This window comes from Erythrolamprus reginae, chromosome 2 (assembly GCF_031021105.1).
Source record: "Erythrolamprus reginae isolate rEryReg1 chromosome 2, rEryReg1.hap1, whole genome shotgun sequence".
In the NCBI taxonomy this organism is placed as follows: Eukaryota; Metazoa; Chordata; class Lepidosauria; order Squamata; family Dipsadidae; genus Erythrolamprus; species Erythrolamprus reginae.
Genome location: NC_091951.1, coordinates 233,889,208 through 234,033,386, shown reverse-complemented (window position 1 = coordinate 234,033,386; position 144,179 = coordinate 233,889,208). Strand labels below are relative to the sequence as shown.

General features: G+C 43.0%; 2 protein-coding genes across 2 annotated transcripts in view; both read left to right on the top strand.

Moving 5' to 3' along the window:
- The window catches only part of LOC139159539 (perilipin-3-like), a 64,997-nt gene extending 18,802 nt beyond the window's left edge, over positions 1 to 46,195 (top strand). Inside the window, exons 4-5 of the mRNA XM_070736850.1 lie at positions 44,065 to 44,193; positions 45,842 to 46,195. Of these exons, the coding sequence (XP_070592951.1) occupies positions 44,065 to 44,193; positions 45,842 to 46,195 (483 nt within the window). The remainder of the gene's footprint in view (positions 1 to 44,064; positions 44,194 to 45,841) is intronic.
- An 18,012-nt stretch (positions 46,196 to 64,207) lies between these two features.
- LOC139159538 (perilipin-3-like) lies at positions 64,208 to 132,579 on the top strand. Its single transcript, XM_070736849.1, has 8 exons — positions 64,208 to 64,437; positions 72,341 to 72,426; positions 73,103 to 73,225; positions 77,204 to 77,286; positions 84,077 to 84,329; positions 125,083 to 125,270; positions 130,448 to 130,576; positions 132,226 to 132,579. The coding sequence occupies exons 1-8, from the start codon at positions 64,208 to 64,210 to the stop codon at positions 132,577 to 132,579; spliced, it is 1,446 nt and encodes a 481-aa protein (XP_070592950.1).
- The last annotated feature ends 11,600 nt before the right edge of the window (positions 132,580 to 144,179 follow it).

Genomic DNA, 144,179 nt, shown 5'->3' with positions numbered 1-144,179 from the left:
CAGACAACTACCCACAGGAAATGCAGAGGCCAAAGGTCACCAAAAGAGTCAGCCACTGGCCTCCCCTAGACCCAGGTAGACATAGACAATGGCTATTGTTTACCTGTTGCCAAGGGAACCAGATTGTCAGTTGCCCTGATAAGCCCCTCCCCCCCAGAGCATTCTAACCGGGTGAAATCTAAGGATGGCAGCCAGAAAGTGCTGCAGGGTAAGTGTTGGTATCTCAAATGGGAGGAATCTGGCAGTAGGGGAGGAAGTTCATGCTTCCCAACTCTTTTAACATGTCTATTTTATTTCACAGAGATTTTGGAAATATTTGCGAAGAAGACTTTGCTGCTGCACAGGAGAAGAGGAGGTCATTCCCAGGTACCACCTCCCCCTTCTCCTTAAACCCTGGCCATGGTGGGACAACACCAGGATAGGGCAGCCAAAATTTTTATTAAGGCCATGGTTCCCAACGTGGGGCCCACGCCCTACAGGGGGGCAATTTGATTTTTAATGGGAGCGATTGGAACCTTGTTTAAACCAAGTTAATGGCCTTTTAGGCTTCCTTTGGCTGAGGAGTTCACTTTTGAATAGTAACAATTATATGTCAGGGGGGTCACAATTTTAGAGATGCTTAGGTGGGGTATGGTCAAAGAAAGGTTGGGAACCACTGTCCTAAGGGCATTGCGTGAGGGTGCAGATGGTCAGGATGAAGCCAGAGTCAGCACCCAGTTAAGGGTTTTTCAGTTGTTAGGAATCTTTGAATTATACTTTTTTCCATCTGTTTGCCAATCAGATATTTAAGAATTGCTACTAATCCATTTGAACACTTTTAATTATTCAATTTTTTCTAGTTTTTTTCTTACAATGCTTATAAACTCTTAGTTCTCATTATAAACCGTAGAACTATTTCTTTTTTAAATGGTAATTTCATTTAAGATTACAATTTGCAACAAAGTAACAATTTACAAAGTAGTGTATCTGTAGGGGAAGAAACTCTTAAAGTTAATTTCTAGGTTCATTGTTCAAAATATTTTTAGTATGTGCAATGTTAAAATATTTTGCTTCATTCTATATTTATAAATTGAGGGTGAGTGATTTTTTTATAATTGTAATATTTCATCTATTTTCCTTTAATGCCCAAATTTTAGACTTTTTAATTTTTTTATTTTTTAAATAATTCAAAATTATATTTTCCTATGAGAATGGGTCTTTATAATTAACTCCAAAATGTTATTTCAAATTTATAGCCATTTGAAACTTTTTAAAATAAAAAATTTAATACTCTTTCGCTATTTATTCCTTAAAGTTTGTCCTTCGTAACTTCTTTCAGTAAGGATTGAAGGAAACTTCTTCAGTTCTGTAGAACATATTGATTTGTTACTTTGTTGTAAAATTGTAATCTTAAATGAAATTACCATTAAAAAAAGAAATAGTTCTATGGATTATAACGAGAACTAAGAGTTTATAAGCATTGTAAGAAAAAACGAGAAAAAATTGAATAATTAAAAGTGTTCAAATGGATTAGTAGCAGCGGGAGAAGAATCCTCGTCCCAGCACCCTGAGAAGCGAAACGTTTTATTCACTCTGGGCAGTCGAGAGAAAGGAAAATCAGGACTTTATTTACTTTATTTAAAAGGTGCCACCAAATCCCTGGTGTTTCCAAATCCCCAGTGGCTCGCTGAGCGCAGTTGTCCATGAGCGGCTGTAGGAGAGCGGCGGTGGCAGGGGAGGGTCAGGAGGGAAATAAACTTGGACAATGGCAGCATCTCCGTTTGGATGGGCCTGTGAGGGGGATGGCTGTTGCTTTGCAATTCTCTGCCTCTCATCGACAACTGCGGGAAAAAGCAATCACCTCCAGCGCTCCCACTCCAGCCTGTACTTTATTCATAAGGCAGTAAACCTGGACAATGAGGGAGTTTTCCAGCTGAAAGTGGTTGCTGCCCATCCCTAGGCACCGCTGAAGGTCTGCAGAGTCTGTAAGATCCTCTCCCCAAAATGGCTTTCTGTGCATAGGGGCCTTCAGGGGCAAAAAGATGGGCAGGCTGACAGGCAAGGCTGAGAAAGGAGAGGCTCAGCTAGAGATGGATGTTTTTGACATGCCACCTTCTTCTTTTGGGCAGGACTGAAGGAGGAGGAAGAGGAGGAGAAGAGACACCTCCTGGAGTAAGTATGCTTCTGCAACGTGGCCAGTGGGTGGCCAATCCTCAAATCTGGGTGGGGAAAGGGTGGAAATCCCACTGGGGGGAAGTTGGCCAGCCTAGAAAACTTAAGAAGAGCTCTTTGGATTTTTTTTACTTGCAGGTATCGATGGCTGGGGCTGCCAGGACCCCAAATACATCGAAGTCTGGCAGGGACCTGCCCTTCGTGGGGTGAGTGTCCTCTCATCCGAGGGACTCTGAAGCCCCCAAGAAGGTGGCTAGGAGTAAGGTTTACAAGAGGGGAGGCATCTCTACCCTCTGCCTCTACTTTGCCTAACAGAAGAATGACTCAGGCCCTTCGTTCTCTCCCCAGGATGGAGATCCCCAGAAGATGGACTCCAGGGCTCTCCTCTATTAAGGAACTGGTAAGGCCACTGGTAAGACCCCCTCCCCACTGTAATGGCAGACATCCTGCCAAGAAATTATGCCAATAGATTTAATATTTGCCTTCTTATTTCAGGAGCCACAAGATGAAGAAAATAGCCAGGGTTCAGGGTAGGTAAAAAAACGTGCAGAGGGGAGGCGTCTCTGCTTCTGCTGCTGCTGCTTGTGTCACAGGACAGGTGGCACAGGGCAGTCCCACTGGCAGGCCAAACCCCTTGTCAGGCCAGCTGGAAGGGCTCTTGGAGCGTCTACATGGCCACTTTTGCAAAATGGGCCATGGCTGATTTTGATCTTTGTCCCCTTTGTTTTCTTCCCCCAGAGACACCACCTATACGATCTGGCAGCGAGAGCCCTCGGAGGTAAGAAACCCTTGGCAGGGGGGCAGAGGGTGAGAGGGTTAGGGCGATGCCTTGACTCCTGATGGGAGGGGGAGAAATTATGGTAGATATCCTTCTAAGCTTAAGGCTTGGAAAGCTTTCTCCCCCTCCCATCAGGACTGAAGGCATCGCCCTAACCTTAAGGCTTGCTGTTGGCCCCTAGGGCCTGATGCGCCCTCTCCTTTCTCAATCTTACTGGGACGCAGAAATCTTAGGATTTAGCCTCCATATCTTCATTTGCAGGATTCGATGACAGCTCAAATGGGGTCAGGGAGCAGCCTGGACCTGGCCTCATTTTTGGGATCCTCCAGCCCTTGGGTAAGTAAGACAAAGTGTTCTCAGTTGGGGAGGGGTGGAGTCCCCCTAGTTAGTTCTCCTAACCTGACCGAGCTGTGCTGGAGCGTTCTGGGCAGCGGAGCAGGGGGACACCCGGCCCTTGGGAGATGGTACTTAGGTTAGCCACATGCCCCCAAGCTCTGGTGCCAATGGCTCCTTTGCCACAAATCAGCAGGGACTGGTGTCCTTAATGGAGAATGGGATTATTGTCGTCCACAGGATTCTCAGGACAGTTTCACTGATTTGGGCAGCCTGGACGAAGACACCCCGGACAGCTTGGAACGCCTCATCCAGGAATTAGAGGTATGTATTCTTTTTTTTTTTTTAATAATTTTTATTTACATACAGTGGTACCTCGGTACTCGAACGCTTTGGTTCTCGTACATTTCGGATAACGAATAAAATTTTCAGCAAAAATTTGCTTCGGTATCTGAACCCACCCTTCCTGCAGCTTGGAGCTCTTATACAGCTCCTCAGCCCCCTGAAGCTGCTGGGATTGCAGCAGCCCCCACACTTCCTGCAGCTTGGAGTACCGAATTTATTTATCCCATTGGAAATAAAGAAAATAGATTTAATTGGTTCTCAGAGAGTTAACAGGGGCTGGGAACCAATTAAATCCATTTCCATTATTTCCTATGGGATAAATAAATTCGGTACTCGACCAAATCGGTTCTCGACCACACTTTTGGAACGAATTGTGGTCGAGTACCGTGATACCACTGTGTATATAATAAGACAATAACGACAAACAGTACATTTACATAAAATACAGAGAACAGAAAAAACAAGCAAGAGATATATTTCTTCTCTTCTCCTGTAGTAGAGACTGTTGACAGCGTCCTCTCTTTAAAAAAAAAAAAAATTCTTGGCGGTGTTAAGACCAGTGGTTTGAGTTGTATGTTGTTATAGTTGAACTCTTATGTCGTAAGTTCTTATCAAATAAACCAAGCAAAAAACTATATGGACTTTTTAAAAAAAGATTGTTCTTTAAGTTGTTTCTTTATCTCGTAGCACTATAAAGGGGTGTTCTTTTATTTAACCAAATGTAAAATTATTCCCATATTTGGTAGTATTTTGTTTTTTCTTTTTCTTTTAGTTCCATTGTTAGTTTATCTGCTTCAGCACAATCTAACATTTTTTTTATTAAATTCCTTTCATTTGGCATGTTTTCATTCTTCCAAAATTGTGCGATAGCTATTCTCGTTGATGTTATTAGATGTTGTATTAGGTAATAATGTTCCTTATTCATCTGATTTTCAATAATGCCAAGCAAAAATATTTCAGGTTTCATTTCTAGTTCAATGTTAGTTATTTCCTTTATCCATTTCTGAAGTTTCTGCCAGATTCCTTTAACTTGTCTGCAGGTCCACCACATATGAAAATATGAACCTTGTTTCTCACCACACTTCCAACAGTTAGGCTTGAGGTTGGTGTACATTTTTGCTAGCCTTTCAGGGGGCACATGCCACCTATAAAACATTTTTATTGCATTTTCTTTGTATGCGGTGGATTTTGTGATTTTGTAATTGGTATGCCATATTTTTTCCCATTGGTCCAATTGTATTGTGTGACCTATATTCTTTGCCCAAGCAATCATATTCCCTTTTACTATTTCTTCCACGTTTTGGTGTTCTTGGAGTATTTTGTAAATGTTTCTTGTGGGGTCCTGATAAGATTTTATCTAATGGAGTGTAGTTTTTCTGTATTCCATATTTCTTTATGTCTACATGGAATCTAGATGATATTTGGTGATAACACCACCAATCCACTTTTATTCCTTCTTCATTTAGCTGTGTTCGTGTTTTTAATTTTGAGTCTTTATCTAATAAGTGTGAATAGTTTAATAGTTTTTGTCGACTTATAGTGTTTGGGTAAATTATTGCTTCTATGCTTGAGAACCATAGTGGTATTTTAAAATAATGTTGCTTCCTAATTAAGTTCCAGTTGTCTATTAATGACTTCCTTATCAGATGGTGTTTAAAATATGAGTGTGTAGTAGATTTGCTGTCCCAAATGAAACTGTGCCATCCGGACTGGATATCATATCCTTCCAAAGCTAGTAGTCTTGTATTTTGAAGTTTAACCCATGTTAGGGCTGCTGCTCGGTAATAGAGTTTGAAATCGGGTAAGCCAAGTCCGCCTTGCATAGGGCTATCTTGTGTCCATTTAAGTCTAATTCTGGTCTCTTTTTTCCCCATACAAATTTGGATATTAATTTGTCTAATTTTTTTTTTAAAAGGTTCCTTCTAATTTAATTGGGATTGTTTGGAAGTAATATAGAAATTTGGGTAATATGGTCATTTTTATTGTGGCAATTCTTCCTAGTAATGAGATTGGTAATTTAGAATGGGATCATTGTCGTCCACAGGATTCTCCAGAGAACAGTCCGGCGAATTTGGGCAGCCTGGAAGGAAACACCCCGGACAGCTTGGAGCGCCTCCTCCAGGAGTTAGAGGTATGTATTCTACCCTCTTCAGGGATCAATGCCTTGCTTTGCGAAGCTCAATGAAGCAATGAGCTATGCTGTGCAGGGCCACCCAATCAGACAGGTCCTAGTGGGGGATGCTGGCACAATGTGGTCTACTGGAGAAGGAAATGGCAGCCTTCTCCAGTATCCTTAGTAAGAAAACCCCAAGAAAAGCATCAAAACAATGCCAGAAGACGAGCCCCTCAGATAGGAAGGAGTCCAATATGCTACGTGGGAAGAGCAGAGGGCAAGTACAGAAAGAGCAAACTGGTACTAACAACAGCCTTTCCTTCCTTCCCCAGGAGCTGCAACAGAAGGAGGAAGAACCAGCTCCAGGCACCTCCAGAGGTGAGTTGGTAGTTGGCTGGGAAAAGCCTGCAGGGAATGTGGAACTCCAAAAGACTGCGCTACGTAGTAATGGGCAGGACCCAGAATGGTTGGAAACGCTATTCCGGCAGCGGCAATGGAGTGCATAGTCTCGCTCCACTGCCGCCGGTCTTGCAGGCGCAATGCACGCACAACCTAAGCAATTCTGGCAGCTAAAATCACTTGGGTTTTGATTCCATGCGTGCACAGAATTTTTGCTGCTGGAAGAACGTCTGCGCACGAGATTACGGTTGCTCCACATGCGCAGCATCCGGAATCTCACAGCAAGAAGATACAGCAATGATAAATAGCCAACCTACATGACACTAAAGAAAGATACAGCAATGATAAATAGCTAAGCTGCATAACACTAAAGAAACAAAGGCACAAAGAAATCTAATAGGATAATGAAATACTAATGAAATAGGACGGTCAGTAGTCCAAAATTTACAACTATAATAAGGATCTGAATATCAGTTGTTAAGGTACCACAGTCATAAGTTGAGTCACTATTTGATAAGATTTAATGTTACAACTGTTTTTATGACCATCCGTAAGCAAGTCATTGTGATTATTAAGCAAAACAAGTGGTCGTAAGTGCAAATCCGTTTTAACCAGTGGGCGGTTTTGCCATTGGCAAAAAGTGTTGCAAATGTGATGACATGACCATGGGCCATTGCAAGCCGTCATAAATGCAAGTTTGGCTGCCAGGCACACAAAATGCAATCATCTGACCATGCGATAACTGAGTACATTATAATTTTGAATGGCTATTAAACTGGTTGTAAATCAGAGACGACCTACACCAGGAAAGGAACCTACACATTGGAAAAAAATAAAGTATAATCCCCAAAAGGGATAAATCTGAAAGAGGTTCATAAGAATACAAACATTTAATTCTTTGTGTTTACAACTCTGTAGAATGAAGAAAAATAAAAGAGCAAGACCTAGAATAATGATTAATTTTTTAATAAATGTAAAGGACAGGGTTTTTTAAAAAAAATAAAAGCTTGCCCTTTTTAATAAAGGACAGATATGGTTACTATAAATTTATAGCTACCTTTTCTAGCATCGGCTTCTCTGGATGTTTTTAATTCTAGTTAACATAATTCTTAATCAACCTGATTGTGGGTTGTTAAAACCATTGTCTTTCCTAACACAATTTTCCTTATCTCCCATTCAGCAGTGGAAGAAGCTTTTGATTGCTTTTCGGAACTGTCAGTCAATGATAGCCCGCCTCTGCCTTTTCATGTTTTCATAGGTATATAAAGACCACTGAGGCCAGAAGTGGCTTTATCCTTGGCTTTGAGGTATGTATGACTAACCTGAGTTGCTTTCCTAACCCCCCCCCCCCGAAATGTGGTTTAAAGTTGGTCTTTCTGTTTTGTTTTTAAGTGACTCTGCAAAGCAAAACGAATAATTTAAGGGCGATCCGGAAGGGACCTCCGCATTGCGGCAATTGGAGCGAACACCCGCCCACCCTCCGCTATCAACAGTGTGTCATAAGGAGGTCGCCTTTGGGGCCGAATAGGAATTTTTTGCGGCCTCCCCTTTAGAGGCGGCCGTTTTTTCGCCTATTCCACACTGACGGTGCGGACTGGATTGGTTAGGGGGTGTGGCGCATTTAGTTATTTAGGAATTTCCGCCCCGTTAGTTTGGCTCTGCAGGTCCTTAGTTTGTTTTGAATTAAATATTCAAAGTTACGTATTTAAATTTATTTAAAGTTATTTAAATTTATGCTAATTAATAAATGACCCTTAATTAATCCACAATATATGTCTCAGCGTCTTTACTCCGCCTCCGGGGGGCAATTATATATAAGACAGCCCTAAACATGTCTTTTTCAAAGCCTGCAGTGAAGAAAAAAGGTTGGTGATGAGCACGTGTCTTATTTGCACAAGGAATACAATTTGAAATGTCATTACACAACTAAACATGCTGAGGAGTATCAGATCCAGGGGCTTAAAGCACAGGTTTCAGGCTTCTTTAGAGGAAATGGAGTCAGAATATGGGGATGTGCTCTACTTCACCGAGGTACGTTGGCTCAGCAGGGGAAACATATTGAAGAGATTTTTTGAGTTGAGAGCGGAAGTGGAGAAAGATGGGATTGCTATTCCTGCGCCAAGTGATACAAAATGGCTTATGGACTTAGCTTTTTTTGTTGATATCAATACATGAGCTTACTGTACTGAACAAAAAGTTACAAGGCCAGGGGCAACTTGTCAGTGCTGCCTATGACAATGTGAGAGCATTCTCTACAAAACGTATGTTATGGAAAGCCCAGCTTTCTCAGACAAACATTTGCCATTTCCCAGCATGCAAGGCACTCATGGATGCAGGCACACCATTCAGTGGTGAGGAGTATGTGGATATCATTTTGAAGCTACAGGAGGAATTTGATCACACATTTGCAGACTTCAAGATGCACAGAGCAACATTTCAAATTTTTGGGAACCCCTTCTCCTTTGATGTGCAGGATATCCCTCCTGTGCTTCAAATGGCGCTCATTGACCTGCAGTGCAACTCTGAACTCAAAGCCAAGTTCAGGGAGGTGAGTGGAAAAGCAGACAAGCTCGGGCAATTTTTGACAGAATCGCCCCCCCAGCTTCCCTGAGCTTTCCCAAATGTTCAAGTGGACCATGTGTCTTTTTGGGAGCACATACTTGTGCGAAAAGCTCTTCTCTACCTTGAACTTCAATAAATCCTGTTATGTTTGTACTTTTAAATAAAGGTAACCGCTGATTGGCTTAAGTCACGGTCAAGGGAAACCTTGTTGCGAAAGTTTAAAAAAGAGGAACTCACGTCTGTTTTCCCTGCGCAGATGCCCCATTTGCGTTTTATTCTAAAACCCTTTCACCTGCAGAAAGGAATTACTCTCAATTAGATAAGGAGGCATTAGCTTCAGTTGCAGGCGTTAAACGCTTCCATGGATATTGGTTTGGCCACTCTTTTACATTGATTACGGACCACAAGCCATTGTTAGGCATTTTAGCAGGAGATAAGCAGACCCCCACATTTCTGTCTCCGAGAATGACCCGTTGGACGATCTTTTTAGCTGCTTATAATTAGGTACTTAAGCACAGGGAGGGGGAAGGAAATTGGGCACGCAGACGTGTTAAGTAGGTGTCCTCAGGCAGAATTAGTACACGACCCAGCCCCAGCGTCCAATGTATTGCTGATAGAAATGCAAGAAAACCCATTAATAACAGCAGCGGAAATAGCCAGAGAGACAGAAATAGACCCCTTGTTATCCCGAGTAAAGCAATGGGTACTTAAAGGGTGGCCGGAGGGGGGGGGAAATTCCAAAAGAGACATGCCAGGTATTCAAGAACAGACAAACTGAATTAAATGTATTAAGAGATTGCATATTGTGGGGTGACAGGGTGGTAATTCCTAAACAGCTACAGAAGAAAGCATTGAAATTGTTACACCAGGGTCACCCAGGCATGGTAAAGATGAAAAGCCTGGCCAGGAGCCACCTTTGGTGGCCAGGTTTAGACCAGGACATAGAAACCTGGGTAGCCACATGTCACCCATGCCAACAAACTCGCCCAAACCCACCAAAGACCAAACCAACGGAGTGGGAGACACCAAAGGGACCATGGTCCCGCATACACATAGACTTCGCAGGACCTCTAGCGGGACAATCATTCCTCATTGTGGTCGAAGCATACTCCAAGCGGCTGGAGGTTGTCTTAATGACCTCAACTAAAACAGCAGCTACAATAAAGGGGCTGCGGAGACTTTTCTTAACACATGGACTGCCGGATGTGCTCGTCTCAGACAACGGTCCACAACTAACCTCCAGGCAAATGGAGGTCTTCCTGGCCAAAAGGGGGATCCGACATGCATTAATATCTCCCCATTTCCCGGCCGCTAGTGGCCGGGCTGAATGCATGGTGAGGTTCACAAAAGAAGCCCTGCACCGGTCAGCACCTGGAGAATGGCAACAGCAGCTGGACGAATTCCTATTAGTCCAGGATATCACCCAGTCGGCCAGCACAAACAAAAGTCCAGCAGATCTTCTCATGGGGAGGAAACTCCGTTCCCAGCTGGACAGAATTCACCCAGAGTATTCCGAAAGGAAAGATAAGCATACAATGGAACCAGAACGGACTTTTAAAACGGGCGACCCAGTCTATGCAAAAGACTTTGACTCAAATCTCCGCTGGAGAGAGGGGACAATTGAATCAAAAACCGGCCCCAAATCATACACGATCCAATCAGCCAATGGGAAAATCTGGCGCAGACACATAGACCAAATCAGAAAACGACACCCAAGTGAGTTAACAAAAAATAACAATGACATTTTTCCCATAGATAAAACGCATGGGAATTACCAAAACCAACCAGACTACTCACCGCATCTTCTTCTGGCATCCAGCGGTGGCTGCCCTGGAACCCTGGCGGCTGGCGTTGGAAAGACCACTTCTACGTCCATAGGGCAAGACAATCTTTACCAGGACGGAGCAGCACAGGAGCCAGCCGACCAGGAGGACAACTCCCTGCAAACTGAACTGCGCAGGTCTGTGCGAGTCGGCAAGCCACCAATCAGGCTACAAGACTACATCACATATCTAAATGATTGACAGTTTGTTCAACCTATGGGGCAGGGGTCCCCAAACTTTTTACACAGGGGGCCAGTTCACTGTCCCTCAGACTGTTGGAGGGCCGGACTATAAAAAAAACTATGAACAAATCCCTATGCACACTGCACATACCTTATTTTAACATTAAAAAACAAAATGGGAATGTACTATTTAGAGGGGGGGAAGAAGTCTGAAATTCATACATGTTTATGTTTTGTTTTTAATTTTCTTTTGTTAACATCTGATTGGCTAAACAAGGTTTTCTTGGTTTATAGAAAAATGTATAAAATATTTATAGAAAAATATATAAAGAAGGAAGCACTTTGGCATAATGATTAATAAGTTAGAAATATAATTGGTGTTGTACTTCTTGAAGGAACATTAAGGAGGGAATTTAATTAAAAGAAAAGTATGTACCTGGATGACAACATTAGAAAAAAAAACTTTTGCAACTTTTTTGATGATTGATATTAGTTACTGACAAAATACCGCATTTTATTCAGGGAAAATTAGATGGTACATTGTATTGGTTGAATGTATGTTGAGAAAAATTTAAAAAAATTTACACCCCCCGCCCAAAAAAGTCCTTCCTTCCTCTGCCCCTCCCTCCATTTCATTCTTCCTTCCTTCTTTGTTCCCTCCATTTCTTCTTCCTTCCTTCCTCCTTTCCTTCCTTCCTTTTCCTGCCATTTCTCCTTCTTTCCCTCCCTCCCTCCTTCCCACTTCTCTCTTCCCTTTCCCTTTTTTTCCTTCTTTCTCATTTGTTTTTTTCCCTGTCCCTCGTTCTTTCCCTCCATCATTTTCTCATTTTTCTCTCTCACATTCCCTCCCCCCTCACTTGTTTTCTCTCTCTCTCTCACTCTCTCTCTCTCCTTTTCTTCTCTCTTCCTTCCTCTCTTCTTTCTTTTTCTGCCCTGCAACACGCCGCGGGGCAGTCGGCTGCAAGCAGAAGCTCCCAAGACGGTGGCACTGACGTTGGGTCGCAGTACATTGCTGGCGCTGGCACTGGCCTGCTGGCTGGCTCAGGACGGAGGTGCCAGCCCCATGCCCAGCGCAGCGCCAGCAATGTACGGCATCCTGCAACACATCAAGCCGCCGCCGCCGCCGGTGCCTTGCAGCCAACCGCCCCACCGCCGCCTTACGACTACTGCTGTGCCCTCCCGCTTGACCCACACTGCGCCACCTTCGTGGCTTGCCCTGCTGCCCCGCGCCCACCAGAGCTCCCGGTGCAGCCGAAGCGCGGGGCGGAGTAGGCGGCGGCGGCGGCTGCTTCAGGCCCGCCCCCAAGCTGAGCTTCCTTCGAGGCAAAACTGCAAAGCTCACCTGCCGCCTCGAAGGAAGCCGAAGGAAGCTCAACTCAACGAGGACCGGCTGTTGGTCTCTTGAAGTTGCCGCTGCCCATTGCAGAGATCCCTTCGCCTGAACGGAGGCGGCGACGGCAGGCTGAAGGGACCAAGAGCCGGTCTTTCTCGGCGCTGAATTGTTGCAGCCTCTGAGTCCGCCTCCGGGCGAAGGGATCTCCTCGGGGAGAAAGGAAGGAAGCCAAAGGAAGCTCAGCTTAAGGAGGACCAGCTGTTGGTCCCTTGCAGCTTCCACCGCCACCAACGCCCACTGCGGAGATCCCTTCGCCCGAACGGAGGCGGCGACAGCGGGTTCAAGGGACCAACAGCTGGTCCTCGTTGAGCTGAGCTTCCTTTGGCTTTCTTCCTTTCTCCCCGAGGAGATCCCTTCGCCCGGAGGCGGACTCAGAGGCTGCAACAATTCAGCGCCGATAAAGACTGGCTCTTGGTCCCTTGAGCCCGCCGTCGCCGCCTCCGTTCGGGCGAAGGGATCTCCGCAGTGGGCGTTGGTGGCGGTGGCAGCTTCAAGGGAGCAACAGCCGGTCCTCGTTGAGCTGAGCTTCCTTTGGCTTCCTTCGAAGCGGCAGGTGAGCTTTGCAGCTTTGCCTCGAAGGAAGTCAAAGGAAGCTCAGCTCGGGGGCGGGCCTGAAGCAGCCGCCGCCTACTCCGCCCCGTGCTTCGGCCGCGCCGGGGCCAAGTAAGCCGAGGCTAGGCCTGTCGCCCCCGGCTCCAAGCGCGGGGCCTGGGCGGCGGGCAAGCATCGGAGGGCCTCCCCGTCGCCTGGCCGGGACGGTGTGGCCGTTAACAAGTTAGTGCGCGGGGGGTCCTGATAAATTATTTACTGCCACCTGCAGACGCTCTTGCAGGGCTTCCAGGCTCCCTGCGGGGCAGCGAAGAAGCAAAAAAGCAGCACTCTCCCGCTCCCTCTCTCCCTCTCTTTCTTGTTTTATTTTTCTCTCTCACTCCATTTCTATGTCTCCCTCTTTCTCTCTCTCTCTCTCTCCCTCTCCGCAGCAGACCCCCCCCAACACCAAAAGTGCCCAAACGCGCGCAAACTTCACCGATGAAAAAAAAAAGCAAAAAAGCGGCACTGGAGGAACCAAGACCGTCTGCAGCTGAGTGTCTGGAGAGGAGGCGGAAAGCCAGGGGGCGTGGAGGAAAGCAATTGGCCAATTTATTTCTCGCCTTTAGGGAGAGGAACTGTTGCTGCTCTGCCATAGGGTGCTTTCCTCCCCGCCTCCTGGCTTTCCTCTTCCTTGCCGCCGGCAGACGCTCAGCAGCAGAGTGGAGGGGAGATTCGGGAACTTAGTATATTATATGGTAAAATCTTGCACGCTGCTGCGGGCCGGGTAAATAGCCTCAGCGGGCCGCATCCGGCCCGCGGGCCGTAGTTTGGGGACCGCTGCTATGGGGGAAAGTGTATTATGTTTGTATTTTTAAATAAAGGTAACCGCTGATTGGCTTAAGTCGCGGCCAAGGGAAACCTTGGTGCAAAAGTTTAAAAAAGATGAACTCACGGCTGTTTTCCCCACGCCAGCAAGGTATATAAGGCGCGGCTTTAGCCGGTAGCCAGCAGTCACTTCCTACCTGCGAGCTGGTCACTTCAACTGTTCCTGATTGCCAATAAAGAGCTGTTAACCTTCCTCGGCCTCCAGCTTCTCATTTAACAAATCCAAGTACAGGTCCAGACTTACTGGTGAGCATCTTCAAGCCCTATGGAGGGTCTCAACTGCTTCCTCCCTTAAACCAAATGTGGCTTAGTTATGCAAGAGTAAGAGCTGCCAGATCTCTAGCAGCAAGAAGTAGGGAGAAGAAGCCACGTTCAAAACAGTTCATGTTCAATGTTCCATTCATGTTCAGAAAGTTAAATGTTAAAGAACTATTAATACAGACATTTGAATCTCAATAATAATAATTACATTTCTCTAGTCAGCAATTACAGTATATGTGGTTTCTTCAGTCTTCTATATCTGCTGTATTATTATTGTTGTTGTTGTTATTATTATTATCATTTTCATTTTATTTATTTATTACTGATTTATTTTTATTTTTTAACATAAAACAAGATGAAAAAATAAAGACATTTGATAACATTGGAATGTTTTTGTAAGAGCTTTTTGGGGGGGAAACCTGATGTGGCCCAGCCTCACCCAGCCTCTACCTCCAGCGGCCCCCAGATAAATTGAGTTTGAGACTCCTGGTTTAAAACAATGCCTTGAGGTAGGACCAAATGTCTATACATCTATAATAATTTAAAACAAATGTTAACCTAGAACTTTCAGATAAATAAGAATAAGATGGAGCAGCCACATCTATGTTAAACCCCTAATGAAATGTATGGTCTTTTAAGCCCATCAAATTTCCACAGAAACTGATATTTAAAAGATTTTGACTTCTAAGCCCATATAACATGAAAAATCAAAATTAAGTTAAGAAAGTCCATAACTTTGTATTGAGAATCTGGATTTGCATGTCCAGCTGGTCTAACTAATCTAGCATCATGTGATGCTGCAGGTGAAACTTGAAAAATTAGAATATCCATGTATATGCCACGTATGTGATATAGACCAGTCTAAATAAATAAAATTTGCTCCAAAATGGAAATATCTGGTGTAATCATTCCTTCCTGTTGCCTTGTTTTTTTTTGCCTTGGTATTTTATCGCCATCATAAACCTACTCATAGTTAATTATGGGCTTTTGTGTTTGTGTGTCTCTCTTCACTGCAAAAAGTGTACAAACCAGAGGTGGGTTTCTCCCAGTTCGTACTGGCTCACAAGAACCGGTACCCACCCACTGGTGCCGTCATGATAATGTCACAAAACTGGATTGGTCAGTGCCGGTCCATGGACACCACCATCTTTAAAAGTAAAAAAAAATTCCCACATTTTAAAAACGTTTTTCCTCCTGAGCATGTGCAGAAGCCAAGTTCCTGTACTGTGCATATGGAGGCCATCTTTTTTTTTTTGGCTTTGGGGTTTTGGGGGGGAGGGGATTTTTTTCTTACTGTGCATGTGTGCCCACGAAGAACTGGCCCTCCCACGAAGCGCACCCATGCGAACCAGCAGCGAGGGAAGTTGGAACCTACCCCTGTTGCAAACCATTGAAAACACTGGCTGTCTCATCCTGGGGGGAATTACAGGAGGACAAACAGCATGGACCACATCTCAACATCTCTCATCTCAGGCCTGATTTGGAGGCCTTGTGTTGGGAAAGGCCATTTCCTATTACCCACAAATTCAGTGAATGCTGATTGGCTCTTATAACCATCAATCAATAACACAGGGGTCCTCCTTCCTGTTTATATTGTTGGCTGGAAGAGAAGTTGGAAATTTGGGAGCTGGGAGTGGAAGGACAGATGGGAGGGAAAGCCTGGAATCTTAGCCCTAGGAAAGCTAATATGAGTTATAGAGGTGGTTCTCAACCTATGACCAGAATTGAACCCAAACTTTCAGTTCTTACCTGAGACATTTGTTAAGTGAGTTTTGCCCCATTTTACTATCTTTTTTTTGCCATTGTTGTTAACTGTAGGTGATAAGTTAGGGGCTTGAGCAAGTTTGCTAGCTCAGGACCTACATTGAAATGCTTCTTGTCAAAAGTTGGAGGTATTGAGTCTGCCACAGGAACAGTGAACTGCTTCTGAATGTTATCAATGAACAGCTGAGGAGCTGGAATAAGGGCCACTGCCTGGACTTGTTCAGCAATATATGGAATGGGAAGTAGAAGCTTTGTTTCCAGTTCCTGTGATAGGAGGCGTGGCCAGGCCAGAGGCCTTATGGAGAAGAACCGTTGTACATACCTGAACGGTCTTCTCAGTGCTCTGGAAGGAGAGTCCATCATGGGTTGTAAACCAATCCTATTGGTAGAGACTGAGTTAATTTAAATAATTAATTAACTGGCACCGCCCCCTTAGCAGCCCCCATGAGCCAGTTTTAAAAACGAAGTACAAATTAGAAAGTTTTATTAACTTCATAACAAGCATAAACTTGAACTGTCCCAACACTCCGGCGACCTGGCCAAACACCATGCCGGGCGGGTATGGACTCTCCTTCCAGAGCACTGAGAAGACCGTTCAGGTATGTACAACGGTTCTTCTCCATTGACTCTGGAAGGAGAGTCCATCATGGGATATACCAAAGATCAAATCCCCTGGGAGGGAAAAGGCTGGGCCGAGGTCGGTGGAGTGACACACACTCGCTGCAAGACATGCCTGCCAAATGAAGCTTCTGCAGAAGCCAATGAGTCCAGTTTATAGTGGCGTATAAATGTAGAAGATGATGCCCAAGTAGCAGCTCGACAAATATCTTCCAAAGAAGCTTGAGTTGACCAAGCCGCCGAAGTAGCTGCACTTCTAGTGGAATGTGCCATAACACCGGTGGGAGGAGATTGAGACCTTGATGAATAAGCCTCAGCAATGCAATCCCTAATCCAGCGACTAAGCGATTGGGAAGAAACTCCAAGACCCATCGAGGCCTGAGCAAAGGAAACAAAGAGTCTTTCAGTCTTTCTAAAAGATGCTGTCCTCCTGATATAGAGCTTCAAGGCTCTTCGGACATCAATCTTGTGCCAACGAAGTTCGGAAGGGTGTTGACCATGTGCGCAGAAGTCCGGAAGCACCAGCTCTTGTCTTCTGTGAAAATCCGAATTCACCTTCGGGATGAACGAAGGATCCAACCGGAGCACCACTCTGTCCGGGTGGAACACACATAAGTCCGATCTGATGGACAGTGCAGACAATTCGGAAACCCTTCGGGCAGATGTAATTGCCACCAGAAACAATGTCTTAATGGATAACAATCTATATGAAATGGACCTCATGGGCTCAAAGGGAGGTCCCGTGAGTGCACGTAGCACTAGGGTAAGATCCCACGTAGGGAATCGCCGTACTGGAGGAGCGTGTTGATTAATAGCTCCCTTGAGGAAATCCCTCACCCATGGATGGTGAGCCAAGGACCTAAAGTCTGAAACCTGAATTATAGTGGACAGGGCAGCCACTTGTCGTTTCAGGGTGTTAGGGGCCAATCCCCGCTCAATCCCTGATTGGAGAAATTCCAGAACTACAATAAGTGAGGCCTGCTTTGGATCACAGTGGCGGTTAGAACAAAAGTTGCAGAATGCAGACCATGTTGCCTGGTATATCCGTACCGTCGACGGCCGCCGAGCCGCTTGCATTGTTGCAATGACCGTGTCCGGAAGGTGTTGCTGCGTTAGTCTCTCCCGCTCACATGCCAGGCGGCTAACTGGAACCATTGAGGATCCGGGTGACAAATGGATCCTTGAGTGAGGGAGACGAGCTGATCCGGTATCCTCCAAGGAGGGGACACCGAGAGGGCTACCAGGTCTGCGAACCACGGCCTTCGGGGCCAGTATGGAGCCACTATGATGACCTCGGCTCTCTCCCGTATTACTATGTCCAGTACTCGTTGAAGGAGACACGTCGGGGGGAATGCATACAACAGACCTGTGGGCCATGGAGACAAGAGGGCGTTGACCCTTTCTGCCCTCGGAGTTGGGAACCGGGAGTAAAACCTCACTAACTGCGTGTTGGCTTGAGATGCAAACAGGTCCACCAGCGGAGTCCCGAAACGTTGACTTATCAGATGAAATAGACCGGGATCCAGTTTCCACTCTCCGGGGTCCAGGGTAGATCTGCTCAGCCAGTCTGCCTGAACGTTGCTGGTCCTGGCTATATGCTCCGCCGACAGTGAGGCTAGATGGGGTTCCGCCCAGTTGAACAGGGCCGCCGATTCGACCATCAAACGAAGAGACTTCGTTCCCCCTTGATGATTCAAGTGGGCCCTGGTAGCTACATTGTCGGTTAAGACCAACACATGTTTGCCCAGAACCCAAGGGAGGAAGGCCTGAAGGGCCAGAAAGACAGCCCTGAGCTCCAAATAATTGATGTTGATTGGTCCCAGATCTTCTGGAGACCAGAGACCCTGAGCCATGTGTAGTCCCATGTGGGCTCCCCAACCGGACAGACTGGCATCCGTGGTGAGGATTAGGCGGTCCCGGTTGCAGAAGAGTGCCCCGTTGGCCAGGGCCGGGGAAATCCACCACTTCAAAGAGACCTTGACTGAAGAAGGGAGTCGGACTAATCTTTGTGAGTGGCTCAGTTTGGCCTTTTGCCATGGCAAAAGGAACCATTGAAGGACCCTGAGATGATGACGGGCCCAAGGGACAATGCCGATAGTGGAAACAAGGGTGCCCAGGAGCTTGGACAGGAATGAGAGAGACACACGTTGCTGGTGTCGAAGATGCAAGATCAACTGCTGGATGTTTGCCATCCTTTCCGGAGATAAAGTCACCGTGCCTGTCGAGGTGTCTATCACGGAGCCCAGGTGTAACAGTCTGGTTGTTGGGAAAAGATGACTTTTTTCCTCGTTGATCGTGAACCCATGGGATTCCAACGTCTGTCTGGTGACTGCCAAATCCGCCAGCGCCCTCTGAGAAGATCTGGACAGGATAATGAGATCGTCCAGATAGGCTAGAACCCGAATTCCCTGGGATCTGATATGTGCCGTCAACACATCGAGCAGCTTTGTAAAAGTGCGAGGGGCTGACGACAGGCCGAACGGCATTGCCCTGTACTGGTAGTGAGAGCCTTCCAGGGCGAACCGGAGAAATCTCCGATGAGACTGCAAGATTGGCACATGCAAGTAGGCCTCTTTTAAGTCTATAGATGTTAATAGATCCTGCTTCCGGATTGCCGCCAAGATGGTTTGGAGCGAGTGCATCCGGAATCGCCGATATTTGATGTAAGTATTGAGGTGCTTTAAATTGAGGATCATGCGCACCCCTCCCGATGTTTTTGGTACAAGGAAGACCCTTGAATAAAAGCCGGTACCTATTTCGTGCCTGGGCACTTCCTCTATTGCCCGTATCTCCAAGAGGTGGGATACCTCCCGTTGTAGTTGTGACCTCTTCAGGGGGTCCCGCTGAACTGGGCACTGGACATAACGGAGTGGTGGGGGCTGGAGGAACTCCAAGCGCAAGCCCTGGGAGACAGTTGCTAACGCCCACCTGTCGGAAGACGTAGTCCGCCAGGCGGCCTCGAAAAAGCAATGTTTTCCTCCCAGGGGCTGTTGAAAAGAGTCACTTAGAACGCTTGAAGCCCCTCTGACTGCCACGAAAGGGACGCCTCGACTGTTGATACCCTCTCTGGCGATCCTGAAAGGGAGCTCTATCTCCACGGAACGCGTTGGATGTATACTGGGGCTGGTTATAGGGTCTGGTGTTTTGACCCGCTGGAGCAGAAGAGTCCCATCGAAAGGACGGCCTGCGTTGGTAGGGAGCAAAGCGACGCTCCTGGCGCCTGTAAGCTCTGGGGAGGGACTTCTTTTTATCCTTGTCTTCCACAAGGACAGGATCCAACGCTTCCCCAAAAAGCTTTTCCCCTTGAAAGGGTGCCGAGGCCAGGTTCCATTTCGACTTTAAGTCCGCTGGCCAGCTTCGCAGCCAGCGCAGGCGTCGCGATGACAGTGTGGCTGCCATACTCCTGGCCGAAAATTTGGCCGCATGCAGAGTGGCGTCCGCTGAGAACTCTGCTGCTGCCAACAGCTTTCCAAGATCCTGTCGCAAGTGACCCTCATCTGGTCCAAGCCTGGCCTGCATCTCCTGCAGCCATACGATAGATGATCTCGTGAAAAAAGAAGCAGCCGCCGCTGCTCGAAAACCCCAGCTCGCCATCTGGTGGGTTTTGCGTATCAACACCTCTGCCTTCCTGTCTTCAGGCTTTAGGCTATCGCCTGACTCAGATGGTACAAAAGACTTGGAGATCAGCTGCATGACCGGCTGATCTATAGGAGGGAACTCCAGTAACTTTTCTACCTCCGCATCAAACGTGTAGAATCTGCGCTCCACTGCAGAGGGACCCTGAGCGGCAGCTGGATGTTGCCAGGGCCTTTTAACACTTTGCAGGATGATGTCAGAGGATGGAATGTGCTCTGACTCAGGCTGGGGTTCTTTAAAGAGGACTGTAGCTGGTTTAGTCCCATCTGCGGTATCTGCTGCTTTTCCAGGGCCTGGCAAGTCTACAGTCTGTTTTGCTTTATGAAGCAATACCCTGAAAGTCGAAGCCTTAAAGAGCCCAGCAGCCACAGGCTGCTCTGGTGGTGTCTCATCATCAGAGAGCTCGTAGTCCTTTTCAGTTTCCTCTAACGGGCTGGCCTCCTCAGCCCAAGACCCCAAGCCTGAGGGGGGCGGTGCACACCACAGGTTTTTAGATTGCACCTGGCGAGGCTGCTGTGTAACTTGTTGCACCCCCGCCGCCATCCCCTGAGTATAGGCATTATTAATTAAGTCCTGAACCGAAGGGGACATCTGAGGCCAAGCCTCTGGCTGTGTTCTAAGTCCAGTAGATGGCCAAGTCTCAGGTGGACCTCGAAGCCCCTCTGCTGTGGGCGTAAAGGTGGCTGAGGGTCCCTGGCTGCTCCTCAGAGACTGACTTGCTGACCCTGGCCTAGGCTGGATAGGCCCAGGGGAAGGGAACACCTGAGGCATAGTTGAAGCTTGCCTGTCTGGAGACCAATCGCGGTCTGACAGTACCTCTGCTGGCCTTATGGCAGTATGGGGAACTGATGTGTCCCTGGCCAGGGGCAAATATTGCGCAGACAGAGGAGAAACAGTCAAGGGGGTGTGAAGGGCCGCTTCCAACCTCTTTTCTAAGGCCTGAATCCTCTTCTCTGCATCCTTGAGTGAGGAAGAAGAATGCTGGGACTTGGCTTTATCCTTAGCCTTGGCCTTGGCCTTGGGAGCAGTGCTGGGAGAAGGCACTTTCCCTGGATTCATTTGATCCTCCATTGTACTTACAGAAAACACCGGAGACTGGAAATTGACAACTAGCTCACACCAACACCACGCACAAAATGGCGACCAGGCACCCCTGGGGCTAGCGCATGCGCAATTCCTGCCCCGATCGGTTGATCGCGCCCATTCCCTGGGCGGAGAGCAACTTTCCCGCCTAGAGACAAAATGGCGGGCGCGGGAAAGACTTCTGAGGAAAATAGCCCTCTATGTCACCGCGCTGCTCCTTTGGGGGGGGGCAACCCCCCCAGGCAATATATCTCCACCTTAAACAGCCGCCGGCACGCTCAGGAATTTTGGTTTATTTTCGCCGCTCTCGTGCGATCCCAGCACGAGCGACGCGGCGGCGGCTTCGGCGGCGGCTTTTTTACGAGCCGCCGAACAGCTGAGAGGCGCTGGCTCCGCGCCAGCCCTCTCCCTTCAAGCAAAGCTGCCGGAGGAGCTCTGGAAGCCTCTTGATCTTGCTGGGGAAGTGGAGATTCCCCCAAGCCTCCCAGTGGGGGGGGCGGACCCCCCCACCTTCGGCTCGCAGCCGGGTCTGGCCTCGGAGGCCAGGGACCCCAGGCTGTGTTGCTCCTCGCTTGGGGAGGTACCCACGGAGGGAAGGGGCCCCCGAGGAGAAAAACGGTGGGGGAGTGCCCACGGAGGGCAGAGACCCCTTACTGGAAAGTAATCTGTCAAAACACAAAAGAGAAACATTACAACGGTAAGGTATTCAATTTTAAATAATAACAAACAATTTTAATCAATTTTAATTAACCCACATGTCAAAATAACATGAGGTAACTCATAAGACAAAAACTCAAACGTCTCTACACTAAGACTGAGTTTTTAAAACTGGCTCATGGGGGCTGCTAAGGGGGCGGTGCCAGTTAATTAATTATTTAAATTAACTCAGTCTCTACCAATAGGATTGGTTTACAACCCATGATGGACTCTCCTTCCAGAGTCAATGGAGAAGTGATTTAAATAAGGCTGGTGGGAAAAGGCCTGCAGGAGTAGGCTGCTCTATTGGTAAAGCTTCATCAGCAGAGAGGGCCTCATCCTGACACTCTGCCTCTTCCATTGCTGAGGCTTGGCTCTCATTATCTGAGGTATCTGAATAATTATGATCCTCTAATCCTCCAAAGATTTGTGTTGCAAAGAAGGCTGGTTCAGCAGAGGCTGGGCCTGGTTTTGTGGGTGACTAGAGCAAGCTCCGGTAATCACCATGTAGAGTGGAAAAACAGCCATTTGCTGAAAAGCAGCCATACACTGTTGTATAGTATTGGGCAATAATATTTTGAATATTGTTAGGATCCAATATTGGTGGCTGGGCTGTTTGGACAGTCCTTGGTTGTTGCCCTACCTGAATGCCAGGTGTAGTAGGCAAGGCTGTTATATTACTAACTAGCAGTAGTAACTGTGAAGCAGTTGCCATAGGTGGATTATTGGATCCAAAGGCTGAAGCCACCTGAGTGGGGGCACTTGCTGAGCTGGGGCTTTAAAACCTGCCTCCCACCAAACATTTGTGTTAATTAGAGACACACTCTCATAATCCAAAGCTGACTGACCTTGCTTGTTGAAGTTGAGGAAAAGTGAGGTGGTAAAGATGACCACTTTTCCACATTATTGTCAGGCTTGTGCAGTGTTCCCTCTAATTTTTTTTCGGTGTGGGCGGAAAAGTATAGTGTCTGAGCAGCAGTCCCTTCGGGACTGGGCGGCATAGAAAAATAAATAAATAAATAAATAAATAAATAAATAAATAAATAAATAAATCCCTTCTTTTTTATTAAAAGAACCTCTTTATTTCTTCCTCTCTCTCACTCTCTTTCTTTCTTCCTCTCTCTCACTCTCTTCCTTCCTCTCTCATCTCTCTCTCTCTTTCTTCCTCTCACTCTCTTCCTTCCTCTCTCATCTCTCTCTCTTTCTTCCTCTCACTCTCTTCCTTCCTCTCTCATCTCTCTCTCTTTCTTCCTCTCTCTCACTCTCTTCCTTCCTCTCTCATCTCTCTCTCTGTTTCTTTGTTCCACTCTTCCTTCCTCTCTCATCTCTCTTTCTTTCTTCCTCACTCTCACTCTCTTCCTTCCTCTCTCATCTCTCTTTCTTTCTTCCTCTCTCTCTTCCTTCCTCTCTCATCTCTCTCTCTCTCTTTCTTCCTCACTCTTCCTTCCTCTCTCATCTCTTTCTTTCTTCCTCTCTCACTCTTTTCTTTCCTCTCTCATCTCTCATTTTCTTTCTTGCTCTCTCTTACTCTCTCTCTTTCCCTCTCTTGTTCTCTCTCTCTTGCTATCTCTCTTTCTCTCCCCCTCTTTCTCTCTCTCTCTTATTCTTACTTTCTCTCTATCTTACTGTCTGTTGCTCTCACTCTCTCTCGTTCTCTCTCCGTTTTTCTCACATCAGAGGCAGGTGAAGGGGATTTTCTATGTCGGGCACGTGCGCTCCCCATCCCCTGCCAGCCCGCCCGGAACATTTAAAATAAGAAAAACCTTCGCCAGCTCTAAGTTCTCATGCTCGAGGAGGGGGTTCGACTATAGGACCGCCAATGTATTTTTCTATATTCTGGTTGCTTCTCTGCTTCCTGGCTGCGGAGGAAATCAAGCACCCTTTCTTGCTTCCAGCCGCTCCTCCGACCCGTCCTCAACTCACCCACCAGCTGCTGCTGCGACTCTTGGAAGCGCCCAGAAGATACTCGGTGATCCTCCCATTCTCTTCCCTTTCTAGGAATGCAGTACTTGATGGTTTTAACCCCTTAAAGGTTAAAAAAAAATAAGGACACTCGGCGCGGCGAGGCGAAGCGACGTTAAGGGGATGACTCGAGCCCCCGCCCCCAGGACACTTGGCGAGGTGAAGTGGCGTGAAGGGGATGGCTCGAGCCCCCCCCACACGCACTTAGCCATGGCACACTTAGCTGCGTCTTTCAGTTTTTGAACCTTGCCCAGGAGCCAATCGCCAAATGTAGGCTTTTGCAAAAAGTAGGTGATTGGCTCCTGGGCAGGGTTAAAAAAAATGTGCGCTGACAGCTGCAGCTAAGCGCGCTATGGCGCATAACTCAGCTTACAGGGATCTATGGGCTTGTGCACTCATTCACGCTTTTTGTCACTCCACTCTCCCACTCTGGGTGACAACAGGCAAAGAAGCCTTCCACTCAAAATGTGATGCCTTTGCTTTTGTTGTTGTTTTGTTTTGTTCTCCTTGCATGGCATCGGCTGCTGGGAAATCTCCTGTGAATCCGCCGTAGAGACTCTCCTCAGCCCAGTAAGTGAAGGAATCTGCTGACAGGCTGGATAACACAGTCTGAAGCCATTGTTTTTGTTTTTTGGAGGGTTTTTTTGGCACGGCTGCAAGCCCCAGCGCTTGTAAGATGCTGGACAAGAGCGGGAAATTTAAAATCTGGTGACTGTAGCAAGCTCTTGTAATCACCTTGTAGAGCAGAAAAACAAATACCAGCTAGAAGATAGTATAAAATGATCGGGCAAGCCCTTTGTGATCAGCATGGCTGGATTACTGTCCTGAGCTGACTTTGAGAAATACAGTATGTGACAAGCGGTCTGGTTACAGAGGTAAAATATTGCAGCCAAGTTAAAAATACAGTAAATTTTGATGAGATAACAGCAGAAGAAACTCTTGTAGTGTTAAATTTTCTTTTCTACCTATTAATCAGCAGTCAGATAGGAATTCCATGACCTCCCTCATGGCGGACTGAGTGACAAACTGGAGATATTACATCGTAGGCGGATATGTATATCAGTCCTCAATGTGATTGGACAAGGAAAACCCTACCTGAAGTCTGACTCCAATTATCATGGAGAATGGTATGGCGCCCCTCTCCAAAGACTCGGAGCAGATCAAAACATGCAATATAAAGAGTACAAATCCAATATTAAAAACAGTATTTAAACCCCTTATAATAAAACAACAACCATACAACCCACATAAACCATACATAAATCATAATAGCTGAGGAGAAAGGCAAGGAGGGTGGGGGCAGTCCTGATCTCCGGGGGGAGTTGATTCCAGAGGACTGGGGCCGCCACAGAGAAGGCTCTTCCCCTGGGTCCTGCCAGACGGCATTGCTTAGTCGATGGGACCCGGAGAACGCCAACTCTGTGGGAAAAAATTGGCCGCTGGGATTCGTGCAGCAGAAGGCGGTCCCAGAGGTAGTCTGCTCTGGTGCCATGTAGGGCTTTATAGATCATAACCAACACTTTGAATTGTGACCGGAAACTGGTCGGCAGTCAGTGCAAGCGGTGGTGTATTGATGAAACATGGGCATACCTAGGGAAGTCCATGACTGCTCTCGCGGCCGCATTCTGCACGATCTGAAGTTTCCGAACACTTTTCAAAGGTAGCCCCATGTAGATAGCATTGCAGTAGTCGAACCTCGAGGTGATGAGGGCATGGGTGATTGTGAGCAATGACTCCCTGTCCAAATAGGGCCGCAACTGGTGCACCAGGCGAACCTGGGCAAACGCCCTCCTCGCCACAGCTGAAAGATGGTTCTCTAATGTGGGCTGTGGATCAAGGAGGACACCCAAGTTGCGAACCATCTCTGAGAGGGTCAATAATCCCCCCCCCCGGGTAATGGACAGACTGATGGAATTGTTTTTGGGAGGCAAAACCCACAGCCACTCCATCTTGTCAGGGTTGTTCCTTTTTTCAGTGCCATTGTAACTTTCAACAGTCACTAAATGAACTCTAAATTAACCCTAATGACTACTTGTCCTAGGTCTACCCAATCCAATTTCCAATATTTTGAATCCTCCCATTGCAGGAAGAAAAAAATATATAGTTATATGAAACAATTAATATTTTAGAACTAAAAATGCAAACTTGGATTTAAAAGAAAGTAAGAAATTGTTGGGTTTCCGTGAAGCATGTGGTTTCATATTTCATTGTTTCTGACTTTGTACAAGTTGTGAAACTTGAAATAGACTCGATCTTTGCAAACCTTTTCCCCTCCCCCAGGGAGTGCAGGAGTTGCTGTACCACTGGAATGGGGTAGGGGTGGTGCTGGAGGGCCTTGTTAAGCGTCGATTTGTAATCTGCGCAAACTCTTAGGGAGCCATCTGGCTTTACCGGTGTGACTATGGGGGTTTCCCATGGTCCTTGTTCCACAGGGACCAAAATACCTTGGCTTATAAGTTTATCCAGTTGTAGGTCTAGTTTGGGGAGAAGTGGAAGGGGAACCCTGCGAGGTTTTAGCCTGATAGGTGGGACCTTGGGATCAATAGAAAACGATATGGGGGGCCCCTTGTATGACCCCAAGGTGGGGCTGAACACCTCAGGGAACTCTTGTACAAAGTTAGGCATATTATCACAGTTCACATTGCATACACCCGAAATTTCAATTCCCAATGGTTCCATCCAAGCCAGGCCCAAGAGAGAGTGCTTAGCCCCTGTTACAACAAGCATGGGTAGGGTACATTTTACATTCTTGAATACAATAGGTACATTTGCTGTTCCCAGGATTGAGATCACCCCCCCTTGAAAATCTCTGATTACTAGAGAGGTTTGTTTTAACTCAGATTTAGACATGTTAGGCATATACAGTTTAAATTTTTCCCAAGGCATAATAGTATATCTGGAACCTGTATCAAGTTCCATCGAGCATGGTTGGTTATTTAGCAATAGTGAGATAACAATTTTAGCCCCCTTTTGTGTTGTCGTGTTATTCACGAAAAATTTAGTGTTACCTCTATAGTAGTCGCGGTTAGCGGTTGAGTAGTTCCTTTGACTCGAATTTTGGAACGGTCTATTTTCTCGCGGTTGGAAGTTCTGGTTTTGAGGTCGTTGGTATCGTGGTGTGGCGAATGTCTCTTCTGGTGCCGTTGCTCTGCATGCGATGGCGATGTGGCCTCGACGGTTGCAGCGGCGGCAAGTAGCGTCTCGGAAAGGGCATCGGTGGCGCTGGTGGTTTCCCCGGCAGCCCGCGCAAGGGGCTGGGTGAGTTGACCTGTTGTGTCTCGGCTGGTCTTGTACGAGGAAGCAGTCGTCCACGTTGTGAGCTGGTTGGTTGGGGTCATCTGGTCCCACGGCGCGGGGAGATGCGGCATCTATCTTTGCGATGAGTTCTCGCCTCCCGTGTTCCTTTAATTCTCTGGCTGCTGCGTCGGCGGCTTCTGCGGTTTGCGCGAGTTTAATTACGGTTTGTAGAGTTGGCTCTTCTTCGGTGAGGAGTTTGTTTCTCACCGTGGCGCTTCTCATGCCGAAAACTAAGGCATCTGTGAGGCGGGCTTCCGGGTCTTTAAACTTGCATTGAGCAAGTACCGTTCGAAGCCGCGTCGTGAACTGGTTGATGGATTCGTTTTCCTTCTGAGCCATCATGGAAAACTGATGCCGATAGACCATGGCTGGTTTGGTCGGTTTAAAATGGCTCGCTAGCTTCTCCTGTAGGACGTCCCACGCTACGGTTCTCGTTGGCTGTGGGTCGGTGAGAGTCTGGGCAATCCCACGGATCTCCGGACCACAGTAGTTTAGGAAAATTGCCCGTCTGCGATCGGCTTCGGCGTCCTGTATCCCAGCTGCCTCGAGGAAGATCTCGAAGGTGGTCATGTATTCATCCCAGGACGTTTTTTCGGGATCGAAGATTTCCGGAGCCTGGCCGATCTGGATTTTGTTCATGTTGCACGCGGTTTTCTTCCGTCCGTTCGTCGCCAGTGAAATAGACTCGGAGATCAGGATTCAAACAACTCGGTACTTTTATTTTCAGCTCAGAGAAAGTGACTGGTTCAGCAAGGCAAAGTGACTTCAGCGAGTACCGGCTGCTCTGCTAGGGAAAAGCCGCTTCTTTTATACTTTTGCGGCTCCCGCCAAAGCAAGAGCCAGCCGCGTCTGAGCCAATCAGGAGCGACTTCCTGCTTGGGCTCAGACAGCACTTGAAGAAGGAACAAACTATTTACAAGGATACAAAGTAGCCATTAAGGATACAACAAAACTGGTTACTTTGAACTGGATGTCTGTTTTTGTTTTTATTTTGTTCCTATGGTATATTTGGAAATTTAAAATAGAATATATTTGCTACTATCAAACCCATTCCTAAAGAAAGAAGAAATGTCTATATTTATTAGGGCAGTGAATGCTTCAAAATTTCTTTGGAAGATATTTCAGTACAGCATTTCTCTAATGTGAAGTCACATTATCAGTAAGAGTGGTCCTTGTAAGTTGTTGCAGTCATAAATAGAGGCATCACATGGATTCCAGAATGCTGCAAACAGTGACAAATGTAAGGCAATGGCCGAGCATCCAAATGTCGTCATGTAACCATAGAGGTAGGGGTATGCAGCCACCATAACTCATAAAATAAGTGGAGGGAGAGAGTTGGACTAAAAGTCACTTCTGCCATAGGATGCCATGATTCCCTCTGTGCTTTGTGCCACAATGATGGTGCTTCTCTGTTGTTCATGAACAGACAACTACCCACAGAAAACGTAGAGGCCAAATGTCACCAAAGAGTCAGCCACCAGCCACCCTTAGACCCAGGTGAGCTGCCCTCCTTGTGTAGGCATAGATAATGACCATTGTTTACCTGGATGTTGACAGTTGCCCTGAAAAGCCACTACCCGGAGCTTAGCTGCCCATTCTCACTGGGTGAAGTCTCTAGACTGCTACCTTTCACGATGGCAGTGAGAAAGTGGTTTAGGGTAAGTGTGGCTATCTCAAATGCGAAGAAACTGGCAGTAGGGGAGAAAGTTCATGCTTCCCAACTCTTCTGCCATGTCTTTTTTTCTTCACAGAGAATTTGGAAAAGATTGCAGATATTTTTTTGCTGTGCAAGCGAAGAAGAAGACCTTCCCAGGACTCCTCGTTCTTCTGCTCCCAGGTACCACCTCCCCCTTCTCCTTAAACCCTGGGCATGGTGGGACACCACCAATATAGGGCAGCCAAAATTTTTACTGGCTTATTTTGTGGGTGGGGCTTGATGGTCATGTGACTGGTAGGAGTGGCTTGCTGGCCATGTGACCAGGTGGGAGTGGATTGATTATCATGTGACTTGGGACTGGCTTAAAGCTCATGCTACCGGATGGGAGTGCCTTACCTACCATAGTGGCTTGCCAGCCATGTGATCAGATGTCATGTGACCGGATGGGAATGGTTTGAAGGTCATCTGACGGGGTGGGCGTGGCAAGTCATGTGATTGATTACCAAGTGGGGTCCCCAGAGGGAAATCAAACCTAGGTAGTCCAGAGGAGCACTCAGAACAATAAAAAATTAATTTTTTATTAACTTTTTAACCGCATCATCACGGGGGGCCCACACCCCACAGGGGGGCAATTTGATTTTTAATGGGAGCGATTGTAACCTTGTCTAAACCAAGTTAATGGCCTTTTAGGCTTCCTTTGGCTGAGGAGTTCTCTTTTGAATAGATTACCACCTTTCACGATGGCAGAAAGAAAGTGGTGCAGGGTAAGTGTGGCTATCTCAAATGCGAAGAATCTGACAGTAGGGGAGAATTTCATGCTTCCCAAGTCTTCTGCCATGTCTATTTTTATTCATAGAGAATTTGGAAAAGAGTACAGGTTATTTTTTGCTGTACAAGCGAAGAAGAAGACCTTCTCAGGACTCCTCGCTCTTCTGCCCCCAGGTGACCACCTCCCCCTTCTCCTTAAACCCTGGGAATGGTGGGATTTTGTGGGAAAACACACGACAATGTTTATGTAACCTAAAAGCTTAGAGATAATTTCTGCTTCAAGGGAAATGGGGGATTTCTCTGAAGAGTTGGAGTCACCAATTATCAAACAGGAACCGAGCCCTATATTGTCTTCAGACCTGCCTGGGCCATCCCACGAGGTTCCACAGATATATATAAAAAGGTAATGATTTTGTGCACTTACTACTTAAATAAGAATAACATAAGTACAGAAAACAATAAACAAGCCACTTACAAAAGGAAGATGAAAGTCCTGCTGGTCTCCACTGCTGGTCTTGAACAGTTGGCCACTCCAATGATCTGCGAGTTTAGAGCTCAGGGAGATGAGGGAATTACCATCTTGATCAAACCAGAGTCAGCACCTTTGAAACAATATGTACTTTCTATTTAATCACTTTTGAAAAGTTCCTGTTAAGAGTTTTTTAGTTGTTAGGAATCTTTGAATCAATATGTTTTACAGAACTCAAGGAGTTTCCTTCAATCCTTACTAAAGGAAGTTATTAAGGACAAAAATTAAGGAATAAATAGCAAAAGAGAAATTAATTTTTTTATTTTAAAAAGTTTCAAATGGCTATGGGTTCAGATAAATTTGAAATAACATTTTGGAGTTAATTATAAAGACCCATTCTTGTATGAAAATATAATTTTGAATTATTTAAAAAATAAAAAAATAAAAAAGCCTAAAATTTGAGCATTAAAGGAAAATAGATGAAATATTACAATTATAAAAAATCACTCACACTCAAATTATAAATATAGAATGAAGCAAAATATTTTAACATTGCACATACCAAAAATATTTTGAACAATGAACCTAGAAATTAACTTTAAGAGTTTCTTCCTCTACAGATACAATACTTTGTAAATTGTTGCTTTGTTGTAAATTGTAATCTTAAATGAAATTACCATTAAAAAAAATAGTTCTACGAATTACAAAGAGAACTAAGAGTTTATAAACATAGTAATAAAAAACTAGAAAAAATTGATTAATTCAAAGTGTTCAAATGGATTAGTAGCAATTGTTAAATATCTGATTGGCAAACAGATGGAAAAAAGTATATTTCCAAACACATCTAGTTTGCTGCTCTGCTCAATTTTACTGAGATCATACACAAACACACAAACATACAAATGTACATAATACAAAAGCTACTGAAGTAATAATTCTTAAAGAACATCTAAACAGCTACCAATTTTACAGAGTTTTTTTAAAAAAATATTTCCTCTGTCGCTCATGTCAGGGATAAAAGCTGTATTATCTCATTTCAAACATTCTATACCAGTGATGGTGAACATATGGCACAGGTGGCACACGAGCCCTTACCCTAGCTCAGCTCTAGCACACAGGCACACATCAGCCAGCTGATTTTTGCCTCATACAGAGGCTCTGGGAGGACATTTTTGGCTTCCGGAGGGCTTCGGAGGGGAATCGGGTAGGGCAAAATTGCCCTCCCCAGGCTCCGGGGAAGAATCTGGAACCTGGGGAGGGTGACAAACAGGCCTAACGGGCCCACAAGAAGTTGGGAAATGGGCCTCCAGAGAGCCTCCAGGGGGGCAGGGAAGGCAATTTCTGAACTCTGCAGGCATTGAATTATGGGTGTGGGCACTCACACAGGTGCAATAGCACTATCGGCACCAAAGGGAAAAAAGGTTTGACATCACAGTTCTATATGATTTCTTCAAATGGAATGACAAAGAACCAGTTCCAGGCACCTCCAGAGGTGAGTTGGTAGGTGGCTGTGAAAAGCCTTCTGGGAATGCGGAACTCCAGGAGACCGCTACGTAGGGATGGGCAGGACCCAGAATGGGTGGAAACACTATTCCGGCAGCAGCAATGGAGCGCATAGTCTCGCTCCATTGCCGCCGGTCTTGCACGCTCCCCCCCTTGGAAAAAAATAAAGTATAATCCCCAAAAGGGATAAATCTGAAAGAGGTTCATAAGAATACAAACATTTAATTCTTTGTGTTTATAACTCTGTAGTATGAACAAAAATGAAATAGCAAAACCCAAAATAAGGATTAATTTTTTAAAAAATCTAAAGGACAGGTTTTTTTTAAAAAAAGTAAAAGATTGCCCTTTTTAATAAAGGACAGATATGGTCACTGTAAATTTATGACAAATTTCTCATTTAACAACATAAATTTTGGGTTCAATTGTGGTAAGTTGAGGCCTACCTGTAATTCTCAGAAATGGCAACAATTTCTGATTACTTTGAAAGAAAGTTATGCTGATAACTGTAGAATCAGGATTAAAACATTTGCTAAGTCTTATGTCGAAAATACCCGAGCTATTGACTTGTAAATAATAATAATCAAAATCTGAATAATTTGTACAAACACAGCTAGTTGGCAAAAGTGCAAGAATAAAGATCAGCCCAAAGCAAACAAATCACATTACAGTAAGCTAAATGTATGGAATCAAATACAGTAATACCTCATGATACGAACTTAATTGGTGCAAAGAGGATGTTTGTAAGACGAAAGGTTCGTAAGGCGAAACATTGTTTCCCATAGGAAACAATGTAAAGTCAATTAATCCGTGCAACGAAACCCCCCCCCCCCCGGCAAAAAAACGGCTTTCGGCGACTGCTGGGAAGCCACGCGGCTGTTTTAAAAAGTGACAGCCGGCCTGGGGGGCTTCCCAGCACCCCCCGAACCTGGGTTCGGCGTTCGGGGGGGGTGCTGGGAAGCCCCCCAGGCCGGCTGTCACCTTTTAAAACAGCCGCGCGGCTTCCCAGCTGTCTCCTGAAGCCGAATGCCAAAGCCGAACTTCCGTGTTCGGCTTCGGGAGACAGCTGGGAAGCCGCGCGGCTGTTTTAAAAAGTGACAGCCGGGCTGGGGGGCTTCCTAGCAACCTCCCAAACCGAACCCGGGGTTCAGAAAAATTTTGCCTCTTCTTACGAACTTTTTTCGAGTTACGAACCGGCGTTCGGAGACTGCTGGGAAGCCGCACGGCTGTTTTAAAAGGTGACAGCCGGGCGGCGCGGCTTCCCAGAAGCCTCCCGAACGCCGGTTCGTAACTCGAACAAAGTTCGTAAGAAGAGGCTAAATTTTTCTGAACCCCGGGTTCGGTTCGGAGGTTGCTGGGAAGCCCCCCAGCCCGGCTGTCACCTTTTAAAACAGCCACGCGGCTTCCCAGCTGTCTCCCGAAGCCGAACGCAGAACCACTTTTCGTGGGAAGGTAACGGTGTGCCTCTGGTGTTTAGTCATGCCGGCCACATGACCACGGAGACATCTTTGAATAGTGCCTGGTCTTTGTTTGCAATATAGTTTCTGATCTTTATTAATTGAGAGTGGGCGGGAGAGGGGAGAGAATCTTCTATTACTGATTAACAAAATTCTCCCCTTTCGTGTGTATCTTGCAATTTACGGTATCTCAAAATCCAAGAGGAACCAGAACTTTTCCGAGACTGAGTTCCCTACTTTCTACTCTCTGGGATTAAAGTTCCGGGGTGGGTGGGTGTGAAGAACAATACAGACCTATTACAAGACCATGGACAAAACAGATGAATTACTGTAGCTTAGTACAATAAAAAAAATTTAAAACGTTCCAGAGATTGTGATGTCTATTGCTTTCCACAGAAGCCAAGTTTCCGGCACTGCGCATGAGTCGCCATCTTGTTTTTGGCTTTTAAAAAAATATATTTTGCAAATTTTGGGCCCCTGCGCTTTGCGCGCACACGCCCACATGGCGCAGGAGGAAGCGAATGGCAACGAGGTAAGTTAGAACCCACCCTTTACCTAAATGAGTGCATAGCATTGCAATCCCACCTTTATGTGATTACTTTCCTTTATCATTACACTGCAGCATAAAACAATATAGGCCTTTTGTAAATTCTAAGTAGCATAAAAACCAAATGCAACTAGAATCCAGTTGTTGAACATAACTGGGAATCTTTTAAGTAATCAAATCTTTTTTTCATCTTTACTGTTTACAGTTTCTTTTGCAAATATGTTTGCCTGTAGGAATCTTTACAGGCTACAACACAAATATCCTATTATGCAACAGACGGTGGACCAGGTAATCACTTGACCTTCCATAATATTAGATTGATGGCAGTGTAAACATGGTTCTTTTAGGATACTGTTTTATTATATTATTGATTTTAATCTGATTGTTCTATTTCCCTATTTTACTATTGTTGTATTTATCTTACGTGTTAGCAGCTCTGACTCCGTTTTGGAATAAGTAAGTAAATAAGTAAGTAAATAAATATAAATATCATAAATATAAATATCATATCTATCTGTGTAGATTCATGTAACCAACATGTGACATTTTACATTTCATTGAATTTCAAACTCCCAACGTCCTTAGGACAGGGAATGTGAAGGATGCAGGGCACTGTAATTCAGCAAGACTTAGAAGACCACAAATTCTCTTTCTCTCTCTACCGTAGTCAGTACAAGAGATAAGTGATCAACTTCATGAGAATGGATTTCAGACATAGCTGTTATCAGCAGGTGCTGAACCAACCAGGTCATGCTGAAATGCCAACCAGCCTTTTCTTCCTATGGGTGGGAAAAAAAGACATTTTATTTTCTCCTTTAAATATTTCACCTTCCAAATTTTTGGACTAGTAGGATTCCTCCAGCAAACATTTTAAAATGCTTTTTTGCCTTTTTTATAAAAAATGTAAAACAGCCCCTTATGTTTAGTAGGGTCTATGTGAGGGTAAAACGTTTGGGCTTGGCATGTCAACATTTTGGAAAACAGTTAACGTTTTTATTTTATTTATTCACATTTCTAAATTGCCTATCTCCCTCAGAGGGGGACTCTTACGTGTGTGTGTCACACAAAAATACATGAGAAATAATTTTTTACATATTTTGAAAAGTATCAAACAATTGTGCGATTCCTCAGAATCTGTCATGTCATTTACCTTCAGGTGGTGTTTTTTCTGCAGCTTATCTGAGGCAGCTCCAGATCACATGAGGCCTCACATTCTTTTTTTGTGTAGGTTCTGTGGCTTCTGAAAACTATCTGATACTTGCCTGATTTTTAGAGCCTCCAGAGGTTGTGCAAGAGCGTGGCCCCCTCGCACAACCTCCAGAGGCTGCATGGCAACGCACACATATCCCCATTCTCATGCAGCTCCCAAGATGTCAGATAATTGCATGAGAACAGCATGTGCTTTTGAGAATAGTTGTTAGGCGTTTGTAAACACTAGTGTGTTACCCAAAACATGCCATATTTGACATGCGCTCCCTAGGTTCAGCAGCATCATTACTCATATTAGCAGGGTAATTGAGTTCCAGATTTATAAACCATTTGACTGGCTTTGCGGGTATTTTCATAAATAAAAGTTTTTTCTTGGGAATCTTTGTTTCATTTCTTACCCTGACCCATTGCTCAGTATTCCTAGAACATGCTAATCAATTTGGTTTGTGTTGTATCCTGTAATGGCTACCTTGTATCTCTGTAAATAGTTTGTTCCTTTGTTGAAGCGCTGTCTGAGCTAGAACCAGGAAGTCGCTCCTGATTGGCTCAGACGCGGCTGCTCTTGCTTTGGCGGAACCGCAAATGTATAAAAGGAGCGGTTTCTCCCAGGTAGAGCAGACGGTACTCGCTGAAAGTCACTTACCTTTTCTGAGCTGAAATAAAGGTACCGTTCTCACCTAATCCTGTCTCTGGGTTTATTTCACTGGCGATGACGGACGAAAGAAACCACGCGTGCAACATGAACAACCTCCAAATCGGCCGGGCTCCTGAGTTCTTCGATCCCGAGAAGACTTCCTGGGACGACTACTTAGCCAACTTCGAGATCTTCCTCGAGGCAGCAGGAATACGGGACGCCGACGCCGATCGGAGACGGGCCATCTTCCTAAACTACTGCGGTCCAGAAATCCGCACCCTCGCCCAGACTCTCACCGACCCGCTGCCAGCAAGATCCGTCGCTTGGGACGTCCTGCAAGCCAAGCTCGCGAGCCATTTCAAGCCAACAAAACCAGCCATGGTTTTCCGGCACCGGTTCTCCAGAATGGCTCAGCGCGAAGCGGAATCAATCAACCAATTTGCAACGCGACTTCGAACGGTGCTTGCGAAATGCAAGTTTGACAACCCGGAAGCTCGCCTCACCGATGCCTTAGTCTTCGGCATGAGAAACGCATCGGTCAGGAACAAACTCCTCACCGAAGACGAACCGACCCTACAAACAGTGATTAAGCTAGCACAAACCGCAGAGGTCGCCGATGCCGCTGCTAAAGAGCTGAAGGAACACGACAGGCGAGAAGTCATTGCCAAGATAGACTCCACGTTTTCCCGCGCCGAGGACCCAGACGACCTCAGCCCACCAGCTCGCAACGAAGACAGCTGTTTCCTGCTGCAAGACCAGCCGAGACAACACAGATTTCCTCACCCCGCCGCCCCCTGCGCCGGCTGCCGAGGAAACCATCAGCGCCAACGTTGCCCCTTCCGGGACGCCATATGCCGCCGCTGCAACCGACGCGGCCACATCGCCAAAGCCTGCAGAGCATTTGCACCGGAGGAAACCTTCTCCACTCCGCGCCATCAACGACCCCAGAATCAAACACCTCAACCGCGGGAAAACCGACCTTTCCGTTTTTCGGGCCGAAAGAACTACTCAACCGCTAACCGCGACTACTCAAGAGGTAACACTCAATTTTCCGTGAATAACACAGCAACAAAAAATGGGGGCAAGATTGTAGTTTCACTACTACTAAACAACAAGCCATGTTCTATGGAGCTTGACACGGGGTCTAAATACACCATTATGCCGTGGGAAAAGCTTAAATTGTACATGCCTAGCCTATCTAAATCTGAACTATTGCAAACCTCATTGGTAATTAGAGATTTTCAAGGGGGGATAATCTCTGTTCTGGGCAAAGTGAATGTACCTATCGTGTTTAAGAATGTTAAATGTACCCTGCCTATGATTGTTGTTACAGGGGCTAAGCACTCTCTCCTGGGGTTGGCTTGGATGGAACCTTTGGGAATTGAAATTTCTGGTATTTGTACTGTTAACTCTGATAGCATGCCTGACTTTTTACAGGAGTTCCCTGAAGTGTTTAGCCCCACCTTGGGATCGTATAAAGGGCCCCCTATCTCGTTTTCTATTGACCCCAAGGTCCCGCCTGTCCGGCTTAAACCTCGCAGGGTACCCCTCCCGCTCCTCCCCAAACTTGACCTGCAGCTGGATAAGCTCATAAGCCAAGGCATTTTAGTTCCTGTGGAGCAGGGGCCATGGGAAACACCCATAGTCACGCCTCTAAAACCAGATGGCTCCTTAAGGGTTTACGCTGACTATAAATCTACGCTAAATAAAGCCCTCCAACATCACCCTTACCCCATTCCGGTGGTACAACAACTCCTGCACTCCCTGGGGGAAGGAAAAAGGTTTGCAAAGATTGATCTCGCGCAAGCTTATCAACAGTTACCTGTCGATGAACCGACAGCAAACGCGCAAACAATTGTGACCCACAGGGGTGCCTTTAAGTGTACCAGGTTACAGTTTGGAGTAAGCATAGCCCCAGGGATATTTCAAAGCATAATGGAACGTTTGTTATCTGGGATAAAGTGGGCCATTCCCTATTTTGATGACATCTTAATTGCAGGGGAAAACCAAGAACAGCTCAACAAAAGAATAAGCGAAGTACTTCAGAGACTTCAGGACAAAGGGTTAAGAATTAAGCCTGATAAATGCATCTGGGGAACCAACAGTGTAGAATTCCTAGGTTATAAAATCGATAAGGAAAGTATCCACCCCACGACTGAGAAACTGAGAGCCATTAGAGAAGCCCCAGAGCCACAAAATAAGGCTGAATTGCAAGCTTTTTTAGGCCTTCTTAACTTTTACTCCGTTTTTTTAAAACAGAAGGCAACAGCAGCAGAGCCTCTACACCGCTTACTCCAGAAAGAAACCCCTTGGACATGGGGGAGAACTGAACACGAAGCCTTTGTACAAATTAAACAATTATTAACTTCTAAAAGTGTGGTAGTCCAGTATAGTACTTCGCTACCCATCAGGTTTACGTGCGACGCTTCCCATTACGGCGTGGGAGGAGTCTTGGCTCACGTTTTGCCTAATAATACAGAGGCCCCAATTGCTTTCTTTTCCAGAACGATGACCAATACTGAAAGAAATTATAGCCAACTAGATAAGGAGGCTCTAGCTTTAGTGGCAGGGGTGAAGAAGTTTCATAATTACCTTTTTGGGAGAAGTTTTGAATTGGTTACCGACCACAAGCCCTTACTAGGTCTTTTAGCCCCCAACAAGCCTACTCCTCCATTTATGTCCCCAAGATTAATCAGATGGGCCCTTTTCCTCTCAGGATACCAGTACGAGCTCATCCATAAAGGGGGTAAAACCATCAACCACGCAGATGGTCTCAGTAGGTGCCCCATGGCAGAGTTAGTGGAGGACCCTGCCCCATCTGCTGATGTCTTAATGATAGAACTCGAAGACAACCCACTAACTACTGCAAGGGAGGTGGCTGCACACACGCAGCAAGATCCAATCCTAAAACAGGTGGTAAACTGTGTACTTAAGGGATGGCAAAATGACTCTGTGAAACCTGAATTGTGTGACTTTAAAACCAAAAGACTAGAATTGTCATATGTAAAAGGTTGTCTGTTGTGGGGGGATAGAGTGATCATTCCTAAAAGCCTAAGGGTAAAGGTACTCAAAATGTTACATGTGGGCCATCCTGGGATTGTCAGGATGAAGGGCCTAGCTAGAGGGCACTTATGGTGGCCAGGTTTGGATGCTGATATTGAAAACTGGGTAGCCAAATGTGATCCATGCCAAGAATCACGGCCTAACCTCCCCAAAACAACTCCAGCAGAGTGGGAGCAACCTGCGGGGCCATGGTCCAGGGTCCATATTGATTTTGCAGGGCCAGTGGGGTCACAATACTTCTTAATAGTAGTTGATGCATTTTCCAAATGGGTGGAAATCATAGCAATGAACAACATAACCACAAGTGCCACCATCAAGGTGCTGCGCAGGCTGTTTGCTACCCATGGTTGCCCTGATATCCTAGTGTCTGACAATGGGCCACAATTAACGGCCAGGCAGTTTGAATTGTTCTTAGATAATCTAGGAGTCAGACATGCACTCATCTCGCCTTACTTGCCCTGGGCTAATGGTTTGGCAGAACGCTACGTTCGCGTGTCTAAGGAAGCATTGCGCAGGTCAGGCCCTGGAGATGTACAACAGAATTTGGACCAGTTCTTGTTAACCCAGCACATTACCCCAAACTCTCACACGCACGTAAGCCCTGCTGAGTTTCCTAATGGGAAGGAAACTAAGGTCCCCACTGGATAGGTTACACCCAAGGTTTTGTACAAATAACCCAATGTATGTAAACCCTGAAAGACAAATGTATTTGGGACAAAATGTGTTTGTAAAAATTTTTGATGGGGGTGTAATCTGGATGAAGGGAATTATTGTTAAACAAACTGCTCCTAAAACATATATTGTAAAACTGGAGGATGGTCGAATGTGGAAGCGGCACATTGACCACGTACGGAAACGCATGGAAAACTCCCTGGAGCAAACCGCTGACACAGACTCTCCCATTTCAACAGACCTTAACACGCAACCCGATTTAATAGACATTCAAATGGACTTATCGGGTCAGAGAGAATCCTCCAGCGACGCCGAACCATCTTCCTCCTCCGAAGTCAGCGTTGGGCCTGCCAGGCCGAATCAGCAGGCCGGAGCCCAAACCAGGCCCCAGCTCCGCTGGGGGAGCAACAGCGAGCTGACCTCCACCGTCGGTAGCGAGGACGCAACTGAACTGCGCAGGTCGGAGCGAGCCTCGCGGAGACCCAGCATATTGGAGGACTTCGTCACATGGCTTTCGTGATGGATGTATCCAAACTAAGGAGGGAGGGGTGTTGTATCCTGTAATGGCTACCTTGTATCTCTGTAAATAGTTTGTTCCTTTGTTGAAGCGCTGTCTGAGCTAGAATCAGGAAGTCGCTCCTGATTGGCTCAGATGCGGCTGCTCTTGCTTTGGCGGGAACCGCAAATGTATAAAAGGAGCGGTTTCTCCCAGGTAGAGCAGACGGTACTCGCTGAAAGTCACTTACCTTTTCTGAGCTGAAATAAAGGTACCGTTCTCACCTAACCCTGTCTCTGGGTTTATTTCAGTTTGTGCACAGATAGTTCTCTACTTAACAACCATTCATTTAGTGCCCATTCCAAGTTAATAACGGCACTGAAAAAAGTAGCTTAAGAGGTTTTCACAATTAATGACCATTACAACATCCCCATGGTTGCATGATCAAAATTTGGGTGCTTGGCAATTGGCATGTATAGATGACAGTTGCACTGTCTGTGTCTTGTGTGATCACAATTTCTAATCTTACCAGCTGACATATGACAATGTCATTGTCAGTTTCACTTAACAACTACATAATTTGCTTTTTTTATGGCAAAAGATGTAAAATGGGATAAAACTCGCTTAACTGCCTTGCTTAGATAATGGAAATTTGGGCTCAATTTTGGTTGTAGGTTGAGGACTATCTGTATATTTGTTGTTGTTGTTTTTTTAAACGTAATTGCTCCACTAAAAGCAAACTGAAGAAATAAAATTCAAATTGGATGCAAAAATGACGCATACCCTGTTTCCCCCAAAATAAGACATCCCCTGATAGTCGGGCTTTTGAGCGATTGGCAATAAGGCCAAACGCTTATTTCAGGGCTCAAAACAATATAAGACAGGGTCTTACTTTGGGGGAACACAGTAACCCAAATTTAGAGAGGAAGATACAGTATATATGCGCTGGTGCTTAATTCTGTCGATTTTCTTCATTGTTCTCTTTTTGGATTTTCACTGCCAGATCATGACAAATGCCATTGAATCTATTTATACCAAATTAACTGAAGTAAAGGACATTATGGATACCATGCTAGATATAAGCATCGAAGCTGCCGCGGAGAGCGTGGAAGTAACGTTGTGTTCAGCGAGGAGTGCTGTGGATACCATTATGGATATCGACATGGCACAGATGATGGCCAGTAGTGTTGACAAGATTATCTTCAAATCGGATGACTTATTAGAGCACTTTCTGCCAATCACGGATGAGGAATTTTGTAAGACTATGCGGTTCCCTCTCTTGATTATCCACATTGTTAATAAGTTTGACCTGTAAATTTATTTACTTCTTTTATTTCTACAGCTATCTATCTCTGCCAAGTGATTCTGGATGGCATATAATTCTAAAACCGTTAATTTTTTAATCCAAAAGTAAATGTATACAATAGCTGAGATAGTTAACCAACTAACAGCATTTCTTCTTTCATTCATTCAGTTTGAAAAACTTATTCATTTGAGTAAAGTTTAAAACATCTGAAAGTCATTAGCTAGAAAAAGTAGACCAAGAATGCATATGCTGGCCTAGTAAAGATATACAATACTGAAAATATGTCAGAAGTAAGCATTGGGAGGTATTATTATTATTATTCTTATTCTTCTTCTTATTATTATTATTATTATTATTATTATTTATTAGACTTGTATGCCGCCCTTCTCCAAGGACTTAGGTATGCTAAACATATTAGATTAGATTAGGGTGAATAGTCAGACCTTATTGGACCATGTAAGTTGCTGAATGGTCTCTTTAGCAAATAGCCCAAGCAGCTGAACTCGGGGACATTGATTCAGCCATGGAATGGAGGCAGAATGTTTTCTATAAAGCAGTGATGGCGAACCTTGTTTCCCTCATGTGCCAATAGAGCATGCGTGCGCGTTATCGTGCATCTGCGAGTGCCCACACCCATAACTCAATGCCTGGGGAGGGCGAAACTCCTTCCCCCACCCCCTAGAGCCTGGAAATGGCCTGTTTCTCAACTTCTGGTGGGCCCAGTAGGCTCATGTTTCACCTTCCCCAGGCTTCTAAAGGCTTCTCTGGAACCAGGGAAGGGTAAAAAATGCCCCCCCTCACCCCCCTAGAGGCTCTCGAGAAGCCAGAAATGCCCTCCCAGAGCCTCTGTGCTAGCCAAAAATCATTTGGCCGGCACACACATACACGTTGAAGCTGAGCTGGGGAAAAGGCTCGCGTGCCAGCAGATACCGTTCTACATGCCACCTACAGCACCTGTGCCATAGATTCACCATCACTGCTATAGAGTCATTTGAAGGTTCACAGAGATCTTATTGAAGAAGCTGACATTTAATATACTGTACGTAGCAAAACTCTTAAAAGATATTTGATTTAAAATATATTAAAAGATAAATATTAAAAGAATGGGGAGAAAACATCAACATTTTCTTGTATTATAGCAAATCTGCTCATCTTTTGTGCATAGGTTCTTCCTGCTTGACTTCATGTGGATTCAACCTTTTCATTAATAAAAAAAATTCTGCTACGTTCCCCAATTTGATGCTTTCCAGATGTGCTGGATTGTAATTATACAGTATAATCTCCATTTGGCATGGCCATTTTGGTTCAAGTCATGCAACAATGTAGTGCAGTGCCTTGTATGCTCTGATCTTAAGTGAGTGCATAATACTCACCTGGAAGGATTAATGGCAAATTCAGGCTGGTGACTTTTTGATTAGAAAGCAGTGTTGTTCAATATTGCTTGTTAATATAACTCCAGAATAATTGCTTGCTTGGAACTCTTCACACAACCTTAGTACATTTTAATGGTCTGATTTCTATTCGAGGAATAGGTAGGAGCGTTGGTAGAAACGTTTGAAGCACTCTTCCAAAAATAGTTTTCCAGCTTTTCTACTCTGGCCGGGTCTGGGAGAGGATGATACTTGCAAGATACCAAGTTGAGACTGCATTAGGGCAGTTCACTACTGTAAAGAAAAATTCAATTCTAAGGGACTTAAGTAAATCTCTGACCCCAGGACAGATGAAAATCCATCTATCTCTGGAATATGAGTGGACATATGCCAATTTTTTTTTGGGGGGGGGGTCATTTATGGGGCTTGAGGAATGGAATATCCAAAGCTGAAAGAGATTTAAGTATTTTCTCTCACTGGAGGAATTTTAAAAGGTGAGGTGGATGCTTTAAACATCTGCAAAGCTTGAAGTTCCAATTTGTTCCTTTAATCCTCTGTCCAATAGTAACCCCCCCCCCCCCCCCCACGCACACACAAATATTCACTACAACTACTTTGGTCATGTTAGAAGATCACTAGCAATGCCCTCTGAGGTTCCCAGGCCAAAATGAGCCTTGTTTATTAATGCTAATGTGAAAGGCTACAGCAATTATATAATGAAGAAAAAATGCCCAGCTGATTGTGCACTGGTTCTTTTTTATTTTGTCTGTTGGGGGGAAATATTTTCTTTTTTTTAAAAGAAAACTATTACAATTCAATAAGAGATCATATAAAAAGAAAGAAAAAGTATTACAGAAGCATAGAATGACTAGGAGAGAATGGTTCAGAAAAAAGTCAAAATAATGTATTTTGTATCAACAACACAAGAGCACACAACAGATTTAAACTTAATATTAACCGCTCCAAACTTGACTGTAAAAAATATGACTTCAGTAACTGAGTTGTCGAAGCGTGGAACTCATTACCGGACTCCATAGTGTCATCCCCAAACCCCCAACACTTTACCCTTAGATTATCTACGGTTGACCTATCCAGATTCCTAAGAGGTCAGTAAGGGGCGAGTACAAGTGCACGAGAGTGTCTTCCGTCCCCTATCCTATTGCTCTCCTATATCTCCTATATCTCTTCTTCTATTCTTTCATTGATATATTCTATTCCTATATGTATATGTATATATATAGATATGTCACATGTTTAAGCTGAATTTGAAAATTAAGGGAGACTAGGATAGATCTATATCGGCCTTATTTTGGCCTCATCAGCTAGCCATACCCACTGGGACTTGAACCTGCAACTTTGCCTTGTAAGGCAGAGAATTATCCTCTAGGCTACAGTATCCAATCCCTTCAGTTCTGTACCAGGGAAGGGTTACATTTTGTGTCAAATATATATATATATATATGTATGTATGTATGTATATATTCTATTCCTATATTCTATATACTCTCTATATTCTATTCCTATATCTTCTTTTCTATTATTTCTTAGATATATTTTACTATGAGTATCTCCTCTATAACCTTCATCATGTATTTTACTATGTGTATACAGTATTGATATATACTCACTAAAACCCTCATTGTGTATTGGACAAAATAAATAAATAAATAAATAAATGCAGAAAAACAAGAAAAAACGGAGTAATTTCGGACTTTCAGTGCTGTTGTAATTTTGAACAGTCACAAAATGAATAGTTATAGGTCAAGGGCTACCGATACTTCCTGAATAAACTTGATGGAAGTTCCTTAAGAGATTTTTCTAAATAATTGAAGATAGCAATAGCTATTACTACCCTCAGAATTTTGCCCCGCAAAAAACTAGGTCCTCATTTTACCAGCTTCACAACCAGCCGTCAGAAATAGCCTGCAGTTCTAGATTCCAACCACTGCACCGCTGTGGCTCTTATGATAAGAGTAGGGAATGTATAGCTCTGGCCTTTGAGCCAAAACTGTAGTTATGATGCCAAACGTAAAACACTAGGCTTGAGTGCATGATTTTTTTCGTTCCCTTTTCCCTTTTTTTTTTTTTTTTTGCTTTTTTGTAGCTACAATATACCAAGGAGGAATTGGACTACAAAGTTCACAGAGGTCACGAAAAAATGTACCAAATGTGGAAGGAATGGTACAAAGGAGAACCTAAGCAGGATCAGAGCAATGGAGCAAATCAGACAGAGGTATCTCAGCATGAGAATGATTCATCTTTTGAAGATACTAAAAAAATAGGGAATGGCCATTGCTCAGTGAGGATTCTGCCTTGACCATGGTTTGTGGCTAGGCATACTGGGTAAACCTAGACAATTATGATTTATTTGGTAATTATTATTCATTATTAAACAGATTAAATCAGGGATGGCGAACCTATGGCACATGTGGTGGCATGTGAAGCCATTTCTGACGGCACGTGAGGCATTGCCCTCTGTCAGCTCGGGCCCACTGGTCCGCTGATATTTATAGTTTATACTTTATCAGATTTGTCTGCCACCCCCTCCGAAGACTCGAGGCGGCTCACAGCATAACAGTAGTACAATACATTACCAATCCAATAATAAAATTTAAATCAATTTAAGCAAGTATTAATAACATAATAAAATCCCTAACTATGCAATCACACACATTCAACCTACTCTATCATACAGTAAGGGCAAAAACATAATTAAAAAGAGGGGGAAAGGTGGTAATTATCCCCACACCTGGCGACAAAAGTGGGTCTTCAACATTTTATGGAAGGCGAGGAGAGTGAGGGCTGGTCGAATCTCTAGAGGGAGTTGATTCCAGAGGGTCGGGGCCACATCAGAGAAGGCTCTTCCCCTGGGTCCTGCCAGCCGACATTGTTTGGTCAATGGGACCTGGAGAAGGCCACCCCTGTGGGACCTAATTGGCCGCTGGGATTCGTGCCTTCTTTATGGCCGTTTTTGCTCTCCCCAGAGTTCAGGAAAGCCTCCTGAAGCCATTTTGCTCCAGCAAAAACTGGAACAAAGCCTCCTGGCCTGTTTTTTTGCCATCTCCAGGCTTCAGGAGGCTTTTCTGAACCCTGGGCAAGGGCAAAAAAAGTCCCTAAAAGCCTATTGGAAGTCCGGAGGCTTCAGTGAGGCCTGTCCGCATGTGTGGAAGGGCAACGCAGGGGGGGGTTGTGTGCATGCGGGTGTGGAGGGGAGAGCATTGCGTTACAGGTGTGGGTACACACACGCGCCCTATCACCTGCAAGCGCATCCTTTTGGCACCCGGATCAAAAAAGTTTCGCCAACACTGGACTAAATCTTTATCCCCAGTGGCTGACGCAAATTGGATCTTGCAACATTATTAAACAAACTATATATTTATGCAAAAATTATTCCCAGAACCAGAAGAGAGTTGGTGTGTTTCTCAGGATGTATGAAAAGGCTGAGATGAAGAGCTGGGTCAAAGATCCTTTATAGAACATACACAACGTACAGAAAATTGCTTGGGGAAGAAAAGAGGGAGGAGATTTGAATTCTGCCACCTGGCATGTACTGCATGGCTGAAATCAAGGGAAGGGCAATCAACAATGGTGTCTCCATGCATAAACAAGAATATTCAGTTGCCCTATGTCCGTCTGTCAACCTCTCTCCCCACCCCCTCCCTCCCTTCAGATAATCCCATAGATCAGGGGTAGGCAAAGTTGGCTCTTCTATGACATGTAGACTTCAACTCCCAGAATGCCTGAGCTAGCATGATTGGCTCAGGAATTCTGGGAGTTGAAGTCCATAAGTCACAGAAGAGCCAACTTTGCCTACCCCTGCCATAGATGAACACCTATGATGTTCAATTAACAGATCTTTTTGTTCATTTGTTTCATAACAGATGGAATCCCATTCTCTAGCCACATCCTACACTGTTGCACAGAAGATGCAGGAGGTCTGCCAGAATGTCTTAACCAACCTGCAGAGCCTTCCTGAACATCTTCAACAAAAAGTCCAACAGGCTCAGTGTGATTTAACAGAGCTACAAGCTGTCCTCTCTACTGCCACATCCTTCCAGGATCTTCCCAGTGGCTTCATGAAAGAGACCACAGAGAAAATTAACAAGGCCAGGAAGGCTCTGTTTGAAGTCATGGAATATATAGCTAAATACACTTGTCAGCCATGGGTAGAGGGACCCTATTGTCCTGCTGAATATTCAGCAGAGGAATCCATAAAACACAATAACGTATATTAGTTCTTTACTCTTAATAATTTATGAAACAAATAACATATATCAATTCTTCCTATTAATAATATTGAGAACAGAATTAAAAAACATGATAACTTACAACCGCTTACTAAATACAGAAGGAAATATAAAAACAAAGGAAGAGCTAACAGAACAGAACATAACTTTGGACTGCTGGCCATAGAGGCTAATATTTTCAAAATGGCAAAAAAACATCAAAAACGAAGGAATATTGGCACAGGACACACCCCTTGATAAACTAATATTAGGAAGGGAAAAATTTTTTATAACAAGAATATATAGCTACTTAATAAATTATGAAGTGGAAACTGAAATATCAAAAGATCCAATGACCAGCTGAGCAAGGAACTTTGGCTACAATATCCACATAGACCAATGGGAGACAATTTGGAATAAGAACTACAAAATCACTAAGTCAGCAGCATACAAAGAAAACACTATAAAAATGTTCTATAGGTGGCATATGTCACCATCAAGACTAGCACAGATTTCCCCCAAAACTAGACCAAACTGTTGGAGATGTTCAAATCCCTCTGGAACTTTCTTCCATATCTGGTGGAGCTGCCCAAAAATAAAAAAATTATGGAGCAAAATAAGGTCCTGGATATTCGAAATCACGGAAACCAATCTCTCATTCAAACCAGAGATCTTTTTATTAGGAATAATAGACATGAAAATAAAGAAAACAGTTTACTATATAATCCAACACATTATAATAGCAAGTAGAATATCAATAGCTCAAAACTGGAAAAGGGAAGAGGTACCATCAGACAGAGACCTGATTAAAAAAATATTTGATTGCGCCGAGTATGACTCCTTAACACAAAAACTGAAAGACAACAAGGAAACAAAAAATATAACCACATGGGACAAGTTCTATAACTGGATCAATGAAAGGGAGAGAGTTATGGAAGGGAACAGAAACAAAACACAATAAAACAAATTATAAAAAGATCAAGAATAAAAGGAGAGAAGGAGAAAAACAAAACAAAACAATTTATTTGCTTGCTCGCTGACTTTTTTTTTTCTTTTTTAGGATCGAAATCAATTATAACTATAACAATCATAATATTAAATACATCATTTAGAAAAGGAAGTTTTAGACTAACGATTAAGCAAACTTTAAGAAATACGATTTCGCTGACAGAATAGCCGGGAAAATAAAAACAAATATAGCTGCAGATTGGCAGCGGGGGGGGGGGGGGGGCTGTTTTATGTTCAATGTTATTGTTGAATGTGGTTTGTTCGACCCTATTGGAAACAATGAACAGATGCTTATGATATGAACACCTTGTCCTGTCAACACTGTTTTGTATTGTGAACTGGGGTCTTCCGATGCATTCCTTGGACAAGACTTAGGTGGCTGGGCTCTTAGAAAATGAGAGAAATTAGTAAATGGATTGACCTTTTAAAAGTAATTATTAGCCACTTCCATATTATGCATGATTCTTTTAATATTATATAGTTGTAAGTGTACTTTATGTTGACTACTAGCCAAATACTCAACTGTATAACTTAAGAATTTTAATTACTATAGAGATCTAGGTTTTTAATAAGTGAGAGGCAATTGTACATTTGTTTACACAAATAAAATTGCAATTAAACAGCTGTGATGTGGCAATGTGTAAGTGGCTTGAAATAGCGGGTTCTAGTATTTGATCTGGTTCCTGAAGGTTGCAATTTATTATATTCCATTTTAGAGGTTAGATAGGTTGTTTGATTCATTCTTGCAGGCAACTTCAAAATAAGTCTCTCACAAGGATCAGTTTCTCTGCACGTATGCAGCTCTATCAAAAACCTAACTGCCCAAAAATAGTTTAATTCCTTTTTATAAAGGTTCACTGATGTTAGACTTGCCTCCTGCTGTGCCCAGTCTCAGAATTACTAGACATAGCTTATTAAACATGCTAATATTTATTTATTTATTTATTTATTTATTCTTTGTCCAATATACAATACATATGAACTAGAATAGACATTAAGTAATATAAATAAAGATAGAAAGTAAGAAAGAAGAGAAGTAGAAGGAATGGAGAGAAAATATATGATATATGAGATAAGGAAAGACAATTGGACAGGGGACGATAGGCACATCAGTGCACTTATGTACGCCCCTTACTGGCCTCTTAGGAACCTGGAGAGGTCAATCGTGGAGAATCTTAGGGAGAAATGTTGGGGGCTGGGGGCTGACACCACTGAGTCCGGCAATGAGTTTCATGCTTCGACAACTCGATTGTTAAAGTCATATTTTTTACAGTCAAGTTTGGAGCGGTTAATATTAAGTTTGAATCTGTTGTGTGCTCTTGTGTTGTTGCTGTTGAAGCTGAAGTAGTCGTTGACCGGAAGGACGTTGCAGCATATGATCTTGTGGGCAATACTTAAATTGTGTTTTAGGCGCCGCAGTTCTAATCTTTCAAGATCCAGGATAGTTTGTCTATTTTCGTAGAGTATTCTGTTTTGAGTGGAGGAGTGAAGGGCTCTTCTGGTGAAATACCTTTGGACGTTTTCGAGAGTGTTGATGTCTGAGATGTGGTGTGGGTTCCAGACAGATGAGCTGTATTCGAGAATGGGTCTGGCATAGGTTTTGTAGGCTCTAGTCAGTAGTGAGAGATTGCCAGAGCAGAAGCTACGTAGGATCAGGTTAACAACTCTGGAAGCCTTTTTGGCGATATTGTTGCAGTGGGCTTTAGCACTTAGGTCATTTGTTATTAGTATTCCAAGGTCTTTTACTGAGTGTGGGTTGGCTGAGAGAATTTCTTTATTCAGTTCATATATGTGGTTTGGATTCTTTTTGCCGATGTGGAGGGTAGAGCACTTGTTGGTTGATATTTGAAGTTGCCAGGTGTTAGACCAATCTGAGACAAAGTCGAGGTCTTTTTGGAGAGTGAGTGTGTTGTCAGTGGTGTTGAAAAGTTTCACATCGTCGGCAAAAAGCACACAGTTGCTTGCGATATTATCGCAGAGGTCATTGATGTACAGGATGAAAAGAGTAATAGAAATAAAAGTTCAGAAAGGACCAAACAGAAGGAGAGAAGAATTGGGTTCTTGCTCAAGTCTCTCATCAAAATAGTGCAGTGATGGAGGTTTTTGTGAAAGAGGTAGGTGAGGAGGATTTAGAGGGGGTTTTCAGGGACAAGGAGGAAATGAATGGCTAAAGAGGTCAGAAAGAACAATTAACAGAAAATCAAAGGGTGGAACTACAACAGAATCAATGTGGCTGCTGCATGGAGGAGAGATATGCTTAGTAAACTACAGACAACCATTAGGTTTTAACTCTAGGTGTCAGCCTTCCAGAACCCAATTTCCATTAAAAACCAAGAGCAGCTGTGAGCCACTCTGATCATTGCATGATGCATTTTCTATCTGCTTACAAAGATTTAAAGCCACAAAACCAACAATTAAATCAGTGAGGACTTGGATTGAAGGGGCAAAGCTAAAGCTACAGGATTGCTTTGACTGCACAGACTAGAATATTTTTCACCTGCCCAGAAGAGCCGGGTAGCTGTCGGCCAGTCAAGAGGCGCAAACGAAGGTGGGAAATCCCAATAGGAGATTCCAGGGGCGGAGCTTTGACGTCACGGAGACGTCCTTCCTGGGCGGCCGAAACGGGGACTCCAGGAAGGATGTCTCCGTGACGTCAAACCTCCACCCCTGGAATCCCCTATTGGGATTCCCCACCTCCGTATGCACCTCCTGACTGGCCGACAGCTCCCCGGCTCTTCTGGGAAGGTGACAGCTGGCCAGTGGCGCTTCTTGGCATTCTCCTGAACCTGAACCCAAACTTTTGCCGAACTTCCGGGCTTGGCATTCGGGAGAATGGCGAGAAGCGCCCCTGCTGTTTCGGAAGGTGACAGCCAGGCGACGGCGTTTCTCGGCATGCTCCCGAACCAAAACTTTTGCCGAACCTTTGGAAAAGTTCGGGTTTGGGTTCGGCATACCGAATTTCGCAAAGTTTGGTACGAACCCGAACTTTGCGATTTCGGTTCGCCCAACACTAATTATGGCCATTAACTCACAGAGCTTGTTGCTCAAGCTTCGAGCATTCGTGCACATTACCCTAAGAACATTATTATCATTATTAGTTTTCCCCTTATCATCAGCAACTACATCTATTTTATTTACAGCTCTCTTTTCATAAACTTCAAGCAACTGATTTATCATCATTGATCCGGGACAGAAATCATCCACGTCAGTTACATCTCTGTCCCCTTTACCTAGTTTAAATGCCTGTCCAAAAAAGTTCTGAACTCCTCACTGAGCACCTGGGTCCCTCTGTATGAACCTAGAACTTTCAATTAGTAAGAATAAGATGGAGCAGCCAAATCTATGTTAAATCCCTAATGAAATGTATGGTCTTTAAATGTATGGTCTTTTAAGCCCATCAAATTTTCACAGAAACTGGTTTTGAAAAGATTTTGACTACTAAGCCCATATAATATGAAAAATCAAAATTAAGTTAAGAAAGCCCATAACTTTGTATTGAGAATCTAGATTTGCATGTCCAGCTGGTCTAACTATAATCTAGTATCGTGTCATGCTACAGGTGAAACTTAAAAAATTAGAATGTCCATGTATATGCCATGTATATGATATAGACCAGTCTAAATAAATAAATGTACCCGTATATACTCGAGTATAAGCCGACCCGAGTATAAGCCGAGGCACCAATTTTTGCCACAAAAACTGGGAAAACGTATTGACCCGAGTATAAGCCGAGGTTAGAAAATGCAGTGGCTACTGGTAACTTATAAAAATGGAAAACAATAAAATTACATTAATTGAGACATGTTTTAGAATATTTATTTTAAAGAAAACCAGTAAACTAGCTCTGTAAATTTAAAAGAGGGTAAACAAATTAACAATATTAACAATAAATTAAAAAGTAAAAAAAGTAGCTCGATCAGCAACAAAGCTAAAACCTAAGAGTTAAAATCCTTCAAAACTGGATTCCTTCTCATCATTAATTGGATTTACATTATTGTTCTGTTTTTATATATGCTGTGAGCCACCCTGAGTCCTTGGAGAGGGATGGCATACAAATCCAATTAAATAAACAAACAAACAAACAAACAAATAAATAAGTGTATCCAAAGAAGAGCTTCAGCATTAGCTGCTGTGAGGTTATCAGCATAGAAAACCAAATAGATAGATAGATAGATAGATAGATAGATAGATAGATAGATAGATAGACAGTAGATAGAAATAGATACAGATAGATAGATAGATAGATAGATAGAAAGATAGATAGACAGACAGACAGATAGAAAAATAGATAGATAGATAGATAGAAATAGATACAGATAGATAGATAGATAGATAGAAAGATAGATAGACAGACAGACAGATAGAAAAATAGATAGATAGATAGATAGATAGATAGAAATAGATACAGATAGATAGATAGATAGATAGATAGATAGATAGATAGACAGACAGACAGATAGATATAGATAGAAAGATAGATAGACAGACAGACAGACAGACAGATAGAAAAATAGATAAATAGATAGAAATAGATACAGATAGATAGATAGATAGATAGATAGATAGAAAAATAGATAGATAGATAGAAATAGATACAGATAGATAGATAGATAAATAGATAGATAGATAGAAAAATAGATAAATAGAAAAATAGATAGATAGAAAGATAGAAAAATAGATAGATATATAGAAATAGATACAGATAGATAGATAGATAGATAGATAGACAGACAGACAGACAGACAGATAGATATAGATAGAAAGATAGATAGACAGACAGACAGACAGATAGAAAAATAGATAGATAGATAGATAGATAGATAGAAATAGATACAGATAGATAGATAGATAGATAGATAGAAAGAAATATAGATATATAGAAAAATAGATAGATAGAAAGATAGAAAAATAGATAGATAGATAGAAATAGATACAGATAGATAGATAGATAGACAGACAGACAGATAGATATAGATAGAAAGATAGACAGACAGACAGACAGATAGATATAGATAGAAAGATAGATAGAGAGGCAGACAGACAGATAGAAAAATAGATAGATAGAAAGATAGACAGATAGAAAAAGAATTCCTGTCTAGCTCTGTCTCACAACACATTATTAGATCCTATCCAAGCAAGGACAGCACCTACCACAAAATACCATTTTTTAAACAGTTTAAATCCTTTCAAAGGAGGGGGAGGAGAATCTGACAGCAGGGGGCCTTTTTAATCCAACTAAGGGCAATGCAGAGAGAGCAAGGAATAGTTACTGTAAACCTGTTGACAAATACACACAGGGAGTAAAAAAAAAAAGCCACTGGGTTTCAGCAAGAGGTAGCTGGCTTTTTTCAGGGTGGGGGGGAGAGGGGGCATGCACACACGCACACACACACACACACACACACACGACCTCACCAGAGGGGACAAAAGCTGGTGCCTCCTCGCTCTGGCTCAAGCAATGGCGCCCTCGTGTGGTGACTTTGTCAATGACCCGAGTATAAGCCGAGGTTGTGTTTTTCAGCCCATTTTTTGGGCTGAAAAACTCGGCTTATACTCGAGTATATACGGTATATGACACAGAGCAGGCTAAATAAATAACATTTGCTCCCAAATAGAAATATCCGGTGTAACCATTTCTTCCTGTTGCCTTGTCTTGTTTTGCCTTAGTATTTTATCGCCAACTGGGTTTCTCCCACTTCGGACTAGTTCACAAGAACCGGTAGCCACTCGCTGGTGCCATTACAATAATGTCACAAAACCAGATTGGTCAGTGCTGGTCCATGGGCTATAAAGATGGTTCTCGACTTATGACCAGGATTGATCCCAAACTTTCAGCTGTTAAGTGAGACATTTGTTAAGTGAGTTTTGACACATTTTACTACCTTTTTTTGGCCATTGTTGTTAACTTTATGTGATAAGTTATTAACATTAGCAGTAGATGATCAGATTTATTTATTTATTTATTTAATTGGATTTGTATGCCGCCCCTCTCCGAGGACTCGAGGCAGCTCACAGCATTTACAAAAACGAGAACAATCATATAAATCCAATTAATACTACATTAAAAACAACCATTAAATTCTATTAAAAGAAAGTAAAACCTATCAAACCAATTATTCAACACTCATACTTGAAACATTCATTGATCAGGGGGAAGATGTAAATGTCCCAAGCCTGGCGGCAAAGATGAGTTTTTAAGCTCTTTTGGAAGGCAAGGAGGGTGGAGGCAGTGAGAATCTCTGGGGGGAGCTGATTCTAGAGGGTTCCCCTAGGTCCCACCAGCCGACATGGTTTGGTTAACGGGATCCTAAGGAGGCCAACTCTGTGGGATCTCACCGGTCGCTGGGATTCGTGCGGCAGAAGGCGGTCTCGGAGATAATCTGGTCCTATGCCATGAAGGGCTTTATATGAACTTGGGAGACAGCAGTGGTCATAAGTATGAACCAATTGCCAAACATCTCAATTTGATTACATGATCAAGGGATTGATACAAGTTTGAAAAGTGGTCATAAGTTCCTATTTTCAGTGCCATTGTAACTTTCAACAGTCACTAAATGAACTTTAAATGAAGCCTAATGACTACTTGTCCTATGTCTACCTAATCCTGTTTCCAATATTTTGAATTCTCCCATTACAGGAAGAATAAAAACTATAGCGATATGATACAATGGATATTTTAGAACCAAAAATGCAAAATTGGATTTAAAAGGAAGTCAGAAATTGTTCAGTTTCCGTGAAGCGTGTGCTTTCATATTTCATTGTATCTGATTTTGTACAAATTGGGAAACTGGTTACTTTAAACTGGGTGTCTATTTTTATTTTTATTTTGTTCCTAGTGTATATTTGGAAATTTAAAATAGAATATATTTGCTACTACCAAGTCCGTTCCTGAGGAAAGAAGAACTGTCTCTCTATATATATTAGGGCAGTGAATGTATTTCAGTACAGAATCTCTCTAATGTGAAGTCCCATTATCAGTAACAGTAATCCTCAACTTAAACTGCAATTGAAGCCAGAATTACATTTGTAAGTTGTTGCAGTCCTAAATCGAGGCATCACATGGATTCCAGAAGGATGCAAACAGTGACAAATGTAAGGCAATTGCCGAGCATCTAATTGCAATTATGTAACCATAGATGTAGGGATACGCAGCCCCCATAACTCATAATATAAGTGGAGAGAGAGAGTTGGACTAAAAGTCGATTCCGCCCTAGGATGCCATGATGCCCTCTGTGCTTTGTGCCACAATGATGGTACTTCCCTGTTGTTCATGAACAGACAACTACCCACAGGAAATGCAGAGGCCAAAGGTCACCAAAAGAGTCAGCCACTGGCCTCCCCTAGACCCAGGTAGACATAGACAATGGCTATTGTTTACCTGTTGCCAAGGGAACCAGATTGTCAGTTGCCCTGATAAGCCCCTCCCCCCCAGAGCATTCTAACCGGGTGAAATCTAAGGATGGCAGCCAGAAAGTGCTGCAGGGTAAGTGTTGGTATCTCAAATGGGAGGAATCTGGCAGTAGGGGAGGAAGTTCATGCTTCCCAACTCTTTTAACATGTCTATTTTATTTCACAGAGATTTTGGAAATATTTGCGAAGAAGACTTTGCTGCTGCACAGGAGAAGAGGAGGTCATTCCCAGGTACCACCTCCCCCTTCTCCTTAAACCCTGGCCATGGTGGGACAACACCAGGATAGGGCAGCCAAAATTGTTACTAAGGCCATGGTTCCCAACGTGGGGCCCACGCCCTACAGGGGGGCAATTTGATTTTTAATGGGAGCGATTGGAACCTTGTTTAAACCAAGTTAATGGCCTTTTAGGCTTCCTTTGGCTGAGGAGTTCACTTTTGAATAGTAACAATTATATGTCAGGGGGGTCACAATTTTAGAGATGCTTAGGTGGGGTATGGTCAAAGAAAGGTTGGGAACCACTGTCCTAAGGGCATTGCGTGAGGGTGCAGATGGTCAGGATGAAGCCAGAGTCAGCACCCAGTTAAGGGTTTTTCAGTTGTTAGGAATCTTTGAATTATACTTTTTTCCATCTGTTTGCCAATCAGATATTTAAGAATTGCTACTAATCCATTTGAACACTTTTAATTATTCAATTTTTTCTAGTTTTTATTTTACAATGCTTATAAACTCTTAGTTCTCATTATAAACCGTAGAACTATTTCTTTTTTTAATGGTAATTTCATTTAAGATTACAATTTGCAACAAAGTAACAATTTACAAAGTAGTGTATCTGTAGAGGAAGAAACTCTTAAACTTAATTTCTAGGTTCATTGTTCAAAATATTTTTAGTATGTGCAATGTTAAAATATTTTGCTTCATTCTATATTTATAAATTGAGGGTGAGTGATTTTTTTATAATTGTAATATTTCATCTATTTTCCTTTAATGCCCAAATGTTAGACTTTTTAATTTTTTTATTTTTTAAATAATTCAAAATTTTATTTTCCTATGAGAATGGGTCTTTATAATTAACTCCAAAATGTTATTTCAAATTTATCTGAACCCATAGCCATTTGAAACTTTTTAAAATAAAAAAATTAATACTCTTTTGCTATTTATTCCTTAAAGTTTGTCCCTCGTAACTTCTTTCAGTAAGGATTGAAGGAAACTTCTTCAGTTCTGTAGAACATATTGATTTGTTACTTTGTTGTAAAATTGTAATCTTAAATGAAATTACCATTAAAAAAAGAAATAGTTCTATGGATTATAACGAGAACTAAGAATTTATAAGCATTGTAAGAAAAAACGAGAAAAAATTGAATAATTAAAAGTGTTCAAATGGATTAGTAGCAGCGGGAGAAGAATCCTCGTCCCAGCACCCTGAGAAGCGAAACGTTTTATTCCAAATCCCCAGTGGCTCGCTGAGCGCAGTTGTCCATGAGCGGCTGTAGGAGAGCGGCGGTGGCAGGGGAGGGTCAGGAGGGAAATAAACTTGGACAATGGCAGCATCTCCGTTTGGATGGGCCTGTGAGGGGGATGGCTGTTGCTTTGCAATTCTCTGCCTCTCATCGACAACTGCGGGAAAAAGCAATCACCTCCAGCGCTCCCAATCCAGCCTGTACTTTATTCATAAGGCAGTAAACCTGGACAATGAGGGAGTTTTCCAGCTGAAAGTGGTTGCTGCCCATCCCTAGGCACCGCTGAAGGTCTGCAGAGTCTGTAAGATCCTCTCCCCAAAATGACTTTCTGTGCATAGGGGCCTTCAGGGGCAAAAAGATGGGCAGGCTGACAGGCAAGGCTGAGAAAGGAGAGGCTCAGCTAGAGATGGATGTTTTTGACATGCCACCTTCTTCTTTTGGGCAGGACTGAAGGAGGAGGAAGAGGAGGAGAAGAGACACCTCCTGGAGTAAGTATGCTTCTGCAACGTGGCCAGTGGGTGGCCATTCCTCAAATCTGGGTGGGGAAAGGGTGGAAATCCCACTGGGGGGAACTTGGCCAGCCTAGAAAACTTAAGAAGAGCTCTTTGGATTTTTTTTACTTGCAGGTATCGATGGCTGGGGCTGCCAGGACCCCAAATACATCGAAGTCTGGCAGGGACCTGCCCTTCGTGGGGTGAGTGTCCTCTCATCCGAGGGACTCTGAAGCCCCCAAGAAGGTGGCTAGGAGTAAGGTTTACAAGAGGGGAGGCATCTCTACCCTCTGCCTCTACTAACAGAAGAATGACTCAGGCCCTTCGTTCTCTCCCCAGGATGGAGATCCCCAGAAGATGGACTCCAGGGCTCTCCTCTATTACGGAACTGGTAAGGCCACTGGTAAGACCCCCTCCCCACTGTAATGGCAGACATCCTGCCAAGAAATTATGCCAATAGATATAATATTTGCCTTCTTATTTCAGGAGCCACAAGATGAAGAAAATAGCCAGGGTTCAGGGTAGGTAAAAAAACGTGCAGAGGGGAGGCGTCTCTGCTTCTGCTGCTGCTGCTTGTGTCACAGGACAGGTGGCACAGGGCAGTCCCACTGGCAGGCCAAACCCCTTGTCAGGCCAGCTGGAAGGGCTCTTGGAGCGTCTACATGGCCACTTTTGCAAAATGGGCCATGGCTGATTTTGATCTTTGTCCCCTTTGTTTTCTTCCCCCAGAGACACCACCTATACGATCTGGCAGCGAGAGCCCTCGGAGGTAAGAAACCCTTGGCAGGGGGGCAGAGGGTGAGAGGGTTAGGGCGATGCCTTGACTCCTGATGGGAGGGGGAGAAATTATGGTAGATATCCTTCTAAGCTTAAGGCTTGTAAAGCTTTCTCCCCCTCCCATCAGGACTGAAGGCATCGCCCTAACCTTAAGGCTTGCTGTTGGCCCCTAGGGCCTGATGCACCCTCTCCTTTCTCAATCTTACTGGGACGCAGAAAGCTTAGGATTTAGCCTCCGTATCTTCATTTGCAGGATTCGATGACAGCTCAAATGGGGTCAGGGAGCAGCCTGGACCTGGCCTCATTTTTGGGATCCTCCAGCCCTTGGGTAAGTAAGACAAAGTGTTCTCAGTTGGGGAGGGGTGGAGTCCCCCTAGTTAGTTCTCCTAACCTGACCGAGCTGTGCTGGAGCGTTCTGGGCAGCGGAGCAGGGGGACACCCGGCCCTTGGGAGATGGTACTTAGGTTAGCCACATGCCCCCAAGCTCTGGTGCCAATGGCTCCTTTGCCACAAATCAGCAGGGACTGGTGTCCTTAATGGAGAATGGGATTATTGTCGTCCACAGGATTCTCAGGACAGTTTCACTGATTTGGGCAGCCTGGACGAAGACACCCCGGACAGCTTGGAACGCCTCATCCAGGAATTAGAGGTATGTATTCTTTTTTTTTTTTAAATAATTTTTATTTACATACAGTGGTACCTCGGTACTCGAACGCTTTGGTTCTCGTACATTTCGGATAACGAATAAAATTTTCAGCAAAAATTTGCTTCGGTATCTGAACCCACCCTTCCTGCAGCTTGGAGCTCTTATACAGCTCCTCGGCCCCCTGAAGCTGCTGGGATTGCAGCAGCCCCCACACTTCCTGCAGCTTGGAGTACCGAATTTATTTATCCCATTGGAAATAAAGAAAATAGATTTAATTGGTTCTCAGAGAGTTAACAGGGCTGGGAACCAATTAAATCCATTTCCATTATTTCCTATGGGATAAATAAATTCGGTACTGGACCAAATCGGTTCTCGACCACACTTTTGGAACGAATTGTGGTCGAGTACCGTGATACCACTGTGTATATAATAAGACAATAACGACAAACAGTACATTTACATAAAATACAGAGAACAGAAAAAACAAGCAAGAGATATATTTCTTCTCTTCTCCTGTAGTAGAGACTGTTGACAGCGTCCTCTCTTTAAAAAAAAAAAAAAATTCTTGGCGGTGTTAAGACCAGTGGTTTGAGTTGTATGTTGTTATAGTTGAACTCTTATGTCGTAAGTTCTTATCAAATAAACCAAGCAAAAAACTATATGGACTTTTAAAAAAAAGATTGTTCTTTAAGTTGTTTCTTTATCTCGTAGCACTATAAAGGGGTGTTCTTTTATTTAACCAAATGTAAAATTATTCCCATATTTGGTAGTATTTTGTTTTTTCTTTTTCTTTTAGTTCCACTGTTAGTTTATCTGCTTCAGCACAATCTAACATTTTTTTTATTAAATTCCTTTCATTTGGCATGTTTTCATTCTTCCAAAATTGTGCGATAGCTATTCTCGTTGATGTTATTAGATGTTGTATTAGGTAATAATGTTCCTTATTCATCTGATTTTCAATAATGCCAAGCAAAAATATTTCAGGTTTCATTTCTAGTTCAATCTTAGTTATTTCCTTTATCCATTTCTGAAGTTTCTGCCAGATTCCTTTAACTTGTCTGCAGGTTCACCACATATGAAAATATGAACCTTGTTTCTCACCACACTTCCAACAGTTAGGCTTGAGGTTGGTGTACATTTTTGCTAGCCTTTCAGGGGGCACATGCCACCTATAATACATTTTTATTGCATTTTCTTTGTATGCGGTGGATTTTGTGATTTTGTAATTGGTATGCCATATTTTTTCCCATTGGTCCAATTGTATTGTGTGACCTATATTCTTTGCCCAAGCAATCATATTCCCTTTTACTATTTCTTCCACGTTTTGGTGTTCTTGGAGTATTTTGTAAATGTTTCTTGTGGGGTCCTGATAAGATTTTATCTAATGGAGTGTAGTTTTTCTGTATTCCATATTTCTTTATGTCTACATGGAATCTAGATGATATTTGGTGATAACACCACCAATCCACTTTTATTCCTTCTTCATTTAGCTGTGTTCGTGTTTTTAATTTTGAGTCTTTATCTAATAAGTGTGAATAGTTTAATAGTTTTTGTCGACTTATAGTGTTTGGGTAAATTATTGCTTCTATGCTTGAGAACCATAGTGGTATTTTAAAATAATGTTGCTTCCTAATTAAGTTCCAGTTGTCTATTAATGACTTCCTTATCAGATGGTGTTTAAAATATGAGTGTGTAGTAGATTTGCTGTCCCAAATGAAACTGTGCCATCCGGACTGGATATCATATCCTTCCAAAGCTAGTAGTCTTGTATTTTGAAGTTTAACCCATGTTAGGGCTGCTGCTCGGTAATAGAGTTTGAAGTCGGGTAAGCCAAGTCCGCCTTGCATAGGGCTATCTTGTGTCCATTTAAGTCTAATTCTGGTCTCTTTTTTTCCCATATAAATTTGGATATTAATTTGTCTAATTTTTTTTTTAAAAGGTTCCTTCTAATTTAATTGGGATTGTTTGGAAGTAATATAGAAATTTGGGTAATATGGTCATTTTTATTGTGGCAATTCTTCCTAGTAATGAGATTGGTAATTTAGAATGGGATCATTGTCGTCCACAGGATTCTGCAGAGAACAGTCCGGCGAATTTGGGCAGCCTGGAAGGAAACACCCCAGACAGCTTGGAGCGCCTCCTCCAGGAGTTAGAGGTATGTATTCTACCCTCTTCAGGGATCAATGCCTTGCTTTGCGAAGCTCAATGAAGCAATGAGCTATGCTGTGCAGGGCCACCCAATCAGACAGGTCCTAGTGGGGGATGCTGGCACAATGTGGTCTACTGGAGAAGGAAATGGCAGCCTTCTCCAGTATCCTTAGTAAGAAAACCCCAAGAAAAGCATCAAAACAATGCCAGAAGACGAGCCCCTCAGATAGGAAGGAGTCCAATATGCTACATGGGAAGAGCAGAGGGCAAGTACAGAAAGAGCAAACTGGTACTAACAACAGCCTTTCCTTCCTTCCCCAGGAGCTGGAACAGAAGGAGGAAGAACCAGCTCCAGGCACCTCCAGAGGTGAGTTGATAGTTGGCTGGGAAAAGCCTGCAGGGAATGCGGAACTCCAAAAGACTGTGCTACGTAGTAATGGGCAGGACCCAGAATGGTTGGAAACGCTATTCCGGCAGCGGCAATGGAGTGCATAGTCTCGCTCCACTGCCGCCGGTCTTGCAGGTGCAATGCACGCACAACCTAAGCAATTCTGGCAGCTAAAATCACTTGGGTTTTGATTCCATGCGTGCACAGAATTTTTGCTGCTGGAAGAACGTCTGCACACGAGATTACGGTTGCTCCAAATGCGCAGCATCCGGAATCTCACAGCAAGAAGATACAGCAATGATAAATAGCCAACCTACATAACACTAAAGAAAGATACAGCAATGATAAATAGCTAAGCTGCATAACACTAAAGAAACAAAGGCACAAAGAAATCTAATAGGATAATGAAATACTAATGAAATAGGACGGTCAGTAGTCCAAAATTTACAACTATAATAAGGATCTGAATATCAGTTGTTAAGGTACCACAGTCATAAGTTGAGTCACTATTTGATAAGATTTAATGTTACAACTGTTTTTATGACCATCCGTAAGCAAGTCATTGTGATTATTAAGCAAAACAAGTGGTCGTAAGTGCAAATCCGTTTTAACCAGTGGGCGGTTTTGCCATTGGCAAAAAGTGTTGCAAATGTGATGACATGACCATGGGCCATTGCAAGCCGTCATAAATGCAAGTTTGGCTGCCAGGCACACAAAATGCAATCATCTGACCATGCGATAACTGAGTACATTATAATTTTGAATGGCTATTAAACTGGTTGTAAATCAGAGACGACCTACACCAGGAAAGGAACCTACACCTTGGAAAAAAATAAAGTATAATCCCCAAAAGGGATAAATCTGAAAGAGGTTCATAAGAATACAAACATTTAATTCTTTGTGTTTACAACTCTGTAGAATGAAGAAAAATAAAAGAGCAAGACCTAGAATAATGATTAATTTTTTAATAAATCTAAAGGACAGGTTTTTAAAAAAAAAATAAAAGATTGCCCTTTTTAATAAAGGACAGATATGGTTACTATAAATTTATAGCTACCTTTTCTAGCATCGGCTTCTCTGGATGTTTTTAATTCTAGTTAACATAATTCTTAATCAACCTGATTGTGGGTTGTTAAAACCATTGTCTTTCCTAACACAATTTTCCTTATCTCCCATTCAGCAGTGGAAGAAGCTTTTGATTGCTTTTCGGAACTGTCAGTCAATGATAGCCCGCCTCTGCCTTTTCATGTTTTCATAGGTATATAAAGACCACTGAGGCCAGAAGTGGCTTTATCCTTGGCTTTGAGGTATGTATGACTAACCTGAGTTGCTTTCCTAACCCCCCCCCCCCCCGAAATGTGGTTTAAAGTTGGTCTTTCTGTTTTGTTTTTAAGTGACTCTGCAAAGCAAAACGAATAATTTAAGGGCGATCCGGAAGGGACCTCCGCATTGCGGCAATTGGAGCGAACACCCGCCCACCCTCCGCTATCAACAGTGTGTCATAAGGAGGTCGCCTTTGGGGCCGAATAGGAATTTTTTGCGGCCTCCCCTTTAGAGGCGGCCGTTTTTTCGCCTATTCCACACTGACGGTGCGGACTGGATTGGTTAGGGGGTGTGGCGCATTTAGTTATTTAGGAATTTCCGCCCCGTTAGTTTGGCTCTGCAGGTCCTTAGTTTGTTTTGAATTAAATATTCAAAGTTACGTATTTAAATTTATTTAAAGTTATTTAAATTTATGCTAATTAATAAATGACCCTTAATTAATCCACAATATATGTCTCAGCGTCTTTACTCCGCCTCCGGGGGGCAATTATATATAAGACAGCCCTAAACATGTCTTTTTCAAAGCCTGCAGTGAAGAAAAAAGGTTGGTGATGAGCACGTGTCTTATTTGCACAAGGAATACAATTTGAAATGTCATTACACAACTAAACATGCTGAGGCGTATCAGATCCAGGGGCTTAAAGCACAGGTTTCAGGCTTCTTTAGAGGAAATGGAGTCAGAATATGGGGATGTGCTCTACTTCACCGAGGTACGTTGGCTCAGCAGGGGAAACATATTGAAGAGATTTTTTGAGTTGAGAGCGGAAGTGGAGAAAGATGGGATTGCTATTCCTGCGCCAAGTGATACAAAATGGCTTATGGACTTAGCTTTTTTTGTTGATATCAATACATGAGCTTACTGTACTGAACAAAAAGTTACAAGGCCAGGGGCAACTTGTCAGTGCTGCCTATGACAATGTGAGAGCATTCTCCACAAAACGTATGTTATGGAAAGCCCAGCTTTCTCAGACAAACATTTGCTATTTCCCAGCATGCAAGGCACTCATGGATGCAGGCACACCATTCAGTGGTGAGGAGTATGTGGATGTCATTTTGAAGCTACGGGAGGAATTTGATCACACATTTGCAGACTTCAAGATGCACAGAGCAACATTTCAAATTTTTGGGAACCCCTTCTCCTTTGATGTGCAGGATACCCCTCCTGTGCTTCAAATGGCGCTCATTGACCTGCAGTGCAACTCTGAACTCAAAGCCAAGTTCAGGGAGGTGAGTGGAAAAGCAGACAAGCTCGGGCAATTTTTGACAGAATCACCCCCCCAGCTTCCCTGAGCTTTCCCAAATGTTCAAGTGGACCATGTGTCTTTTTGGGAGCACATACTTGTGCGAAAAGCTCTTCTCTACCTTGAACTTCAATAAATCCTGTTATGTTTGTACTTTTAAATAAAGGCAACCGCTGATTGGCTTAAGTCACGGCCAAGGGAAACCTTGTTGCGAAAGTTTAAAAAAGAGGAACTCACGTCTGTTTTCCCCACGCAGATGCCCCATTTGCGTTTTATTCTAAAACCCTTTCACCTGCAGAAAGGAATTACTCTCAATTAGATAAGGAGGCATTAGCTTCAGTTGCAGGCATTAAACGCTTCCATGGATATTGGTTTGGCCACTCTTTTACATTGATTACGGACCACAAGCCATTGTTAGGCATTTTAGCAGGAGATAAGCAGACCCCCACATTTCTGTCTCCGAGAATGACCCGTTGGACGATCTTTTTAGCTGCTTATAATTATGTACTTAAGCACAGGGAGGGGGAAGGAAATTGGGCACGCAGACGTGTTAAGTAGGTGTCCTCAGGCAGAATTAGTACACGACCCAGCCCCAGCGTCCAATGTATTGCTGATAGAAATGCAAGAAAACCCATTAATAACGGCAGCGGAAATAGCCAGAGAGACAGAAATAGACCCCTTGTTATCCCGAGTAAAGCAATGGGTACTTAAAGGGTGGCCGGAGGGGGGGGGATTCCAAAAGAGACATGCCAGGTATTCAAGAACAGACAAACTGAATTAAATGTATTAAGAGATTGCATATTGTGGGGTGACAGGGTGGTAATTCCTAAACAGCTGCAGAAGAAAGCATTGAAATTGTTACACCAGGGTCACCCAGGCATGGTAAAGATGAAAGCCTGGCCAGGAGCTACCTTTGGTGGCCAGGTTTAGACCAGGACATAGAAACCTGGGTAGCCACATGTCACCCATGCCAACAAACTCGCCCAGACCCACCAAAGACCAAACCAACGGAGTGGGAGACACCAAAGGGACCATGGTCCCGCATACACATAGACTTCGCAGGACCTCTAGCGGGACAATCATTCCTCATTGTGGTCGATGCATACTCCAAGTGGCTGGAGGTTGTCTTAATGACCTCAACTACAACAGCAGCTACAATAAAGCCGCTGCGGAGACTTTTCTCAACACATGAACTGCAGGATGTGCTCGTCTCGGACAACGGTCCACAATTAACCTCCAGGCAAATGGAGGTCTTCCTGGCCAAAAGGGGGATCCGACATGCATTAATATCTCCCCATTTCTCGGCCGCTAATGGCCGGGCTGAATGCATGGTGAGGTTCGCAAAAGAAGCCCTGCACCGGTCAGCACCTGGAGAATGGCAACAGCAGCTGGACGAATTCCTATTAGTCCAGCACATCACCCCGTCGGCCAGCACAAACAAAAGTCCAGCAGAACTTCTCATGGGGAGGAAACTCCGTTCCCAGCTGGACAGAATTCACCCAGAGTATTCCGAAAGGAAAGATAAGCATACAACGGAACCAGAACGGACTTTTAAAACGGGCGACCCAGTCTATGCAAAAGACTTTGACTCAAATCTCCGCTGGAGAGAGGGGACAATTGAATCGAAAACCGGCCCCAAATCATACACGATCCAACCGGCCAATGGGAAAATCTGGCGCAGACACATAGACCAAATCAGAAAACGACATCCAAGTGAGTTAACACAAAGTAACAATGACATTTTTCCCGTAGATCAAACGCATGGGAATTACCAAAACCAACCAGACTACTCACCGCATCCTCTTCTGGCATCCAGCGGCGGCTGCCCTGGAACCCTGGCGGCTGGCGTTGGAAAGGCCACTTCTACGTCCATAGGGCAAGACAATCTTTACCAGGACGGAGCAGCACAGGACCCAGCCGACCAGGAGGACAACTCCCTGCAAACTGAACTGCGCAGGTCTGGGCGAGTCAGCAAGCCACCAATCAGGTTACAAGACTACGTCACATATCTAAATGATTGACAGTTTGTTCAACCTATGGGGGAAAGGGTGTTATGTTTGTACTTTTAAATAAAGGTAACCGCTGATTGGCTTAAGTCGCGGCCAAGGGAAACCTTGTTGCGAAAGTTTAAAAAAGATGAACTCACGGCTGTTTTCCCCACGCCAGCAAGGTATATAAGGCGCGGCTTTAGCCGGTAGCCAGCAGTCACTTCCTACCTGCGAGCTGGTCACTTCAACTGTTCCTGATTGCCAATAAAGAGCTGTTAACCTTCCTCGGCCTCCAGCTTCTCATTTAACAAATCCAAGTACAGGTCCAGACTTACTGGTGAGCATCTTCAAGGCCCATGGAGGGTCTCAACTGCTTCCTCCCTTAAACCAAATGTGGCTTAGTTATGCAAGAGTAAGAGCTGCCAGATCTCTAGCAGCAAGAAGTAGGGAGAAGAAGCCACGTTCAAAACAGTTCATGTTCAATGTTCCATTCATGTTCAGAAAGTTAAATGTTAAAGAACTATTAATACAGACATTTGAATCTCAATAATACTAATTACATTTCTCTAGTCAGCAATTACAGTATATGTGGTTTCTTCAGTCTTCTATATCTGCTGTATTATTATTGTTGTTGTTGTTATTATTATTATCATTTTCATTTTATTTATTTATTACTGATTTATTTTTATTTTTTGTATGAATTTGTTAATTTATTTTTATTTTTTCACATAAAACAAGATGAAAAAATAAAGACATTTGATAACGTTGGAATGTTTTTGTAAGAGCTTTTTTGGGGGAAAACCTGATGTGGCCCAGCCTCACCCAGACTCTACCTCCAGCGGCCCCCAGGTAAATTGAATTTGAGACTCCTGGTTTAAAACAATGCGTTGAGGTAGGACCAAATGTCTATATATCTATAATAATTTAAAACAAATGTTAACCTAGAACTTTCAGATAAATAAGAATAAGATGGAGCAGCCACATCTATGTTAAACTCCTAATGAAATGTATGGTCTTTTAAGCCCATCAAATTTCCACAGAAACTGATTTTTAAAAGATTTTGACTTCTAAGCCCATATAATATGAAAAATCAAAATTAAGTTAAGAAAGTCCATAACTTTGTATTGAGAATCTGGATTTGCATGTCCAGCTGGTCTAACTAATCTAGCATCATGTGATGCTGCAGGTGAAACTTGAAAAATTAGAATATCCATGTATATGCCATGTATATGATATAGACCAGTCTAAATAAATAAAATTTGCTCCCAAATGGAAATATCTGGTGTAATCATTCCTTCCTGTTGCCTTGCTTTTTTTTGCCTTGGTATTTTATCGCCATCATAAACCTACTCATAGTTAATTATGGGCTTTTGTGTTTGTGTGTCTCTCTTCACTGCAAAAAGTGTACAAACCAGAGGTGGGTTTCTCCCAGTTCGTACTGGCTCACAAGAACCGGTAGCCACCCACTGGTGCCGTCATGATAATGTCACAAAACCGGATTGGTCAGTGCCGGTCCATGGGCACCACCATCTTTAAAAATAAAAAGAAATTCCCACCACATTTCAAAAATGTTTTTCCTCCTGAGCATGTGCAGAAGCCAAGTTCCTGTACTGTGCATATGGAGGCCATCTTTTTTTTTTTGGCTTTGGGGTGTTGGGGGGGAGGGGATTTTTTTCTTAATGTGCATGTGTGCCCACAAAGAACTGGCCCTCCCACGAAGCGCACCCATGCGAACCAGCAGCGAGGGAAGTTGGAACCTACCCCTGATGCAAACCATTGAAAACACTGGCTGTCTCATCCTGGGGGGAATTACAGGAGGACAAACAGCATGGACCACATCTCAACATCTCTCATCTCAGGCCTGATTTGGAGGCCTTGTGTTGGGAAAGGCCATTTCCTATTACCCACAAATTCAGTGAATGCTGATTGGCTCTTATAACCATCAATCAATAACACAGGGGTCCTCCTTCCTGTTTATATTGTTGGCTGGAAGAGAAGTTGGAAATTTGGGAGCTGGGAGTGGAAGGACAGACGGGAGGGAAAGCCTGGAATCTTAGCCCTAGGAAAGCTAATATGAGTTATAGAGGTGGTTCTCAACCTATGACCAGAATTGAACCCAAACTTTCAGTTCTTACCTGAGACATTTGTTAAGTGAGTTTTGCCCCATTTTACTATGTTTTTTTGCCATTGTTGTTAACTGTAGGTGATAAGTTAGGGGCTTGAGCAAGTTTGCTAGCTCAAGAGCTACATTGAAATCCTTCTTGTCAAAAGTTGGAGGTATTGAGTCTGCCACAGGAACAGTGAACTGCTTCTGAATGTTATCAATGAACAGCTGAGGAGCTGGAATAAGGGCCACTGCCTGGACTTGTTCAGCAATATATGGAATGGGAAGTAGAAGCATTGTTTCCAGTTCCTGTGATAGGAGGTGTGGCGAGGCCAGAGACCTTCTGGAGAAGTGATTTAAATAAGGCTGGTGCGAAAAGGCCTGCAGGAGTAGGCTGCTCTATTGGTAAAGCTTCATCAGCAGAGAGGGCCTCATCCTGACACTCTTGCCTCTTCCATTGCTGAGGCTTGGCTCTCATTATCTGAGGTATCTGAATAATTATGATCCTCTAATCCTCCAAAGATTTGTGTTGCAAAGAAGGCTGGTTCAGCAGAGGCTGGGCCTGGTTTTGTGGGTGACTAGAGCAAGCTCCGGTAATCACCATGTAGAGTGGAAAAACAGCCATTTGCTGAAAAGCAGCCATACACTGTTGTATAGTATTGGGCAATAATATTTTGAATATTGTTAGGATCCAATATTGGTGGCTGGGCTGTTTGGACAGTCCTTGGTTGTTGCCCTACCTGAATGCCAGGTGTAGTAGGCAAGGCTGTTATATTACTAACTAGCAGTAGTAACTGTGAAGCAGTTGCCATAGGTGGATTATTGGATCCAAAGGCTGAAGCCACCTGAGTGGGGGCACTTGCTGAGCTGGGGCTTTAAAACCTGCCTCCCACCAAACATTTGTGTTAATTAGAGACACACTCTCATAATCCAAAGCTGACTGACCTTGCTTGTTGAAGTTGAGGAAAAGTGAGGTGGTAAAGATGACCACTTTTCCACATTATTGTCAGGCTTGTGCAGTGTTCCCTCTAATTTTTTTTCGGTGTGGGCGGAAAAGTATAGTGTCTGAGCAGCAGTCCCTTTGGGACTGGGCGGCATAGAAAAATAAATAAATAAATAAATAAATCCCTTCTTTTTTATTAAAAGAACCTCTTTATTTCTTCCTCTCTCTCACTCTCTTTCTTCCTCTCTCTCACTCTCTTCCTTCCTCTCTCATCTCTCTCTCTCTTTCTTCCTCTCACTCTCTTACTTCCTCTCTCATCTCTCTCTTTCTTCCTCTCACTCTCTTCCTTCCTCTCTCATCTCTCTCTCTTTCTTCCTCTCTCTCACTCTCTTCCTTCCTCTCTCATCTCTCTCTGTTTCTTTGTTCCACTCTTCCTTCCTCTCTCATCTCTCTTTCTTTCTTCCTCACTCTCACTCTCTTCCTTCCTCTCTCATCTCTCTTTCTTTCTTCCTCTCTCTCTTCCTTCCTCTCTCATCTCTCTCTCTCTTTCTTTCTTCCTCACTCTTCCTTCCTCTCTCATCTCTTTCTTTCTTCCTCTCTCACTCTTTTCTTTCCTCTCTCATCTCTCATTTTCTTTCTTGCTCTCTCTTACTCTCTCTCACTCTTGCCCTCTCTTGTTCTCTCTCATAGAAACATAGAAACATAGAAGACTGACGGCAGAAAAAGACCTCTTGGTCCATCTAGTCTGCCCTTTTACTATTTCCTGTATTTCCTGTATTCCTCTCTCTTGCTATCTCTCTTTCTCTCCCCCTCTTTCTCTCTCTCTCTTATTCTTATTTTCTCTCTATCTTACTCTGTCTGTTGCTCTCACTCTCTCTCGTTCTCTCTCCGTTTTTCTCACATCAGAGGCAGGTGAAGGGGATTTTCAATATCGGGCACGTGCGCTCCCCATCCCCTGCCAGCCCGCCCGGAACATTTAAAATAAGAAAAACCTTCGCCAGCTCTAAGTTCTCATGCTCGAGGAGGGGGTTCGACTATAGGACCGCCAATGTATTTTTCTATATTCTGGTTGCTTCTCTGCTTCCTGGCTGCGGAGGAAATCAAGCACCCTTTCTTGCTTCCAGCCGCTCCTCCGACCCGTCCTCAACTCATCCACCAGCTGCTGCTGCAACTCTCGGAAGCGCCCAGAAGATACTCGGTGATCCTCCCGTTCTCTCCCCTTTCTAGGAATGCAGTACTTGATGGTTTTAACCCCTTAAAGGTTAAAAAAAAATAAGGACTCTCGGCGCGGCGAGGCGAAGCGACGTTAAGGGGATGACTCGAGCCCCCGCCCCCAGGACACTTGGCGAGGTGAAGTGGCGTTAAGGGGATGGCTCGAGCCCCCCCCACACGCACTTAGCCATGGCGCACTTAGCTGCGTCTTTCAGTTTTTGAACCTTGCCCAGGAGCCAATCGCCAAATGTAGGCTTTTCCAAAAAGTAGGTGATTGGCTCCTGGGCAGGGTTAAAAAAAATGCGCGCTGACAGCTGCAGCTAAGCGCGCTATGGCGCATAACTCAGCTTACAGGGATCTATGGGCTTGTGCACTCATTCACGCTTTTTGTCACTCCACTCTCCCACTCTGGGTGACAACAGGCAAAGAAGCCTTCCACTCAAAATGTGATGCGTTTGCTTTTGTTGTTGTTTTGTTTTGTTCTCCTTGCATGGCATCGGCTGCTGGGAAATCTCCTGTGAATCCGCCGTAGAGACTCTCCTCAGCCCAGTAAGTGAGGGAATCTGCTGACAGGATGGATAACACAGTCTGAAGCCATTGTTTTTGTTTTTTGGAGGGTTTTTTTGGCACGGCTGCAAGCCCCAGCGCCTGTAAGATGGTGGACAAGAGCGGGAAATTTAAAATCTGGTGACTGTAGCAAGCTCTTGTAATCACCTTGTAGAGCAGAAAAACAAATACCAGCTAGAAGATAGTATAAAATGATCGGGCAAGCCCTTTGTGATCAGCATGGCTGGATTACTGTCCTGAGCTGACTTTGAGAAATACAGCATGTGACAAGCGGTCCGGTTACAGAGGTAAAATATTGCAGCCAAGTTAAAAATACAGTAAATTTTGATGAGATAACAGCAGAAGAAACTCTTGTAGTGTTACATTTTCTTTTCTACCTATTAATCAGCAGTCAGATAGGAATTCCATGACCTCCCTCATGGCGGACTGAGTGACAAACTGGAGATATTACATCGTAGGCGGATATGTATATCAGTCCTCAATGTGATTGGACAAGGAAAACCCTACCTGAAGTCTGACTCCAATTATCATGGAGAATTGTATGGCGCCCCTCTCCAAAGACTCGGAGCAGATCACAACATGCAATATACAGAGTACAAATCCAATATTAAAAACAGTATTTAAACCCCTTATAATAAAACAACAACCATACAACCCACATAAACCATACATAAATCATAATAGCTGAGGGGAAAGGCAAGGAGGGTGGGGACAGTCCTGATCTCCGGGGGGAGTTGATTCCAGAGGACTGGGGCCGCCACAGAGAAGGCTCTTCCCCTGGGTCCTGCCAGACGGCATTGCTTAGTCGATGGGACCCGGAGAACGCCAACTCTGTGGGAAAAAATTGGCCGCTGGGATTCGTGCAACAGAAGGCGGTCCCAGAGGTAGTCTGCTCTGGTGCCATGTAGGGCTTTATAGATCATAACCAACACTTTGAATTGTGACCGGAAACTGGTCGGCAGTCAGTGCAAGCGGTGGTGTATTGATGAAACATGGGCATACCTAGGGAAGTTCATGACTGCTCTCGCGGCCGCATTCTGCACGATCTGAAGTTTCCGAACACTTTTCAAAGGTAGCCCCATGTAGATAGCATTGCAGTAGTCGAACCTCGAGGTGATGAGGGCATGGGTGATTGTGAGCAATGACTCCCTGTCCAAATAGGGCCGCAACTGGTGCACCAGGCGAACCTGGGCAAACGCCCTCCTCGCCACAGCTGAAAGATGGTTCTCTAATGTGAGCTGTGGATCAAGGAGGACACCCAAGTTGCGAACCATCTCTGAGAGGGTCAATAATCCCCCCCCCCAGGGTAATGGACAGACTGATGGAATTGTTTTTGGGAGGCAAAACCCACAGCCACTCCATCTTGTCAGGGTTGTTCCTTTTTTCAGTGCCATTGTAACTTTCAATAGTCACTAAATGAACTCTAAATTAACCCTAATGACTACTTGTCCTAGGTCTACCCAATCCAATTTCCAATATTTTGAATTCTCCCATTGCAGGAAGAAAAAAATATATAGTTATATGAAACAATTAATATTTTAGAACTAAAAATGCAAACTTGGATTTAAAAGAAAGTAAGAAATTGTTGGGTTTCCGTGAAGCATGTGGTTTCATATTTCATTGTTTCTGACTTTGTACAAGTTGTGAAACTGGTTACTTTGAACTGGATGTCTGTTTTTGTTTTTATTTTGTTCCTAGGGTATATTTGGAAATTTAAAATAGAATATATTTGCTACTATCAAACCCATTCCTAAAGAAAGAAGAAATGTCTATATTTATTAGGGCAGTGAATGCTTCAAAATTTATTTGGAAGATATATCAGTACAGCATTTCTCTAATGTGAAGTCACATTATCGGTAAGAGTAGTCCTTGTAAGTTGTTGCAGTCATAAATAGAGGCATCACATGGATTCCAGAATGCTGCAAACAGTGACAAATGTAAGGCAATGGCCGAGCATCCAAATGTCGTCATGTAACCATAGAGGTAGGGGTATGCAGCCACCATAACTCATAAAATAAGTGGAGGGAGAGAGTTGGACTAAAAGTCACTTCTGCCATAGGATGCCATGATTCCCTCTGTGCTTTGTGCCACAATGATGGTGCTTCTCTGTTGTTCATGAACAGACAACTACCCACAGAAAACATAGAGGCCAAATGTCACCAAAAGAGTCAGCCACCAGCCACCCATAGACCCAGGTGAGCTGCCCTCCTTGTGTAGGCATAGAGAATGACCATTGTTTACCTGGATGTTGACAGTTGCCCTGAAAAGCCACTACCCGGAGCTTAGCTGCCCATTCTCACTGGGTGAAGTCTCTAGACTGCTACCTTTCACGATGGCAGTGAGAAAGTGGTTTAGGGTAAGTGTAGCTATCTCAAATGCGAAGAAACTGGCAGTAGGGGAGAAAGTTCATGCTTCCCAACTCTTCTGCCATGTCTTTTTTTCTTCACAGAGAATTTGGAAAAGATTGCAGATATTTTTTTGCTGTGCAAGCGAAGAAGAAGACCTTCCCAGGACTCCTCGTTCTTCTGCTCCCAGGTACCACCTCCCCCTTCTCCTTAAACCCTGGGCATGGTGGGACACCACCAATATAGGGCAGCCAAAATTTTTACTGGCTTATTTTGTGTGTGGGGCTTGATGGTCATGTGACTGGTAGGAGTGGCTTGCTGGCCATGTGACCAGGTGGGAGTGGATTGATTATCATGTGACTTGGGACTGGCTTAAAGCTCATGCTACCGGATGGGAGTGCCTTACCTACCATAGTGGCTTGCCAGCCATGTGATGAGATGTCATGTGACCGGATGGGAATGGTTTGAAGGTCATCTGACAGGGTGGGCGTGGCAAGTCATGTGATTGATTACCAAGTGGGGTCCCCAGAGGCAAATCAAACCTAGGTAGTCCAGAGGAGCACTCAGAACAATAAAAAATTAATTTTTTATTAACTTTTTAACCGCATCATCACGGTGGGCCCACACCCCACAGGGGGGCAATTTGATTTTTAATGGGAGCGATTGGAACCTTGTCTAAACCAAGTTAATGGCCTTTTAGGCTTCCTTTGGCTGAGGAGTTCTCTTTTGAATAGATTACCACCTTTCACGATGGCAGAAAGAAAGTGGTGCAGGGTAAGTGTGGCTATCTCAAATGCGAAGAATCTGGCAGTAGGAGAGAATTTCATGCTTCCCAAGTCTTCTGCCATGTCTATTTTTCTTCATAGAGAATTTGGAAAAGAGTACAGGTTATTTTTTGCTGTACAAGCGAAGAAGAAGACCTTCTCAGGACTCCTCGCTCTTCTGCCCCCAGGTGACCACCTCCCCCTTCTCCTTAAACCCTGGGAATGGTGGGATTTTGTGGGAAAATACACGACAATGTTTATGTAACCTAAAAGCTTAGAGATAATTTCTGCTTCAAGGGAAATGGGGGACTTCTCTGAAGAGTTGGAGTCACCAATTATCAAACAGGAACCGAGCCCTATATTGTCTTCAGACCTGCCTGGGCCATCCCACGAGGTTCCACAGATATATATAAAAAGGTAATGATTTTGTGCACTTACTACTTAAATAAGAATAACATAAGTACAGAAAACAATAAACAAGCCACTTACAAAAGGAAGATGAAAGTCCTGCTGGTCTCCACTGCTGGTCTTGAACAGTTGGCCACTCCAATGATCTGCGAGTTTAGAGCTCAGGGAGATGAGGGAATTACCATCTTGATCAAACCAGAGTCAGCACCTTTGAAACAATATGCACTTTCTATTTAATCACTTTTGAAAAGTTCCTGTTAAGAGTTTTTTAGTTGTTAGGAATCTTTGAATCAATATGTTTTACAGAACTCAAGGAGTTTCCTTCAATCCTTACCAAAGGAAGTTATTAAGGACAAAAACTAAGGAATAAATAGCAAAAGAGAAATTAAATTTTTTATTTTAAAAAGTTTCAAATGGCTATGGGTTCAGATAAATTTGAAATAACATTTTGGAGTTAATTATAAAGACCCATTCTTGTAGGAAAATATAATTTTGAATTATTTAAAAAATAAAAAAATAAAAAAGCCTAAAATTTGAGCATTAAAGGAAAATAGATGAAATATTACAATTATAAAAAATCACTCACACTCAAATTATAAATATAGAATGAAGCAAAATATTTTAACATTGCACATACCAAAAATATTTTGAACAATGAACCTAGAAATTAACTTTAAGAGTTTCTTCCTCTACAGATACACTAGTTTTTGTAAATTGTTGCTTTGTTGTAAATTGTAATCTTAAATGAAATTACCATTAAAAAAAATAGTTCTACGAATTACAAAGAGAACTAAGAGTTTATAAACATTGTAATAAAAAACTAGAAAAAATTGATTAATTAAAAGTGTTCAAATGGATTAGTAGCAATTGTTAAATATCTGATTGGCAAACAGATGGAAAAAAGTATATTTCCAAACACATCTAGTTTGCTGTTCTGCTCAATTTTACTGAGATCATACACAAACACACAAACATACAAATGTACATAATACAAAAGCTACTGAAGTAATAATTCTTAAAGAACATCTAAACAGCTACCAATTTTACAGAGTTTTTTAAAAAAAATATTTCCTCTGTCGCTCATGTCAGGGATAAAAGCTGTATTATCTCATTTCAAACATTCTATACCAGTGATGGTGAACATATGGCACAGGTGGCACACGAGCCCTTACCCTAGCTCAGCTCTAGCACACAGGCACGCATCGGCCAGCTGATTTTTGCCTCATACAGAGGCTCTGGGAGGACATTTTTGGCTTCCGGAGGGCTTCGGAGGGGAATCGGGTAGGGCAAAATTGCCCTTCCCAGGCTCCGGGGAAGAATCTGGAACCTGGGGAGGGTGACAAACAGGCCTACCGGGCCCACAAGAAGTTGGGAAATGGGCCTCCAGAGAGCCTCCAGGGGGGCAGGGAAGGCAATTTCTGAACTCTCCAGGCATTGAATTATGGATGTGGACACTCACATAGGTGCAATAGCACTTTCGGCACCAAAGGGAAAAAAGGTTTGACATCACAGTTCTATATGATTTCTTCAAACGGAATGACAAAGAACCAGTTCCAGGCACCTCCAGAGGTGAGTTGGTAGGTGGCTGTGAAAAGCCTTCTGGGAATGCGGAACTCCAGGAGACCGCTACGTAGGGATGGGCAGGACCCAGAATGGGTGGAAACACTATTCCGGCAGCAGCAATGGAGCGCATAGTCTTGCTCCATTGCCGCCGGTCTTGCACGCTCCCCCCCTTGGAAAAAAATAAAGTATAATCCTCAAAAGGGATAAATCTGAAAGAGGTTCATAAGAATACAAACATTTAATTCTTTGTGTTTATAACTCTGTAGTATGAACAAAAATGAAATAGCAAAACCCAAAATAAGGATTAATTTTTTTAAAAATCTAAAGGACAGGTTTTTTTTTTAAAAAGTAAAAGATTGCCCTTTTTAATAAAGGACAGATATGGTCACTGTAAATTTATGACAAATTTCTCATTTAACAACATAAATTTTGGGTTCAATTGTGGTAAGTTGAGGCCTACCTGTAATTCTCAGAAATGGCAACAATTTCTGATTACTTTGAAAGAAAGTTATGCTGATAACTGTAGAATCAGGATTAAAACATTTGCTTTGTTGAGGGTGTAAGTCTTTTGTCGAAAATACCCGAGCTATTGACTTGTAAATAATAATAATCAAAATCTGAATAATTTGTACAAACACAGCTAGTTGGCAAAAGTGCAAGAATAAAGATCAGCCCAAAGCAAACAAATCACATTACAGTAAGCTAAATGTATGGAATCAAATACAGTAATAACTCATGATACGAACTTAATTGGTGCAAAGAGGATGTTTGTAAGACAAAAGGTTCGTAAGACGAAACATTGTTTCCCATAGGAAACAATGTAAAGTCAATTAATCCGTGCAACGAACCCCCCCCCCGGCAAAAAAAACGGCTTTCGGCGACAGCTGGGAAGCCGCGCGGCTGTTTTAAAAAGTGACAACCGGCATGGGGTGCTTCCCAGCACCCCCCGAACCTGGGTTCGGCGTTCAGGGGGGGTACTGGGAAGCCCCCCAGGCCGGCTGTCACCTTTTAAAACAGCCGCGCGGCTTCCCAGCTGTCTCCTGAAGCCGAACGCCAAAGCCGAACTTCCGCGTTCGGCTTCGGGAGACAGCTGGGAAGCCGCGCGGCTGTTTTAAAAAGTGACAGCCGGGCTGGGGGGCTTCCCAGCAACCTCCCGAACCGAACCCGGGGTTCAGAAAAATTTTGCCTCTTCTTACGAACTTTTTTCGAGTTACGAACCGGCGTTCGGAGACTGCTGGGAAGCCGCGCGGATGTTTGAAAAGGTGACAGCCGGGCGGCGGGGCTTCCCAGAAGCCTCCCGAACGCCGGTTTGTAACTCGAACAAAGTTCGTAAGAAGAGGCAAAAATTTTCTGAACCCCGGGTTCGGTTCGGAGGTTGCTGGGAAGCCCCCCAGCCCGGCTGTCACCTTTTAAAACAGCCGCGCGGCTTCCCAGCTGTCTCCCGAAGCCGAACGCGGAACCACTTTTCGTGGGAAGGTAACGGTGTGCCTCTGGTGTTTAGTCATGCCGGCCACATGACCACGGAGACATCTTTGAATAGTGCCTGGTCTTTGTTTGCAATATAGTTTCTGATCTTTATTAATTGAGAGAGGCGGGAGAGGGGAGAGAATCTTCTATTACTGATTAACAAAATTCTCCCCTTTCGTGTGTATCTTGCAATTTACGGTATCTCAAAATCCAAGAGGAACCAGAACTTTTCCGAGACTGTGTTCCATACTTTCTACTCTCTGGGATTAAAGTTCCGGGGTGGGTGGGTGTGAAGAACAATACAGACCTATTACAAGACCATGGACAAAACAGATGAATTACTGTAGCTTAGTACAATAAAAAAAATTTAAAACGTTCCAGAGATTGTGATGTCTATTGCTTTCCGCAGAAGCCAAGTTTCCGGCACTGCGCATGAGTCGCCATCTTGTTTTTGGCTTTTAAAAAAATATATTTTGCAAATTTTGGGCCCCTGCGCTTTGCGCGCACACGCCCACATGGCGCAGGAGGAAGCGAATGGCAACGAGGTAAGTTAGAACCCACCCTTTACTTAAATGAGTGCATAGCATTGCAATCCCACCTTTATGTGATTACTTTCCTTTATCATTACACTGCAGCATAAAACAATATAGGCCTTTTGTAAATTCTAAGTAGCATAAAAACCAAATGCAACTAGAATCCAGTTGTTGAACATAACTGGGAATCTTTTAAGTAATCAAATCTTTTTTTCATCTTTACTGTTTACAGTTTCTTTTGCAAATATGTTTGCCTGTAGGAATCTTTACAGGCTACAACACAAATATCCTATTATGCAACAGACGGTGGACCAGGTAATCACTTGACCTTCCATAATATTAGATTGACGGCAGTGTATACATGGTTCTTTTAGGATACTGTTTTATTATATTATTGATTTTAATCTGATTGTTCTATTTCCCTATTTTACTATTGTTGTATTTATCTTACGTGTTAGCAGCTCTGACTCCGTTTTGGAATAAGTAAGTAAATAAGTAAGTAAATAAATATAAATATTATAAATATAAATATCATATCTATCTGTGTAGATTCATGTAACCAACATTTGACATTTTACATTTCATTGAATTTCAAACTCCCAACGTCCTTAGGACAGGGAATGTGAAGGATGCAGGGCACTGTAATTCAGCAAGACTTAGAAGACCACAAATTCTCTTTCTCTCTCTACCGTAGTCAGTACAAGAGATAAGTGATCAACTTCATGAGAATGGATTTCAGACATAGCTGTTATCAGCAGGTGGTGAACCAACCAGGTCATGCTGAAATGCCAACCAGCCTTTTCTTCCTATGGGTGGGAAAAAAAGACATTTTATTTTCTCCTTTAAATATTTCACCTTCCAAATTGTTGGACTAGTAGGATTCCTCCAGCAAACATTTTAAAATGCTTTTTTGCCTTTTTTATAAAAAATGTAAAACAGCCCCTTATGTTTAGTAGGGTCTATGTGAGGGTAAAACGTTTGGGCTTGGCATGTCAACATTTTGGAAAACAGTTAACATTTTTATTTTATTTATTCACATTTCTGAATTGCCTATCTCCCTCAGAGGGGGACTCTTACGTGTGTGTGTCACACAAAAACACATGAGAAATAATTTTTTACATATTTTGAAAAGTATCAAACAATTGTGCGATTCCTCAGAATCTGCCATGTCATTTACCTTCAGGTGGTGTTTTTTCTGTTGACAGGTCTCTGAGGCAGCTCCAGGTCACACGAGGCCTCACATTCTTTTTTTGTGTAGGTTCTGTGGCATCTGAAAACTAGCTGATACTTGCCTGATTTTTAGAGCCTCCAGAGGTTGTGCAAGAGCGTGGCCCCCTCGCACAACCTCCAGAGGCTGCATGGCAACGCACACATACTCCCATTCTCATGCAGCTCCCAAGATGTCAGATAATTGCATGAGAACAGCATGTGCTTTTGAGAATAGTTGTTAGGCGTTTGTAAACACTAGTGTGTTACCCAAAACATGCCATATTTGACATGCGCTCCCTAGGTTCAGCAGCATCATTACTCCTATTAGCAGGGTAATTGAGTTCCAGATTTATAAACCATTTGACTGGCTTTGCGGGTATTTTCATAAATAAAAGTTTTTTCTTGGGAATCTTTGTTTCATTTCTTACCCTGACCCATTGCTCAGTATTCCTAGAACATGCTAATCAATTTGGTTTGTGTTGTATCCTGTAATGGCTACCTTGTATCTCTGTAAATAGTTTGTTCCTTTGTTGAAGCGCTGTCTGAGCTAGAACCAGGAAGTCGCTCCTGATTGGCTCAGACGCGGCTGCTCTTGCTTTGGTGGGAACCGCAAATGTATAAAAGGAGCGGTTTCTCCCAGGTAGAGCAGACAGTACTCGCTGAAAGTCACTTACCTTTTCTGAGCTGAAATAAAGGTACCGTTCTCACCTAACCCTGTCTCTGGGTTTATTTCACTGGCGATGACGGACGAAAGAAACCACGCGTGCAACATGAACAACCTCCAAATCGGCCGGGCTCCTGAGTTCTTCGATCCCGAGAAGACTTCCTGGGACGACTACTTAGCCAACTTCGAGATCTTCCTCGACGCAGCAGGAATACGGGACGCCGACGCCGATCGGAGACGGGCCATCTTCCTAAACTACTGCGGTCCAGAAATCCGCGCCCTCGCCCAGACTCTCACCGACCCGCTGCCAGCAAGATCCGTCGCTTGGGACGTCCTGCAAGCCAAGCTCGCGAGCCATTTCAAGCCAACAAAACCAGCCATGGTTTTCCGGCACCAGTTCTCCAGAATGGCTCAGCGTGAAGCGGAATCAATCAACCAATTTGCAACGTGACTTCGAACGGTGCTTGCGAAATGCAAGTTTGACAACCCGGAAGCTCGCCTCACCGATGCCTTAGTCTTCGGCATGAGAAACGCCTCGGTCAGGAACAAACTCCTCACCGAAGACGAACCGACCCTACAAACAGTGATTAAGCTAGCACAAACCGCAGAGGTCACCGACGCCGCTGCTAAAGAGCTGAAGGAACACGAAAGGCGAGAAGTCATCGCCAAGATAGACTCCACGTTTTCCCGCGCCGAGGACCCAGACGACCTCAGCCCACCAGCTCGCAACGAAGACAGCTGTTTCCTGCTGCAAGACCAGCCGAGACAACACAGATTTCCTCACCCCGCCGCCCCCTGCGCCGGCTGCCGAGGAAACCATCAGCGCCAACGTTCCCCTTCTGGGACGCCATATACCGCCGCTGCAACCGACGCGGCCACATCGCCGAAGCCTGCAGAGCATCTGCACCGGAGGAAACATTCTCCACTCCGCGCCATCAACGACCCCAGAATCAAACACCTCAACCGCGGGAAAACCGACCTTTCCGTTTTTCGGGCAGAAAGAACTACTCAACCGCTAACCGCGACTACTCAAGAGGTAACACTCAATTTTCCGTGAATAACACAGCAACAAAAAATGGGGGCAAGATTGTAGTTTCACTACTACTAAACAACAAGCCATGTTCTATGGAGCTTGACACGGGGTCTAAATACACCATTATGCCGTGGGAAAAGCTTAAATTGTACATGCCTAGCCTATCTAAATCTGAACTATTGCAAACCTCATTGGTAATTAGAGATTTTCAAGGGGGGATAATCTCTGTTCTGGGCAAAGTGAATGTACCTATCGTGTTTAAGAATGTTAAATGTACCCTGCCTATGATTGTTGTTACAGGGGCTAAGCACTCTCTCCTGGGGTTGGCTTGGATGGAACCTTTGGGAATTGAAATTTCTGGTATTTGTACTGTTAACTCTGATAGCATGCCTGACTTTTTACAGGAGTTCCCTGAAGTGTTTAGCCCCACCTTGGGATCGTATAAAGGGCCCCCTATCTCGTTTTCTATTGACCCCAAGGTCCCGCCTGTCCAGCTCAAACCTCGCAGGGTACCCCTCCCGCTCCTCCCCAAACTTGACCTGCAGCTGGATAAGCTCATAAGCCAAGGCATTTTAGTTCCTGTGGAGCAGGGGCCATGGGAAACACCCATAGTCACGCCTCTAAAACCAGATGGCTCCTTAAGGGTTTGCGCTGACTATAAATCTACGCTAAATAAAGCCCTCCAACATCACCCTTACCCTATTCCGGTGGTACAACAACTCCTGCACTCCCTGGGGGAAGGAAAAAGGTTTGCAAAGATCGATCTCGCGCAAGCTTATCAACAGTTACCTGTCGATGAACCGACAGCAAACGCGCAAACAATTGTGACCCACAGGGGTGCCTTTAAGTGTACCAGATTACAGTTTGGAGTAAGCATAGCCCCAGGGATATTTCAAAGCATAATGGAACGTTTGTTATCTGGGATAAAGGGGGCCATTCCCTATTTTGATGACATCTTAATTGCAGGGGAAAACCAAGAACAGCTCAACAAAAGAATAAGGGAAGTACTTCAGAGACTTCAGGACAAAGGTTTAAGAATTAAGCCTGATAAATGCGTCTGGGGAACCAACAGTGTAGAATTCCTAGGTTATAAAATCGATAAGGAAAGTATCCACCCCACGACTGAGAAACTGAGAGCCATTAGAGAAGCCCCAGAGCCACAAAATAAGGCTGAATTGCAAGCTTTTTTAGGCCTTCTTAACTTTTACTCCGTTTTTTTAAAACAGAAGGCAACAGCAGCAGAGCCTCTACACCGCTTACTCCAGAAAGAAACCCCTTGGACATGGGGGAGAACTGAACACGAAGCCTTTGTACAAATTAAACAATTATTAACTTCTAAAAGTGTGGTAGTCCAGTATAGTACTTCGCTACCCATCAGGTTTACGTGCGACGCTTCCCATTACGGCGTGGGAGGAGTCTTGGCTCACGTTTTGCCTAATAATACAGAGGCCCCAATTGCTTTCTTTTCCAGAACGATGACCAATACTGAAAGAAATTATAGCCAACTAGATAAGGAGGCTCTAGCTTTAGTGGCAGGGGTGAAGAAGTTTCATAATTACCTTTTTGGGAGAAGTTTTGAATTGGTTACCGACCACAAGCCCTTACTAGGTCTTTTAGCCCCCAACAAGCCTACTCCTCCATTTATGTCCCCAAGATTAATCAGATGGGCCCTTTTCCTCTCAGGATACCAGTACGAGCTCATCCATAAAGGGGGTAAAACCATCAACCACGCAGATGGTCTCAGTAGGTGCCCCATGGCAGAGTTAGTGGAGGACCCTGCCCCATCTGCTGATGTCTTAATGATAGAACTCGAAGACAACCCACTAACTACTGCAAGGGAGGTGGCTGCACACACGCAGCAAGATCCAATCCTAAAACAGGTGGTAAACTGTGTACTTAAGGGATGGCAAAATGACTCTGTGAAACCTGAATTGTGTGACTTTAAAACCAAAAGACTAGAATTGTCATATGTAAAAGGTTGTCTGTTGTGGGGGGATAGAGTGATCATTCCTAAAAGCCTAAGGGTAAAGGTACTCAAAATGTTACATGTGGGCCATCCTGGGATTGTCAGGATGAAGGGCCTAGCTAGAGGGCACTTATGGTGGCCAGGTTTGGATGCTGATATTGAAAACTGGGTAGCCAAATGTGATCCATGCCAAGAATCACGGCCTAACCTCCCCAAAACAACTCCAGCAGAGTGGGAGCAACCTGCGGGGCCATGGTCCAGGGTCCATATTGATTTTGCAGGGCCAGTGGGGTCACAATACTTCTTAATAGTAGTTGATGCATTTTCCAAATGGGTGGAAATCATAGCAATGAACAACATAACCACAAGTGCCACCATCAAGGTGCTGCGCAGGCTGTTTGCTACCCATGGTTGCCCTGATATCCTAGTGTCTGACAATGGGCCACAATTAACGGCCAGGCAGTTTGAATTGTTCTTAGATAATCTAGGAGTCAGACATGCACTCATCTCGCCTTACTTGCCCTGGGCTAATGGTTTGGCAGAACGCTACGTTCGCGTGGCTAAGGAAGCATTGCGCAGGTCAGGCCCTGGAGATGTACAACAGAATTTGGACCAGTTCTTGTTAACCCAGCACATTACCCCAAACTCTCACACGCACGTAAGCCCTGCTGAGTTACTAATGGGAAGGAAACTAAGGTCCCCACTGGATAGGTTACACCCAAGGTTTTGTACAAATAACCCAATCTATGTAAACCCTGAAAGACAAATGTATTTGGGACAAAATGTGTTTGTAAAATTTTTTGATGAGGGTGTAATCTGGATGAAGGGAATTATTGTTAAACAAAATGCTCCTAAAACATATATTGTAAAACTGGAGGATGGTCGAATGTGGAAGCGGCACATTGACCACGTAGGTAAACGCATGGAAAACTCCCTGGAGCAAACCGCTGACACAGACTCTCCCATTTCAACAGACCTTAACACGCAACCCGATTTAATAGACATTCAAATGGACTTATCGGGTCAGAGAGAATCCTCCAGCGACGCCGAACCATCTTCCTCCTCCGAAGTCAGCGTTGGGCCTGCCAGGCCGAATCAGCAGGCCGGAGCCCAAACCAGGCCCCAGCTGCGCTGGGGGAGCAACAGCGAGCTGACCTCCACCGTCGGTAGCGAGGACGCAACTGAACTGCGCAGGTCGGAGCGAGCCTCGCGGAGACCCAGCATATTGGAGGACTTCGTCACATGGCTTTCGTGATGGATGTATCCAAACTAAGGAGGGAGGGGTGTTGTATCCTGTAATGGCTACCTTGTATCTCTGTAAATAGTTTGTTCCTTTGTTGAAGCGCTGTCTGAGCTAGAATCAGGAAGTCGCTCCTGATTGGCTCAGACGCGGCTGCTCTTGCTTTGGCGGGAACCGCAAATGTATAAAAGGAGCGGTTTCTCCCAGGTAGAGCAGACGGTACCCGCTGAAAGTCACTTACCTTTTCTGAGCTGAAATAAAGGTACCGTTCTCACCTAACCCTGTCTCTGGGTTTATTTCAGTTTGTGCACAGATAGTTCTCTACTTAACAACCATTCATTTAGTGCCCATTCCAAGTTAATAACGGCACTGAAAAAAGTAGCTTAAGAGGTTTTCACAATTAATGACCATTACAACATCCCCATGGTTGCATGATCAAAATTTGGGTGCTTGGCAATTGGCATGTATAGATGACAGTTGCACTGTCTGTGTCTTGTGTGATCACAATTTCTAATCTTACCAGCTGACATATGACAATGTCATTGTCAGTTTCACTTAACAACTACATAATTTGCTTTTTTTATGGCAAAAGATGTAAAATGGGATAAAACTCGCTTAACTGCCTTGCTTAGATAATGGAAATTTGGGCTCAATTTTGGTTGTAGGTTGAGGACTATCTGTATATTTGTTGTTGTTGTTTTTTAAACGTAATTGCTCCACTAAAAGCAAACTGAAGAAATAAAATTCAAATTGGATGCAAAAATGACGCATACCCTGTTTCCCCCAAAATAAGACATCCCCTGATAGTCGGGCTTTTGAGCGATTGGCAATAAGGCCAAACGCTTATTTCAGGGCTCAAAACAATATAAGACAGGGTCTTACTTTGGGGGAACACAGTAACCCAAATTTAGAGAGGAAGATACAGTATATATGCGCTGGTGCTTAATTCTGTCGATTTTCTTCATTGTTCTCTTTTTGGATTTTCACTGCCAGATCATGACAAATGCCATTGAATCTATTTATACCAAATTAACTGAAGTAAAGGACATTATGGATACCATGCTAGATATAAGCATCGAAGCTGCCGCGGAGAGCGTGGAAGTAACGTTGTGTTCAGCGAGGAGTGCTGTGGATACCATTATGGATATCGACATGGCACAGATGATGGCCAGTAGTGTTGACAAGATTATCTTCAAATCGGATGACTTATTAGAGCACTTTCTGCCAATCGCGGATGAGGAATTTTGTAAGACTATGCGGTTCCCTCTCTTGATTATCCACATTGTTAATAAGTTTGACCTGTAAATTTATTTACTTCTTTTATTTCTACAGCTATCTATCTCTGCCAAGTGACTCTGGATGGCATATAATTCTAAAACCGTTAATTTTTTAATCCAAAAGTAAATGTATACAATAGCTGAGATAGTTAACCAACTAACAGCATTTCTTCTTTCATTCATTCAGTTTGAAAAACTTATTCATTTGAGTAAAGTTTAAAACATCTGAAAGTCATTAGCTAGAAAAAGTAGACCAAGAATGCATATGCTGGCCTAGTAAAGATATACAATACTGAAAATATGTCAGAAGTAAGCATTGGGAGGTATTCTTATTATTATTATTATTATTCTTATTATTATTATTTATTAGACTTGTATGCCGCCCTTTTCCAAGGACTTAGGTATGCTAAACAGATTAGATTAGGGTGAATAGTCAGACCTTATTGGACCATGTAAGTTGCTGAATGGTCTCTTTAGCAAATAGCCCAAGCAGCTGAACTCGGGGACATTGATTCAGCCATGGAATGGAGGCAGAATGTTTTCTATAAAGCAGTGATGGCGAACCTTGTTTCCCTCATGTGCCAATAGAGCATGCGTGCGCGTTATCGTGCATCTGCGAGTGCCCACACCCATAAATCAATGCCTGGGGAGGGCGAAACTCCTTCCCCCACCCCCTAGAGCCTGGAAATGGCCTGTTTCTCAACTTCTGGTGGGCCCAGTAGGCTCATGTTTCACCTTCCCCAGGCTCTAAAGGCTTCTCTGGAACCAGGGGAGGGTAAAAAATGCCCCCCCTCACCCCCCTAGAGGCTCTCCAGAAGCCAGAAATGCCCTCCCAGAGCCTCTGTGCTAGCCAAAAATCATCTGGCCGGCACACACATACACGTTGAAGCTGAGCTGGGGAAAAGGCTCGCGTGCCAGCAGATACCGTTCTACATGCCACCTACAGAACCTGTGCCATAGATTCACCATCACTGCTATAGAGTCATTTGAAGGTTCACAGAGATGTTATTGAAGAAGCTGACATTTAATATACTGTACGTAGCAAAACTCTTAAAAGATATTTGATTTAAAATATATTAAAAGATAAATTGGGCTGATGATGAATGATGGTTACAATAACCTAACTGTAATAGCCACTACTCATTTGGCTGAATCACTTTGGGCCACACCCACACTGAGCCCAATCCACCTCACAGGGTGATGGTTGTAGGGAAATTAGAAGAAAGTATTGGGTATGTTCACTGCCTTGAGTTACTTATGAAAAGGACAAAGGCAGGATATAAATATTCCTGTGTCTAAATCTTGTTCTACCATTAATATCCAGTAAAAGGTTAATGAGCAGCTGGATTGAGTTATGTAGATTTGGATTTGGTCTAAAAACAAGGGCTTTGCACAATGTATATGTTAACCAGGTAGTCTGCCTGCAGTGCTGTTTTTAGGGACTGTGCATTGTGTCTTCCACTTGGATTCTTGCTTAACAGTCTATCTACAGCAATCTTTCTTAGCATTGAAGATGTTAAGAAATTTAACTTCCAGATAGGATGGCCTTTGCTAATAATTGTAGAAATTGAAATCCAGAGAATCAAGTCAAAGTTTCCAAGGTTGAGAAACACAGACCTACGTTATCCATTAATCAGATTCAGAATGGGGGAAAAACATCAACATTTTCGTGTATTATAGCAAATCTGCTCATCTTTTGTGCATAGGTTCTTCCTGCTTGACTTCATGTGGATTCAACCTTTTCATTAATAAAAAAAATTGTGCTACGTTCCCCAATTTGATGCTTTCCAGATGTGCTGGATTGTAATTATACAGTATAATCTCCATTTGGCATGGCCATTTTGTCATGCAACAATGTAGTGCAGTGCCTTGTATGCTCTGATCTTAAGTGAGTGCATAATACTCACCTGGAAGGATTAATGGCAAATTCAGGCTGGTGACTTTTTGATTAGAAAGCAGTGTTGTTCAATATTGCTTGTTAATATAACTCCAGAATAATTGCTTGTTTGGAACTCTTCACACAACCTTAGTACATTTTAATGTTCTGATTTCTATTCGAGGAATAGGCAGGAGCGTTGGTAGAAACTTTTGAAGCACTCTTCCAAAAATAGTTTTCCAGCTTTTCTATTCTGGCCGTGTCTGGGAGAGGATGAGAGATGTGGTGTAAGATACTTGCAAGATAGCAAGTTGAGACTGCTTTAGGGCAGTTCACTACTGTAAAGAAAAATTCAATTCTAAGGGACTTAAGTAAATCTCTGACCCCAGGACAGATGAAAATCCATGTATCTCTGGAATATGAGTGGACATATGCCAATTTTTTTTGGGCGGGGGGTCATTTATGGGGCTTGAGGACTGGAATATCCAAAGCTGAAAGAGATTTAAGTATTTTCTCTCACTGGAGGAATTTTAAAAGGTGAGGTGGATGCTTTAAACATCTGCAAAGCTTGAAGTTCCAATTTGTTCCTTTAATCCTCTGTCCAATAGTAACCTCCCCCCCCCCCCCACGCACACACAAATATTCACTACAACTACTTTGGTCATGTTAGAAGATCACTAGCAATGCCCTCTGAGGTTCCCAGGCCAAAATGAGCCTTGTTTATTAATGCTAATGTGAAAGGCTACAGCAATTATATAATGAAGAAAAAATGCCCAGCTGATTGTGCACTGGTTCTTTTTTATTTTGTCTGTTGGGGGGAAATATTTTCTTTTTTTTTAAAGAAAACTATTACAATTCAATAAGAGATCATATATAAAGAAAGAAAAAGTATTACAGAAGCATAGAATGACTAGGAAAGAATGGTTCAGAAAAAAGTCAAAATAATGTATTTTGTATCAACAACACAAGAGCACACAACAGATTTAAACTTAATATTAACCGCTCCAAACTTGACTGTAAAAAATATGACTTCAGTAACCGAGTTGTCGAAGCGTGGAACTCATTACCGGACTCCATAGTGTCATCCCCAAACCCCCAACACTTTACCCTTAGATTATCTACGGTTGACCTATCCAGATTCCTAAGAGGTCAGTAAGGGGCGAGTACAAGTGCACAAGAGTGCCTTCCGTCCCCTATCCTATTGCTCTCCTATATCTCCTATATCTCTTCTTCTATTCTTTCATTGATATATTCTATTCCTATATGTATATGTATATATATAGATATGTCACATGTTTAAGCTGAATTTGAAAATTAAGGGAGACTAGGATAGATCTATTTCGGCCTTATTTTGGCCTCATCAGCTAGCCATACCCACTGAGACTTGAACCTGCAACCTTTGCCTTGTAAGGCAGAGAATTATCCTCTAGGCTACAGTATCCAATCCCTTCAGCTCTGTACCAGGGAAGGGTTACATTTTGTGTCGAATCACCCTGGTATATTGAAGGAACATCACAGCTCGTTTTTTGCCTCTCGGCCCAACCCAGGGCCTTTTCCAAGGCAGTTAATTTTATTGATAGTCGACAATTCTATCTATATGTGTCACATGTTTAAGCTGAATTTGAAAATTAAGGGAGACTAGGATAGATCTCTTTCGGCCTTATTTTGGCCTCATCAGCTAGCCATACCCACTGGGACTTGAACCTGCAACTTTGCCTTGTAAGGCAGAGAATTATCCTCTAGGCTACAGTATCCAATCCCTTCAGCTCTGTACCAGGGAAGGGTTACATTTTGTGTCATATATATATATATATATATATATATATATATATATATATATATATATATATATGTATATATTCTATTCCTATATTCTATATACTCTATATATTCTATTCCTATATATTCTATTCCTATATCTTCTTTTCTATTATTTCTTAGATATATTTTACTATGAGTATCTCCTCTATAACCTTCATCATGTATTTTACTATGTGTATACAGTATTGATATATACTCACTAAAACCCTCATTGTGTATTGGACAAAATAAATAAATAATTAAATGCAGAAAAATAAGAAAAAACGGAGTAATTTCGGACTTTCAGTGCTGTTGTAACTTTGAAGAGTCACAAAATGAATAGTTATAGGTCAAGGGCTACCGATACTTCCTGAATAAACTTGATGGAAGTTCCTTAAGAGATTTTTCTGAATAATTGAAGATAGCAATAGCTATTACTACCCTCAGAATTTTGCCCCGCAAAAAACTAGGTCCTCATTTTACCAGCTTCACAAGCAGCCGTCAGAAATAGCCTGCAGTTCTAGATTCTAACCACTGCACCGCTGTGGCTCTTATGATAATAGTAGGGAATGTATTGCTCTGGCCTTTGAGGTATCTCAGCATGAGAATGATTCATCTTTTGAAGATACTAAAAAAATAGGGAATGGCCATTGCTCAGTGAAGATTCTGCCTTGACCATGGTTTGTGGCTAGGCATACTGGGTAAACCTAGACAATTATGATTTATTTGGTAATTAGTATTCATTATTAAATAGATTAAATCAGGGATGGCGAACCTATGGCACATGTGGTGGCATGCGAAGCCATTTCTGACGGCACGTGAGGCATTGCCCTCTGTCAGCTCGGGCCCACTGGTCCGCTGATATTTATAGTTTATACTTTATCAGATTTGTCTGCCACCCACTCCGAAGACTCGAGGCGGCTCACAGCATAACAGTAGTACAATACATTACCAATCCAATAATAAAAATTAAATCAATTTAAGCAAGTATTAATAACATAATAAAATCCCTAACTATGCAATCACACACATTCAACCTACTCTATCATACAGTAAGGGCAAAAACATAATTAAAAAGAGGGGGAAAGGTGGTAATTATCCCCACACCTGGCGACAAAAGTGGGTCTTCAACATTTTATGGAAGGCGAGGAGAGTGAGGGCTGGTCGAATCTCTAGAGGGAGTTGATTCCAGAGGGTCGGGGCCACCACAGAGAAGGCTCTTCCCCTGGGTCCTGCCAGCCGACATTGTTTGGTCAATGGGACCTGGAGAAGGCCACCCCTGTGGGACCTAATTGGCCGCTGGGATTCGTGCCTTCTTTATGGCCGTTTTTGCTCTCCCCAGAGTTCAGGAAAGCCTCCTGAAGCCATTTTGCTCCAGCAAAAACTGGAACAAAGCCTCCTGGCCTGTTTTTTTGCCATCTCCAGGCTTCAGGAGGCTTTTCTGAACCCTGGGCAAGGGCAAAAAAAGTCCCTAAAAGCCTATTGGAAGTCCGGAGGCTTCAGTGAGGCCTGTCCGCATGTGTGGAAGGGCAACGCAGGGGGGGGGTTGTGTGCATGCGGGTGTGGAGGGGAGAGCATTGCGTTACAGGTGTGGGTACACACACGCGCCCTATCACCTGCAAGCGCATCCTTTTGGCACCCGGATCAAAAAAGTTTCGCCAACACTGGACTAAATCTTTATCCCCAGTGGCTGACGCAAATTGGATCTTGCAACATTATTAAACAAACTATATATTTATGCAAAAATTATTCCCAGAACCAGAAGAGAGTTGGTGTGTTTCTCAGGATGTATGAAAAGGCTGAGATGAAGAGCTGGGTCAAAGATCCTTTATAGAACATACACAACATACAGAAAATTGCTTGGGGAAGAAAAGAGGGAGGAGATTTGAATTCTGCCACCTGGCATGTACTGCATGGCTGAAATCAAGGGAAGGGCAATCAACAATGGTGTCTCCATGCATAAACAAGAATATTCATTTGCCCTATGTCCGTCTGTCAACCTCTCTCCCCACCCCCTCCCTCCCTTCAGATAATCCCATAGATCAGGGGTAGGCAAAGTTGGCTCTTCTATGACATGTAGACTTCAACTCCCAGAATGCCTGAGCTAGCATGATTGGCTCAGGAATTCTGGGAGTTGAAGTCCATAAGTCACAGAAGAGCCAACTTTGCCTACCCCTGCCATAGATGAACACCTATGATGTTCAATTAACAGATCTTTTTGTTCATTTGTTTCATAACAGATGGAATCCCATTCTCTAGCCACATCCTACACTGTTGCACAGAAGATGCAGGAGGTCTGCCAGAATGTCTTAACCAACCTGCAGAGCCTTCCTGAACATCTTCAACAAAAAGTCCAACAGGCTCTGTGTGATTTAACAGAGCTACAAGCTGTCCTCTCTACTGCCACATCCTTCCAGGATCTTCCCAGTGGCTTCATGAAAGAGACCACAGAGAAAATTAACAAGGCCAGGAAGGCTCTGTTTGAAGTCATGGAATATATAGCTAAATACACTTGTCAGCCATGGGTAGAGGGACCCTATTGTCCTGCTGAATATTCAGCAGAGGAATCCATAAAACACAATAACGTATATTAGTTCTTTACTCTTAATAATTTATGAAACAAATAACATATATCAATTCTTCCTATTAATAATATTGAGAACAGAATTAAAAAACATGATAACTTACAACCGCTTACTAAATACAGAAGGAAATATAAAAACAAAGGAAGAGCTAACAGAACAGAACATAACTTTGGACTGCTGGCCATACAGGCTAATATTTTCAAAATGGCAAAAAAACATCAAAAACGAAGGAATATTGGCACAGGACACACCCCTTGATAAACTAATATTAGGAAGGGAAAAAAATTTTATAACAAGGATATACAGTGGTACCTCGAGATACGAGTTTAATTCGTTCCTGACCTGGGCTCTTAAGTCGAACAGCTCTTATCTCGAACGACTTTTCCCCATAGGAATTAATGTAAATAATTTTAATTGGTTCCAGCCCTCAAAAAACTCACAAAGTTAGTCTAAATTATGCAGAAAGACAAGTTTTTAATGAAGAAATGTACATGTACATATAAATGAATAATGAAGTTTCTTTCACTTAACTTGTAAACTTTCTTAAACTTTTAAATTTACATATGTTCAACTTCTCTGCCACCCAATCCTGTAGGACAGAGGTCCCCAACCCTTTTTGCACCAGGGACCGGCTTTAAGCGATCAAGAGAGGAATGGGATAAATGAATGGACGGAGGGTGGGAAGGAAAGAAGGAAAGAGGGAAGGGACAGGAACAGAGGAAGGAAGCAAGGAAACTTATGAAAGGGGAGAGTAAGAGAGGAATGAGTGGAGGGAAGGAGGGAAGAAGGTGGGAAGGAGAAAGAAAAGAAGAAATAGAGGAAGGGAAGGTAAAAGAGAAAGAAAAAGAGCTAACTTCCACGTTCAGCTTCAGGAGACAGTTGCGAAGCCGCGTGCGTGTTTTAAAAGGTTGCAGCCGGCCTGGGGGGCTCGGGGGGTGCTGGCAAGCCCCCCAGGCTGGCTGCAAGCACCCCCCGAGCCCCCCAGGCCGGCTGCAACCTTTTAAAACACGCGCGCCGCTTCGCAGCTGTCTCCTGAAGCCGAACGCGGAAGTTAGCGTTCGGCTTCAGGAGACAGCTCCTTGGCGCTTGTATCTCGAATTTGGGCTTGTAAGTAGAACAAAAATATCTCTCCCCTCCCAGCTCTTATCTCGAGTTGCTCTTAAGTAGAGCAGCTCTTATGTCGGGGTTCCACTGTATAGCTACTTAATAAATTATGAAGTGGAAACTGAAATATCAAAAGATCCAATGACCAGCTGAGCAAGGAACTTTGGCTACAATATCCACATAGACCAATGGGAGACAATTTGGAATAAGAACTACAAAATCACTAAGTCAGCAGCATACAAAGAAAACACTATAAAAATGTTCTATAGGTGGCATATGTCACCATCAAGACTAGCACAGATTTCCCCCAAAACTAGACCAAACTGTTGGAGATGTTCAAATCCCTCTGGAACTTTCTTCCATATCTGGTGGAGCTGCCCAAAAATAAAAAAATTATGGAGCAAAATAAGGTCCTGGATATTCGAAATCACGGAAACCAATCTCTCATTCAAACCAGAGATCTTTTTATTAGGAATAATAGACATGAAAATAAAGAAAACAGTTTACTATATAATCCAACACATTATAATAGCAAGTAGAATATCAATAGCTCAAAACTGGAAAAGGGAAGAGGTACCATCAGACAGAGACCTGATTAAAAAAATATTTGATTGCGCCGAGTATGACTCCTTAACACAAAAACTGAAAGACAACAAGGAAACAAAAAATATAACCACATGGGACAAGTTCTATAACTGGATCAATGAAAGGAAGAGAGCTATGGAAGGGAACAGAAACAAAACACAATAAAACAAATTATAAAAAGATCAAGAATAAAAGGAGAGAAGGAGAAAAACAAAACAAAACAATTTATTTGCTTGCTCGCTGACTTTTTTTTTTCTTTTTTAGGATCGAAATCAATTATAACTATAACAATCATAATATTAAATACATCATTTAGAAAAGGAAGTTTTAGACTAACGATTAAGCAAACTTTAAGAAATACGATTTCGCTGACAGAATAGCCGGGAAAATAAAAACAAATATAGCTGCAGATTGGCAGCGGGGGGGGGGAGGGGCTGTTTTATGTTCAATGTTATTGTTGAATGTGGTTTGTTCGACCCTATTGGAAACAATGAACAGATGCTTATGATATGAACACCTTGTCCTGTCAACACTGTTTTGTATTGTGAACTGGGGTCTTCCGATGCATTCCTTGGACAAGACTTAGGTGGCTGGGCTCTTAGAAAATGAGAGAAATTAGTAAATGGATTGACCTTTTAAAAGTAATTATTAGCCACTTCCATATTATGCATGATTCTTTTAATATTATATAGTTGTAAGTGTACTTTATGTTGACTACTAGCCAAATACTCAACTGTATAACTTAAGAATTTTAATTACTATAGAGATCTAGGTTTTTAATAAGTGAGAGGCAATTGTACATTTGTTTACACAAATAAAATTGCAATTAAACAGCTGTGATGTGGCAATGTGTAAGTGGCTTGAAATAGCGGGTTCTAGTATTTGATCTGGTTCCTGAAGGTTGCAATTTATTATATTCCATTTTAGAGGTTAGATAGGTTGTTTGATTCATTCTTGCAGGCAACTTCAAAAGAAGTCTCTCACAAGGATCAGTTTCTCTGCACGTATGCAGCTCTATCAAAAACCTAACTGCCCAAAAATAGTTTAATTCCTTTTTATAAAGGTTCACTGATGTTAGACTTGCCTCCTGCTGTGCCCAGTCTCAGAATTACTAGACATAGCTTATTAAACATGCTAATATTTATTTATTTATTTATTCTTTCTCCAATATACAATACATATGAACTAGAATAGACATTAAGTAATATAAATAAAGATAGAAAGTAAGAAAGAAGAGAAGTAGAAGGAATGGAGAGAAAATATATGATATATGAGATAAGGAAAGACAATTGGACAGGGGACGATAGGCACATCAGTGCACTTATGTACGCCCCTTACTGGCCTCTTAGGAACCTGGAGAGGTCAATCGTGGAGAATCTTAGGGAGAAATGTTGGGGGCTGGGGGCTGACACCACTGAGTCCGGCAATGAGTTTCATGCTTCGACAACTCGATTGTTAAAGTCATATTTTTTACAGTCAAGTTTGGAGCGGTTAATATTAAGTTTGAATCTGTTGTGTGCTCTTGTGTTGTTGCTGTTGAAGCTGAAGTAGTCGTTGACCGGAAGGACGTTGCAGCATATGATCTTGTGGGCAATACTTAAATTGTGTTTTAGGCGCCGCAGTTCTAATCTTTCAAGATCCAGGATAGTTTGTCTATTTTCGTAGAGTATTCTGTTTTGAGTGGAGGAGTGAAGGGCTCTTCTGGTTAAATACCTTTGGACGTTTTCGAGAGTGTTGATGTCTGAGATGTGGTGTGGGTTCCAGACAGATGAGCTGTATTCGAGAATGGGTCTGGCATAGGTTTTGTAGGCTCTAGTCAGTAGTGAGAGATTGCCAGAGCAGAAGCTACGTAGGATCAGGTTAACAACTCTGGAAGCCTTTTTGGCGATATTGTTGCAGTGGGCTTTAGCACTTAGGTCATTTGTTATTAGTATTCCAAGGTCTTTTACTGAGTGTGGGTTGGCTGAGAGAATTTCTTTATTCAGTTCATATATGTGGTTTGGATTCTTTTTGCCGATGTGGAGGGTAGAGCACTTGTTGGTTGATATTTGAAGTTGCCAGGTGTTAGACCAATCTGAGACAAAGTCGAGGTCTTTTTGGAGAGTGAGTGTGTTGTCAGTGGTGTTGAAAAGTTTCACATCGTCGGCAAAAAGCACACAGTTGCTTGCGATATTATCGCAGAGGTCATTGATGTACAGGATGAAAAGAGTAATAGAAATAAAAGTTCAGAAAGGACCAAACAGAAGGAGAGAAGAATTGGGTTCTTGCTCAAGTCTCTCATCAAAATAGTGCAGTGATGGAGGTTTTTGTGAAAGAGGTAGGTGAGGAGGATTTAGAGGGGGTTTTCAGGGACAAGGAGGAAATGAATGGCTAAAGAGGTCAGAAAGAACAATTAACAGAAAATCAAAGGGTGGAACTACAACAGAATCAATGTGGCTGCTGCATGGAGGAGAGATATGCTTAGTAAACTACAGACAACCATTAGGTTTTAACTCTAGGTGTCAGCCTTCCAGAACCCAATTTCCATTAAAAACCAAGAGCAGCTGTGAGCCACTCTGATCATTGCATGATGCATTTTCTATCTGCTTACAAAGATTTAAAGCCACAAAACCAACAATTAAATCAGTGAGGACTTGGATTGAAGGGGCAAAGCTAAAGCTACAGGATTGCTTTGACTGCACAGACTAGAATATTTTTCACCTGCCCAGAAGAGCCGGGTAGCTGTCGGCCAGTCAAGAGGCGCAAACGAAGGTGGGAAATCCCAATAGGAGATTCCAGGGGCGGAGCTTTGACGTCACGGAGACGTCCTTCCTGGGCGGCCGAAACAGGGACTCCAGGAAGGATGTCTCCGTGACGTCAAACCTCCACCCCTGGAATCCCCTATTGGGATTCCCCACCTCCGTATGCACCTCCTGACTGGCCGACAGCTCCCCGGCTCTTCTGGGAAGGTGACAGCTGGCCAGTGGCGCTTCTTGGCATTCTCCTGAACCTGAACCCAAACTTTTGCCGAACTTCCGGGCTTGGCATTCGGGAGAATGGCGAGAAGCGCCCCTGCTGTTTCGGAAGGTGACAGCCAGGCGACGGCGTTTCTCGGCATGCTCCCGAACCAAAACTTTTGCCGAACCTTTGGAAAAGTTCGGGTTTGGGTTCGGCATACCGAATTTCGCAAAGTTTGGTACGAACCTGAACTTTGCGATTTTGGTTCGCCCAACACTAATTATGGCCATTAACTCACAGAGCTTGTTGCTCAAGCTTCGAGCATTCGTGCACATTACCCTAAGAACATTATTATCATTATTAGTTTTCCCCTTATCATCAGCAACTACATCTATTTTATTTACAGCTCTCTTTTCATAAACTTCAAGCAACTGATTTATCATCATTGATCCGGGACAGAAATCATCCACGTCAGTTACATCTCTGTCCCCTTTACCTAGTTTAAATGTCTGTCCAAAAAAGTTCTGAACTCCTCACTGAGCACCTGGGTCCCTCTGTATGAACCTAGAACTTTCAATTAGTAAGAATAAGATGGAGCAGCCAAATCTATGTTAAATCCCTAATGAAATGTATGGTCTTTAAATGTATGGTCTTTTAAGCCCATCAAATTTTCACAGAAACTGGTTTTGAAAAGATTTTGACTACTAAGCCCATATAATATGAAAAATCAAAATTAAGTTAAGAAAGCCCATAACTTTGTATTGAGAATCTAGATTTGCATGTCCAGCTGGTCTAACTATAATCTAGTATCGTGTCATGCTACAGGTGAAACTTAAAAAATTAGAATGTCCATGTATATGCCATGTATATGATATAGACCAGTCTAAATAAATAAATGTACCCGTATATACTCGAGTATAAGCCGACCCGAGTATAAGCCGAGGCACCAATTTTTGCCACAAAAACTGGGAAAACGTATTGACCCGAGTATAAGCCGAGGTTAGAAAATGCAGTGGCTACTGGTAACTTATAAAAATGGAAAACAATAAAATTACATTAATTGAGACATGTTTTAGAATATTTATTTTAAAGAAAACCAGTAAACTAGCTCTGTAAATTTAAAAGAGGGTAAACAAATTAACAATATTAACAATAAATTAAAAAGTAAAAAAAGTAGCTCGATCAGCAACAAAGCTAAAACCTAAGAGTTAAAATCCTTCAAAACTGGATTCCTTCTCATCATTAATTGGATTTACATTATTGTTCAGTTTTTATATATGCTGTGAGCCACCCTGAGTCCTTGGAGAGGGATGGCATACAAATCCAATTAAATAAACAAACAAACAAACAAACAAACAAATAAATAAGTGTATCCAAAGAAGAGCTTCAGCATTAGCTGCTGTGAGGTTATCAGCATAGAAAACCAAATAGATAGATAGATAGATAGATAGATAGATAGATAGACAGTAGATAGAAAGATAGATAGACAGACAGACAGAAAAATAGATAGATAGATAGATAGAAATAGATACAGATAGATAGATAGATAAAAAGATAGATAGACACAGACAGATAGAAAAATAGATAGATAGATAGATAGATAGATAGATAGACAGACAGATAGAAAAATAGATAGATAGATAGAAATAGATACAGATAGATAGATAGATAGATAGATAGATAGATAGATAGATAGATAGAAAAATAGATAGATAGATAGAAATAGCTACAGATAGATAGACAGACAGACAGACAGATAGATATAGATAGAAAGATAGATAGACAGACAGACAGATAGAAAAATAGATAGATAGATAAATAGATAGATAGAAAGATAGATAGATAGAAAGATGGAAAAATAGATAGATAGATAGATAGATAGAAATAGATACAGATAGATAGATAGATAGATAGACAGACAGACAGACATAGATATAGATAGAAAGATAGATAGACAGACAGACAGACAGACAGATAGAAAAATAGATAGATAGATAGATAGAAATAGATACAGATAGATAGATAGATAGATAGATAGATAGAAAGAAAAATAGATATATAGAAAAATAGATAGATAGAAAGATAGAAAAATAGATAGATAGATAGAAATAGATACAGATAGATAGATAGATAGACAGACAGACAGATAGATATAGATAGAAAGACAGACAGACAGACAGACAGATAGATATAGATAGAAAGATAGATAGACAGGCAGACAGACAGATAGAAAAATAGATAGATAGATAGATAGATAGATAGATAGATAGAAAAATAGATAGATAGAAAGATAGACAGATAGAAAAAGAATTCCTGTCTAGCTCTGCCTCACAACACATTATTAGATCCTATCCAAGCAAGGACAGCAACTACCACAAAATACCATTTTTTAAACAGTTTAAATCCTTTCAAAGGAGGGGGAGGAGAATCTGACAGCAGGGGGCCTTTTTAATCCAACTAAGGGCAATGCAGAGAGAGCAAGGAATAGTTACTGTAAACCTGTTGACAAATACACACAGGGAGTAAAAAAAAAAAGCCACTGGGTTTCAGCAAGAGGTAGCTGGCTTTTTTCACGGTGGGGGGGAGAGGGGGCATGCACACACGCACACACACACACACACACGACCTCACCAGAGGGGACAAAAGCTGGTGCCTCCTCGCTCTGGCTCAAGCAATGGCGCCCTCGTGTGGTGACTTTGTCAATGACCCGAGTATAAGCCGAGGTTGTGTTTTTCAGCCCATTTTTTGGGCTGAAAAACTCGGCTTATACTCGAGTATATATGGTATATGACACAGAGCAGGCTAAATAAATAACATTTGCTCCCAAATAGAAATACCCGGTGTAACCATTTCTTCCTGTTGCCTTGTCTTGTTTTGCCTTGGTATTTTATCGCCAACTGGGTTTCTCCCACTTCAGACTAGTTCACAAGAACCGGTAGCCACTCGCTGGTGCCATTACAATAATGTCACAAAACCGGATTGGTCAGTGCTGGTCCATGGGCTATAAAGATGATTCTCGACTTATGACCAGGATTGATGCCAAACTTTCAGCTGTTAAGTGAGACATTTGTTAAGTGAGTTTTGACACATTTTACTACCTTTTTTTGGCCATTATTGTTAACTGTATGTGATAAGTTATTTACATGGTCGTTAAATGAATTTGGCTTCAGCATTGATTTTGCTTTTCAAACGGTTGCAGTAGATGATCAGATTTATTTATTTATTTATTTAATTGGATTTGTATGCCGCCCCTCTCCGAGGACTCGAGGCAGCTCACAGCATTTACAAAAACGAGAACAATCATATAAATCCAATTAATACTACATTAAAAACAACCATTGAATTCTATTAAAAGAAAGTAAAACCTATCAAACCAATTATTCAACACTCATACTTGAAACATTCATTGATCAGGGGGAAGATGTAAATGTCCCAAGCCTGGCGGCAAAGATGAGTTTTTAAGCTCTTTTGGAAGGCAAGGAGGGTGGAGGCAGTGAGAATCTCTGGGGAGAGCTGATTCTAGAGGGTTCCCCTAGGTCCCACCAGCCGACATGGTTTGGTTAACGGGATCCTAAGGAGGCCAACTCTGTGGGATCTCACCGGTCGCTGGGATTCGTGCGGCAGAAGGCGGTCTCGGAGATAATCTGGTCCTATGCCATGAAGGGCTTTATATGAACTTGGGAGACAGCAGTGGTCATAAGTATGAACCAATTGCCAAACATCTCAATTTGATTACATGATCAAGGGATTGATACAAGTTTGAAAAGTGGTCATAAGTTCCTATTTTCAGTGCCATTGTAACTTTCAACAGTCACTAAATGAACTTTAAATGAAGCCTAATGACTACTTGTCCTATGTCTACCTAATCCTGTTTCCAATATTTTGAATTCTCCCATTACAGGAAGAATAAAAACTATAGCGATATGATACAATGGATATTTTAGAACCAAAAATGCAAAATTGGATTTAAAAGGAAGTCAGAAATTGTTCAGTTTCCGTGAAGCGTGTGCTTTCATATTTCATTGTATCTGATTTTGTACAAATTGGGAAACTGGTTACTTTAAACTGGGTGTCTATTTTTATTTTTATTTTGTTCCTAGTGTATATTTGGAAATTTAAAATAGAATATATTTGCTACTACCAAGTCCGTTCCTGAGGAAAGAAGAACTGTCTCTCTATATATATTAGGGCAGTGAATGTATTTCAGTACAGAATCTCTCTAATGTGAAGTCCCATTATCAGTAACAGTAATCCTCAACTTAAGACTGCAATTGAAGCCAGAATTACATTTGTAAGTTGTTGCAGTCCTAAATCGAGGCATCACATGGATTCCAGAAGGATGCAAACAGTGACAAATGTAAGGCAATTGCCGAGCATCTAATTGCAATTATGTAACCATAGATGTAGGGATACGCAGCCCCCATAACTCATAATATAAGTGGAGAGAGAGAGTTGGACTAAAAGTCGATTCCGCCCTAGGATGCCATGATGCCCTCTGTGCTTTGTGCCACAATGATGGTACTTCCCTGTTGTTCATGAACAGACAACTACCCACAGGAAATGCAGAGGCCAAAGGTCACCAAAAGAGTCAGCCACTGGCCTCCCCTAGACCCAGGTAGACATAGACAATGGCTATTGTTTACCTGTTGCCAAGGGAACCAGATTGTCAGTTGCCCTGATAAGCCCCTCCCCCCCAGAGCATTCTAACCGGGTGAAATCTAAGGATGGCAGCCAGAAAGTGCTGCAGGGTAAGTGTTGGTATCTCAAATGGGAGGAATCTGGCAGTAGGGGAGGAAGTTCATGCTTCCCAACTCTTTTAACATGTCTATTTTATTTCACAGAGATTTTGGAAATATTTGCGAAGAAGACTTAGCTGCTGCACAGGAGAAGAGGAGGTCATTCCCAGGTACCACCTCCCCCTTCTCCTTAAACCCTGGCCATGGTGGGACAACACCAGGATAGGGCAGCCAAAATTTTTACTAAGGCCATGGTTCCCAACGTGGGGCCCACGCCCTACAGGGGGGCAATTTGATTTTTAATGGGAGCGATTGGAACCTTGTTTAAACCAAGTTAATGGCCTTTTAGGCTTCCTTTGGCTGAGGAGTTCACTTTTGAATAGTAACAATTATATGTCAGGGGGGTCACAATTTTAGAGATGCTTAGGTGGGGTATGGTCAAAGAAAGGTTGGGAACCACTGTACTAAGGGCATTGCGTGAGGGTGCAGATGGTCAGGATGAAGCCAGAGTCAGCACCCAGTTAAGGGTTTTTCAGTTGTTAGGAATCTTTGAATTATACTTTTTTCCATCTGTTTGCCAATCAGATATTTAAGAATTGCTACTAATCCATCTGAACACTTTTAATTATTCAATTTTTTCTAGTTTTTTTCTTACAATGCTTATAAACTCTTAGTTCTCATTATAAACCGTAGAACTATTTCTTTTTTTAATGGTAATTTCATTTAAGATTACAATTTGCAACAAAGTAACAATTTACAAAGTAGTATATCTGTAGAGGAAGAAACTCTTAAAGTTAATTTCTAGGTTCATTGTTCAAAATATTTTTAGTATGTGCAATGTTAAAATATTTTGCTTCATTCTATATTTATAAATTGAGGGTGAGTGATTTTTTTATAATTGTAATATTTCATCTATTTTCCTTTAATGCCCAAATTTTAGACTTTTTAATTTTTTAATTTTTTAAATAATTCAAAATTATATTTTCCTATGAGAATGGGTCTTTATAATTAACTCCAAAATGTTATTTCAAATTTATCTGAACCCATAGCCATTTGAAACTTTTTAAAATAAAAAATTTAATACTCTTTCGCTATTTATTCCTTAAAGTTTGTCCTTCGTAACTTCTTTCAGTAAGGATTGAAGGAAACTTCTTCAGTTCTGTAGAACATATTGATTTGTTACTTTGTTGTAAAATTGTAATCTTAAATGAAATTACCATTAAAAAAAGAAATAGTTCTATGGATTATAACGAGAACTAAGAGTTTATAAGCATTGTAAGAAAAAACGAGAAAAAATTGAATAATTAAAAGTGTTCAAATGGATTAGTAGCACCGGGAGAAGAATCCTCGTCCCAGCACCCTGAGAAGCGAAACGTTTTATTCACTCTGGACAGTCGAGAGAAAGGAAAATCAGGACTTTATTTACTTTATTTAAAAGGTGCCACCAAATCCCTGGTGTTTCCAAATCCCCAGTGGCTCGCTGAGCGCAGTTGTCCATTAGCGGCTGTAGGAGAGCGGCGGTGGCAGGGGAGGGTCAGGAGGGAAATAAACTTGGACAATGGCAGCATCTCCGTTTGGATGGGCCTGTGAGGGGGATGGCTGTTGCTTTGCAATTCTCTGCCTCTCATCGACAACTGCGGGAAAAAGCAATCACCTCCAGCGCTCCCACTCCAGCCTGTACTTTATTCATAAGGCAGTAAACCTGGACAATGAGGGAGTTTTCCAGCTGAAAGTGGTTGCTGCCCATCCCTAGGCACCGCTGAAGGTCTGCAGAGTCTGTAAGATCCTCTCCCCAAAATGACTTTCTGTGCATAGGGGCCTTCAGTTGCAAAAAGATGGGCAGGCTGACAGGCAAGGCTGAGAAAGGAGAGGCTCAGCTAGAGATGGATGTTTTTGACATGCCACCTTCTTCTTTTGGGCAGGACTGAAGGAGGAGGAAGAGGAGGAGAAGAGACACCTCCTGGAGTAAGTATGCTTCTGCAACGTGGCCAGTGGGTGGCCATTCCTCAAATCTGGGTGGGGAAAGGGTGGAAATCCCACTGGGTGGAACTTGGCCAGCCTAGAAAACTTAAGAAGAGCTCTTTGGATTTCTTTTACTTGCAGGTATCGATGGCTGGGGCTGCCAGGACCCCAAATACATCGAAGTCTGGCAGGGACCTGCCCTTCGTGGGGTGAGTGTCCTCTCATCCGAGGGACTCTGAAGCCCCCAAGAAGGTGGCTAGGAGTAAGGTTTACAAGAGGGGAGGCATCTCTACCCTCTGCCTCTACTTTGGCTAACAGAAGAATGACTCAGGCCCTTCGTTCTCTCCCCAGGATGGAGATCCCCAGAAGATGGACTCCAGGGCTCTCCTCTATTAAGGAACTGGTAAGGCCACTGGTAAGACCCCCTCCCCACTGTAATGGCAGACATCCTGCCAAGAAATTATGCCAATAGATATAATATTTGCCTTATTATTTCAGGAGCCACAAGATGAAGAAAATAGCCAGGGTTCAGGGTAGGTAAAAAACCGTGCAGAGGGGAGGCGTCTCTGCTTCTGCTGCTGCTGCTTGTGTCACAGGACAGGTGGCACAGGGCAGTCCCACTGGCAGGCCAAACCCCTTGTCAGGCCAGCTGGAAGGGCTCTTGGAGCGTCTACATGGCCACTTTTGCAAAATGGGCCATGGCTGATTTTGATCTTTGTCCCCTTTGTTTTCTTCCCCCAGAGACACCACCTATACGATCTGGCAGCGAGAGCCCTCGGAGGTAAGAAACCCTTGGCAGGGGGGCAGAGGGTGAGAGGGTTAGGGCGATGCCTTGACTCCTGATGGGAGGGGGAGAAATTATGGTAGATATCCTTCTAAGCTTAAGGCTTGTAAAGCTTTCTCCCCCTCCCATCAGGACTGAAGGCATCGCCCTAACCTTAAGGCTTGCTGTTGGCCCCTAGGGCCTGATGCGCCCTCTCCTTTCTCAATCTTACTGGGACGCAGAAAGCTTAGGATTTAGCCTCCATATCTTCATTTGCAGGATTCGATGACAGCTCAAATGGGGTCAGGGAGCAGCCTGGACCTGGCCTCATTTTTGGGATCCTCCAGCCCTTGGGTAAGTAAGACAAAGTGTTCTCAGTTGGGGAGGGGTGGAGTCCCCCTAGTTAGTTCTCCTAACCTGACCGAGCTGTGCTGGAGCGTTCTGGGCAGCGGAGCAGGGGACACCCGGCCCTTGGGAGATGGTACTTAGGTTAGCCACATGCCCCCAAGCTCTGGTGCCAATGGCTCCTTTGCCACAAATCAGCAGGGACTGGTGTCCTTAATGGAGAATGGGATTATTGTCGTCCACAGGATTCTCAGGACAGTTTCACTGATTTGGGCAGCTTGGACGAAGACACCCCGGACAGCTTGGAACGCCTCATCCAGGAATTAGAGGTATGTATTCTTTTTTTAAAAAAATAATTTTTATTTACATACAGTGGTACCTCGGTACTCTAACGCTTTGGTTCTCGTACATTTCGGATAACGAATAAAATTTTCAGCAAAAATTTGCTTCAGTATCTGAACCCACCCTTCCTGCAGCTTGGAGCTCTTATACAGCTCCTCGGCCCCCTGAAGCTGCTGGGATTGCAGCAGCCCCCACACTTCCTGCAGCTTGGAGTACCGAATTTATTTATCCCATTGGAAATAAAGAAAATAGATTTAATTGGTTCTCAGAGAGTTAACAGGGGCTGGGAACCAATTAAATCCATTTCCATTATTTCCTATGGGATAAATAAATTCGGTACTCGACCAAATCGGTTCTCGACCACACTTTTGGAACGAATTGTGGTCGAGTACCGTGATACCACTGTGTATATAATAAGACAATAACGACAAACAGTACATTTACATAAAATACAGAGAACAGAAAAAACAAGCAAGAGATATATTTCTTCTCTTCTCCTGTAGTAGAGACTGTTGACAGCGTCCTCTCTTTAAAAAAAAAAAAAATTCTTGGCGGTGTTAAGACCAGTGGTTTGAGTTGTATGTTGTTATAGTTGAACTCTTATGTCGTAAGTTCTTATCAAATAAACCAAGCAAAAAACTATATGGACTTTTAAAAAAAAGATTGTTCTTTAAGTTGTTTCTTTATCTCGTAGCACTATAAAGGGGTGTTCTTTTATTTAACCAAATGTAAAATTATTCCCATATTTGGTAGTATTTTGTTTTTTCTTTTTCTTTTAGTTCCATTGTTAGTTTATCTGCTTCAGCACAATCTAACATTTTTTTTATTAAATTCCTTTCATTTGGCATGTTTTCATTCTTCCAAAATTGTGCGATAGCTATTCTCGTTGATGTTATTAGATGTTGTATTAGGTAATAATGTTCCTTATTCATCTGATTTTCAATAATGCCAAGCAAAAATATTTCAGGTTTCATTTCTAGTTCAATCTTAGTTATTTCCTTTATCCATTTCTGAAGTTTCTGCCAGATTCCTTTAACTTGTCTGCAGGTTCACCACATATGAAAATATGAACCTTGTTTCTCACCACACTTCCAACAGTTAGGCTTGAGGTTGGTGTACATTTTTGCTAGCCTTTCAGGGGGCACATGCCACCTATAAAACATTTTTATTGCATTTTCTTTGTATGGGGTGGATTTTGTGATTTTGTAATTGGTATGCCATATTTTTTCCCATTGGTCCAATTGTATTGTGTGACCTATATTCTTTGCCCAAGCAATCATATTCCCTTTTACTATTTCTTCCACGTTTTGGTGTTCTTGGAGTATTTTGTAAATGTTTCTTGTGGGGTCCTGATAAGATTTTATCTAATGGAGTGTAGTTTTTCTGTATTCCATATTTCTTTATGTCTACATGGAATCTAGATGATATTTGGTGATAACACCACCAATCCACTTTTATTCCTTCTTCATTTAGCTGTGTTCGTGTTTTTAATTTTGAGTCTTTATCTAATAAGTGTGAATAGTTTAATAGTTTTTGTCGACTTATAGTGTTTGGGTAAATTATTGCTTCTATGCTTGAGAACCATAGTGGTATTTTAAAATAATGTTGCTTCCTAATTAAGTTCCAGTTGTCTATTAATGACTTCCTTATCAGATGGTGTTTAAAATATGAGTGTGTAGTAGATTTGCTGTCCCAAATGAAACTGTGCCATCCGGACTGGATATCATATCCTTCCAAAGCTAGTAGTCTTGTATTTTGAAGTTTAACCCGTGTTAGGGCTGCTGCTCGGTAATAGAGTTTGAAATCGGGTAAGCCAAGTCCGCCTTGCATAGGGCTATCTTGTGTCCATTTAAGTCTAATTCTGGTCTCTTTTTTCCCCATACAAATTTGGATATTAATTTGTCTAATTTTTTTTTTAAAAGGTTCCTTCTAATTTAATTGGGATTGTTTGGAAGTAATATAGAAATTTGGGTAATATGGTCATTTTTATTGTGGCAATTCTTCCTAGTAATGAGATTGGTAATTTAGAATGGGATCATTGTCGTCCACAGGATTCTCCAGAGAACAGTCCGGCGAATTTGGGCAGCCTGGAAGGAAACACCCCGGACAGCTTGGAGCGCCTCCTCCAGGAGTTAGAGGTATGTATTCTACCCTCTTCAGGGATCAATGCCTTGCTTTGCGAAGCTCAATGAAGCAATGAGCTATGCTGTGCAGGGCCACCCAATCAGACAGGTCCTAGTGGGGGATGCTGGCACAATGTGGTCTACTGGAGAAGGAAATGGCAGCCTTCTCCAGTATCCTTAGTAAGAAAACCCCAAGAAAAGCATCAAAACAATGCCAGAAGACGAGCCCCTCAGATAGGAAGGAGTCCAATATGCTACGTGGGAAGAGCAGAGGGCAAGTACAGAAAGAGCAAACTGGTACTAACAACAGCCTTTCCTTCCTTCCCCAGGAGCTGCAACAGAAGGAGGAAGAACCAGCTCCAGGCACCTCCAGAGGTGAGTTGGTAGTTGGCTGGGAAAAGCCTGCAGGGAATGCGGAACTCCAAAAGACTGCGCTACGTAGTAATGGGCAGGACCCAGAATGGTTGGAAACGCTATTCCGGCAGCGGCAATGGAGTGCATAGTCTCGCTCCACTGCCGCCGGTCTTGCAGGCGCAATGCACGCACAACCTAAGCAATTCTGGCAGCTAAAATCACTTGGGTTTTGATTCCATGCGTGCACAGAATTTTTGCTGCTGGAAGAACGTCTGCGCACGAGATTACGGTTGCTCCACATGCGCAGCATCCGGAATCTCACAGCAAGAAGATACAGCAATGATAAATAGCCAACCTACATAACACTAAAGAAAGATACAGCAATGATAAATAGCTAAGCTGCATAACACTAAAGAAACAAAGGCACAAAGAAATCTAATAGGATAATGAAATACTAATGAAATAGGACGGTCAGTAGTCCAAAATTTACAACTATAATAAGGATCTGAATATCAGTTGTTAAGGTACCGCAGTCATAAGTTGAGTCACTATTTGATAAGATTTAATGTTACAACTGTTTTTATGACCATCCGTAAGCAAGTCATTGTGATTATTAAGCAAAACAAGTGGTCGTAAGTGCAAATCCGTTTTAACCAGTGGGCGGTTTTGCCATTGGCAAAAAGTGTTGCAAATGTGATGACATGACCATGGGCCATTGCAAGCCGTCATAAATGCAAGTTTGGCTGCCAGGCACACAAAATGCAATCATCTGACCATGCGATAACTGAGTACATTATAATTTTGAATGGCTATTAAACTGGTTGTAAATCAGAGACGACCTACACCAGGAAAGGAACCTACACCTTGGAAAAAAATAAAGTATAATCCCCAAAAGGGATAAATCTGAAAGAGGTTCATAAGAATACAAACATTTAATTCTTTGTGTTTACAACTCTGTAGAATGAAGAAAAATAAAAGAGCAAGACCTAGAATAATGATTAATTTTTTAATAAATCTAAAGGACAGGGTTTTTTTTAAAAAATAAAAGATTGCCCTTTTTAATAAAGGACAGATATGGTTACTATAAATTTATAGCTACCTTTTCTAGCATCGGCTTCTCTGGATGTTTTTAATTCTAGTTAACATAATTCTTAATCAACCTGATTGTGGGTTGTTAAAACCATTGTCTTTCCTAACACAATTTTCCTTATCTCCCATTCAGCAGTGGAAGAAGCTTTTGATTGCTTTTCGGAACTGTCAGTCAATGATAGCCCGCCTCTGCCTTTTCATGTTTTCATAGGTATATAAAGACCACTGAGGCCAGAAGTGGCTTTATCCTTGGCTTTGAGGTATGTATGACTAACCTGAGTTGCTTTCCTAACCCCCCCCCCCCCGAAATGTGGTTTAAAGTTGGTCTTTCTGTTTTGTTTTTAAGTGACTCTGCAAAGCAAAACTAATAATTTAAGGGCGATCCGGAAGGGACCTCCGCATTGCGGCAATTGGAGCGAACACCCGCCCACCCTCCGCTATCAACAGTGTGTCATAAGGAGGTCGCCTTTGGGGCAGAATAGGAATTTTTTGCGGCCTCCCCTTTAGAGGCGGCCGTTTTTTTCGCCTATTCCACACTGACGGTGCGGACTGGATTGGTTAGGGGGTGTGGCGTATTTAGTTATTTAGGAATTTCCGCCCCGTTAGTTTGGCTCTGCAGGTCCTTAGTTTGTTTTGAATTAAATATTCAAAGTTACGTATTTAAATTTATTTAAAGTTATTTAAATTTATGCTAATTAATAAATGACCCTTAATTAATCCACAATATATGTCTCAGCGTCTTTACTCCGCCTCCGGGGGGCAATTATATATAAGACAGCCCTAAACATGTCTTTTTCAAAGCCTGCAGTGAAGAAAAAAGGTTGGTGATGAGCACGTGTCTTATTTGCAAAAGGAATACAATTTGAAATGTCATTACCCAACTAAACATGCTGAGGAGTATCAGATCCAGGGGCTTAAAGCACAGGTTTCAGGCTTCTTTAGAGGAAATGGAGTCAGAATATGGGGATGTGCTCTACTTCACCGAGGTACGTTGGCTCAGCAGGGGAAACATATTGAAGAGATTTTTTGAGTTGAGAGCGGAAGTGGAGAAAGATGGGATTGCTATTCCTGCGCCAAGTGATACAAAATGGCTTATGGACTTAGCTTTTTTTGTTGATATCAATACATGAGCTTACTGTACTGAACAAAAAGTTACAAGGCCAGGGGCAACTTGTCAGTGCTGCCTATGACAATGTGAGAGCATTCTCTACAAAACGTATGTTATGGAAAGCCCAGCTTTCTCAGACAAACATTTGCCATTTCCCAGCATGCAAGGCACTCATGGATGCAGGCACACCATTCAGTGGTGAGGAGTATGTGGATGTCATTTTGAAGCTACAGGAGGAATTTGATCACACATTTGCAGACTTCAAGATGCACAGAGCAACATTTCAAATTTTTGGGAACCCCTTCTCCTTTGATGTGCAGGATACCCCTCCTGTGCTTCAAATGGCGCTCATTGACCTGCAGTGCAACTCTGAACTCAAAGCCAAGTTCAGGGAGGTGAGTGGAAAAGCAGACAAGCTCGGGCAATTTTTGACAGAATCGCCCCCCCAGCTTCCCTGAGCTTTCCCAAATGTTCAAGTGGACCATGTGTCTTTTTGGGAGCACATACTTGTGCGAAAAGCTCTTCTCTACCTTGAACTTCAATAAATCCTGTTATGTTTGTACTTTTAAATAAAGGTAACCGCTGATTGGCTTAAGTCACGGCCAAGGGAAACCTTGTTGCGAAAGTTTAAAAAAGAGGAACTCACGTCTGTTTTCCCCGCGCAGATGCCCCATTTGCGTTTTATTCTAAAACCCTTTCACCTGCAGAAAGGAATTACTCTCAATTAGATAAGGAGGCATTAGCTTCAGTTGCAGGCATTAAACGCTTCAATGGATATTGGTTTGGCCACTCTTTTACATTGATTACGGACCACAAGCCATTGTTAGGCATTTTAGCAGGAGATAAGCAGACCCCCACATTTCTGTCTCCGAGAATGACCCGTTGGATGATCTTTTTAGCTACTTATAATTATGTACTTAAGCACAGGGAGGGGGAAGGAAATTGGGCACGCAGACGTGTTAAGTAGGTGTCCTCAGGCAGAATTAGTACACGACCCAGCCCCAGCGTCCAATGTATTGCTGATAGAAATGCAAGAAAACCCATTAATAACGGCAGCGGAAATAGCCAGAGAGACAGAAATAGACCCCTTGTTATCCCGAGTAAAGCAATGGGTACTTAAAGGGTGGCCGGAGGGGGGGGGATTCCAAAAGAGACATGCCAGGTATTCAAGAACAGACAAACTGAATTAAATGTATTAAGAGATTGCATATTGTGGGGTGACAGGGTGGTAATTCCTAAACAGCTGCAGAAGAAAGCATTGAAATTGTTACACCAGGGTCACCCAGGCATGGTAAAGATGAAAGCCTGGCCAGGAGCCACCTTTGGTGGCCAGGTTTAGACCAGGACATAGAAACCTGGGTAGCCACATGTCACCCATGCCAACAAACTCGCCCAGACCCACCAAAGACCAAACCAACGGAGTGGGAGACACCAAAGGGACCATGGTCCCGCATACACATAGACTTCGCAGGACCTCTAGCGGGACAATCATTCCTCATTGTGGTCGATGCATACTCCAAGTGGCTGGAGGTTGTCTTAATGACCTCAACTACAACAGCAGCTACAATAAAGCCGCTGCGGAGACTTTTCTCAACACATGGACTGCAGGATGTGCTCGTCTCGGACAACGGTCCACAATTAACCTCCAGGCAAATGGAGGTCTTCCTGGCCAAAAGGGGGATCCGACATGCATTAATATCTCCCCATTTCTCGGCCGCTAATGGCCGGGCTGAATGCATGGTGAGGTTCGCAAAAGAAGCCCTGCACCGGTCAGCACCTGGAGAATGGCAACAGCAGCTGGACGAATTCCTATTAGTCCAGCACATCACCCCGTCGGCCAGCACAAACAAAAGTCCAGCAGAACTTCTCATGGGGAGGAAACTCCGTTCCCAGCTGGACAGAATTCACCCAGAGTATTCCGAAAGGAAAGATAAGCATACAACGGAACCAGAACGGACTTTTAAAACGGGCGACCCAGTCTATGCAAAAGACTTTGACTCAAATCTCCGCTGGAGAGAGGGGACAATTGAATCGAAAACCGGCCCCAAATCATACACGATCCAACCGGCCAATGGGAAAATCTGGCGCAGACACATAGACAAAATCAGAAAACGACATCCAAGTGAGTTAACACAAAGTAACAATGACATTTTTCCCGTAGATCAAACGCATGGGAATTACCAAAACCAACCAGACTACTCACCGCATCATCTTTTGGCATCCAGCGGCGGCTGCCCTGGAACCCTGGCGGCTGGCGTTGGAAAGGCCACTTCTACGTCCATAGGGCAAGACAATCTTTACCAGGACGGAGCAGCACAGGACCCAGCCGACCAGGAGGACAACTCCCTGCAAACTGAACTGCGCAGGTCTGGGCGAGTCAGCAAGCCACCAATCAGGTTACAAGACTACGTCACATATCTAAATGATTGACAGTTTGTTCAACCTATGGGGGAAAGGGTGTTATGTTTGTACTTTTAAATAAAGGTAACCGCTGATTGGCTTAAGTTGCAGCCAAGGGAAACCTTGGCGCGTAAGTTTAAAGAAGAGGAACTCACGTGTTTTCCCCGCGCCAGCAAGGTATATAAGGCGCGGATTTAGCCGATAGCCAGCAGTCACTTCCTACCTGCAAGCTGGTCACTTCAACTGTTCCTGATTGCCAATAAAGAGCTGTTAACCTTCCTCGGCCTCCAGCTTCTCATTTAACAAATCCAAGTACAGGTCCAGACTTACTGGTGAGCATCTTCAAGGCCCATGGAGGGTCTCAACTGCTTCCTCCCTTAAACCAAATGTGGCTTGGCTATGCAAGAGTAAGAGCTGCCAGATCTCTAGCAGCAAGAAGTAGGGAGAAGAAGCCACGTTCAAAACAGTTCATGTTCAATGTTCCATTCATGTTCAGAAAGTTAAGTATTAAAGAACTATTAATACAGACATTTGAATCTCAATAATACTAATTACATTTCTCTAGTCAGCAACTACAGTATATGTGGTTTCTTCAGTCTTCTATATCTGCTGTATTATTATTGTTGTTGTTATTATTATTATCATTTTCATTTTATTTATTTATTACTGATTTATTTTTATTTTTTGTATGAATTTGTTAATTTATTTTAATTTTTTAACATAAAATAAGATGAAAAAATAAAGACATTTGATAACATTGGAATGTTTTTGTAAGAGCTTTTTTGGGGGAAAACCTGATGTGGCCCAGCCTCACCCAGCCTCTACCTCCAGCGGCCCCCAGGTAAATTGAGTTTGAGACCCCTGGTTTAAAACAATGCCTTGAGGTAGGACCAAATGTCTATACATCTATAATAATTTAAAACAAATGTTAAGCTAGACCTTTCAGATAAATAAGAATAAGATGGAGCAGCCAAATCTATGTTAAACCCCTAATGAAATGTATTGTCTTTTAAGCCCATCAAATTTTCACAGAAACTGATTTTTAAAAGATTTTGACTAGTAAGCACATATAATATGAAAAATCAAAATTAAGTTAAGAAAGTCCATTACTTTGTATTGAGAATCTGGATTTGCATGTCCAGCTGGTCTAACTAATCTAGTATCATGTGATGCTGCAGGTGAAACATGAAAAATTACAATATCCATGTATATGCCACGTATGTGATATAGACCAGTCTAAATAAATAAAATTTGCTCCCAAATGGAAATAACCGGTGTAATAATTCCTTCCTGTTGCCTTGCTTTGTTTTGCCTTGGTATTTTATCGCCATCATAAACCTACTCATAGTTAATTATGGGCTTTTGTGTTTGTGTGTCTCTCTTCACTGCAAAAAGTGTACAAACTAGAGGTGGGTTTCTCCCAGTTCGTACTGGTTCACAAGAACCGGTACCCACCCGCTGGTGCCGTCATGATAATGTCACAAAACTGGATTGGTCAGTGCCGGTCCATGGACACCACCATCTTTAAAAGTAAAAAAAAATTCCCACATTTTAAAAACGTTTTTCCTCCTGAGCATGTGCAGAAGCCAAGTTCCTGTACTGTGCATATGGAGGCCATCTTTTTTTTTTTTTGGCTTTGGGGTTTTTGGGGGGAGGGGATTTTTTTCTTACTGTGCATGTGTGCCCACAAAGAACTGGCCCTCCCACGAAGCGCACCCATGCGAACCAGCAGCGAGGGAAGTTGGAACCTACCCCTGATGCAAACCATTGAAAACACTGGCTGTCTCATCCTGGGGGGAATTACAGGAGGACAAACAGCATGGACCACATCTCAACATCTCTCATCTCAGGCCTGATTTGGAGGCCTTGTGTTGGGAAAGGCCATTTCCTATTACCCACAAATTCAGTGAATGCTGATTGGCTCTTATAACCATCAATCAATAACACAGGGGTCCTCCTTCCTGTTTATATTCTTGGAGGGAAGAGAAGTTGGAAATTTGGGAGCTGGGAGTGGAAGGACAGATGGGAGGGAAAGCCTGGAATCTTAGCCCTAGGAAAGCTAGTATGAGTTATAGAGGTGGTTCTCAACTTATGACCAGAATTAAACCCAAACTTTCAGCTGTTAAGTGAGACATTTGTTAATTGAGTTTTGCCCCATTTTACTATCTTTTTTTTGCCATTGTTGTTAACTGTAGGTGATAAGTTAGGGGCTTGAGCAAGTTTGCTAGCTCAGGACCTACATTGAAATGCTTCTTGTCAAAAGTTGGAGGTATTGAGTCTGCCACAGGAACAGTGAACTGCTTCTGAATGTTATCAATGAACAGCTGAGGAGCTGGAATAAGGGCCACTGCCTGGACTTGTTCAGCAATATATGGAATGGGAAGTAGAAGCTTTGTTTCCAGTTCCTGTGATAGGAGGTGTGGCGAGGCCAGAGACCTTCTGGAGAAGTGATTTAAATAAGGCTGGTGGAAAAAGGCCTGCAGGAGTAGGCTGCTCTATTGGAAAAGCTTCATCAGCAGAGAGGGCCTCATCCTGACACTCTGCCTCTTCCATTGCTGAGGCTTGGCTCTCATTATCTGAAGTATCTGAATAATTATGATCCTCTAATCCTCCAAAGATTTGCACACTCGTTCACGCTTTTTGTCACTCCACTCTCCCGCTCTGGGTGACAACAGGCAAAGAAGCCTTCCGCTCAGAATGTGATGCCTTTGCTTTTGTTGTTGTTGTTGTTTTGTTCTCCTTGGGCTGCTGGGAAATCTCCTGTGAATCCGCCGTAGAGACTCTCCTCAGCCCAGTAATAATAATAATAATAATAATAATAATAATAATAATAATAATAATAATAATAATAATTTATTAGATTTGTATGCCGCCCCTCTCCGAAGACTCGGGGCGGCTCACAACAAGCGATAAAACAATATTGTACAGGCACAAATCTAATATTAAGAAAAAACTAAAAAACCCTATCAATTAAAAAACCAAACAGCACATACATACCAAACATAAATTATAATAAGCTTGGGGGAAAGGTGTCTCAAATCCCCCATGCCTGGCGGTATAGATGGGTCTTAAGTAGTTTACGGAAGACGAGGAGGGTGGGAGCAGTTCTAATCTCCGGGGGGAGTTGATTCCAGAGGGCCGGGGCCGCCACAGAGAAGGCTCTTCCCCTGGGGCCCGCCAGACGACATTGTTTAGTCGACGGGACCCGGAGAAGGCCAACTCTGTGGGACCTTATCGGCCGCTGGGATTCGTGCAGTAGAAGGCGGTTCCGGAGGTATTCTGGTCCAATGCCATGTAGGGCTTTAAAGGTCATGACCAACACTTTGAATTGTGACCGGAAACTGATCGGCAGCCAATGCAAGCCACGGAGTGATGTAGAAACGTGGGCGAATCTAGGAAGCCCCACGATAGCTCTCGCGGTTGCGTTCTGCACGATCTGAAGTTTCCGAACACTTTTCAAAGGTAGCCCCATGTAGAGAGCGTTGCAGTAATCGAACCTCGAGGTGATAAGGGCATGAGTGACTGTGAGCAATGACTCCCTGTCCAAATAGGGCCGCAACTGGTGCACCAGGCGAACCTGGGCAAACGCCCTCCTCGCCACAGCCGAAAGATGATGTTCCAATGTCAGCTGTGGGTCGAGGAGGACACCCAAGTTGCGGACCTTCTCTGAGGGGGTCAGTAGTTCCCCCCCCCAGGGTAATGGACGGACAGATGGAATTGTCCTTGGGAGGCAACACCCACAGCCACTCCGTCTTGTCTGGATTGAGTTTGAGTTTGTTGACACCCATCCAGGCCCCGACAGCCTCCAGGCACCGGCACATCACTTCCACTGCTTCGCTGACTGGACATGGGGTGGAGATGTACAACTGGGTATCATCCGCATATTGATGATACCTCACCCCATGCCCTTGGATGATCTCACCCAGCGGTTTCATGTAGATATTAAATAGCAGGGGGGAGAGGACCGACCCCTGAGGTACCCCACAAGGGAGAAACCTAGAGGTCGACCTCTGACCCCCCACTAACACCGACTGCGACCGACCGGAGAGGTAGGAGGAGAACCACTGGAGAACAGTGCCTCCCACTCCCAACCCCTCCAGTCGGCGCAGAAGGATGCCATGGTCGATGGTATTGAAAGTCGCTGAGAGGTCAAGAAGCACCAGGACAGAGGACAAGCCCCTGTCCCGGGCCCGCCAGAGATCATCCATCAACGCGACCAAAGCAGTTTCCGTGCTGTAGCCGGGCCTGAAACCCGACTGCTGGGGACCTAGATAATCGGCTTCTTCCAAGGACCGCTGGAGTTGGAGCGCCACCACCTTCTCAACAACCTTCCCCATAAAGGGAAGGTTGGAGACTGGACGGTAGTTATTAAGCACGGCTGGGTCCAGGGAAGGCTTCTTGAGGAGGGGGCGCACAAGTGCCTCCTTATAAGGAGCCGGGAAGGACCCCCTCCCCAAGGAGGCGGTGACAATCTCCTGGACCCAGCTCCGTGTCACCTCTCGACTGGCCGAAACCAACCAAGAGGGACACGGATCCAGTAAGCAGGTGGCAGAACTCACAGCTCCAATAGCCTTGTCCATTTCATCAGGTGTCACCAAGTCAAACTCCTCCCAGACAGATGGACAAAGACGTTTAGCCCCAGTCACCTCGACTGACTCATTGTCAGCCGATACTGCTATGCAATTGGAGTCGAGTTCCGCTCGGATCCGAGCGACTTTATCAGCGAAAAATGAGTTAAATTCCTCAGCACTGCCCTGCAAGGGTTCCCCAACTCCCCCCTGATTTAGAAGGGAGCGGGTCACCCTAAACAGAGCAGCCGGGCGGGATTCCGCTGATGCAATCAAGGCGGCATGGTACGCGCATCTTGCCGCCTTGAGCGCCACTTTGTAAGTCTTAATAAAAGCTCTTACAAGTGTTCGGTCGGATTCGGACTTACTCTTCCTCCATCGCTTCTCTAGACGTCTCTTCTGGTGTTTCAACTCCCGGAGCTCCTCGTTGAACCATGGAGCTCTACGGGGTCTAGTGCCACAGAGAGGTCGCAGTGGCGCCATTCGGTCAAGAGCCTCCGCTGCAGCCTTGTTCCAGGCCTCAGCAAGAGACTCTGCCGAGCTGTGGACGAGCGAATCTGGTAAAACCCCAAGCGCCTTCTGAAAGCTCTCAGGGTCCATCAGGCGTCTGGAGCGGAACCTCCTAATCGGTTCTAATCTGCTGACAGGCTGGATAACAAAGTCTGAAGCCATTGTTTTTGTTTTTTTGGGGGGGAGGGGGTTTGGCACGGCTGCAAGCCCCAGCGCCTGTAAGATGGTGGACATGAGCGGGAAATTTAAAATCTGGTGACTGGAGCAAGCTCTGGTAATCACCTTGTAGAGCGGAAAAACAAATACCAGCTAGGAGATAGTATAAAATGATCGGGCAAGCCCTTTGTGATCAGCATGGCTGGATTACTGTCCTGAGCTGACTTTGAGAAATAGTCTGTGACAAGCGGTCCGGTTACTGAGGTAAAATATTGCAGTCAAGTTAAAAATACAGTAAATTATGATGAGATAATAGCAGAAGAAACTCTTGTAGTGTTAAAAATTTTTTCTACCTATTAATCAGCAGTCAGATAGGAATTTATTTATTTAATTTATTTATTTAATTTTTAAAATTTATTGATTGATTGATTGATTGATTGATTGGATTTGTATGCCGCCCCTCTCCGTAGACTCGGGGCGGCTAACAACAATGATAAAAACAACATGTAACAATCCAATCCAATAGTAAAATAACTAAAAATAAACCTTATTATAAAAATCAAACATACATACAGACATACCATGTGTAAATTGTAAAGGCCTAGGGGAAAAGAATATCTCAGTTCCCCCATGCCTGACGGCAGAGGTGGGTTTTAAGAAGTTTACGAAAGGCGAGGAGGGTGAGGGCAATTCTAATCTCTGGGGGGAGTTGGTTCCAGGAATTCCACGTCCTTCCTCATGGAGGACTGAGTGACAAACTGGAGATATTACATCGTAGGCAGATATGTATATCATGCTATTTTGATTGACAGGCTCAGTCCTCAATGTGATTGGACAAGGAAAACCCTATCTGAAGTCTGACTCCAATTATCACGGAGAATCGTATGGCGCCCGTCTCCAAAGACTCGGAGCGGCTCACAACATACAATATACAGACTAGAAATCCAATATTAAAAACAGTATTTAAAATTCTTATAATAAAAAAACAATCATACAACCCACATAAACCATACATAAATCATAATAGCTGAGGGGAATTGAAATGCGACTCTTGGCATGGATCACACTTGGCTACCCACTTTTCAATATCAGTGTCCAAACCTGGCCACCATAAGTGCCCCCTCGCTAAACCTTTCATCCTGACAATCCCAGGATGGCCCACATCTAACATTGTGAGTACTTTGGTCTTTAGGCTTCCAGGAATGATTACCCTATCACCCCACAACAGGCAAACTTTAACATACAACAACTCCAGTCTTTTGGTTTTAAAATCACATAATTCAGGTTCCACAGAGTCATTCTGCCACCCCTTAAGTACACAGTTTACCACCTTTTTTAGAATTGGGTCTTGCTGCGTGTGTGCAGCCACCTCCCTTGCAGTTGTTAGTGGGTTGTCTTCGAGTTCTATCATTAGGACATCAGCAGACGGGGCAGGGTCCTCTACTAACTCTGCCATGGGGCACCTACTGAGACCATCTGCGTGGTTGATGGTTTTACCCCCTTTATGAATGAGCTCGTACTGGTATCCTGAGAGAAAAAGGGCCCATCTGATTAACCTTGGAGACATAAATGGGGGAGTAGGTTTGTTGGGGGCTAAGAGGCCTAGTAAAGGCTTGTGGTCGGTAACCAATTCAAAACTCCTGCCAAAGAGATAATTATGAAATTTCTTCACCCCCGCCACTAATGCTAGAGCCTCCTTATCTAGTTGGCTGTAATTTCTCTCAGTATTGGTCATTGTTCTGGAAAAGAAGGCAATTGGGGCCTCTGTATTATTTGGCAAAACGTGTGCCAAGACCCCTCCCACGCCATATGGGGACGCATCGCACGTAAGCCTGATGGGTAGTGAGGTGCTATACTGGACTACTACACTTTTAGAAGTTAGCAACTGCTTTATTTGTACAAAAGCTTCGTGCTCAGTTCTCCCCCATGTCCAAGGGGTTTCTTTCTGAAGCAAACGGTGTAGAGGCTCTGCTGCTGTTGCCTTCTGTTTTAAAAAAACAGAGTAAAAGTTAAGAAGGCCTAAAAAAGCTTGCAATTCTGTCTTATTTTATGGTTCTGGGGCTTCCCTAATGGCTCTCAATTTTTCAGTAGTGGGGTGGATGCCTTCCCCATCGATTTTATATCCTAAAAATTCCACACTGCTGGTTCCCCACACACATTTGTCAGGTTTGATTCTTAGCCCTTTATCTTGCAACCTCTGTAGCACTTCCCTTATTCTTTTGTTGAGTTGCAATTGGTTTTCCCCTGCAATTAAGATGTCATCAAAGTAGGGAATGGCCCCTTTAATCCCTGATAACAACCGTTCCATTATGCTTTGAAAAATCCCTGGGGCTATGCTTACTCCAAATTGTAATCTGGTACATTTAAAGGCACCCCTGTGGGTGACAATTGTCTGTGCGCGTGCTGTCGGTTCATCGACAGGGAGCTGCTGGCAAGCTTGGGCTAAATTGATTTTTGCGAACACTTTCCCTTCCCCCAGGGAGTGAAGGAGCTGTTGTACCACAGGGATGGGGTAAGGGTGATGTTGGAGGGCTTTGTTGAGCGTAGATTTATAGTCAGCGCAAACCCTTAAAGAGCCATCTGGTTTCAGAGGCGTAACTATGGGTGTTTCCCATGGCCCCTGCTCTACAGGAACTAAAATGCCTTGGCTTATGAGCTTATCCAGCTGTAGGTCAAGTTTGGGGAGGAGCGGAAGGGGTACCCTGCGAGGTTTGAGCCGGACAGGAGGGACCTTGGGGTCAATAGAAAATGAGATAGGAGGCCCTTTATACGATCCCAAGGTGGGGCTAAACACTTCCAGGAATTCTTGTAAGAAGTTAGGCATGCTATCAGAGTTAACAGTACAAATACCAGAAATCTCAATTCCCAAAGGTTCCATCCAAGCCAACCCCAAGAGAGAGTGTCTAGCCCCTGTAACAACAATCATAGGCAGGGTACATTTAACATTCTTAAACATAATAGGTACATTCACTTGGCCTAGAACAGGAATTATTCCCCCTTGAAAATCTCTAATTACCAATGAGGTTTGTAACAGCTCAGATTTTGAGAGGCTAGGCATGTACATTATAAGCTTTTCCCACAGCATAATGGTGTATTTAGACCCCGTATCAAGTTCCATAGAGCATGGTTTGTTGTTTAAAAGCACTGAAATTACAATCTTGCCCCCATTTTTTTTGCCGTGTTATTCACGGAAAATTGATTGTTACCTCTTGAGTAGTCGCGGTTAGCGGTTGAGTAGTTCTTGCAGCCGGAAAACTGGAAGGACCAGTTTTCACGCGGTTGAGATGTTTGATTCTGGAAAGGCTGAGGACGAGGAGTGGAGAAGGCTTCCTCAGGCAAAGGTGCTCTGCAGGCTTCGGCGATATGGCCGCGTCGGTTGCAGCGGCGGCAAATGGCGTCCCGGAAAGGGCATCGTTGGCACGGATGGTTTCCTCGGCAGCCGGCGCAGGGGGCGAGGGTACCTGGGTTGTCTCGGCCGGTCCTGTTGCAGCAGGAAACAGCTGTCCTCGTCGAGGGCTGGTGTGCTGAGGTCATCTGGGGCCTCAGCGCGGGAAAATGTGGAGTCGATCTTGGCAATGACTTCTCGCTTGTCGTGCTCCTTCAGTTCTTTGGCAGCAGCGTCGGCGACCTCTGCGGTTTGTGCCAGCTTGATTACTGCCTGGAGAGACGGTTCGTCTTCGGTGAGGAGTTTGTTCCGGACCACGGCATTTCTCATGCCGAAAATTAAGGCATCAGTGAGGCGAGCTTCCGGGTTATCAAACTTGCATTTTGCAAGCACCGTTCGAAGTCGCGTTGCGAATTGGTTGATGGATTCCGATTCGAGCTGAGCCATTCTTGAAAATTGGTGCCGGAAAACGACGGCTGGTTTCGTTGGCTTGAAATGGCTCGCGAGCTTGGTTTGCAGAACGTCCCAAGCGACGGATTTGGCTGGAAGCGGGTCGGTGAGAGTCTGGGCGAGATCGAATATTTCTGGGCTGCAGTAGTTCAGGAAGATGGCCCGTTTTCGTTTGGCGTCGGCGTCCCTTATTCCCGCGGCCTCGAGGAAGATCTCGAACTTGGCTATGTAGGCGTCCCAGGACGATTTCTCCGGGTCGAAGAACTCAGGAGCCCGGCCGATTTGAAGGTTGTTCATTTTGCACGCGTGGTTCTTCCGTCCGTCGTCGCCAGTGAAATAAACCCAGAGACAGGGCTGGGTGAAAGACGGTTCCTTTATTCAGCTCTTAAAGGTAAGTGACAATCAGCGGATACCGTCTGCTCTACCTGGGAGAAACCGCTCCTTTTATGCATTTGCGGTTCCCGCCAGAGAGAGAGCAGCCGTGTCTGAGCCAATCAGGAGCGACTTCCTGATTCTCGCTCAGACAGCATTTTCACACGGAACCAAACTATTTACAAGGATACAACAAGATGACAGTTGCACTGTCTGTGTCTTGTGTGATCACAATTTCTAATCTTACCAGCTGACATCTGACAATGTCATTGTCAGTTTCACTTAACAACTACATAATTTGCTTAACTTTTCTGGCAAAAGATGTAAAATGGGACAAAACTCACTTAACTGCCTTGCTTAGTTAATGGAAATTTGGGCTCAATTGTGGTTTTAGGTTGAGGACTATCTGTATATTTGTTATTGTTGTTTTTTAAAGGTAATTGCTGCACTAAAAGCAAACTGAAGAAATAAAATTGAAATTGGATGCAAAAACAACACATACCCTGTTTTCCCCAAAATAAGACATCCCCTGATAGTCGGGCTTTTGAGTGATTGGCAATAAGACCAAACGCTTATTTCAGGGTTCAAAACGATATAATACAGGGTCTTACTTTGGGGGAACACAGTAACCCAAATTTATAGAGGAAGATACAGTATATATGCGCTGGTGCTTAATTCTGTCGATTTTCTTCATTCTTCTGTTTTTGAATTTTCACTGCCAGATCATGACAAATGCCATTGAATCTATTTATACCAAATTAACTGAAGTAAAGGACATTATGGATACCATGCTAGATGTAAGCATCGAAGCTGCCGCGGAGAGCGTGGAAGTAATGTTGTGTTCAGCGAGGAGTGCTGTGGACACCATTATGGATATCGACATGGCACAGATGATGGCCAGTAGTGTTGACAAGATTATCTTCAAATCGGATGACTTATTAGAGCACTTTCTGCCAATCGCGGATGAGGAATTTTTGTAAGACTATGCGGTTCCCTCTCTTGATTATCCACATTTTTAATAAGTTTGACCTGTAAATTTATTTACTTCTTTTATTTCTACAGCTATCTATCTCTGCCAAGTGACTCTGGATGGCATATAATTCTAAAACCATAAAACAGTTAACTTTTTAATCCAAAAGTAAATGTATACAATAGCTGAGATAGTTAACCAACTAACAGCATTTCTTATTTCATTCATTCAGTTTTAAAAACTTATTCATTTGAGTAAAGCTTAAAACATCTGAAAGTCATTAGCTAGGAAAAGTAGACCAAGAATGCATATGCTGGCCTAGTAAAGATATACAATATTGAAAATATGTCAGAAGTAAGCATTGGGAGGTATTATTATTATTATTTTTCAGTGGTTCTCCTCCTACCTCTCTGGCCGGTCGCAGTCGATGTTAGTGGGGGGTCAGAGGTCGACTCCTAGGTTTCTCCCTTGTGGGGTGCCTCAGGGGTCGGTCCTCTCCCCCCTGCTATTCAACATCTACATGAAACCGCTGGGCGAGATCATCCAAGGACATGGGGTGAGGTATCATCAATATGCGGATGATACCCAGCTTTACATCTCCACCCCATGCCCAGTCAACGAAGCGGTGGAAGTGATGTGCCGGTGCCTGGAGGCTGTTGGGGCCTGGATGGGTGTCAACAGACTCAAGCTCAACCCGGATAAGACGGAGTGGCTGTGGGTTTTGCCTCCCAAGGACAATCCCATCTGTCCGTCCATTACCCTGGGGGGGGGGGAATTATTGACCCCCTCAGAGAGGGTCCGCAACTTGGGCGTCCTCCTCGATCCACAGCTCACATTAGAAAAACATCTCTCAGCTGTGGCGAGGGGGGCGTTTGCCCAGGTTCGCCTGGTGCACCAGTTGCGGCCCTATCTGGACCGGGACTCATTGCTCACAATCACTCATGCCCTCATCACCTCGAGGTTCGACTACTGTAATGCTCTCTACATGGGGCTACCTTTGAAAAGTGTTCGGAAACTTCAGATCGTGCAGAATGCAGCTGCGAGAGCAGTCATGGGCCTACCTAGGTATGCCCATGTTTCACCATCACTCCGCAGTCTGCATTGGTTGCCGATCAGTTTCCGGTCACAATTCAAAGTGTTGGTTATGACCTTTAAAGCCCTTCATGGCATTGGACCAGAATATCTCCGAGACCGCCTTCTGCCGCACGAATCCCAGCGACCGATTAGGTCCCACAGAGTGGGCCTTCTCCGGGTCCCGTCAACTAAACAATGTCGGTTGGCGGGCCCCAGGGGAAGAGCCTTCTCTGTGGCAGCACCGGCCCTCTGGAACCAACTCCCCCCGGAGATTAGAACTGCCCCTACTCTCCCTACCTTCCGTAAACTCCTTAAAACCCACCTTTGCCGTCAGGCATGGGGGAACTGAAACATCTTCCCCTGGGCATGTTTAATTTATATATGGGATGCTTGTGTGTATGTCTGTTAGTATATGGGGTCTTTTAAATCTTTGAATTTTAAATTTGTTAGATTATTTATGATTTGTTTCCACGTGTTGTGAGCCGCCCCGAGTCTTCGGAGAGGGGCGGCATACAAATCTAAGTAATAAATAATAAATAAATAAATAAATAAATAAATATTATTATTATTATTATTATTATTATTATTATTATTATTTATTAGACTTGTATGCCACCCTTCTCCAAGGACTTAGCTATGCTAAACAGATTAGATTAGTTATTTTTAAAAACCACGGAATCTAATATTTTGTAGCTCATTTTTGTTAAAATTGAGTGCTGTTAATTCTGAAAATCTCTTGCCTAGAGAGCTCTTGCTGGTCAGTGAGTGATGTGAAATCTGAAAGACCCAACTGATATGATGAGCCAGTATTTGTGGCTTATTCAACAAACCATATTCGATCATCCATGACTTAACCTAAGCCCATTTCTTCCAAATCCCTCTATCGATCATCTTTCCAGCTGATCCTCCTTCCTACAGCTGATTTTAAGACCTATGTAAAGGTTAGGTTGAAGACTTTAGTGGAAAGAGTATCTGTTATTTCTCCTCTGTTATGGAGACTATTGAAAACCTATTGTCACCTAACCTAAATGAAAGGCATGGGCATTTCTAACCCCCAATCTAAAAAGTTCAAGGCCATAACAAGTCATCACTATCACTCATCGGCCATTCAATTTTGGGGTAAGGTCACCAAAAATGAAATGCTTTACTTTTTTAAAAAAATTGGGTCACATTTTAGCAAACAAAAGTACACGCTTATCAGGCTTATGAAATGAAGGCTCTGACTTTACAAAAAACATTCTAAAGCAGTGTTTCTTAATCTCAGCAATTTTTCTGATTGTGGACTACATTTCCCAGAATTCCCTAGCCAGCATCCCACAGAATTCTGGGAGTTAGAAACCACACATCTTAAAAGTTCTGAGGTTGAGAAACACTGTCCTAAAGTGTGGCAGATGATTGATAGGGAGCCTGGAACAGATCAGTTTATTTATTGATCAAATGTATACACCTACCCATCTCCACCAAAAGGGTTGTACAACAGTTTCACAAAGCCTATGGATCTTATTTTTACACGGCATAAAGGTTAGGTTCGCTACACTAAAATGTAATAATAGTGTAGTGCTGGGGAAGGGAGGGCAGTGAAAAGGAGTCTGGGCCAAAGCTGATCTCTTTTTGTGGTTCCTCACCAAATTGTAGTACATGTGCTAAAATAATCCCCTCACTTCCTCAATTAAATATTATTAACAATGAGGGAGAGGGGTTGAAATCTCTTTTTTTTGTTGTTATTCGAAGTATAGCTCAGATTTCCCCAAAGCTTAATCAAGGGGGATTTATTTGAGGAATAAAGTGACTACAGTGATCCCTCGATTAGTGCGGGGGTTACGTTCCAAGACCTCCCGCACTAATCGATTTTCCGCGGTATAGTGGTGCGGAAGTAAAAACACCATCTGCGCATGCGCACCCTTTTTCCATGGCCGCGCATGCGCAGATGGAGGAGCCGGGGAGCGACGAAAGTGCGGAGGCTGGCAATGGTTGTTTTTAATGTCGGCCACCCACACAGCGCCTCCAGCCTCCTCGCCGCTACCCCCGTCCGCCCGATTCGCCCCTCTCACCGGCTTTCTTGGGGCACGAGTCCTCTTGCAGCAGCGCTGGCGGCAACAGCTTCTCGGCGTTTAGAATGCCCGCCTCCTTCCCTCCTTCCTTCCCTCCCTCCTTCCTTCCTTCCCTCCTTCCTTCCCTCCCTCCTTCCCTCCCTCCTTCCCTCCCTCCCTCCTTCCTTCCCTCCTTCCTTCCCTCCCTCCTTCCTTCCCCCCTTCCTTCCTTCCCTCCCTCCTTCCCTCCCTCCTTCCTTCCTTCCTTCCCTCCCTCCTTCCTTTCTTAAAAAGCACTTAAATAATGACAGAATAAAAAAACCCAGCCCTCACCTGCGTTTCCCTCATCTGCATCGCCTCCTTCTGTGTTTGCAAGACGGTTGTACAGTTGCTGTGCCTTTGTCCTTATGGTGTTGGTATCCAAAGCAATGCTCTTTTTGCGGCAGTCTTGTACCCACACGGACAAAGCAGCTTCCATCTTCATAAGGCGTTTGTTTCTAGGCATCACCATTCTTTTTGCAGCCTTGTTGAATGTCATCAGAGAACTTTGCCTTATCTTCTTTTCGTCTTTCCGAATGGATCGCACACTCGATTCGTTGATCCCATAATGCCGACCAACATCTGCATAAGAGCGTCCCTCTTTCAGCATGTCCAAAACTTCAATTTTCTCCTTAATTGTGAGTATCCTCCTGCTCTTTTTAGCGTCGCCGCCTCCGCTCCGCGTGCAACATTTAGGAGCCATCTTCCAACAAGTCTTAACAAGTTCCAACAGTTCCAACAGTTCCAAAGCTTTTCTTTGCAATTTCAAAGCTGATTGGCCGACGTCAGTTTGGTAATGACGTATGACGTCATCGGGCGGGAAAAACCATGGTATAGAAAAAAAAATGCGGACTATTTTTAAATGTATTATTTTTTGAAAAACCGTGGTATAGCGTTTCGCACTAATCGAGACCACACTAATCGAGGGATCACTGTACTAGCTCAAATTTCTCGAAAACTTAGTTGTGAGGAATGTTATTTGTGAAATGAACTGACTGATAATATTAGCTCAGGGATTGTGAATGGGGATCTCTTTTGATTTAATTGTTGTTTGTTTAGTTGCCATTGCATTTTCGGACCGCTCTGGAGCAGCCTCTCTTGAAAATCAGGAAGGAGAGCCAAGTTACTACAGGCGCCTGAGTTCCTTGTCGATGAAGCTCTGTAGTCGAGCCTACCAGCATTCTCGGATAAAGATCAAACTGGGTGCAGAGCAGGCATTGCTCCAGCTTGAACAGTTCTTTTACTTGGTAAGAAACTCAGTCATTCTGTGCTATGTTTGGGAAATAAAAGGAAAGGGTGAATAGTCAGACCTTGGGCGAGAAACAGCATCCTTGTTGGACCATGTAAGTTGCTGAATGGTCTCTTTAGCAAATAGCCCAAACAGCTGAAATCAGGGACATTGATTCAGCCATGGAATGGAGGCAGACTGTTTTCTATAAAGCAGTGATGGCGAACCTTGTTTCCCTCATGTGCCAATAAAGCATGCATGTGCGTTATCGTGCATCTACGAGTGCCCACACCCATAACGCAATGCCTGGGGAGGGCGAAACGCCTTCCCCCACCCCCTGGAGACTGGAAATGGCCTGTTTCTCAACTTCTGGTGGGCCCAGTAGGCTCATGTTTCACCTTCCCCAGGCTCTAAAGGCTTCTCTGGAGCCAGGGGAAGGTAAAAAATGCCCCCCCCATCCCCCTGCAGGCTTTCCAGAAGCCAGAAATGCCCTCCCAGAGCTTCTGTGACAGGCAAAAATCATCTAGCCGGCACACACATACACATTGAAGCTGAGCTGGGGAAATGGCTCGCGTGCCAGCAGATACCGTTCTACATGCCACCTGTAGCACCTGTGCCATAGATTCACCATCACTGCTATGGAGTCATTTGCAGCTTCTCAGAGATGTTATTGAAGAAGCTGACGTTTAATATACTGTACGTAGCAAAACTCTTAAAAGATATTTGATTTAAAATATATTAAAAGATAAATTGGGCTGATGATGAATGATGGTTACAATGACCTAACTGTAATAGCCATTACTCATTTGGCTGAATCACTTTGGGCCACACCCACACTGAGCCCAATCCACCTCACAGGGTGATGGTTGTAGGGAAAATAGAAGAAAGTATTGGGTATGTTCACTGCCTTGAGTTACTTATGAAAAGGACAAAGGCAGGATATAAATATTCCTGTGTCTAAATCTTGTTCTACCATTAGTATCCAGTAAAAGGTTAATGAGCAACTGGATTGAGTTATGTAGATTTGGATTTGGTCTAAAAACAAGGGCTTTGCACAATGTATATGTTAACCAGGTAGTCTGCCTGCAGTGCTGTTTTTAGGGACTGTGCATTGTGTCTTCCACTTGGATTCTTGCTTAACAGTCTATCTACAGCAATCTTTCTTAGCATTGAAGATGTTAAGAAATTTAACTTCCAGATAGGATGGCCTTTGCTAAGAATTGTAGAAATTGAAATCCAGAGAATCAAGTCAAAGTTTCCAAGGTTGAGAAACACAGACCTACGTTATCCATTAATCAGATTCAGAACGGGGGGAAAAACATCAGCATTTTCTTGTATTATAGCAAATCTGCTCATCTTTTGTGCATAGGTTCTTCTTGCTTGACTTCATGTGGATTCAACCTTTTCATTAATAAAAAAAATTCTGCTACGTTCCCCAATTTGATGCTTTCCAGATGTGCTGGATTGTAATTATACAGTATAATCTCCATTTGGCATGGCCATTTTGTCATGCAACAATGTAGTGCAGTGCCTTGTATGCTCTGATCTTAAGTGAGTGCATAATACTCACCTGGAAGGATTAATGGCAAATTCAGGCTGGTGACTTTTTGATTAGAAAGCAGTGTTGTTCAATATTGCTTGTTAATATAACTCCAGAATAATTGCTTGCTTGGAACTCTTCACACAACCTTAGTACATTTTAATGTTCTGATTTCTATTCGAGGAATAGGCAGGAGCGTTGGTAGAAACTTTTGAAGCACTCTTCCAAAAATAGTTTTCCAGCTTTTCTATTCTGGCCGTGTCTGGGAGAGGATGAGAGATGTGGTGTAAGATACTTGCAAGATACCAAGTTGAGACTGCTTTAGGGCAGTTCACTACTGTAAAGAAAAATTCAATTCTAAGGGACTTAAGTAAATCTCTGACCCCAGGACAGATGAAAATCCATGTATCTCTGGAATATGAGTGGACATATGCCAATTTTTTTTGGGGGGGGGTCATTTATGGGGCTTGAGGAATGGAATATCCAAAGCTGAAAGAGATTTAAGTATTTTCTCTCACTGGAGGAATTTTAAAAGGTGAGGTGGATGCTTTAAACATCTGCAAAGCTTGAAGTTCCAATTTGTTCCTTTAATCCTCTGTCCAATAGTAACCTCCCCCCCCCCCCACGCACACACAAATATTCACTACAACTACTTTGGTCATGTTAGAAGATCACTAGCAATGCCCTCTGAGGTTCCCAGGCCAAAATGAGCCTTGTTTATTAATGCTAATGTGAAAGGCTACAGCAATTATATAATGAAGAAAAAATGCCCAGCTGATTGTGCACTGGTTCTTATTTATTTTGTCTGTTGGGGGGAAATATTTTCTTTTTTTTTAAAGAAAACTATTACAATTCAATAAGAGATCATATATAAAGAAAGAAAAAGTATTACAGAAGCATAGAATGACTAGGAAAGAATGGTTCAGAAAAAAGTCAAAATAATGTATTTTGTATCAACAACACAAGAGCACACAACAGATTTAAACTTAATATTAACCGCTCCAAACTTGACTGTAAAAAATATGATTTCAGTAACCGAGTTGTCGAAGCGTGGAACTCATTACCGGACTCCATAGTGTCATCCCCAAACCCCCAACACTTTACCCTTAGATTATCTACGGTTGACCTATCCAGATTCCTAAGAGGTCAGTAAGGGGCGAGTACAAGTGCACGAGAGGGCCTTCCGTCCCCTATCCTATTGCTCTCCTATATCTCCTATATGTCTTCTTCTATTCTTTCATTGATATATTCTATTCCTATATGTATATGTATATATATAGATATGTCACATGTTTAAGCTGAATTTGAAAATTAAGGGAGACTAGGATAGATCTATTTCGGCCTTATTTTGGCCTCATCAGCTAGCCATACCCACTGGGACTTGAACCTGCAACTTTGCCTTGTAAGGCAGAGAATTATCCTCTAGGCTACAGTATCCAATCCCTTCAGTTCTGTACCAGGGAAGGGTTACATTTTGTGTCGAATCACCCTGGTATATTGGACAAACATCACAGCTCCTTTTTTGCCTCTCGGCCCAACCCAGGGCCATTTCCAAGGCAGTTAATTTTATTGATAGCCGACAATTCTATCTGTATGTGTCACATGTTTAAGCTGAATTTGAAAATTAAGGGAGACTAGGATAGATCTATTTCGGCCTTATTTTGGCCTCATCAGCTAGCTATACCCACTGGGACTTGAACCTGCAACCTTTGCCTTGTAAGGCAGAGAATTATCCTCTAGGCTACAGTATCCAATCCCTTCAGCTCTGTACCAGGGAAGGGTTACATTTTGTGTCAATATATATATATATATATATATATATATATATATATATATATATATATATATATATATATATATGTCACATGTTTAAGCTGAATTTGAAAATTAAGGGAGACTAGGATAGATCTATTTCGGCCTTATTTTGGCCTCATCAGCTAGCCATACCCACTGGGACTTGAACCTGCAACCTTTGCCTTGTAAGCCAGAGAATTATCCTCTAGGCTACAGTATCCAATCCCTTCAGCTTTGTACCAGGGAAGGGTTACATTTTGTGTCGAATCACCCTGGTATATTGAAGGAACATCACAGCTCCTTTTTTGCCTCTCGGCCCAACCCAGGGCCATTTCCAAGGCAGTTAATTTTATTGATAGCCGACAATTCTATCTGTATGTGTCACATGTTTAAGCTGAATTTGAAAATTAAGGGAGACTAGGATAGATCTATTTCGGCCTTATTTTGGCCTCATCAGCTAGCCATACCCACTGGGACTTGAACCTGCAACCTTTGCCTTGTAAGGCAGAGAATTATCCTCTAGGCTACAGTATCCAATCCCTTCAGCTTTGTACCAGGGAAGGGTTACATTTTGTGTCGAATCACCCTGGTATATTGAAGGAACATCACAGCTCCTTTTTTGCCTCTCGGCCCAACCCAGGGCCATTTCCAAGGCAGTTAATTTTATTGATAGCCGACAATTCTATCTGTATGTGTCACATGTTTAAGCTGAATTTGAAAATTAAGGGAGACTAGGATAGATCTATTTCGGCCTTATTTTGGCCTCATCAGCTAGCCATACCCACTGGGACTTGAACCTGCAACCTTTGCCTTGTAAGCCAGAGAATTATCCTCTAGGCTACAGTATCCAATCCCTTCAGCTTTGTACCAGGGAAGGGTTACATTTTGTGTCGAATCACCCTGGTATATTGAAGGAACATCACAGCTCCTTTTTTGCCTCTCGGCCCAACCCAGGGCCATTTCCAAGGCAGTTAATTTTATTGATAGCCGACAATTCTATCTGTATGTGTCACATGTTTAAGCTGAATTTGAAAATTAAGGGAGACTAGGATAGATCTATTTCGGCCTTATTTTGGCCTCATCAGCTAGCCATACCCACTGGGACTTGAACCTGCAACCTTTGCCTTGTAAGGCAGAGAATTATCCTCTAGGCTACAGTATATATATATATATATATATATATATATATATATATATATATATATATATATATATATATGTATGTATATATTCTATTCCTATATTCTATATACTCTATATATTCTATTCCTATATATTCTATTCCTATATCTTCTTTTCTATTATTTCTTAGATATATTTTACTATGAGTATCTCCTCTATAACCTTCATCATAAATTTTACTATGTGTATACAGTATTGATATATACTCACTAAAACCCTCATTGTGTATTGGACAAAATAAATAAATAAATAAATGCAGAAAAACAAGAAAAAACGGAGTAATTTCGGACTTTCAGTGCTGTTGTAACTTTGAACAGTCACAAAATGAATAGTTATAGGTCAAGGGCTACCGATACTTCCTGAATAAACTTGATGGAAGTTCCTTAAGAGATTTTTCTGAATAATTGAAGATAGCAATAGCTATTACTACCCTCAGAATTTTGCCCCGCAAAAAACTAGGTCCTCATTTTACCAGCTTCACAAGCAGCCGTCAGAAATAGCCTGCAGTTCTAGATTCTAACCACTGCACCGCTGTGGCTCTTATGATAAGAGTAGGGATTGTATAGCTCTGGCCTTTGAGCCAAAACTGTAGTTATGATGCCAAACGTAAAACACTAGGCTTGAGTGCATGATTTTTTTCTTTCCCTTTTCCCTTTTTTTTTTTTTTTGCTTTTTTGTAGCTACAATATACCAAGGAGGAATTGGACTACAAAGTTCACAGAGGTCACGAAAAAATGTACCAAATGTGGAAGGAATGGTACAAAGGAGAACCTAAGCAGGACCAGAGCAATGGAGCAAATCAGACAGAGGTATCTCAGCATGAGAATGATTCATCTTTTGAAGATACTAAAAAAATAGGGAATGGCCATTGCTCAGTGAAGATTCTGCCTTGACCATGGTTTGTGGCTAGGCATACTGGGTAAACCTAGACAATTATGATTTATTTGGTAATTAGTATTCATTATTAAATAGATTAAATCAGGGATGGCGAACCTATGGCACATGTGTTGGCATGCGAAGCCATTTATGACGGCACGTGAGGCATTGCCCTCTGTCAGCTCGGGCCCACTGGTCCGCTGATATTTATAGTTTATACTTTATCAGATTTGTCTGCCACCCCCTCCGAAGACTCGAGGCGGCTCACAGCATAACAGTAGTACAATACATTACCAATCCAATAATAAAAATTAAATCAATTTAAGCAAGTATTAATAACATAATAAAATCCCTAACTATGCAATCACACACATTCAACCTACTCTATCATACAGTAAGGGCAAAAACATAATTAAAAAGAGGGGGAAAGGTGGTAATTATCCCCACACCTGGCGACAAAAGTGGGTCTTCAACATTTTATGGAAGGCGAGGAGAGTGAGGGCTGGTCGAATCTCTAGAGGGAGTTGATTCCAGAGGGTCGGGGCCACCACAGAGAAGGCTCTTCCCCTGGGTCCTGCCAGCCGACATTGTTTGGTCAATGGGACCTGGAGAAGGCCACCCCTGTGGGACCTAATTGGCCGCTGGGATTCGTGCCTTCTTTATGGCTGTTTTTGCTCTCCCCAGAGTTCAGGAAAGCCTCCTGAAGCCATTTTGCTCCAGCAAAAACTGGAACAAAGCCTCCTGGCCTGTTTTTTTGCCATCTCCAGGCTTCAGGAGGCTTTTCTGAACCCTGGGCAAGGGCAAAAAAAGTCCCTAAAAGCCTATTGGAAGTCCGGAGGCTTCAGTGAGGCCTGTCCGCATGTGTGGAAGGGCAACGCAGGGGGGGGGTTGTGTGCATGCGGGTGTGGAGGGGAGAGCATTGCGTTACAGGTGTGGGTGCACACACGCGCCCTATCACCTGCAAGCGCATCCTTTTGGCACCCGGATCAAAAAAGTTTCGCCAACACTGGAGTAAATCTTTATCCCCAGTGGCTGACGCAAATTGGATCTTGCAACATTATTAAACAAACTATATATTTATGCAAAAATTATTCCCAGAACAAGAAGAGAGTTGGTGTGTTTCTCAGGATGTATGAAAAGGCTGAGATGAAGAGCTGGGTCAAAGATCCTTTATAGAACATACACAACATACAGAAAATTGCTTGGGGAAGAAAAGAGGGAGGAGATTTGAATTCTGCCACCTGGCATGTACTGCATGGCTGAAATCAAGGGAAGGGCAATCAACAATGGTGTCTCCATGCATAAACAAGAATATTCAGTTGCCCTATGTCCGTCTGTCAACCTCTCTCCCCACCCCCTCCCTCCCTTCAGATAATCCCATAGATCAGGGGTAGGCAAAGTTGGCTCTTCTATGACATGTAGACTTCAACTCCCAGAATGCCTGAGCTAGCATGATTGGCTCAGGAATTCTGGGAGTTGAAGTCCATAAGTCACAGAAGAGCCAACTTTGCCTACCCCTGCCATAGATGAACACCTATGATGTTCAATTAACAGATCTTTTTGTTCATTTGTTTCATAACAGATGGAATCCCATTCTCTAGCCACATCCTACACTGTTGCACAGAAGGTGCAGGAGGTCTGCCAGAATGTCTTAACCAACCTGCAGAGCCTTCCTGAACATCTTCAACAAAAAGTCCAACAGGCTCAGTGTGATTTAACAGAGCTACAAGCTGTCCTCTCTACTGCCACATCCTTCCAGGATCTTCCCAGTGGCTTCATGAAAGAGACCACAGAGAAAATTAACAAGGCCAGGAAGGCTCTGTTTGAAGTCATGGAATATATAGCTAAATACACTTGTCAGCCATGGGTAGAGGGACCCTATTGTCCTGCTGAATATTCAGCAGAGGAATCCATAAAACACAATAACGTATATTAGTTCTTTACTCTTAATAATTTATGAAACAAATAACATATATCAATTCTTCCTATTAATAATATTGAGAACAGAATTAAAAAACATGATAACTTACAACCGCTTACTAAATACAGAAGGAAATATAAAAACAAAGGAAGAGCTAACAGAACAGAACATAACTTTGGACTGCTGGCCATACAGGCTAATATTTTCAAAATGGCAAAAAAACATCAAAAACGAAGGAATATTGGCACAGGACACACCCCTTGATAAACTAATATTAGGAAGGGAAAAAAATTTTATAACAAGAATATATAGCTACTTAATAAATTATGAAGTGGAAACTGAAATATCAAAAGATCCAATGACCAGCTGAGCAAGGAACTTTGGCTACAATATCCACATAGACCAATGGGAGACAATTTGGAATAAGAACTACAAAATCACTAAGTCAGCAGCATACAAAGAAAACACTATAAAAATGTTCTATAGGTGGCATATGTCACCATCAAGACTAGCACAGATTTTCCCCAAAACTAGACCAAACTGTTGGAGATGTTCAAATCCCTCTGGAACTTTCTTCCATATCTGGTGGAGCTGCCCAAAAATAAAAAAATTATGGAGCAAAATAAGGTCCTGGATATTCGAAATCACGGAAACCAATCTCTCATTCAAACCAGAGATCTTTTTATTAGGAATAATAGACATGAAAATAAAGAAAACAGTTTACTATATAATCCAACACATTATAATAGCAAGTAGAATATCAATAGCTCAAAACTGGAAAAGGGAAGAGGTACCATCAGACAGAGACCTGATTAAAAAAATATTTGATTGCGCCGAGTATGACTCCTTAACACAAAAACTGAAAGACAACAAGGAAACAAAAAATATAACCACATGGGACAAGTTCTATAACTGGATCAATGAAAGGGAGAGAGCTATGGAAGGGAACAGAAACAAAACACAATAAAACAAATTATAAAAAGATCAAGAATAAAAGGAGAGAAGGAGAAAAACAAAACAAAACAATTTATTTGCTTGCTCGCTGACTTTTTTTTTCTTTTTTAGGATCGAAATCAATTATAACTATAACAATCATAATATTAAATACATCATTTAGAAAAGGAAGTTTTAGACTAACGATTAAGCAAACTTTAAGAAATACGATTTCGCTGACAGAATAGCCGGGAAAATAAAAACAAATATAGCTGCAGATTGGCAGCGGGGGGGGGGGGGGGGCTGTTTTATGTTCAATGTTATTGTTGAATGTGGTTTGTTCGACCCTATTGGAAACAATGAACAGATGCTTATGATATGAACACCTTGTCCTGTCAACACTGTTTTGTATTGTGAACTGGGGTCTTCCGATGCATTCCTTGGACAAGACTTAGGTGGCTGGGCTCTTAGAAAATGAGAGAAATTAGTAAATGGATTGACCTTTTAAAAGTAATTATTAGCCACTTCCATATTATGCATGATTCTTTTAATATTATATAGTTGTAAGTGTACTTTATGTTGACTACTAGCCAAATACTCAATTGTATAACTTAAGAATTTTAATTACTATAGAGATCTAGGTTTTTAATAAGTGAGAGGCAATTGTACATTTGTTTACACAAATAAAATTGCAATTAAACAGCTGTGATGTGGCAATGTGTAAGTGGCTTGAAATAGCGGGTTCTAGTATTTGATCTGGTTCCTGAAGGTTGCAATTTATTATATTCCATTTTAGAGGTTAGATAGGTTGTTTGATTCATTCTTGCAGGCAACTTCAAAAGAAGTCTCTCACAAGGATCAGTTTCTCTGCACGTATGCAGCTCTATCAAAAACCTAACTGCCCAAAAATAGTTTAATTCCTTTTTATAAAGGTTCACTGATGTTAGACTTGCCTCCTGCTGTGCCCAGTCTCAGAATTACTAGACATAGCTTATTAAACATGCTAATATTTATTTATTTATTTATTCTTTGTCCAATATACAATACATATGAACTAGAATAGACATTAAGTAATATAAATAAAGATAGAAAGTAAGAAAGAAGAGAAGTAGAAGGAATGGAGAGAAAATATATGATATATGAGATAAGGAAAGACAATTGGACAGGGGACGATAGGCACATCAGTGCACTTATGTACGCCCCTTACTGGCCTCTTAGGAACCTGGAGAGGTCAATCGTGGAGAATCTTAGGGAGAAATGTTGGGGGCTGGGGGCTGACACCACTGAGTCCGGCAATGAGTTCCATGCTTCGACAACTCGATTGTTAAAGTCATATTTTTTACAGTCAAGTTTGGAGCGGTTAATATTAAGTTTGAATCTGTTGTGTGCACTTGTGTTGTTGCTGTTGAAGCTGAAGTAGTCGTTGACCGGAAGGACGTTGCAGCATATGATCTTGTGGGCAATACTTAAATTGTGTTTTAGGCGCCGCAGTTCTAAGCTTTCAAGATCCAGGATAGTTTGTCTATTTTCGTAGAGTATTCTGTTTCGAGTGGAGGAGTGAAGAGCTCTTCTGGTGAAATACCTTTGGACGTTTTCGAGAGTGTTGATGTCTGAGATGTGGTGTGGGTTCCAGACAGATGAGCTGTATTCGAGAATGGGTCTGGCATAGGTTTTGTAGGCTCTAGTCAGTAGTGAGAGATTGCCAGAGCAGAAGCTACGTAGGATCAGGTTAACAACTCTGGAAGCCTTTTTGGCGATATTGTTGCAGTGGGCTTTAGCACTTAGGTCATTTGTTATTAGTATTCCAAGGTCTTTTACTGAGTGTGGGTTGGCTGAGAGAATTTCTTTATTCAGTTCATATATGTGGTTTGGATTCTTTTTGCCGATGTGGAGGGTAGAGCACTTGTTGGTTGATATTTGAAGTTGCCAGGTGTTAGACCAATCTGAGACAAAGTCGAGGTCTTTTTGGAGAGTGAGTGTGTTGTCAGTGGTGTTGAAAAGTTTCACATCGTCGGCAAAAAGCACACAGTTGCTTGCGATATTATCGCAGAGGTCATTGATGTACAGGATGAAAAGAGTAATAGAAATAAAAGTTCAGAAAGGACCAAACAGAAGGAGAGAAGAATTGGGTTCTTGCTCAAGTCTCTCATCAAAATAGTGCAGTGATGGAGGTTTTTGTGAAAGAGGTAGGTGAGGAGGATTTAGAGGGGGTTTTCAGGGACAAGGAGGAAATGAATGGCTAAAGAGGTCAGAAAGAACAATTAACAGAAAATCAAAGGGTGGAACTACAACAGAATCAATGTGGCTGCTGCATGGAGGAGAGATATGCTTAGTAAACTACAGACAACCATTAGGTTTTAACTCTAGGTGTCAGCCTTCCAGAACCCAATTTCCATTAAAAACCAAGAGCAGCTGTGAGCCACTCTGATCATTGCATGATGCATTTTCTATCTGCTTACAAAGATTTAAAGCCACAAAACCAACAATTAAATCAGTGAGGACTTGGATTGAAGGGGCAAAGCTAAAGCTACAGGATTGCTTTGACTGCACAGACTAGAATATTTTTCACCTGCCCAGAAGAGCCGGGTAGCTGTCGGCCGGTCAAGAGGCGCAAACGGAGGTGGGAAATCCCAATAGGAGATTCCAGGGGCGGAGCTTTGACGTCACGGAGACGTCCTTCCTGGGCGGCCGAAACGGGGACTCCAGGAAGGATGTCTCCGTGACGTCAAACCTCCACCCCTGGAATCCCCTATTGGGATTCCCCACCTCCGTTTGCACCTCCTGACTGGCCGACAGCTCCCCGGCTCTTCTGGGAAGGTGACAGCTGGCCAGTGGCGCTTCTTGGCATTCTCCTGAACCTGAACCCGAACTTTTGCCGAACTTCCGGGCTTGGCATTCGGGAGAATGGCGAGAAACGCCCCTGCTCTTTCGGAAGGTGACAGCCAGGCGACGGCGTTTCTCGGCATGCTCCCGAACCCAAACTTTTGCCGAACCTTTGGAAAAGTTCGGGTTTGGGTTCGGCATACCGAATTTCGCAAAATTTGGTACAAACCCGAACTTTGCGATTTCGGTTCGCCCAACACTAATTATGGCCATTAACTCACAGAGCTTGTTGCTCAAGCTTCGAGCATTCGTGCACATTACCCTAAGAACATTATTATCATTATTAGTTTTCCCCTTATCATCAGCAACTACATCTATTTTATTTACAGCTCTCTTTTCATAAACTTCAAGCAACTGATTTATCATCATTGATCCGGGACAGAAATCATCCACGTCAGTTACATCTCTGTCCCCTTTACCTAGTTTAAATGCCTGTCCAAAAAAGTTCTGAACTCCTCACTGAGCACCTGGGTCCCTCTGTATGAACCTAGAATTTTCAATTAGTAAGAATAAGATGGAGCAGCCAAATCTATGTTAAACCCCTAATGAAATGTATGGTCTTTAAATGTATGGTCTTTTAAGCCCATCAAATTTTCACAGAAACTGGTTTTGAAAAGATTTTGACTACTAAGCCCATATAATATGAAAAATCAAAATTAAGTTAAGAAAGCCCATAACTTTGTATTGAGAATCTAGATTTGCATGTCCAGCTGGTCTAACTATGATCTAGTATCGTGTCATGCTACAGGTGAAACTTAAAAAATTAGAATGTCCATGTATATGCCATGTATATGATATAGACCAGTCTAAATAAATAAATGTACCCGTACATACTCGAGTATAAGCCGACCCGAGTATAAGCCGAGCCACCAATTTTTGCCACAAAAACTGGGAAAACGTATTGACCCGAGTATAAGCCGAGGTTAGAAAATGCAGTGGCTACTGGTAACTTATAAAAATGGAAAACAATAAAATTACATTAATTGAGACATGTTTTAGAATATTTATTTTAAAGAAAACCAGTAAACTAGCTCTATAAATTTAAAAGAGGGTAAACAAATTAACAATATTAACAATAAATTAAAAAGTAAAAAAAGTAGCTCGATCAGCAACAAAGCTAAAACCTAAGAGTTAAAATCCTTCAAAACTGGATTCCTTCTCATCATTAATTGGATTTACATTATTGTTCTGTTTTTATATATGCTGTGAGCCACCCTGAGTCCTTGGAGAGGGATGGCATACAAATCCAATTAAATAAACAAACAAACAAACAAACAAATAAATAAGTGTATCCAAAGAAGAGCTTCAGCATTAGCTGCTGTGAGGTTATCAGCATAGAAAACCAAATAGATAGATAGATAGATAGATAGATAGATAGATAGATAGATAGATAGATAGATAGATAGAAATAGAAACAGATAGATAGATAGAAAGATAGATAGACAGACAGGCAGATAGAAAAATAGATAGATAGATAGATAGATAGATAGATAGATAGATAGATAGATAGACAGTAGTTAGAAAGATAGATAGACAGATAGACAGAAAAATAGATAGATAGATAGATAGATAGAAATAGATACAGATAGATAGATAGAAAGATAGATAGATAGACAGACAGACAGATAGAAAAATAGATAGATAGATAGATAGATAGATAGATAGAAATAGATACAGATAGATAGATAGATAGATAGACAGACAGACAGATAGATATAGATAGAAAGATAGATAGACAGACAGACAGACAGATAGAAAAATAGATAGATAGATAGAAATAGATACAGATAGATAGATAGATAGATAGATAGAAAAATAGATAGATAGAAAAATAGATAGATAGAAAGATAGAAAACTAGATAGATAGATAGAAATAGCTACAGATAGATAGACAGACAGACAGACAGACAGATAGATATAGATAGAAAGATAGATAGACAGAGAGACAGATAGAAAAATAGATAGATAGAAAAATAGATAGATAGAAAGATAGATAGATAGAAAGATAGAAAAATAGATAGATAGATAGAAATAGATACAGATAGATAGATAGATAGATAGATAGATAGATAGAAAAATAGATAAATAGAATAATAGATAGATAGAAAGAAAGAAAAATAGATAGATAGATAGATAGATAGATAGAAATAGATACAGATAGATAGACAGACAGACAGACAGACAGACAGACAGACAGACAGACAGACAGATAGATATAGATAGAAAGATAGACAGACAGACAGACAGATAGAAAAATAGATAGATAGATAGATAGATAGATAGATAGATAGAAATAGATACAGATAGATAGATAGATAGATAGATAGATAGATAGAAAGAAAAATAGATATATAGAAAAATAGATAGATAGAAAGATAGAAAAATAGATAGATAGATAGAAATAGATACAGATAGATAGATAGATAGACAGACAGACAGATAGATATAGATAGAAAGATAGATAGACAGGCAGACAGACAGATAGAAAAATAGATAGATAGATAGATAGAAATAGATACAGATAGATAGATAGATAGATAGATAGATAGAAAAATAGATAGATAGAAAGATAGACAGATAGAAAAAGAATTCCTGTCTAGCTCTGCCTCACAACACATTATTAGATCCTATCCAAGCAAGGACAGCAACTACCACAAAATACCATTTTTTAAACAGTTTAAATCCTTTCAAAGGAGGGGGAGGAGAATCTGACAGCAGGGGGCCTTTTTAATCCAACTAAGGGCAATGCAGAGAGAGCAAGGAATAGTTACTGTAAACCTGTTGACAAATACACACAGGGAGTAAAAAAAAAAAAGCCACTGGGTTTCAGCGAGAGGTAGCTGGCTTTTTTCACGGTGGGGGGGAGAGGGGGCATGCACACACGCACACACACACACACACACACGACCTCACCAGAGGGGACAAAAGCTGGTGCCTCCTCGCTCTGGCTCAAGCAATGGCGCCCTCGTGTGGTGACTTTGTCAATGACCCGAGTATAAGCCGAGGTTGTGCTTTTCAGCCCATTTTTTGGGCTGAAAAACTCGGCTTATACTCGAGTATATACGGTATATGACACAGAGCAGGCTAAATAAATAACATTTGCTCCCAAATAGAAATATCCGGTGTAACCATTTCTTCCTGTTGCCTTGTCTTGTTTTGCCTTGGTATTTTATCGCCAACTGGGTTTCTCCCACTTCGGACTAGTTCACAAGAACCGGTAGCCACTCGCTGGTGCCATTACAATAATGTCACAAAACCGGATTGGTCAGTGCTGGTCCATGGGCTATAAAGATGGTTCTCGACTTATGACCAGGATTGATCCCAAACTTTCAGCTGTTAAGTGAGACATTTGTTAAGTGAGTTTTGACACATTTTACTACCTTTTTTTGGCCATTGTTGTTAACTGTATGTGATAAGTTATTAACATGGTCGTTAAATGAATTTGGCTTCAGCATTGATTTTGCTTTTCAAACGGTTGCAGTAGATGATCAGATTTATTTATTTATTTATTTAATTGGATTTGTATGCCGCCCCTCTCCGAGGACTCGAGGCAGCTCACAGCATTTACAAAAACGAGAACAATCATATAAATCCAATTAATACTACATTAAAAACAACCATTAAATTCTATTAAAAGAAAGTAAAACCTATCAAACCAATTATTCAACACTCATACTTGAAACATTCATTGATCAGGGGGAAGAAGTAAATGTCCCAAGCCTGGCGGCAAAGATGAGTTTTTAAGCTCTTTTGGAGGGCAAGGAGGGTGGAGGCAGTGAGAATCTCTGGGGGGAGCTGATTCTAGAGGGTTCCCCTAGGTCCCACCAGCCGACATGGTTTGGTTAACGGGATCCTAAGGAGGCCAACTCTGTGGGATCTCACCGGTCGCTGGGATTCGTGCGGCAGAAGGCGGTCTCGGAGATAATCTGGTCCTATGCCATGAAGGGCTTTATATGAACTTGGGAGACAGCAGTGGTCATAAGTATGAACCAATTGCCAAACATCTCAATTTGATTACATGATCAAGGGATTGATACAAGTTTGAAAAGTGGTCATAAGTTCCTATTTTCAGTGCCATTGTAACTTTCAACAGTCACTAAATGAACTTTAAATGAAGCCTAATGACTACTTGTCCTATGTCTCCCTAATCCTGTTTCCAATATTTTGAATTCTCCCATTACAGGAAGAATAAAAACTATAGCGATATGATACAATGGATATTTTAGAACCAAAAATGCAAAATTGGATTTAAAAGGAAGTCAGAAATTGTTCAGTTTCCGTGAAGCGTGTGCTTTCATATTTCATTGTATCTGATTTTGTACAAATTGGGAAACTGGTTACTTTAAACTGGGTGTCTATTTTTATTTTTATTTTGTTCCTAGTGTATATTTGGAAATTTAAAATAGAATATATTTGCTACTACCAAGTCCGTTCCTGAGGAAAGAAGAACTGTCTTTCTATATATATTAGGGCAGTGAATGTATTTCAGTACAGAATCTCTCTAATGTGAAGTCCCATTATCAGTAACAGTAATCCTCAACTTAAGACTGCAATTGAAGCCAGAATTACATTTGTAAGTTGTTGCAGTCCTAAATCGAGGCATCACATGGATTCCAGAAGGATGCAAACAGTGACAAATGTAAGGCAATTGCCGAGCATCTAATTGCAATTATGTAACCATAGATGTAGGGATACGCAGCCCCCATAACTCATAATATAAGTGGAGAGAGAGAGTTGGACTAAAAGTCGATTCCGCCCTAGGATGCCATGATGCCCTCTGTGCTTTGTGCCACAATGATGGTACTTCCCTGTTGTTCATGAACAGACAACTACCCACAGGAAATGCAGAGGCCAAAGGTCACCAAAAGAGTCAGCCACTGGCCTCCCCTAGACCCAGGTAGACATAGACAATGGCTATTGTTTACCTGTTGCCAAGGGAACCAGATTGTCAGTTGCCCTGATAAGCCCCTCCCCCCCAGAGCATTCTAACCGGGTGAAATCTAAGGATGGCAGCCAGAAAGTGCTGCAGGGTAAGTGTTGGTATCTCAAATGGGAGGAATCTGGCAGTAGGGGAGGAAGTTCATGCTTCCCAACTCTTTTAACATGTCTATTTTATTTCACAGAGATTTTGGAAATATTTGCGAAGAAGACTTTGCTGCTGCACAGGAGAAGAGGAGGTCATTCCCAGGTACCACCTCCCCCTTCTCCTTAAACCCTGGCCATGGTGGGACAACACCAGGATAGGGCAGCCAAAATTTTTACTAAGGCCATGGTTCCCAACGTGGGGCCCACGCCCTACAGGGGGGCAATTTGATTTTTAATGGGAGCGATTGGAACCTTGTTTAAACCAAGTTAATGGCCTTTTAGGCTTCCTTTGGCTGAGGAGTTCACTTTTGAATAGTAACAATTATATGTCAGGGGGGTCACAATTTTAGAGATGCTTAGGTGGGGTATGGTCAAAGAAAGGTTGGGAACCACTGTCCTAAGGGCATTGCGTGAGGGTGCAGATGGTCAGGATGAAGCCAGAGTCAGCACCCAGTTAAGGGTTTTTCAGTTGTTAGGAATCTTTGAATTATACTTTTTTCCATCTGTTTGCCAATCAGATATTTAAGAATTGCTACTAATCCATTTGAACACTTTTAATTATTCAATTTTTTCTAGTTTTTTTCTTACAATGCTTATAAACTCTTAGTTCTCATTATAAACCGTAGAACAATTTCTTTTTTTAATGGTAATTTAATTTAAGATTACAATTTGCAACAAAGTAACAATTTACAAAGTAGTGTATCTGTAGAGGAAGAAACTCTTAAAGTTAATTTCTAGGTTCATTGTTCAAAATATTTTTAGTATGTGCAATGTTAAAATATTTTGCTTCATTCTATATTTATAAATTGAGGGTGAGTGATTTTTTTATAATTGTAATATTTCATCTATTTTCCTTTAATGCCCAAATTTTAGACTTTTTTATTTTTTTATTTTTTAAATAATTCAAAATTATATTTTCCTATGAGAATGGGTCTTTATAATTAACTCCAAAATGTTATTTCAAATTTATCTGAACCCATAGCCATTTGAAACTTTTTAAAATAAAAAATTTAATACTCTTTCGCTATTTATTCCTTAAAGTTTGTCCTTCGTAACTTATTTCAGTAAGGATTGAAGGAAACTTCTTCAGTTCTGTAGAACATATTGATTTGTTACTTTGTTGTAAAATTGTAATCTTAAATGAAATTACCATTAAAAAAAGAAATAGTTCTATGGATTATAACGAGAACTAAGAGTTTATAAGCATTGTAAGAAAAAACGAGAAAAAATTGAATAATTAAAAGTGTTCAAATGGATTAGTAGCAGCGGGAGAAGAATCCTCGTCCCAGCACCCTGAGAAGCGAAACGTTTTATTCACTCTGGGCAGTCGAGAGAAAGGAAAATCAGGACTTTATTTACTTTATTTAAAAGGTGCCACCAAATCCCTGGTGTTTCCAAATCCCCAGTGGCTCGCTGAGCGCAGTTGTCCATGAGCGGCTGTAGGAGAGCGGCGGTGGCAGGGGAGGGTCAGGAGGGAAATAAACTTGGACAATGGCAGCATCTCCGTTTGGATGGGCCTGTGAGGGGGATGGCTGTTGCTTTGCAATTCTCTGCCTCTCATCGACAACTGCGGGAAAAAGCAATCACCTCCAGCGCTCCCACTCCAGCCTGTACTTTATTCATAAGGCAGTAAACCTGGACAATGAGGGAGTTTTCCAGCTGAAAGTGGTTGCTGCCCATCCCTAGGCACTGCTGAAGGTCTGCAGAGTCTGTAAGATCCTCTCCCCAAAATGACTTTCTGTGCATAGGGGCCTTCAGGGGCAAAAAGATGGGCAGGCTGACAGGCAAGGCTGAGAAAGGAGAGGCTCAGCTAGAGATGGATGTTTTTGACATGCCACCTTCTTCTTTTGGGCAGGACTGAAGGAGGAGGAAGAGGAGGAGAAGAGACACCTCCTGGAGTAAGTATGCTTCTGCAACGTGGCCAGTGGGTGGCCATTCCTCAAATCTGGGTGGGGAAAGGGTGGAAATCCCACTGGGGGGAACTTGGCCAGCCTAGAAAACTTAAGAAGAGCTCTTTGGATTTTTTTTACTTGCAGGTATCGATGGCTGGGGCTGCCAGGACCCCAAATACATCGAAGTCTGGCAGGGACCTGCCCTTCGTGGGGTGAGTGTCCTCTCATCCGAGGGACTCTGAAGCCCCCAAGAAGGTGGCTAGGAGTAAGGTTTACAAGAGGGGAGGCATCTCTACCCTCTGCCTCTACTTTGGCTAACAGAAGAATGACTCAGGCCCTTCGTTCTCTCCCCAGGATGGAGATCCCCAGAAGATGGACTCCAGGGCTCTCCTCTATTAAGGAACTGGTAAGGCCACTGGTAAGACCCCCTCCCCACTGTAATGGCAGACATCCTGCCAAGAAATTATGCCAATAGATTTAATATTTGCCTTCTTATTTCAGGAGCCACAAGATGAAGAAAATAGCCAGGGTTCAGGGTAGGTAAAAAGACGTGCAGAGGGGAGGCGTCTCTGCTTCTGCTGCTGCTGCTTGTGTCACAGGACAGGTGGCACAGGGCAGTCCCACTGGCAGGCCAAACCCCTTGTCAGGCCAGCTGGAAGGGCTCTTGGAGCGTCTACATGGCCACTTTTGCAAAATGGGCCATGGCTGATTTTGATCTTTGTCCCCTTTGTTTTCTTCCCCCAGAGACACCACCTATACGATCTGGCAGCGAGAGCCCTCGGAGGTAAGAAACCCTTGGCAGGGGGGCAGAGGGTGAGAGGG

Bases quoted from the DNA above. Each gene is read 5' to 3' on its own strand.
- LOC139159538 (XM_070736849.1), top strand. From the start codon at position 64,208: ATGACCTCAACTACAACAGCAGCTACAATAAAGCCGCTGCGGAGACTT. The intron at 64,438-72,340 runs GTCAGCACCTGG...TTTTCTTCACAG, and splicing joins GCAAAAGAAGCCCTGCACCG to AGAATTTGGAAAAGATTGCA. The intron at 73,226-77,203 runs GTGGGATTTTGT...TACTGTTTACAG, and splicing joins CTCCTTAAACCCTGGGAATG to TTTCTTTTGCAAATATGTTT.